The sequence below is a fragment of the Salvia hispanica genome, chromosome 6, assembly GCF_029641045.1.
Source record: "Salvia hispanica isolate PSC_SH4W2 chromosome 6, Shi_PSC_v1, whole genome shotgun sequence".
Classification (NCBI taxonomy): Eukaryota; Viridiplantae; Streptophyta; class Magnoliopsida; order Lamiales; family Lamiaceae; genus Salvia; species Salvia hispanica.
Genome location: NC_142697.1, coordinates 29,350,901 through 29,489,534, shown reverse-complemented (window position 1 = coordinate 29,489,534; position 138,634 = coordinate 29,350,901). Strand labels below are relative to the sequence as shown.

The 138,634-nt window shown below is 37.0% G+C and overlaps 19 protein-coding genes, 1 long non-coding RNA gene and 3 pseudogenes across 26 annotated transcripts; 12 read left to right on the top strand and 11 right to left on the bottom strand.

Moving 5' to 3' along the window:
- The first annotated feature begins 1,376 nt into the window (after window positions 1-1,376).
- LOC148923520 (uncharacterized) lies at window positions 1,377-6,701 on the top strand (annotated as a pseudogene).
- A 9,470-nt stretch (window positions 6,702-16,171) lies between these two features.
- Window positions 16,172-22,738, bottom strand: BGAL17 (beta-galactosidase 17). The gene is made up of 19 exons (XM_089060134.1): window positions 22,490-22,738; window positions 21,835-21,939; window positions 21,385-21,580; window positions 20,545-20,633; window positions 20,094-20,174; window positions 19,812-19,906; window positions 19,467-19,537; window positions 19,149-19,239; window positions 18,935-19,052; window positions 18,761-18,856; window positions 18,630-18,678; window positions 17,986-18,173; window positions 17,827-17,898; window positions 17,591-17,737; window positions 17,414-17,464; window positions 16,957-17,104; window positions 16,705-16,838; window positions 16,554-16,619; window positions 16,172-16,446 (listed from the first exon to the last, which is right to left on the bottom strand). Exons 1-19 carry the CDS (start codon window positions 22,619-22,621, stop codon window positions 16,336-16,338), a joined length of 2,040 nt encoding a protein of 679 aa, XP_088916260.1. The 5' UTR covers window positions 22,622-22,738; the 3' UTR covers window positions 16,172-16,335.
- Window positions 22,739-29,952: 7,214 nt separating this feature from the next.
- On the bottom strand, window positions 29,953-32,758 carry LOC148923518 (protein indeterminate-domain 7-like). Its single transcript, XM_089061109.1, has 3 exons — window positions 31,994-32,758; window positions 31,457-31,853; window positions 29,953-31,089 (listed from the first exon to the last, which is right to left on the bottom strand). Exons 1-3 carry the CDS (start codon window positions 32,160-32,162, stop codon window positions 30,132-30,134), a joined length of 1,524 nt encoding a protein of 507 aa, XP_088917235.1. The 5' UTR covers window positions 32,163-32,758; the 3' UTR covers window positions 29,953-30,131.
- A 3,487-nt stretch (window positions 32,759-36,245) lies between these two features.
- Window positions 36,246-40,764, bottom strand: LOC148923517 (Metallo-hydrolase/oxidoreductase superfamily protein). The gene is made up of 12 exons (XM_089061112.1): window positions 40,568-40,764; window positions 39,599-39,732; window positions 39,379-39,491; window positions 39,047-39,088; window positions 38,469-38,524; window positions 38,300-38,376; window positions 37,642-37,761; window positions 37,191-37,267; window positions 37,044-37,107; window positions 36,874-36,924; window positions 36,741-36,789; window positions 36,246-36,612 (listed from the first exon to the last, which is right to left on the bottom strand). The coding sequence occupies exons 1-12, from the start codon at window positions 40,737-40,739 to the stop codon at window positions 36,494-36,496; spliced, it is 1,074 nt and encodes a 357-aa protein (XP_088917238.1). The 5' UTR covers window positions 40,740-40,764; the 3' UTR covers window positions 36,246-36,493.
- Window positions 40,765-42,112: 1,348 nt separating this feature from the next.
- On the top strand, window positions 42,113-44,481 carry LOC148923516 (beta-fructofuranosidase, insoluble isoenzyme CWINV1-like). Its single transcript, XM_089061108.1, has 6 exons — window positions 42,113-42,402; window positions 42,484-43,346; window positions 43,435-43,593; window positions 43,675-43,907; window positions 43,984-44,074; window positions 44,167-44,481. The coding sequence occupies exons 1-6, from the start codon at window positions 42,150-42,152 to the stop codon at window positions 44,344-44,346; spliced, it is 1,779 nt and encodes a 592-aa protein (XP_088917234.1). The 5' UTR covers window positions 42,113-42,149; the 3' UTR covers window positions 44,347-44,481.
- Window positions 44,482-44,735: 254 nt separating this feature from the next.
- On the bottom strand, window positions 44,736-47,519 carry LOC148923515 (nucleosome assembly protein 1;2-like). Its single transcript, XM_089061110.1, has 11 exons — window positions 47,362-47,519; window positions 47,210-47,253; window positions 47,036-47,131; window positions 46,637-46,729; window positions 46,491-46,548; window positions 46,313-46,374; window positions 46,043-46,227; window positions 45,763-45,940; window positions 45,612-45,655; window positions 45,256-45,454; window positions 44,736-45,071 (listed from the first exon to the last, which is right to left on the bottom strand). Exons 1-11 carry the CDS (start codon window positions 47,429-47,431, stop codon window positions 45,003-45,005), a joined length of 1,098 nt encoding a protein of 365 aa, XP_088917236.1. The 5' UTR covers window positions 47,432-47,519; the 3' UTR covers window positions 44,736-45,002.
- A 1,914-nt stretch (window positions 47,520-49,433) lies between these two features.
- Window positions 49,434-52,466, top strand: LOC125206942 (putative late blight resistance protein homolog R1A-10). The gene has a single exon (XM_048106155.2). It carries the CDS (start codon window positions 49,536-49,538, stop codon window positions 52,308-52,310), a length of 2,775 nt encoding a protein of 924 aa, XP_047962112.2. The 5' UTR covers window positions 49,434-49,535; the 3' UTR covers window positions 52,311-52,466.
- Window positions 52,467-58,871: 6,405 nt separating this feature from the next.
- LOC148923514 (uncharacterized) lies at window positions 58,872-59,527 on the bottom strand. Its single transcript, XM_089061515.1, has 2 exons — window positions 59,077-59,527; window positions 58,872-59,017 (listed from the first exon to the last, which is right to left on the bottom strand). Exons 1-2 carry the CDS (start codon window positions 59,525-59,527, stop codon window positions 58,872-58,874), a joined length of 597 nt encoding a protein of 198 aa, XP_088917641.1.
- Window positions 59,528-64,662: 5,135 nt separating this feature from the next.
- Window positions 64,663-65,482, bottom strand: LOC125206959 (uncharacterized). The gene is made up of 2 exons (XM_048106172.2): window positions 65,285-65,482; window positions 64,663-65,202 (listed from the first exon to the last, which is right to left on the bottom strand). The coding sequence occupies exons 1-2, from the start codon at window positions 65,480-65,482 to the stop codon at window positions 64,663-64,665; spliced, it is 738 nt and encodes a 245-aa protein (XP_047962129.2).
- Window positions 65,483-66,795: 1,313 nt separating this feature from the next.
- Window positions 66,796-70,106, top strand: LOC125205279 (uncharacterized). The gene is made up of 10 exons (XM_048104117.2): window positions 66,796-67,335; window positions 67,534-67,628; window positions 67,718-67,785; window positions 67,879-67,922; window positions 68,007-68,084; window positions 68,161-68,311; window positions 68,890-69,042; window positions 69,128-69,238; window positions 69,537-69,602; window positions 69,700-70,106. The coding sequence occupies exons 1-10, from the start codon at window positions 67,055-67,057 to the stop codon at window positions 69,790-69,792; spliced, it is 1,140 nt and encodes a 379-aa protein (XP_047960074.1). The 5' UTR covers window positions 66,796-67,054; the 3' UTR covers window positions 69,793-70,106.
- A 1,326-nt stretch (window positions 70,107-71,432) lies between these two features.
- LOC125208416 (uncharacterized) lies at window positions 71,433-72,686 on the bottom strand. Its single transcript, XM_048108022.2, has 3 exons — window positions 72,484-72,686; window positions 72,289-72,418; window positions 71,433-72,143 (listed from the first exon to the last, which is right to left on the bottom strand). Exons 1-3 carry the CDS (start codon window positions 72,614-72,616, stop codon window positions 71,528-71,530), a joined length of 879 nt encoding a protein of 292 aa, XP_047963979.1. The 5' UTR covers window positions 72,617-72,686; the 3' UTR covers window positions 71,433-71,527.
- Window positions 72,687-75,943: 3,257 nt separating this feature from the next.
- On the bottom strand, window positions 75,944-78,090 carry LOC125203731 (prefoldin subunit 2). Its single transcript, XM_048102153.2, has 2 exons — window positions 77,880-78,090; window positions 75,944-76,512 (listed from the first exon to the last, which is right to left on the bottom strand). The coding sequence occupies exon 2, from the start codon at window positions 76,509-76,511 to the stop codon at window positions 76,074-76,076; it is 438 nt and encodes a 145-aa protein (XP_047958110.2). The 5' UTR covers window position 76,512; window positions 77,880-78,090; the 3' UTR covers window positions 75,944-76,073.
- Window positions 78,091-80,535: 2,445 nt separating this feature from the next.
- Window positions 80,536-86,241, top strand: LOC125207474 (putative phospholipid-transporting ATPase 4). Its single transcript, XM_048106839.2, has 11 exons — window positions 80,536-80,767; window positions 81,206-83,211; window positions 83,310-83,420; window positions 83,511-83,787; window positions 83,874-83,962; window positions 84,049-84,127; window positions 84,226-84,441; window positions 84,558-84,683; window positions 84,868-84,966; window positions 85,041-85,232; window positions 85,310-86,241. The coding sequence occupies exons 2-11, from the start codon at window positions 81,404-81,406 to the stop codon at window positions 85,988-85,990; spliced, it is 3,678 nt and encodes a 1,225-aa protein (XP_047962796.2). The 5' UTR covers window positions 80,536-80,767; window positions 81,206-81,403; the 3' UTR covers window positions 85,991-86,241.
- Window positions 86,242-87,119: 878 nt separating this feature from the next.
- Window positions 87,120-90,207, top strand: LOC125207478 (uncharacterized). Of its 5 annotated transcripts, none has more exons than XM_048106843.2 (15): window positions 87,120-87,295; window positions 87,471-87,511; window positions 87,655-87,724; window positions 87,830-87,978; window positions 88,061-88,156; window positions 88,259-88,326; window positions 88,415-88,482; window positions 88,589-88,652; window positions 88,739-88,823; window positions 88,907-89,033; window positions 89,123-89,205; window positions 89,284-89,341; window positions 89,511-89,611; window positions 89,686-89,895; window positions 90,018-90,207. In XM_048106843.2, exons 1-15 carry the CDS (start codon window positions 87,220-87,222, stop codon window positions 90,024-90,026), a joined length of 1,305 nt encoding a protein of 434 aa, XP_047962800.2. In that variant the 5' UTR covers window positions 87,120-87,219; the 3' UTR covers window positions 90,027-90,207. The 5 variants fall into 5 exon arrangements, with proteins under 5 accessions (XP_047962800.2, XP_047962801.2, XP_088918012.1 ...); XM_089061886.1 differs by having other exon boundaries at window positions 87,121-87,295; window positions 89,689-89,895; XM_048106847.2 differs by lacking the exon at window positions 87,471-87,511 and having other exon boundaries at window positions 87,160-87,295.
- A 1,982-nt stretch (window positions 90,208-92,189) lies between these two features.
- LOC125207481 (eukaryotic initiation factor 4A-10-like) lies at window positions 92,190-94,962 on the bottom strand. Of its 2 annotated transcripts, XM_048106852.2 has the most exons (5): window positions 94,805-94,962; window positions 93,998-94,067; window positions 93,805-93,914; window positions 93,198-93,628; window positions 92,190-93,091 (listed from the first exon to the last, which is right to left on the bottom strand). In XM_048106852.2, the coding sequence occupies exons 2-5, from the start codon at window positions 94,063-94,065 to the stop codon at window positions 92,456-92,458; spliced, it is 1,245 nt and encodes a 414-aa protein (XP_047962809.1). In that variant the 5' UTR covers window positions 94,066-94,067; window positions 94,805-94,962; the 3' UTR covers window positions 92,190-92,455. The 2 variants fall into 2 exon arrangements, with proteins under 2 accessions (XP_047962809.1, XP_047962808.1); XM_048106851.2 differs by lacking the exon at window positions 94,805-94,962 and having other exon boundaries at window positions 93,998-94,080.
- A 672-nt stretch (window positions 94,963-95,634) lies between these two features.
- LOC125207480 (glycylpeptide N-tetradecanoyltransferase 1-like) lies at window positions 95,635-97,886 on the top strand. The gene is made up of 2 exons (XM_048106849.2): window positions 95,635-95,803; window positions 96,362-97,886. Exon 2 carries the CDS (start codon window positions 96,373-96,375, stop codon window positions 97,666-97,668), a length of 1,296 nt encoding a protein of 431 aa, XP_047962806.2. The 5' UTR covers window positions 95,635-95,803; window positions 96,362-96,372; the 3' UTR covers window positions 97,669-97,886.
- A 3,108-nt stretch (window positions 97,887-100,994) lies between these two features.
- LOC148923513 (dihydrolipoyllysine-residue acetyltransferase component 2 of pyruvate dehydrogenase complex, mitochondrial-like) lies at window positions 100,995-106,702 on the top strand. Its single transcript, XM_089060330.1, has 19 exons — window positions 100,995-101,222; window positions 101,861-101,948; window positions 102,398-102,504; window positions 102,594-102,676; window positions 102,762-102,802; window positions 103,110-103,165; window positions 103,250-103,324; window positions 103,421-103,513; window positions 104,095-104,340; window positions 104,460-104,532; window positions 104,688-104,791; window positions 104,863-104,948; window positions 105,031-105,106; window positions 105,401-105,468; window positions 105,546-105,612; window positions 105,712-105,807; window positions 105,885-105,987; window positions 106,079-106,174; window positions 106,277-106,702. Exons 1-19 carry the CDS (start codon window positions 101,184-101,186, stop codon window positions 106,345-106,347), a joined length of 1,668 nt encoding a protein of 555 aa, XP_088916456.1. The 5' UTR covers window positions 100,995-101,183; the 3' UTR covers window positions 106,348-106,702.
- A 1,175-nt stretch (window positions 106,703-107,877) lies between these two features.
- LOC148923512 (mitochondrial import inner membrane translocase subunit TIM23-1 pseudogene) lies at window positions 107,878-108,803 on the bottom strand (annotated as a pseudogene).
- Window positions 108,804-109,004: 201 nt separating this feature from the next.
- On the top strand, window positions 109,005-112,781 carry LOC148923511 (uncharacterized). Its single transcript, XR_016132793.1, has 4 exons — window positions 109,005-109,152; window positions 109,889-110,220; window positions 110,349-111,398; window positions 111,713-112,781. It is a non-coding gene; the product is annotated as an uncharacterized LOC148923511 (long non-coding RNA).
- On the bottom strand, window positions 110,154-114,181 carry LOC148923510 (U-box domain-containing protein 35-like). Its single transcript, XM_089061132.1, has 7 exons — window positions 113,896-114,181; window positions 112,783-112,871; window positions 112,481-112,602; window positions 112,245-112,415; window positions 111,697-112,162; window positions 111,534-111,620; window positions 110,154-111,386 (listed from the first exon to the last, which is right to left on the bottom strand). The coding sequence occupies exons 1-7, from the start codon at window positions 114,053-114,055 to the stop codon at window positions 110,301-110,303; spliced, it is 2,181 nt and encodes a 726-aa protein (XP_088917258.1). The 5' UTR covers window positions 114,056-114,181; the 3' UTR covers window positions 110,154-110,300.
- Window positions 114,182-116,729: 2,548 nt separating this feature from the next.
- LOC148923509 (protein phosphatase 2C 16-like) lies at window positions 116,730-120,541 on the top strand. Its single transcript, XM_089061107.1, has 5 exons — window positions 116,730-116,986; window positions 117,720-118,672; window positions 118,953-119,321; window positions 119,433-119,538; window positions 119,982-120,541. The coding sequence occupies exons 2-5, from the start codon at window positions 117,854-117,856 to the stop codon at window positions 120,314-120,316; spliced, it is 1,629 nt and encodes a 542-aa protein (XP_088917233.1). The 5' UTR covers window positions 116,730-116,986; window positions 117,720-117,853; the 3' UTR covers window positions 120,317-120,541.
- Window positions 120,542-121,622: 1,081 nt separating this feature from the next.
- On the top strand, window positions 121,623-126,372 carry LOC125203867 (uncharacterized; annotated as a pseudogene). The gene is made up of 6 exons (XR_007173447.2): window positions 121,623-121,807; window positions 122,325-122,453; window positions 122,514-122,765; window positions 124,281-124,421; window positions 124,891-125,582; window positions 126,156-126,372. The product of XR_007173447.2 is annotated as an uncharacterized LOC125203867 (transcript).
- A 4,301-nt stretch (window positions 126,373-130,673) lies between these two features.
- Window positions 130,674-132,566, top strand: LOC125206525 (uncharacterized). The gene has a single exon (XM_048105772.2). The coding sequence runs from the start codon at window positions 130,824-130,826 to the stop codon at window positions 132,480-132,482; it is 1,659 nt and encodes a 552-aa protein (XP_047961729.2). The 5' UTR covers window positions 130,674-130,823; the 3' UTR covers window positions 132,483-132,566.
- The last annotated feature ends 6,068 nt before the right edge of the window (window positions 132,567-138,634 follow it).

Here is a 138,634-nt window from a genome sequence, read left to right as displayed (position 1 = left end):
CGCCCTTATGCGTCACCGTTACGCCAAGAATAGGAACTTTCCGGTGGAGCGCTATAGAGAGCTGGAATGGGACGGAGAGCAGTTCCTTCTGAACTTCGTTACCGACTTCTATGGTCATTGGCTGGACGCCTACGCGTACGGAACTACCCATCACGAGGGAATCATGTGACTTATCCATATACTGCCTTCCCCTTGGAGCGAGTGGACCGCTCAAGCCTCAATATCCTACACTTGGTTTAGCCCTCCCAAATACACGCCTCGAGGAGACTTCGATGGCCTAATGGGAGTCTTACTTCCGGCCATGTCTACCGCCGTTGACGGACCTCCACTTCATCCGCCAACGCAAAGGTACTCGACAGGAGCAGCACGTCGGATGAAGTATCGCAATGATGAGGAACCGCATGTTGCTCGCGTTCCCCGTAAAAGGACCCTTAGGATGCGCGTTTCGGCCCCTCGAATAATCATAAGGGAGGCCGAAGAGATGCTTACTTCGATTCCTTCGCCCCTAAGCAACGAGAAGAAGGACAAGGAGATGGGATCGTTCGAGAGAGGAGAGAGTTCGAACGCGGAGAGTGTCGGAGAGTCGGGAGAACCCGAGCAGGACGAGGGCGGAGATGTCTAGTGCCCGAATAGGAATTTTGTTTTCCCTTTCCCCATGTTTTTGAGTTCTAGAACTTCTATTTACATTGTTATTTTCTTCCGCGATTGAATCGCTCTTTTTCATTCATTGTACCAAGACCTTTTGGGATCACTTTTGAGACTTAATGGGGAATTCGTACCTTTCATTCTATTATATGGCTATGAAGCCGTCTTCACTCTTTCCTATCTTTATTGCGTGAATATACTTACTCGTTCTATTATTCTCCAAGTGTTTTCCACCTTATGGTGCTATCTTATTATGTTCTCTATTTTCCTAACAACTGTTTTGTGTGGTCTTTCCTTAGACCATACTTGTGAATGAGTTAAAAATTTCTTTTCTTCCTTTCAAAGTACCCTATCACCATCTTGAGATTTTTGAATTAAGTACGCTAACAATTCGAGTGTGATAAATCAGAATGCCGCCTAGACGCAACGTGAGGAATGAGGGACCTACCTCCCGGGCTTCGGTAGAAGAAAGTGTGACGCAACCTAGGTCGCCGTCACCACCACCACCACCACCACCTCCACGAGTAGATAGGGAAGTCGTGAAGCTTTTCCTTGACCAAAAGCCTCCTACCTTCGACGGAATGGGTGAACCTGCGAAAGCTGAAACTTGGATATGTGCCTTAGAACGCATTTTCAAGACCTTAGTGTGCAACGATGCGGAGAAGATGATCTGCGTGACGCATCAGCTGACTGGATCCGCCGACTTTTGGTGGGATACCAAGCTAAAGACCATGCCCCAGGATCGCTTAGACGGGATGACTTGGGAAGAATTCAAGACTGAGGTCTACGACGAGTATGTACCCAAGATCTACCGCAAGGCAAAAGCCGCCGAGTTTCACAACCTCACCCAAGGACGCCTGTTCGTAACCGAGTATGACCGTGCACTTTGTGACATGACCCGCTACGTGCCGGAACAGACCGATACTGATGAGAAACTAGCTGATAAGTTTCGTGAGGGCCTTAGGCACGAGATTAGGATGGCGTTGGCAGTCCGCGGAACCCTTACGTACGCTGAGGCGCTAGCCCTCGCACTAGATGTAGAGGCAGCGATGCCGAAAGAGAGGAGCGCGGGGAACACCGCAATGACATTACCCCCGCCACGTCCTAACCATGATAAGAGGAGATGGGAGGAGAGTAGGATTCCCTGTGACAACAAGCGATACCGCCCCACTCAGAACAGGCCGCCGTACGGAGGAGGACAGACTTCGTACAATCCAAGGAACGACCCCCGTGCCAGACCGCCACAGTGTAACGTTAGCGCCAGGTACCATTTCGGGGAGTGTAGAGGACCGAACCCGACTAAATGCTTCAACTGCGGAGGGAACGGTCATTTCTCTAGGGAGTGTCCGAGTAGGAACGTAGGAACCGGGTCGAGGCAGAACCCACGGAGTTTCTGTCAGCAGCCGAGGGCGCCACCTACGGGCTCGGGAGCAAACCAGAACCAGCCACTGCGGCTGCAGCAGCCTGTCCGCCCAAGACTTCCCGCCCCGGCTAGAGCGTACGCTATAGAGCAGAAGCAGCCCAAGGTCGAACAAGGGAAGCCCGAGAGTGGAAATCTAGCAGGTATAGGCGAAATCCTTGATACCCCTATCGTTGTTTTGTTTGATACGGGCGCATCCCACTCGTTTATCTCTGAGTTGTGTGTGCATACCCTAAGTTTGCCTACTAGGAAGTCCGAACATAGGATGATGGTGTCCTCACCAGTAGGAGGACTGGTTGAGATCTCTCGTTTTTGCTTGAACGTAGAAATCGTGCTAGGAGAACTTAAGTTAGTTGCTCACGACCTGCGAGTTATGGCGATGAGAGACGTTGACGTGATCTTAGGAATGGATTGGTTAACTGCGAACTTTGCGACGATTAGTTGTGAGAAGCGACAGATAACCCTACAAACCCCGGGTATGGAACCCGCCGTGTACCACGGAATCTCGATGAACCGACGAATCGCTGTAGTCTCTGCGTTACAAGCCACCGCCATGTTGAGGAAAGGACGCCCAGCCTACCTTGTCTATCTCCACGGAGAAGAGAAAGAGGAAGCGAGGCTTGAAGACGTTGCTGTCGTACGAGATTTTCCCGATGTCTTTCCCGAGGAGTTACCTGGACCGCCGCCCGATAGGCAGTTAGAATTTACGATCGATCTCGAACCTGGAGCCGCCCCCATATCGAAGGCGCCGTACCGCATGGCACCTAAGGAGTTAGAGGAGTTAAAGATTCAGCTACAAGAGCTCATGGACTTAGGATTCGTTAAGCCCAGTGTTTCGCCATGGGGCGCACTGGTGCTCTTCGTTAGGAAGAAAGACGGGTCAATGAGAATGTGTATCGACTATAGAGAGTTGAACAAATTGACCCTCAAGAATAAGTACCCCTTGCCGAGGATAGATGACCTGTTCGACCAACTCCGAGGAGCCGGAGTGTTTTCTAAGATGGATTTGAAGTCCGGATACCACCAGCTGAAAGTGCGAAAGGAGGATATCCCAAAAACCGCATTCCGTACTGGATATGGTCACTATGAGTTCGTCGTGATGCCGTTCGGTCTGACGAACGCCCCAGCCGTGTTTATGGATTTGAAGAACCGAGTTTTCCACCCGTACCTAGATACGTTCGTCTTAGTATTCATAGATGATATCTTAGTCTACTCGAAGGACGAGATGGAGCACGCGGAACACCTACGAATCGTGCTGGAGACGTTGAGGGAGGAGAAGTTGTACGCCAAATTCAGCAAGTGTGAATTCTGGCTGAAGGAAGTCAACTTTTTAGGACACATCGTGTCAGCAGAAGGAATCCGAGTGGACCCCGCCAAGGTCGAGGCGGTGCAACAATGGAAGTCGCCATCGACACCGAACGAGATTCGGAGTTTCCTGGGTTTGGCAGGATACTACCGAAGGTTCATAGAAGGATTCTCAAAGATAGCGAGACCAATGACCCAGCAGCTCAAGAAAGGAATCAAGGTGAATTGGACGCCGGAGTGTGAAGCGAGCTTTCAGCTCTTGAAGGAGAAATTGACCACCGCACCAGTGTTAGCTGTGCCAGAGCTTGGAGTCGACTACGTAGTTTACACCGACACTTCGAAAGTCGGATTAGGATGCGTGTTGATGCAGAACAACAAGGTGATCGCTTACGCGTCGCACAGTTGAAACCGCACGAGTTGAACTACCCTACCCACGATCTAGAGTTAGCCGCTGTAGTGCATGCCCTAAAGATTTGGAGGCACCATCTCTACGGAGTTAGGTGTGAAATCTTTACGGATCATAAGAGTTTGAAGTACTTCTTCGAGCAGAAGGACCTGAACATGCGACAACGGAGATGGCTCGAGATAGTGAAGGACTACGATTGTGGTATCAACTACCACCCCGGCAAGGCAAACGTAGTAGCAGACGCTTTAAGCCGTAGAGACCATTCGCAACTCGCCTTCTTTCTGACAGCCGAGGAAAGCCTAGTGCGAGAGTTGAGTAAGTTGCGGATAGAAGTACTTAGAACACCCGATACCGTGAAAGGTCGAATCGCCGCGTTAGTAGTAGAACCTGATCTAAGGACGAGGATCGTTGCAGCACAACGGCTAGATGAGAAATTAGAAGAGATTCGAGTCGAAGTGAGGACCGGTGAATCCGGAAGTTTTAGTGAGGCTTCCGATAACGCTCTTACCTTTGAAGGGAGACTGTGTGTGCCGAACGACGAGGGTCTTAGGAACGAAATCTTGAGCGAAGCGCACGAAACCCCATACACTGCTCACCCCGGGAGCACGAAGATGTACCAGGATCTGAAGAAGTCCTTTTGGTGGAACGGCATGAAGAGAGACGTCGCAGCTTTCGTGGAGCGTTGCTTAGCCTGCCAACAGGTGAAAGCCTTACACCAACGACCGTACGGGAAGCTACAATCGCTTGAGATACCCGAATGGAAGTGGGAGCACATCGCTATGGATTTCGTGACTGCGTTGCCGAAAACCCTTAAAGGGAACACCGCGATCTGGGTGATCATCGACTTACCAAGAGTGCGCATTTCATACCAATCCCCGTAACCCATGGATCGGATAAGCTAGCCCGAATCTACATTCAAGAGATCGTGCGACTACATGGAGTCCCAGTGACAATTACGTCTGATCGTGACTCGAAGTTTACCTCGAAATTTTGGGTTAGTTTACAACGCGAGCTTGGAACACGCTTAAACTTTAGCACCGCTTTTCACCCACAATCCGATGGACAATCCGAGAGGACGATACTAACTCTCGAGGATATGTTAAGAGCCGTGGTGCTCGACCGAGGTGGAAGTTGGGAGACCGCACTCCCTTTGATCGAGTTCGCCTACAACAACAGCTTTAAAGCAACGATCGGCATGGCGCCATACGAAGCACTTTATGGGAAAAAGTGTAGATCTCCGCTCTACTGGGATGAAGTTGGCGAACGAAGAGCGCTTGGACTCGATGCAGTCGAAGAAATGGTCGAAATTGTTCGACAAATCCGCACGCGAATGAAGGAAGCTCATGACAGACAGAAGTCGCACGCCGACGTTCGACGGACGGACCTACAGTTCCACGCTGGTGATAAAGTTTTCCTCAAAGTATCCCCGTCGAAAGGGATAGCGCGTTTTGGAGTCAAGGGCAAACTAAAACCGCGTTTTATAGGGCCGTATGAGATTCTAGAAGGAGTAGGACCCGTAGCTTATCGTTTAGCGCTGCCGCCCAGCCTTGGGAACGTGCACAACGTTTTTCATGTGTCGCAGTTGCGAAAATACGTGTTCGATCCGAAGCATGTGATTCGCTACGAGGATATTGCTGTGAGCCCGGATCTGAGCTACGAGGAGCAACCCCAATTAATCTTAGATCGAAAGGTTCAAACCTTGAGAAATAAAACCACTGCCTTCGTGAAAATTCAATGGAGAAACCACGGGCCCGAGGAAGCCACGTGGGAGCGTGAGGATGAGATGATAAACCTATACCCGTAACTCTTTCCATAAAGGTACCAAATTTCGGGACGAAATTTCTTTTAAGTGTGGTAGGATGTAACATCCCGGAATTTAGAACCCTAATTTTAGAGCCCTAGAATTAATTGTTGATGACGTGGAATCGAGAATGCATTTATTTCATGAGATGTTATGGTCGAATCGAGTTTAGGGTTTATGTTGAAAGTTGAAAAGTCAAACTATTTGATTTAAATGATGTGGCATGTGATATATTAAGTTATGAGATTATGTGGCAATTAATTGTTTAAGGGTGAGTGAGAATATTAGAGAAAATTTCCATAAATACTTGTCACCCTAATTCTTGAAATTTTCGAACCCTAGACCCCTTTGAAGAGAAATTCTATTTCTTCCGGAATTTATTTAATCCTTGGGATATTTATCCAAATTAAATTCCAAGAGCCAATTATTTCCTTGTTTAAAGATAGAAAAATCGAGCCCCCTTATTTTTCTAGTGATTTTCGAAAATCACCATATTTGGGAAGGAAGGAATTATTTTATTTTATTTGACTCCTTACTTGATTTCCTTCCATACCTAGAATTTAATTATTCTACCAAATCTTTTCATACCTCAAGAGATCTTGCCTTACCTTATTCTAGGCAATATTTGAAAAATCCATGCCTTATTTAATTAGGCATAGGAGACGCCTATTTCTACTCCAAATTGGGAGAATTCTTATTTTTATTTTGCTCTGTGATATTTTATTCTACTCCGTAAAATATACCTAAACAAAACCATGGCTAATTGGAAGGCCTAATTTTCGAAAATACCATGCTTGATACCTAGCCTATTTTTGTTAATTCTTCTTCCCTACTTCACAATATTATTTTATTGATTTAATTTGGGGATAATGAGATCTTACCAAATATTCTATTCTAATTACCTAAAGATCTTGTTGAGCACTATAAATAAGAGAAACATCAACCCTAGCCTCCATAATTTTCGGCCCCCACCCTCCCATACACTCTCAATTTTCTTCTACTTTACTCCATTAATCCTTCATCCTTTGAGAAGAAATCGAAGTTTAATCCGAGGATATTGAAGAACCAAGTCTCTACTTTGTTTCTACCGATTGTTTTTCGCTAAAAAGGTATTTCGTTTATGAGTCCTCCTTATTCTTCTTCTACTTCTTCTTTTTCTTCTTCTAACCGATTAATCGGTCTTCTTGAACCCTCATGCATCTTGGTTGAGTGAAAGAGGGATAAAAAGGGATGTGGGAACATGTGTATGTGTGTGTGCCGTGTGTGTGTGTGTGCCGTGTGTGTGTGTGTGTTGTTGTGTTGTGTAGTGTGTGTTTGATTGTTAAATAATCTTGTGTGATAAACATGGTCTTGATTAATTGGTAATGATAAGATAAATCGTTGGGAAGAGGGAAAAGTAATGAGACATGCATGAGTAAGACTAGTATTGAACCTAATCTGTGATATGTGCCTATGTGATTAAAAGATGAAACTTTGGTTGCGAAGCCGGATAACGGAAAAGCGAAACTACTTGAAAACTAAGCAATCGAGGTGGGCTTTACTCTAAAAACTCTCTTTTATTTTATCGAAACGTTGTTTGGTGTTATAAGGGTGGTTTAACTGTTATGCCATGCCTATGTTTGTTTTATTGTGATATTGTGTGCCTGATGCCTAGTTTGTGAGTTCACTCCATTGGGCTATACGGCTATGGATATGTTTATACGAATTCGGGTCTGAGTATGGGCCGCATGCCCTACCAGGCTGTGTACACGAGGGGATCGGGAGCCGTCCTTGCTAGTCGGTCGGTCTCGTGGGCGAAAAGTGTGGCCACACTTTCATCGCACCATGGAATGATTGTGATTGTGGATTATGTTGAGGAGAATGGGGAGTTATTTTGACTGGCCAGTCTGTGGAAAATATATTTTGTGATACTCGTGATATTCTTTTATAACTGCTTAAAACTCGAGTTCACTTGGTAAGGGTGGCATAACTCATAAAATGTTTTGGCAATTAGCTCACTGAGTATTTCAAAATACTCAGCCCTGCATGTGTTTTCCTTATGTGCAGGTTGAATGATGACGAGCGGTGGCGGGTGTTGAGCAGCTCAATTAATAAATATGGATATGTTGAACTCTAAGTGTAGTTGTATCACCATACATAGCTATGCTTTTCTCTTGGTCGTTTTCCGCTGAATTTTTTATACTCTTTAGAATTTCTTCTTGGAATAATTTGCATCTTACTTTCGGTTGTGGCCTTAGCCCTTTTCTTGTGATTTTGTCTTGGATACTATGTCGTATTCTTAAGGTTTTGATCATCATTTATGATATCTATCTTCCTTTGGACTTCTAGGTTAAGTTGTTGCATTAAATACTCTGATATTCCTTCCAATTCTTTGGGTCAGTACTCTTTAAATGAAACCCTAGCATATGTTTACTTCTTTGGAGTCGGTTTTGGGTAGCAGCCGCCGCATTTATTGTACCCTAGGAGGGCGGGCTGTTACACACTTGCTCTACAACTCGATACTCGCTCGTCTCATCAAATCGTAACGTATACTCGCTTAAAAAATTTATAAAAATTTAATAAAAAAAATTTAAATTAAAAATTAAAAAAAAATATTTATTGAATAAAATATACCATGATATTACCATTCTGCCCTTTCATAATTAATTAATTTAAAGATATTTTCTATGTAGAAAAATCTGGACCACTCATTTAATAAAAATGAGTGGCTAATATTGCATCTCATTTCTTAATTAGCATAAAAAATCTTAATTGATTACAATCATATAATGCCCACTAGAGTTTATTTATATGAATGTTATGGTTTTGTAATCAAAACCGTCGACTTATATATAGGAGGAAGAAGATCAGTTTAATTAAGAAGGGAGATTACTTATTTCAATCTTTTTCCTTGTGTGGAATACTTGATTTCCTAAATAATTTTTCTCCCCTCTCTCCCCATGCCTTTCCCGATTTAATCCCTTTTTACATCCAACTTTCCAAAATTAATTTAAATATTTCCTCTCCCATCTTGATTTTTCTACAAAATTCATAAATACCAACTATATATGTATGACATTCTCTATTTTTGGTAATTCCATATATATCTCTTTCTTTCCATATTACTACAAGTATTTAATACTCCCTCGTTTCATGTTAATTGAGTCGTTTTTTTCTATTTTAGGAAGTTACAAGTTAAATGAGACACTAAATCTGATATTATTTCAGTTATGTACTAAATCTGATATTATTTCAAAATTATCATTCTTCTTCCCTTTTATTATCCTTCACTTTGTTTCTTTATTTCAATATTAGATTTAATTTTATAAAATTAAATTTTAAATTTTGATTTTTAAATATTAATAATTTTTTTAATTATTAAAATTACTATCAAATAACAAATTAATAGTTTTAATAAATATTTCATAGTGTCTAATATTTAATCAATAAGGTACGACTACACCTTAGATTTAATCAATATTTAATAGTTTTAATCATAAATAGATCATATAACACGATTTATTCCGAAATAAATATGCATCTAATGTATAGGAAATTCTGACTAAAAATATTATGAAGTTGACTAAATCGTGTTATATGAACTATTTATGATTAAAACTATTAAATATTGATTAAAACTAAGGCGTCCTCGTACCTTATTGATTAAATATTAGACACTATCAAATATTGATTAAAACTATTAATTTGTTATTTAATAGTAATTTTAATAATTTCAAAAATTTATTGATATTTAAAAATTTAATTTTATAAAATTAAATCTAATATTGAAATAAAAAGCGAAGGATGCCAAAAGGGAAGAAGAATGATAATTTTGAAATAATATCCGATTTAGTACATAACTAAAATTATATCAGATTTAAAATGTAAAAAGACCAAATTGCCCAAACCCCCCAAAAGGGTATTTTCGTCACAAAACAGTGAAAAAGGACCATTTTCGAGATAAACGCTTAGTCCAGGGTTGTCTCGGGATATTTTTAAAATCCAGGGTTCATTGGCGAGATAAACGCATAGTCCATGGACTATTTTTGTAGTTCACTCTTGGAAAAAAGTCATTCTCTCTTCTACTTTATTCTCTCTTCATATTTCTTACTTTATTCACTATCTACTTAACACTATTCTTCATATTTCTTACTTTATTCACTATCTACTTAACACTATTCTTAATCTCTATTATGAAAACAACATGAAACAGTGGAGTAGATTACAATTGTTGAAGATAGAATCAAATCTTCTTGTACGAATTTCATTATTAACTATTGAGATTACTATTCTTTGACATTTGTTTTCAATAATTTGTTAGTATATGTTTTGAGTTCCACTGCATAGTACTCCCTCCGTCCCATAAAGATTATCCCACTTTGATCAGGCACGGATTTTAAGAAATATAATGAAAAGTAAGATGAAAAAGTTAGTGGAATGTAAGTCCTACTTTTATATATTCGTTTTATAATAAAATGTGAGTAGGAATGAGTTAGTGGAATATGAGGTCTACTGATAAAAAGTGAAATGGAACAAACTTTGTGGGATGGACCGAAATAAAAAAATGGGACAATCTTTATGGAACGGAGGGAGTACATTATTTATTAAATTTCCATCCGTGTGTAAAGTATCAATGAAAAATAGAAGATTAAAAGGAAATCCCACTAATAGCGTTGGAAATGGATCTCAAAACCCACTAAATTGGCCAAAAAGCCACCAAACACAAACCTTCAGCAGCATCGTACCCAAAATTGGGATCATTCTGTTAATATTTTTCAATAATACGTAGTACTATACTATATGATTTGAGTTACACTACATTGTACATTATTCAATAAATTTCCATGATGTATCTGAAAAAGAGAAGATTCAAGGGAAAACGAATAAACCTTTAGGAATTCGAAGAAAATAAAATATTTCCTAAATATTGGGAAAGGGCTCACAAAGCCCACTACATTAGCCCAAAATCAATCATAACACAAAATGGGCCCAAATATCAGCATATTATTTTCCATGATGAGATAAAAAGATTGCCACATCAAATACTTATTCCTACGACTGTGACACCCTCCGTTGTGAAATCTTTGTAGAAACAAGTATTGATTGCATACAATCCAATGAAAGCTGGGATATAAAATCCAATACATTGCTAAATTGATATTTTATCTAATTCAGCTCACAACATATAATTTAGCCCAACATTAACAAATTACATCCTACAACTTTGAAAAATAAACATATATACTTAAATTGTTCATTTTGTATTTACACCTCCCTTTCCTTTTAGATTTCATTATCTCAAAAGTATATTTCACCTATCATGAAATAGGCTGAATTACAAATAGTAATAAATCATTTATAAAAATCCATAGATAGGCCCAACAAAACTCTCAAATAAAATTAATGTTTCTTTTAATGGACTTCTTTTGCCACTACCAATGTGTATTTAGATAATTAAACAGAAAATGTTTTTGTCGTGGTGGTTGTTGTTGTTTAAACTTTTATCTAAACGTCATCGATAAAATAATTCTCACTATAATGGTAGATTGAGAATTTACAATTTGAACCGGTACTTATGAAATAAATTAATAAAAGTGGACCATAGATGATCTTTTATCGTGCACGGTATACAGTTTGTTGGAATAAATAAAAATTAATTTGATTTTTATGGTAGAATAATTAGTTTTTATGTTATAGAAATATCTAGATATTATCTAGATTTATGTAGTAAAATATCTAGATAATTTGTATGAGATTATCTACTAATAGAATTATATAAAATTTTCTAAATATAAATATTATCTAATAAAATAATAGAGTAGAATATTATAGAACATGTGAGCAATTCCTATATAAAAAAATATGTAAGAGCAATGTAGTCTAGACTAATTGTTAAGTCTTTACTATATTATTGCAAACAATATAAAACAAAAATTAGAACTATTTGTATAATCTTCACAACAATGCCAGTGCCTAGGGGTGGGTAGGTAAGGTATACCTTACCGAAACCACCATACCGTATACCTTACCGTAAATACGGTATGTGAAAAAGTCATACCTTTACCTTATCAAAGTTTTCGGTATACCGAACTTCGGCATACCTTATTTTCGGTATGATAAATTTTTATACCGATACCGTACCTCATTTTCGGTATATACCGTACCGAAGTTTGGTATACCTTACTTTTGCGGTATACCTGACTTTCAACATCAATTAAAATAGAAAATTAGAGTTTTTAAAATATTATTTATAATTTATAATTTTAAAAATAAATTAAATATAATTTATTCATAATTATATTTATATTTCACAATAGATTTTATAATTTAAAAGTATATAAAATATATTTTATATATAATTGTGTTTATATTTTTGTGGTATATACCTTAATTTACGGTATATACCTTAATTTACGGTATATACCGAATTTCGGTATGCAGCGGTATACCGCGGTATTTGAAAATTCATACCGTTACCTTATCGGAATCTTTCGGTAAGGTATCATACCATACCGAAAGTCACGATATACCGAAAATTCGGTATTTTCGATATTTTTTCGGTACGATAAGGCCGGTATTTCGGTATTTCGGTATTTTTCCCCAGCCCTACCAGTGCCAATTATCTACAACAACACTAAATCCAAACAAAATATAAACGAAACAAATAGGAGGAATTATCACGAAACCTAGTAGATTCCGGTTGTTCATGGCGGTGGAAATGTGCTCGGAATTGCGAGAGACTACCTTTAATGAAAAGTGATATACCACTATACTTTATACCATATAAATGAAATACTGTAGTAGTACCTCTATGGGAGAATTGAATCGTATTACAGAGTTATCTATGTACATTATTTCGACATTAGTTACTAAATACACAAATTATCACTAGTGTCTATGTACACAATTTTAGAGAGAGGACCCATAGTCAGTTATTAATTTAATCTATGTTTTGGAAATTGATGCGTCTCTTTTTGTATTATAACGTTGATTTGGGATTAATAAAGACAAATAGAGGGACCCACTATAATTTATTAACTCTAATTTAATATCAATTTTGGAAAATGAGAGGTAATATCGCATTGATTAGACAAAATAGAGATTTGGAATATGGTGGGTTGATTTGGGAAATGTAACCTTTTTTTTCTTCCATTCATAACCTCATTCACTCTCCTTTCCTCTCAAACAAATAAAATGATGTTGTTGGATCTCCTTTATATGTTTGATTCTTGGATGTTGTTGGTTCTCTTTTATATGTTTGATTCTTCAAAGGGAGAATACAGTTTAGTGGTATAACATTTTCATTGAAGGAATAGTAACATACTAACTCTTGTATTATATGTTACTCCCTTCGTCCCATTTTAGGAGTCCCAGTTGAATTCGACACTAATTTTAAGAAATGTAAAAGAAAATTGGTGAAAAAAGATAAGGAAAAATGTGAGTGAAAAAAGGTCACTGGAATGTGGAGTCTAATATCATTTATGAATAATACTGACACGCACAAATTCGTTATAACTATCACATCACTAATAAAATTATAAATATAAGTCATATATCGGTCCAATTTTATAATATGAACAATATACTAGTTTAAGTAAAATAACACACATGTATATTTAATTTAGGAGTATATAAAAAGTAGGGATCGAAGCAGTAAAGTTGTGTTGTTGAAATACACATATTCAACTTTTTTCCACTGTCAATGATTTAGAGCATTAGTAGCGCGGCTCGCTGCGGTCTCGATCTGGTCCCGGCGAGACCGCGTTGCAAAACGCATCTCGTTCTGACGAGACGGGACATCCCGTTGCGCGTCGCGCGCGGAAGGGGCAGGCCACGAGTTGTCTCGCCACGCGCCAGCGCCACGTGGCGCGTTGTGGCGCTAGGCGTGACGCCCACTCGCCGGCCCGCAAGTGGGCGTCGTAATTATGATGTCATAATTTGTTTTTTTTTAAAAAAAATTGAAATTTCGAAAAAGAAAAAAAAAATTCAAATGGTCAATTTAAAAAAATATATATTTTTCTTTTATTATTCTACAAATACTCTCTTCCTCTTCCATTCTCCATTCTACACACAAACACTACACTCATCTATTCTTCTCTCTCAAACATCTTGTCTCTTTTCTCTCCAATTTTTGAAAAAATGTCCGGCGATAGAAAACTCTGGCGACGGCGGCCGCGGCTCCGGTGGGTTCGACTTGAACTCGTTTGGCGATTGGGCGGGCATGTACAACGTTTTGGGTACTACCGATACCGGTTCGTCGTCGGGCACCCAAGGCTCGACGACTCCGCCGGCGTACCAAACACCATATTTTGATGTGAATGCATACTATCGTCCCTCCCCCAGAGGTACGGGCAATCGCCGGGATTATCCCAAATTCCGGAGAATTTTCCGGATGAACGCACTTACCGGCCGATAGGTGGAGGCTCCGCCAGGATCGGCGTCAATGCCAAGGTGGCCGAAGAGGTAGAGGAGGAAGAGGGCGACCACGAGGTTGTGGGGGACGGTGGCCGTCATCCATACAGCCAAATGGAGACGTTGGCTCTGTACGATGCTTGGATCACCGTCTCATACGATCCTGTCATCAGGAATCAACAAACCAGCTTGTGTTTCTGGAAAAAAGTCACCAAACTTTACAACGCACGAAGGCTGAAGATCTTTGCCCGCAACGTGAAGATGCTCCGCGGTCATTGGCACCGATGCGACAAAGATGTCAAAAAATTTTGCGCGATATACAGGGTAGAAGAGGCGAATTACCAAAGCGGAGCTAGTGGAGCCGACATTTTGAGAGCGGCGTTGCGGGTCTTTAAAGATGACGTCGGTAAAGATTTCAAGCATGTCGATGTTTGGTCGCAAGTCCACCACCTTGAAAAGTGGGCTAACGGTGTCCAGTCGGGCACGGGCTCGAAACGCACGAAGCACACGGCGCGTGGTCATTACTCGTCTAGTGATGGCGGCGAAGGCAACACCTCACAAGAGGGCACGCAACCGATGATGCAGGGGGTTCTTCCGGTTCACGACGTCGGCCGCAAGGGACCAAGGCGGCTAGAGGGAGGGGGAAGGGCTGCGGCGAATCAAGCCAAGCAGGCTCGGGCTCGGGCTCGGGCTCCGGCACGGGTTCGAACACCCTAATGTCCATGTACCTGCTCGCCACGATGGCTGACACTTTAAAAATGAGTCCTCCACAATTTGAAGCCCATATGGACGGAATTGAGCATATGAAAGCTCAACTTGGTATTCGGTCTCGATCTAACTTGGGTGCACCGCCACCGACTTCGGGAGATGATTCGCCGGCGGAGTAGTTTTTATAATTTAATTTAGAGTATTTTAATTATGTATTTTTATTTTTTTTAGGATTTTAATTATGTATTTTTTTTATTTTTTAGGATTTTAAATTATGTATTTTTTTTATTTTTTAGGTTTTTAAATTGTAATTTTTATTTTATTTAATGAAGTGTGTTTTTATTAATTGAATTTGTTGGAATTAAAAATAAAAAATGAAATTGAATGAATAGTTAAGAGATGGAAGGATGCAGGTATTGTCTCTTAGTTAAGAGATGGGGTGAAAAGTATAGCAGGGCTCATGAATAGTTAAGAGATAAGATGATTAAGAGATGAATAAGAGATAGAGACATGGATGGCCTAAGTAGTACTCCCTCCGTCCCACATTTGTAGTAACATTTAGTTATGGCACGAGTTTTAAGGAATTGGGAGAGTGTGTAATTAATGAAGTGAGAGGTGGAGTGTGTAATAAATGAAGTGAGTTGGTGGAGTGAGATGGTGTAGTGTGTAATAAATGAAGTGAGATGATGGAGTGCGTAATAAATTAAGTGAGTTGGTGGGTCCCTCTTTGACTTTTTGGTTTGTTATTTTTGTTTTGATTTATTTTAATGTAGATAATGGCATTTGGGTGTAATTTTAGTGCATAATGGGGTAAAATTTTGTGTGCAAATATGGTAAATTCTAAATATTACTCTAAATGTGGGACGGACTTTTATGGCAAAATGTTACTACAAATCTAGGACGTAGGGAGTACTATAGTATTATAGTTAGATGCATTGAGAAGACCAAATGAGTTGCAATTTTCACAGTACTAGTCTACTAGCTTATTTAATAAGTTTCCCTACCATAGAGAAAGACTTCCAATTCGTCATTTTTATATTATCACTTCACTGAATTTCGTTAAATTTGGATGCATGAATATACATAAAAATTATGGTGCGGAAAATGTGATTTTAATGATTTTATATTAGTAAGAGAGAGACTACAACAAAGTTCAAGTACAGTACTCCATAAACAACAAAGGGAAAAGAAATAAACTACCAAGACACAACATAGACATTCAAGTTAATTAGTGTTAATTATACTTACAATAACTAATAGTAGGTGCGTAACTCGGCGTAAAGTATAACAAAGTTCAAGCATAATTGAAAAGGTAATCTAATAAAGAAAAAAAAAGTCAACCATTTACCAAGACACGAAATCAAATGTATGTATAATGTATGTATGTATGTAATTAATTAGGGAGCTTGGTTAATTCTTAACTACTATTCCACGAAGGTCATGTTTGATAGGGGTGATAACTCATGTAGGGATGGAAATCCATGCCCTACATGAGTTATCACCCCTACTAAACATGTTATAATGACATGTTTAGTGTAATTAATTAAATTGTACTTTGATTTAATTACATTTTGCTTCGATTAAGATAGAAAATCTCTCTTCAACCAGTAAAACAAAGTATATACAGAAAAACACAGAGATCTCAATTCTATCCATCTCTCACGAGGCAAGCACGCGATTTCCTCTCGGTTTTGAAACACAAGTGAAATCCGGGTAGTCGACAAAGCTCACGGAGAGATCAAGCTTTGGTGACTCCAGCTCCAAGACAACCTTATCACACACAAACCCCAACAAGTTTGCAAATCAAAAATACAAGTTTGTAAAAGAAATTTCAATCTTGATTCTAATGCTCGTAATACTCGTGTATGGTAACATACCACGATGTTTTCTCCTTGCCGAAGAATTGGAGCTGGAACATAAAGATTGCATTGTGGTCCAACGCTCTGCAAAACACAAGTTTTGGTGGAAAATGCCATTAGCATTAGCTTTCAAAACAGAGATGAAATCCAACAAATGCACAATTTTTACCGGCCAAAAACGCCCAATGTTGATCTTATTCACGAAAGCTATTCCTTTACTCCACCCTCTGAACGATATGTATGTGTCCGCAACTTTGGTGATGTTGAAGCGACCGCTGTAAAATGCAGGCTCCGGATCAAGCTCTGCACAACACAAACCAAATATTACTACCACTAATATCAGCGGACATTTCACGTTGGAGGCACAAGAAAGACATTTCATAGCTTACTACAGAATTTCACAAGGATAAAGAGAGCTTACTCTTCTGGCCTTTTAACCGTTTCCGAGTCATTGGATCGTGAATGATGGGGTTGATATCTCGGGCTTCATTGACATTTTCAAGAGAAATGGGAAGCATTGTCCAATTATGCAGAGGCCTTCTATCCAGATATACAGGAGACAAAATGCCCTGAGGCAAAGGAAAGAATATGACATTAATGAAAGGCGAAATTTTTCATTTTCTCTTTGGAATCTCTTGAAAGAGCAAAAAAAAAGTGATTTCTAGGTTTCGTCATAAACCTAATTGGTTACTTCCAGTTACGTAAATCAACAGTTCAAACCGAACTTAAAGAGCTTTTCTCATTTTCATATCTGTAAAAGTGCATAAAGAAGACCCGTCTCTAACTTGTTCAAGAGTTATGGTGTTTAGTCTCTCGACCTTTTGGTTTAGGATTAGTAAATTTCAAGATGATACCATAAAGGATAAGAGTATATTTACCTTTCTGTCAAATATGTACGGCCCATAATTCAAGCGACCCATGTTTTCAACCTATATGAGGAAAACACAGCCGACAATCTCAATGACGATGAAGTTTTATGTAGATTTAAGTGGACAAATTGATATGAGTTGCAAGGAAAAGAACTCTCGAACAAATGAGATAGAAAGTATCTGTACCAAGATAAACAGTTGATTTTTCGATTCACATGTTAAGGAAGGTAGAGGAACGGGTTTATTTGACCATCTTGTGATCACTCCAACGTACGTTGGCCGTCTCCCACTATCTTCAGCACAGGAAACAAACACTTGAGCTCTATCATGCACCTGTTAATTTGAGACGATATCATTATGAAATGCAACTACGATGAAATACAACCAAGAAAGTTTAGCAGCTATTGATACGATGAGAAGACCTTTGGTATTGATAACAGACTTCCATTGCCTTGTGGAGTGTAGTATGAGGAATACGACACGAAGCCAAAATTCTGAAATAATTAAACAGGAATTTGTAGTAATAATTCATTTCTTAAGCATTTGAAAGAACAATCAAAATATTTTTTGTACTTTATCACCTGTCCAATAGCTTCCATTGAAACCGGGTTTTCAGACTCTACAGCATCGGCAAGGTCTGTCATCCTGGTTGCGTCATACAAAAACGAGCTTTTATGTAGCTTGATACGCCCATAAGCTACCTTTTCATTGTTGGAAGGGACGGAAGCAAGAGGCTGAGGGCTATATTTTGCGATGACACTTCTCAAAGCTGCAAGCAATATGAAACCATATTGAAAAGATGGATTACCATTAAACGTTTAGTAAAGGATAGAGATTATTATGCATTGCACACATGTACCAACACACAACACAGTCAGCCATAGCAGTATACGAAACTAAAAAAAAAAAAAAATTACCTTCGAATGGATAAGGATGTAAAGAAAAGAAGTCTCTTTGTAATTTTTAACATTACCAAGATTTCAGATTAGGATACATAGCTATATAATATGAAAGCTAGGCAATTTGTTGAAAGCTTAGTCACTCAGTTGAAATTTTGTTAGATTAAAATGTCGATTGTAAGCATCCATTTCTTGATATTGACGTTGTTTATTTCAAATCTTTAGCCGGAAGAAGTTGCATCCGCTAGCAATATTTCAGACATTTAACGACCATGAAATAAGAAATGATGAGATGTATTAAATATAGTGTCTAAAGGTAAGATTACCTTTGTACTTTGCATTGTCCACATCACCCGATTCACTTATTGGTGCATCCTAGTCCAACACAAGGAAGGAGGAGTTAGAAAGAGATTGCTGAACTTTTAGAAGAAAAGAACAGAGTAATGATCTGCCTCACGTAATCATAAGATGTAAGATCTGGCTTGTAGGCCGACTCATCATCTCCGGTGTTTGCACCATTATAGAATCCAAAGTTCGTCCCACCATGCGCCATCTAGATTCACAAGTACATGGAATCCATTGAGCAGAAACAAATAGTTACAAGAAACGAAGGTTGAGGGCGTTTTCGTACATAGAGAACAGCGGATCCATTCTTTGCCAAAATCTTGTCCAAGTAGGCAGCAGTAAACACTGCACCCGTGGTTGCAATAGTCTCCCCCCAGTGTGTAAGCCAACCAGTATAGAACTCCCTGAAACGATAACCAAGCAGAAAATTATTGATATATTTAGTGGTGCCGACGTAGAGTCAAGAAAAAAATAGGGAGAGAATTAACATAAAGACTAACGATGACAGAGGAGGCGATTTCCCCGGTGCATTGAACTCTTTCTGCAGCTTGAATTTCGGCCACGGGTCGTCTCCGGTGGTGAAGTCAACCGCTGCAAATAAATAAAGATGTGAAGTTCAAGTATTCTGAAAGGTATATCCAATCCAATATACAAATTATGTGGAACAATGATTAGTCATTGAAAATTATCCTTTATTGATAATTTCTATACCACCTTGACACAGTCACAGAGTAATGAAAATTGATTAGTCAGTGGTTTAACAGACGAAGCAATATCTAAGTTGCAAACCAGAGACTCATCTCGACAACTCATCTAACCTGAGAAAACAGCATCTCCTTGTATTGTTCCTTTCTCCAGATTTACCCTTTCACCGCCATCAGTAGTATACCTGCAAACACCAGCAGAAATTTCAAAGCGACAGTGAAGATATAAAAGAAGGAGAAGGTAGTCAGTTTTGGATCAATGTAGAAAGAGTACAACGCAGGAAAAAATTTCTACTATCTTTTCGTCATTTAATGCAATTCATAGTGTCACAAAGAACTACATGCTCTGTAGTTAGTTTAGTTTGCAATTGAACCAAAGTTCGAAAGGTTTATGTTTGATTTCAATACATCAATTGGACAAATGAACCTGGTTTCTCAACCAGTAAATACTAGACTTACAGTATTATATCATCTCCAAGGTGTCTCCTAGCTAGTTTGACCAGATAATGCAAGTAAGCTTTGTCGTCTCCATAAGAACCAAATTCATTTTCAATCTGTTACAATTTTGCAATTAGATTACAACACTAACACGGTCAAAGAAAGGCAGACTGTAACATCGTTTAGTTTGATTTCATGTCAATATACTTCAATTCACAGTCACTATTCATACTTACTTAGCAGAAACGTACACTTGCTTTATATATTCTAGTAACATTGTGCCATAGTGTAGTTTTATCCTACCTGGACCATTACAATCGGACCACCATTGCTGTAAAGAAGCGGAGACACTTTTGGAAGTAGGATTCCCCACCACTTCTCAACCTGCAGTTATGTCCCAACAACCATTAAACATTCCTATTAACTACTGAAGGAATGAAGGGTAAACACCAAAAAATAAGTATTCTACAGTAGCTAGACAATTAAGAGAACTTAGTGAATCCCATGCATTTGAATCCAGATTTCTTGTATTCCCAGTGTTGTATGTATACATAGAACAATGAAACAATCTGATATTCATCCAATTTTTTAACTTAGCCGACCTTGTTTATTTTTTGGAATCATTTTAGCATGGGTTAGATTTACATTTTGTAGGAACTTATAAGTGAACAAGGTAAATCTATAGATAAATAAAACAATCAAGCAAGTAAGATTATTTTACAGCTGATGAAGCATGTAGAATATTAGATTATACCAATCCAAGGTAGGCAGGGTCTGATGATCTTAATCTAATAGGAGGCTCTTCGGCAAGCAACCAAGCAGGGAAGCCACCCAAATCCCACTCTACGACCACAAAAAATAAGAAAGGTAAGTAGAAGGAATTATCAAAGAAAGAACTGCTCGCACAAAATTGCATCACAATTCCTAGCTGATAAAAATATGATAGATAATGAGCTTAAATTATGTGTGTATGGAATCAAAGAGAGGACTCATGCAACAAGGACGAAGTGGAAAACACATTAAGGTCAAAATCTGCCACCTGAGAATCTTAAAGTTGATGGTTTAAAAGGGGGAAAACTCCAACCACGCGATAATAGTTATACTTGACCTTTTCCAGCTAGGATCAACATGAAAAACTCATGCAAGTATTAATTAGAAGCGAAGGATATTTGCTGATGGTAAGAAAATGCCAAAAGAGAGAGAGTATTTAAAGCAATTGATTCGCATACAAAAACATATGGTTTTTCAAACCTTGTACTTCTTCCATTGCTAGATAAGTACTCACTTCCAAATTTCAATTATTCCATAACCAACTATGCTAGGTAAAATTCTGCATAAATGCACATATAACTTGCAAAACCAGAGATGCTATATTGCAGTTTATCATTTGTAATCACACAAATTATCAGCATGAATGTTATTGAATCATCCAGAGTACAAAGCACAAAATTCTATAATCCAAGCATTTCAGAATACGTAAAAGTTGAGTCAGCCTTCAGCAGAGTAAAGACTCAAATTCAGATGCAAAATCCAAATACTCAATAGGATTTCAAGAAATAAGCTTTTATTATAACCCACTTGAAAGTTTACTAACCGCCACAGATATAGGGCCCAGGACGCAGCATAACCAACAAATCCAATTCCTTGCATAGCTCGAGAAATGAAATTATGTCTGCAATGCCCTCAAATACCAGATGGCCTTGTTTCGGCTCATGTAAGTTCCAGGGAACATAAGTTTGAATCGTGTTCAATCCCAATGCCTTTGCTCTCAGCAGTCGATCTCTCCAGTACTGAAACTCATTATTTACACAAATTTACAGATTAGTATGCCACCATGAGAACACACAATATCCACCTAACTACGGTAGCTTTAGTCCTGAACATCATTATACTTCCTCTCCTTCGACTTCTCCATTCCACATGTTTAGTAAATAGTAATACTAAGCACTAAAAGTACCCAATATTTATGCAAGTACAAGCACATGATGCTTGGTCTAAGGCTCTAACTGAATAAAATTACTAAGACCATAGCAACATTACACACCTCGGGATGCACTCGGAAATAATGCAAGTCTCCTCCAATTATCCTAAACGGCTCCCCATCTCTCCAAAACATGTCCTCTGCAATCTCAAACTTATGTGTGTGTCCCTGTCACAGTATAGCATGTTAAGGGCACATTAACACTTCACGCCATTGAAACAAGCAGTGCACGAATTACTAATCATCAAAAGTTTTTGAAAAACTTCCTTTAAAATCATCAAATTATCGAGGTGTTTTGTGTGAATTGTGGACAATAGCCCCCATCACCATGTCAAGCAATAAGAAAATTATCTTTTCGAAATTTCAACACTCAAAACTCAGAAAATTTAGCCCCCACCAAGGCGATTACTTCAACTTTCAGCCCTCCCCATTCTGGCTTATCACAATAAGGAGAAAAATGCACATAATTACACTAAAAGAGACTGCCATACATTCACAAAATAAATACTCCTCTCTCCCTCAATTTCAATTGTGGAATCAACCCTCAATTTTTCCACTGCTTAAATAAACATTCCTTTACTTGATCATAACCACACATCACTCAATCAAACTACAAAAAATCACAACATAAACCAAATACCTCAACCAAACCAAGATAAAGAAAGTAAACTGTACCAAATGAGTGAAAAAAAAGTAATCTTTTCCCAGATTAACTTACATTATCCAAGTGAAATTGGGAAGAATGATGAGAAGTGGACGGCAGAGGAGCAAAAACACCCAAGACGAAGAGGGCTATGAAGAAAGTCAATATGAAGGGGGTAGCTCTCCCCAGGCTTCGGATTCTTGCCATTTTTCTGAGGCGATGATGAAGCCCAGTTGCCAGTTTTACTGCTTTGTGATCAGCTGAGCTGAAGCTGAAGCTGCAGCTTCGTGCTTCCTAGCTTCATCAATTGTACGGAACAGTCGACTGCTTTATTTTATCGGGCCGGGCTTTATTGTCGTATAAACCGGCCGGGCTCGGTTACTTACATTTTTTTTTGCTAGTTAAATTATACTGTAAAAGGTGAAGTTTGGTCCTAAACTAAAATACGAATATAATAAATATTCACTTTTTAAAAAATAGATCTATAACAAATACTTCCTCCGTCCGCTATGAGTCTCATTTATGGGTTGCACAAATTTTACGAAATGTTAAAAAAAGTGAATGGAAAAAAATAAGTGGAATAAGGGTCCTCCTCACACTTGTATATATTAGTTTTAAATGAAATGTAAGTGATATGAGTTAGTGGAAAGTGGGACCCTATTACCATTTATAGTAAAAGTGAACCGGGACTCCTATTAGCGGACAGACTAAAATGGAAAAACGAGACTCCTATTCGCAGATAAATGGAGTAAAATCTTTGTCGTAGTGGTCCTTTTCTGATCATTCCGTCAAAAAACTAACGATCATATCACTGTATAATTAGCTTTGAGATTTAATTCTTCGATGGAACCATAAAAAAAAAGTTTTCTTTTGCCATATTTTTATTTGTTATGGAACTAAAATTGACCGTCACTCATTCTAATATGTCCCACAATTTTAGGCATAGTGGGTAAAAATCATCAATTTTCTAATATTTATCTCACTTTTTTATAGCGAAATATTCTGAATTCATATTTATAACATGCTAATAAATTATGTTGAAAGTTACTTAAATTCATAATTTATTGATTCAAGAGAATTGTGCTTCACTTTTTATAAGTAGGTTGCTCTTTAGGGCTTTATAAGTTTCACAGACTATTAGAATAAAAAATGGCCCAATGTTTTTTATTTGGGCCCTCTAAATATACAGACTTTAGTGTTTCACTTTTAGTGTTTCAATTCTGTCACACTTAAGAAAAGGTTTTTAATTTTTAAATCTGGCTTTTTGTCATATCAAATTATCAATCCGCTGCTTGGTCACATTTCAAATGTAATGCCGTGGATGCTAATTTATCAAATATTTTGATTAATTGTACATTTTTTTCGTCTTCACCGACGGATCCTCAAACAATGAAACAACTAGCTCAAAAATTTAAGTTACGAATCAGATATCGATTCCATGACGCCTGATTAAGGATAGCGAGTCTCTTCCATTCAACTATACACCTTAGATTAATGAATTTAGTTATATGATTATTCAACATTAGATATATATGTCACCAATTTAATCTCGCATTCAAAATAAATGCACTAATAAATATTGTGACAACGTAGAAAGTGGTGGTGAATAGTATCCCAAAATTAATGATTTGTTTGGAACAAAAAGTACTATGATGAATTGTGAAGCACTAAAGAAAGAGTACTTTACCATTTTCAACAAACAAGGTACACCTCTTTTTTTCACCATAAAGGGATGGGATACTTGACATATAATCCACCCCAAATATTAACATGATTAGCAATAAAAAGTAACCAATCATTTTTATCCCATTTCCCTGCCATCTTTATTCATTATACCTTAATAGTAAAATATGTCAACTTTTCATTATTGGTATGCACACAATTTCAATACATACATTGTGTTTGTATAGTGATGTCATGCCACTTTGTTGGTATTGCAAGTCTGCAAAAATATTTTTACAAAAATATAATACAAAATCGTAATGTATGAGAATCAATTAGTATCTTGTGCTACTAACTAATTTTCTATTTATTTTTGTAATGACTCGAGCTTTCAATTTATTGAATAACTTATCACTAAGTTGCACTTCATCGTTTAATTTAATTAAGCTTTATAATTTGACAAGTCACAATTGCCCAAGTTTTGTACTCCCTCCGTCTCGCTTTAGCAATTTCATTGACTTTTCTGCCATCTTTTTATAAAAATGATAAAAAATAGTTAAAGTAGAGAAATGGTAAAGTAAGAGAGACAATAATATGGATAAGACTCTTCTCTATATTATTCTCTCTTTTAATTTATCATTTCTCATCTTTAACTATTTTTTATTATTTTTATAAAAAGATGGCAGAAAAGTCAATGAGACTGCTAAAGTGGGACAGAAGAGAGTATAATTTTAGAATGTGGGCGTGCAGATTATGTGACAATCAAGATGATTATCAATAGTAATTAAGAATCAATTAAGCAATCCAAATTCAAAACGTATTACTACTATATATATGTAGTGGGGGAAGGGGGCCACCGGCCACCTCTTGCATGTACAACAATTAGTTACATGACATGTCTAAAGTTTATTAAAAATAATAGTAATACTCCAATTTAGTTGATACATGTATATTCCCCCATTATTGGTTCATGATATGATATGATATGTTATGTATTTACATAATCAAGAACGCAAAGTTTGTTATAACAATAATGTTCATTATACACATATGTATACATATAAATAAATTCTAGTAACAAAATAATAATAAATCATTTTATTCTTAATGAATAATAATTAGAGTGAGATATTAAAGTAAAAGCAGCAACAATAATTAATAGGAGTAATACAATCAAATAATTAAAAAAATAGTACTACTAATAATGATGGTTGTTTTTTAAAACTAGGACTTTTATATTTACTATACTACTACTATTATTATTATTGTTGTCTATTTCGTTCATGTAGATATTAGTCAGTGGAATGTCCATTTCATTCACATTGTGTTATTTCACAGAATCAGTTTCAAATAATTAATAAGCCCATATCAAACATAAATTTGTTGCAGATAAAATGTACTCAACTAAATAACTATTGATACATTTTTAATTTTATTATCGTAATAAAATCGTCATTCTACAACCAGATAGCTTCTGTAATTAATGTTGCTTGATTGATTTCAACATATTTTTTTCACTTTTTTCATTATGTTTGGGGGAAAGACATCAAATTATATCTCACCCAAAAAGTAAAAGATTCCTACTATTATTAAAATGCGTCGAAATTCAATGGTTTCAACTTCCCAATGATGTGCCCTCGTGCAGCAAAATTTTAGCTCAAAAGTAGTTATGGGAAGTCAATCCATGATTATGCGTATTTAATTGGTAAATAATTTATTATAAAATTTTTGTTAATCATATGTAAACAATAATTATACCATATTATAAAGAAATACTATGCTACAAAACCTAAGTACCTTATGTAACCACTACTATCATTTATGCCACATTTAGCATTATTTTTTTTGTATAAATTTAGTTGATTATATAATTAGAAAAATTATTATTCACATTATTAATTTGTTTGAAGAGAACTACTATATAAAACAAATAGTTCTCGCATAAAATATGTAACATAATATTACTCTCATATTGTGTATGCACTAGATAAAATATGAGATATAGATAAGATGAAAATACAAGAGGATGAATAACTTTACAATTTCTTCTAGTATATTCTTGCATAGAATCAAACATATCATTTCTCAATGGATAATACTATATATTTTTCCATTCATGAAAAAAAATAGTATGTATATCTTTTTTAGAGTGAACTTCAAAAATGGTCCCTGGACTATGGGTTTATCTCGAAAATGGTCTCTGGACTTTAAAAATATCACCAGTAGTCCCTGGACTAAGGGTTAATATAAAAAACGGTCCTTTTGCACTGTTTCTAGACGAAAATGCCCTTTTGAGGGGGTTTGGAAAATTTGGTCTTTTTACACTTTTAACATTTTAAATCCGATATTATTTCGGTTATGTACTATATCTTATATTATTTCAAAATTATCATTCTTCCCCTTTTGTCATCCTTCACTTTATTTCTTTATTTCAATATTAGATTTAATTTTATAAAATTAAATTTTAAATTTCAGTTTTTAAATATCAATAAATATTTTTAATTATAACAATTATTAAATAACAAAAATTAATAGTCATAATCAATATTTGATAGTGTATAATATTTAATCAATAAGATATGATAACGCCTTAGTTTTAATCAATATTTATGGCTTTAATCATAAATAGATCATATAACACGATTTATTCTGAAATAAATTGCATCTAATGTAAGACTTTCGTTTATTAATTTGAAAACAATCAAAATGACTAGAATATTTCAACAAAAATACTCCTATATAAAATTTTTAGTCAACTTCATAATATTCAATCACAAGCAATTATAACAACCCGAACGAAGGCTAAATAGAATAACTCTTATTTTTCCATCATGATTAATATTATTTTTCTGTACTTCTTCAATTCAGCTGAATATTATATTAAATAACAAAAATTAATAGTTTTAATCAATATTTATAGTGTCGATGAATTAATAGTTTTAATTAAAAAAATTTATTGATATTTAAAAATCAAAATTTTAATTTTAATTTTATAAATTAAATCTAATATTGAAATAAAGAAACAACGTGAAGGATGACAAAAGGGAAGAAGAATGATAATTTTGAAATAATATCAGATTTAGTACATAAATGAAATAATATCAGATTTAAAATGTTAAAAGTGTAAGAAGACCAAATTGCTCAAACCCCCCAAAACCCCTCAAAAGGGAATTTTCGTCTCGAAACAGTGCACAATGACCGTTTTTATATTAACCCTTAGTCGACTACTGATGATATTTTTAAAGTCCATGGACCATTTTCGAGATAAAACCATAATCCAGGGACCATTTTTGAAGCTCACTCTTTATTTAAAGATGTCCACCAAAAATATGTAATTTTATTTTCTGGCACCAGAAATATTTCCCCCGTTAATTCAACCTCGATTTATCCAAATGTTATTTACACAAAATAACTTCTCACAACACAAGAGTATTAAAATTTAAAACTATTAAATAAAATTATATAAAATTATATACTCCTATATAATGAAATTATAGTATTTTGAATGGCTATAAAATTGGCGGGATAAGGCTACTAAATTATAGTGACAATACAATGGGCCTATGGCATGTCACTTTCATTCTAGCTAAGCTTGCTCCCACCTACTAAATTTTGCATGTGAACCTTTTCTTTTCTTTTTTTGGCTACGAAACCTACATTTATAAATTTCATTATCTTTAATAATTAATTGGCCCTATCTCATCGTTGATTGGGACTATTTCAAATCACCACCATCCTGATTAATTAGATGATAATATAAGCATAATTAATTAAACACAATGAAATGTGCTTGTTTAATGAAATTCTCACTAGTTATAGTATTATGTTAGCATCAAAACTAGTGTATAATCCATTGAAATTCGACGCGATTAATCACTTTACGGTGTGATTTATAAATTATACTCACCTTATACTATTATATAACCTTATGATTATAGCATATGAAATACTAGGATTTATAAAAATTTACTTGTATTTGATTTGATTCGATAACCAACTTAAAATATTATTGATCCCAATCAGTTTAGCCAATTAAATGTCACTTTTTTCTGCCCACAAAATAGTCCACGCTAGATTATGACACTAATTTGTACTGCTAACATGAAATTAAGGAAATTTTCTAGCTAGGGGTGTGAACTACTTGATATGTAGCATAGTATTATTTTTCTAAGATAACATGCTTGACTTTCCTAAGAAATTGTTGGTATATTCTCATTGTGATCTGATATTATAATATTATGAAAATTATTTAAGATAATTAAAAAAAGATTGGTGATTCCGCATAATTAGTCCCATTATTGGAGCTGGAGGGTCCTATTAAGTAATGTACTTATGATAAAATCGTGAACAATGAAATATTTTATTTAGGTTTGACAATTTTATTATTTTTCAAGCAATGCCAAAGATTAAATAAATTGTCGCCTCGACCAACTTCACGACAACTAACGGATATTTGTATTTCATTGGCTTTTTAATCCTCGTAATTCACTCTACTTGACTAGCTCAAATGTTTAAATAATTAATTACTAGTACAATATTTGTTTCTTATTTCCGTTTTAAAACTAAGGCATTGAATAATTAAATACCGTGACTCCATTAAATGCGAGTCAAACACTCAAACTACGACAGATAAACTAAATTATTAAACCTCTATATGTTTAAATAAATCATTAAACCTCTATCTACTATACTTCAATACTTCATTATAAAGAAGAGGTGGTAGAGATCTATAGGGTTATAAAAGACATTGACATAGCTAAACAAACTCATGCATATTTCATTTATTTAATTTAGTTGGGAAAAAATAATTGAGGAAGAACAGCTTTTGATAGGGGGCAATCTTGGGATTGACTCCCTATTTTCTCTGCAATCTCTTAACAAAATACACGATCAATGTTTTCAACTTTCATATTTCAAGAATCTTTTTCATCTCAGAAAAGAATCCTATGCTTTTGTACTCCCATGTATACCATCTTCCTCTCACACACAAAACACACACATACATACACACACAAATAATGTAGGTACATATGTAACATGTTGACCATCCCTAGATTTGATACATACAGCTAGTGTTTCACATGTTGACCATATCTAGATTTGATATATACAGCTAGTGTTTCACATGTTGACCTATTTCACAAGACAAGGTTCAAAATTTCAAATAAACATACATGTAACATTTAATTATTTATACATTAATTGATTAATGATTTCCCAATCTATATTTGAGTGAGTGTGCATTTAGTTTTCGACCTAATTAATTAATGTATTGAGGAGTATGGCAATCAAAATGTGCTATTATAATACAAAATGTTATTTATATGCTATTAATGTACGAGTTGTGTACTTGTGTAAATAATAAAAAACAATATTCATGCCTTGAAAACTATGGACTAATAAATATTTTGGCTACTCAAACAACATAGTAGTTAAAATGGAATTTTTTTTGTTAAGAATGAAATAAAGTACCACAAAATACATACGTAAAAAAGAAAACACAACTTAACAATATTGGCATGGGCAAAAACATTTTTTTATCTTCCCAAGAGTGACATTGGAGGAAGAACTTCCTTTTCAGACAGAAAATGCCACTATTACTAAATTATTAAAATTATAATATATGACATACACACTTGTAGATAGGTATGTCACCATCCCAAATATGGGTTGATTCCATTTGACAGACATATAATTTAAGTTTTCCCAAATCATAAGATCAATTTAGGGAGGAGTGCTGGAAAAGATGGACTCATTCATGTTTGGTCCAAAGCATTCAATTTTAATCATAGGCTCAATTCAATACTAGCTATAAATGCTTACACAAATAAGCATTCAATACATTCTACAAACAATTAATTTCAAGTACTACTCAATTCTCTAATTCACTTCATTTAATGATCTTGTAGCAAAATATTACACCTTTAGGGTTTCAAACATTTTTTGGAAAGTAGCTCTTTCTCTTCAAGGAGAGTAACAAACTAATTAAACCATCCATGGATACATTGAGCAAGATTTTCAAGATTCAAGATTCTAATCTCAACCCACCAAAGCTCTAACCTTGCCAAGATCTTTGAGATTGGCTCTGATGCTCACCACAAGAAGTGGTATTGATGCAATTACTCAAGCCTGCGAAGCTTAGAATGTCGCTTTGAGACAAGGGCCTCAACCCTAGAAAATCCCTCGTCGTCCGATCATCGTGATTTCCGCCGTTGGAGGCGCTGAATTGATTCAGGGTGGCATCAAAATCCAAACTTTCGTCGACCCTCTTGGAATGGGAGGAGGGGGAGGTGTTGTTGGTGGTGTTGTTTAACATCCCAGCAAAGGACAAGTCATCGTCTTCTTCAAAGGTTGAGTCTTGATTATGGTGGTGGAATCCGGAGGTGTTGATCATCATCATATCGTGATGGAGCATGGAAGGGGTAGAAGAGGGAGCAGCTTTATTGCCGAATGGAGGCAAGCCATTGATGAACTGGTCACGTGAGGCCAGCTTTAGGCCGAAGCCTGATGCTGGCGATTCACCAGCAGGCACGTGAGGGTGGTGGGGCCCGGTTGGGGTAGGGGTGGTGCTGCTTTTGGAGCCCATCTCTGCTGCTCTCTGCAGCAATGCAGTGGCTGAGATGTGAGGAGGTGGGTGGTGGTGGTGGAAGGCGTGGTGGAGGCTGGTGGTGGGGCCCATGCTGGTGGTGGTGTTAGGGTTAGGGTTTTGGGTGTTTTCTTGGAAATCTTGGAAGATGGAGCTGGAGGGGGTGGTGAGGTCGATATTGGGGGGTGGGGGGAGCCATGGTGGCCTGAGGGTGAATGGTTGGTTCTCTTTCTTGATTGGGAATGGGAGTTGTTGTTGCGCATTGCTGAATTGGGACTGAATCTGCTGCAGATTGATGTGGTGGGAAAATGAATTTGCAGCATTTTGGGGTGGGATAGTGGGGGTGGTAGGGGTGGGGGTGATGGTCTTTGCACTTTCTTCTGCTAGAGCATCACAGAAGGCTCTGTGTGTGATGAAGCTGTCTCTCCTGATGAAAGATAATGTTGCGTGTCAGGTTTAGAGAAAACACACTGAAAAAATAAAATTAAATAAATATATGTAGTTTCTATTAGAATATTGTTGTGTATGTGTCAAGTGTATGTGTGTGACTGTTTTCTGACTCTTCCAACAGTGATATATGGTGGGATTAAACAAAAAACAATTTAAGCATCATACTCATCAAGTTTGAATTTTGAAAAAAACCCATCAAATTAAGCAAATCAAATCACAAAAATTCAAGAATTTTAGCTCCATCCCTCAACTCATCCCCACATTTTAGACCACAAAAACACTTCAACAAAAATCAACAACAAACAAAGATTAAATCTTGAACTTAACTAAATGACTAAATTTACCTTGAAAAAAGGGTGCCACAGTCACATCTGTATTCCCTAGTGCCACATGTTTTGGAGTGAGCTTTCCAATCGGATTGAACTGCATACTTCTTTGAGCACTTGTCACATTTCCATTTCTTCTCCCCATGTTTTCTGCAAAAGTGTTTCTTGATTCCTGTGAGATCTCCCAACGCCCTCGATGGGTCGTGGTGGACGCAGCTCGTCTCGGGGCAGACATACACCTTCTTCCTCACATCCTTGCCGCTTCTCTGCTTCAGCTTCCATGGCAGATTGTGGCCTCTCCTGTGCAGCTGCAGGTTCTGGTCCCTCTGAAACCCTTTGCTGCAGATTTCACACACGAATCTGTTCGTCGCCATGAGTGTTCTTGGAGAGAGAGAGATCACTTCTGAGCCAGGGTCTGTGAGGGAAATAAAGTGTCAAGATTTGATTTTTATGTTGAATTCTTGTGTTTTTTGAAGATTTGATGAAATGGGTTGTGGAAAGATCTTGACTTTTTGAAGATTTGATGAAATGGGTAGTGAAAGATTTGATTTTTACCTGGATGGCCTGGCTGGCTTCTCTTTTTCTTGGCGGGCGGAGGAGGGGCGGCGGTTGGCGCCGTTAAATACGGCGGCGGGTACATTTCGCCGCCGGTGGAGGAGGCGTCGGTGGAGGCGGTGGTGAGGTTGGAGATGTTCTCTTCTTGGATAGCTGAGATTTTCATCATTCTTTTTGCAGTTTGGGATGAGTGGGATGATGATGAGAGAGAATCTTGAGAGAGAAAAAAATTTAATCTTGCAACATGGGAAGAAGGAAGAGGAGACAGATCTTTAACTACGTTGTGGTTTGGGAATAAGACAGGGATTTTCGAGATCTGAAGACAAAAAAATACACTGACCTAAGTAGTAGAGAAAGGCTAAATGAAAGTAGGTGAAAAAAATGGACAAAGAGATTGTTGCTCAAAGGTTTAGTTTTTTGCCTCTTTTTTTGGTTTCTTGCTTGCTTCTCTCTCTCACCAAGAAGCTTCAACTGCCTCTTCTTTGATTATGGCTTCTTCTTCTTCTTTGGCTTCACCCCACAAAACAACTTTTTGGTTGGAGAGAGAGAGGGAGCTCTGCAGACACTACTACCTCTTTGCAGATTTTGCAATGGGATTTTTTGTTCTAAAATCAAGAAAATCCAATTATAGGCATGCATGTAAGAACAAAACTAGAGAGAGAGAGAGTATTCTTCTTCTACAAACACACTATTTCTCTTTCCTCATCTCTCTTTTTCTGTGTGTTTTTGAAGAGAGAGAAAACGCAGAGATGGTGTGGATGAGAAAGAAAGGATCACCTCAAAAAAATACACATCCCCTACGGCTAACTCTGACGTGCACTTTCTGTCTACTTTTGTTCTCTTCTCCAAAACCCCATTGAAATGATAAAAATAATCTAACCATTTAGATTATGAAATTTAATTAATTTTTTGTTAATCACATGTAATATTTGTAATTAAAATATTAAATTATAAAACTTTAATTTTTCTCAATTGTCTCATTAACAATAATTTTGTATATTAAGAACAATATTATTTCTTTGAAAAAGAAAAAAGAAAAGAAAAATAACATATTTCTATAAATTTGTAATTTAAATGACTATTTAATTAGTCCTTGTTTCTTTACGCCACACTTATATTTGCTTTACATTATTCAAAATTTGAAAAATTATTTAAAAAGGAAAATGATAAATCACTTTCCCATCATCCACCGCCTTTCGCTCATATTGTAAAAAAGTAACTCAAAAAAGAGCCCACCATGATTATAAAAAGAGTTCATTTTGTAGACAAAGATGGAGACTTTCATATTGTATAATTGTAAAATCTTTTTTTTCACAGTAAACTAAGTCCTTAAAGTAGACCCTTTTCTGCTTTACTTAGTTTTTTACAATTCTACATGATTGAGTCATTGATTAACCTCTTCTTTGGCTATAAAGCCCATGCCTTAAAAAGGGTTATAATTATTTCCACTCCTTAGACAAAAGATACACGTTTGTGCATGCCCTAATTCATTACTCTAGTCGAATCAAATTATCTTATTGTCTGTCTTCCAATTATGGATCTAGGACACATAATTTGTGGGACTAGACACATTGACAAAGGTTGTTGTTAACTTCGGAAGACAGGGACGATGTGATGGTCTTCGCCGATAATTGGTGACAGACGAATAAACAACTGTGAATCCAATATATTAAGAGTTTGGGTGGAGCTACCTCACATTGGGATCGACAAAGGCCAAAAAGGACAAACAATGGTATCAATCGATCTAATAACGAGTCACTAATAGTAAAATACCGAAAATAGTTATTATCAAATAAATCAAGCTCAATCAAAATTCAAGATATGGGGACGTGAAATATATTACTAGGACATTTGAAGTTCTTTTTCTTGTATATATTAGGTTAAGTCAAAATCAAATTATTAATATGTTTTTGGTCCTACTTGTGCAACTACTACATAAAAGCATTGGACATAACAATGCCTATCAATCTAAATTGTTTTTTATCTGTCTAAAGTTAATAAAAAATACATGGAGTATATACATTGTAAATGACATATAATACACTACAATTGGCACCTTTCTAGTTGTTGATGTACAATTTTAATAGTGTTGATTGATGCATAATATAATAGTGAAGATAAAAATAATATACTAGTACTACTTGTTTTGTCACTATCCTGTTTTATTCTTCAGTGACTTGGTTTTTTGAAATGGGGATATTGTTGAACCCAAGTATCAACATGCTCTTCCAGCTCATCTCCCATATTATAATATGATCATTTAAATAATTAAATGTATGCTTTCTCTAAGCCATATATATATGTAACTAACTAATTATTTGGATATATGTTTTTGTTTGTGTGGTTGTTATTAATTTGTTACTCTACTTTTTCTTCAAGTAGAGTCCAATCAATAAATTTATATGAGAAGAAATAATTAGCTTTCTATTATAAGGAGACATATCAACCAATGTGGCATATTTGCTTCAACAATTGAAATACCACAATTCTTATCCTTCTAAAATTCTACCTCTATTTCAGTGATAGATCTGTGAAATTATTGAGAGGTGTTCCACTTTTTCTTCTCTTTAGATAAATAAATTAGAGATTATTGTATAAATAATTTATACAACTACACTCATATATATTCATAGAGTTTTTTGGAGTTAAAACATTACCCCTAATAAAAATGAGTTTGTTAAGTTTTTTTAGGTAAGATTGTGTATGCCCATGTCTTATTAATGAGCTAATGAGTAAGACCGAAAATGCATTGATTATAGCCATCAAATGGAAACAAAATATTAAACACATATTAAATTTCTAGTAATATTATTAGGTCTATATTCGACAGGACAAAAATAATACACCAATCTATATTTTTGTGGGGGCGAAGGATTCTATAATTTTAGGTTGAACTTGTCAAATCTGATTTTTTAAATGTGATTTACCTCTTTAAATTATTGCACATGACTATGATTTTGCTAATCATAAAATTGCTACTTCACATACTTCAAGATTTTGGTTTTGGAAATTAATAATTACTTCATGAATATACTTGGTTGCTCTTGCGAAAAAGTAAAACAAAATCTAGAAAAATCAAATTTTGAAGAATTGGGAAGATTGATGTGAAAAAACTTATCCAAATCAAACTAAATTGAAATTTGCCATGTTCCTCCATAATTGCTTATATCCTCTAAATTTGACCCAATGTCTGTGGATCAAGAATTTAATAAAAATAACTGATTAAAAGTACTGAAAATTATAGTAACAAATAAAAGTCAATGGCAGTAAGGACGAGGTGGGGGCAAAAAATTTATAGGGTCCAGGCACAATAATTGATTGAAGAAATAAGTGTACCTAAAATAAGATAGAGATTAAATAAATCTCAATATATTACAATACTAACAAATTTCCGTTACAAGATTGATATGAGTTGTATTAATATTTGGAAGGGACACTTACAAGAGACAAAAATAACAGGACACGAGAAAATGAAATTCACATGTACTAAAAAAGTATATGCTAGATCTGTTTCTTGCATAGTGCCAGCAAAGCATGCTTTATCAATATTTTATTTTTAGAAAAATTCGAAAAATTATTGTCACGTCATATTCAAGACCATTCAAATCCATGATGAATTTCGAAATGATTCTCTATGTGGATATATATTTATTAGATAGGTACTACTAATTGATTGTGTGACAAATTATATCACGCACATTCACTCTTTCAATTATATAATTGATCAATTTAATTATCATTTTAGGTATGATGTAACTAATGAAAAAGAAATCAAAGGGGTGTCACCATGCCGAAAGTAGGGATGTCGCCGGTTCAAAAATTGCCGATTCCAGTTCCAAACAAGTGAAACCGTAACCGGCCCGGGAAAGGGAATGACAGTTTCAATTCAAAACTATCAATTTTGGAACCGGAACCAAACTGGTAATCAATCTGCCAATCGCGGTTCAGCCTGTGAGAGCTCTTAGTTCGAATTCCAAAATCGAAATTACTAGAACTGGTAGAACCAATATAGCAGTTCCGATTCCAAAATCGAAACCGATGGTTCAGTTTTAACTGGCAATCCGATTAGAACAATTCTAAAAATTCTGGTGCAAAACTGCGGATTTTGGGCTGTTTTTTTAACGGGTTTCCCAGTTTTGGACCAAAACCAACAATTAACCGCTGAGCCAGACTGGTAGAACTGTTATACCGGTTCTGGTTCAGCCTATGAGTTGCAGTTTCGGTCGATCCAGTTTGAACAGACATTCCTAGGTAAAGAAGTGTCAAATAATTATTCCAACTAAATCAAGGTGTTCTGAATCCTTAAAAATTAATGAGTCCCTAACAAGAATTGCAAATGAGGAAGAATCTAAAATGATAAAGAAACTGGCTTTTTTTCTCAGTTTCAGCTGCTTCTAATCTCACACTGCTTAAATACAGCAGCAAAAAAATAGCTATGTATGAAAGAGAGATTCACAAAACAAAATGGACTTCATGTTGAGTGATTAAACTTGAGAGAGGCTATAGAGTTACTGGAACACGAAGCCCATCGTAGCTCAATTCCATGTCGAGGCCTTCCGTCTCCTTGAACTTCATGAGATCCTCGTTTATTTTGTCGTGATCCATCAGGTGCATCATACCTTCAGATACGCGGGAAGAGTATATCATACAAGCATCAGAGCATGGTAGAAATTGGAAAGATTCGAGCTGTTAGTTTTCAGCAGAGCGAATTGATAACCGTGTAGTGACTGTAGTATAGTGAGCATACCAGTGAACAGTGTTTTTTTTGGTCGGATTTTCCTAACTTCGTCCAGTGCCTGAGAAGTTTTAGGCGTATTTATGAGATGAAGTAAGAGCTCACTCAAAAGGTGACAACAGACTATTGTACATATATGACTTACTCTTGGAAGCCCGAAATGAGTTGAAGAAGATCGATCTGGTCTTAGTGCGTCCTATATGAAGAAAAACGACAAGTTAATGATTGAGTTACTCTCATCATTTGCATCAAAAAATGACTGGTGGATAATGGATATATGCATGTATACATATATATTTACAGAGAGATAGAGACCATAATAAGGAGTTCGCAGTTACTGAGAAGAGGATAAGTCTCCTCTGGTATATCACTGACGTCGCTGCAAGCACAAAGGAGAAGGATAAGATCCCCAAGGAGCATTGAATCAGGTGGTGCAATTGCAATCAAAATTAGAATCATTACCTAATGTAACAGATATTGCCAAAGCGAAAACCCAAAGAACGATAGCCACGACCATGCCAAACTGGTAAAGGTGTAAACTGCAAGATAAAGGTACACGAGGATAAATGAATATTAGAAGCAGAACCCGAGAATGTGCATTTATAATTGTCAGCTAAATGTAGCCAAGCCAAAGAAAAAACTGTTTATATGATTATGAGCTGATGTGTCAATGAGGCTGTGAAATCTTATAATGTTCGGATGATATGGCCAAGTACGGCAGACAGGACCCACTGATTTTGTAAACAATAATGAGTGAACGTGCACAAAATATTCACACAGTGAATTCAAGGATCTAAGGATATGATAAAAGTATACTCTACCCCAATCACCCTATGGGCACTGGAAATACTTACAGAATTGTGACAGAACACCTAAACTTAGCAAAAGTAGAAACTGTATAGCAAATTCTTACCTCAAGATCACATACTGCAAATGGTTCTTCTTGAATTATGTTAAATTGCAAGGTTGAAACAGCAGCACCAGGTGTAACGCCACTTTTATCTACCAAGTAATAATGAGTTTTCTTCATTACCTGAAATCACATCATTGAAACAAAGACATCTAGTTGGAAAGCACTCCTACACACATGTATCAGAAAGTTATAGCAATTAGCAAGAAGCATCAATGTAAGCAGATTCTCAAGAAACATGGATCCATGTATCACCATTTGAAGATGTATGAAAGAATGCAAAATGCAAAAATTTGACCTTTAACTAGCTGACCCCAAGCACCAATAATTTTTTGTCATGCATTGCTGGAAAACATCAAGTAAGAAGAAGTTCGATAATGAGATGTGGATTAGTGGCCTTGATCGATCGCAACTTCAAATTTAACATTGATATCATGATATTCATAGACATCCTTGGACAGATTGCTAATATTCTTTTGAGGTAGGAACGTTTAATCAATATGATGAAAGTGTTCAAGGAATGAATATAGTTCGTAGCTTTCAACAAGAAGTCATATTTTGCTAATTTTAAAACTTTCAAACTCACACCATGGGACAGTCAAATAGTTTGCTAGAACATTAGTATTTAGTAGATAGTGCACATTTGGCAAACAGTAATGACCTCAAAATCACGCTCTGCTGTGTATATTGGTATAGACGGCTGAACATTGTTCGTCCAGTCACGGAGATCATCCATCCCTGAGAAAACAAAAGCCCTCTTATGAAAATGCTTGTGCATTTTGATGATGCCAAGCGTACACAAAAACGTACAGAGTAATCATGTCAGAGACCTCCGATGGCATCAGCATGAGAATGAGTAATAATAACCGCATCAATTGTTCTTATCCTGGCAGAAATTAAAGTAGTCACAAAAAGAAGCTTGCATGACAACAGAAACTTACAAAATAGTCAATGGAAGTATGGCACAACACGTTGTCTTAACAAGAAAAAATAAACAAGGAAACAAGAGAAAAAAGTCATGGGAGAAGATTATGGCGCAAACTCGAAATCTGTATATGCAGACAAGAAATTTTTCATATGATCAAGTGGAGCCTAAACAAGAATAGCAGAGAAACATCAAAAAGCATGACTTGTTAATTGTTATCTATACTATCTAAGCATATGCTATGTATCTCAGCCAAGACCGGGAACTTATTGATTCATATGTTCACTGTTCAGTACTGGATGTCTAGAGAAATAAGACAGACGAGGCATTGGTACAAACACCGAGGCCAAAAGTTTTGATCCACACACTTTCCTTTCAGCAGACTATGAATCGCGAAACCACAAAAGGAAGAATTTACAAAGCACATGCAGTGTATGGACAATCACCCAGCAGTCGAAAGATAATGAACATAAGCTAGCTTACCCATAAGTAGGAAACCACCTCAGAGCACTGTGATAGAAAAACCTGCATTAAGCACGATGAATCTTAGTAGACAGCATATTCGCCCATCATCACAATTATATAGTCCACTTTAGTCTTTAATAAGGACTAAGACTTGAATTACATTCAACAAGTTATATTATATGAAGAGTGGTATAGCTTTTCAACTTGCTTGCTTTCATAACGTGACATGTAATATAGTAAATGTCAAAGTGGTACAAGCATTTCTCCTATAATGATCAAAGATGTGCAGATATAATAAATGAGAAAGTCTTGTTTACTAAGGGTCAGAACAGGGAGAATATTTAACGTACTTTCCAGCATCAATAAGGATGTTCCATTTTCCAGATGGGTTGAGATAGCGAACAAGGAGGCTTGTGTTAAGTCTCCGATTCTTGCTACCCGGCTCTGTAGCCTTTGAGCAAACCTAACAAGTTTCAAATACGTAATCTTATTGATGATGAGCACATAGCCACCAAATCTACTGAAAAAGTTATGCAGGTTCGAGCATGTAATGGAAGTCTTTTGACTTACTGGGCATGTCTTAACAGGATTAGTTAGGCAGCTCACACGCGGAATCCCTTCACTAGTCCCGGTTCCAATAAAAATGATTTCAGATTGTTCAACCAAAGGTGAAACCTGCGGTCCATCAGAATCAGGCGCAGAACCTGTGCAATTGCCAGAGGAAACAATAATTTAGACCAAGCATATTAGGCAGCACATGCACACAAGTCTCGTTATCAAAATTACTCATATCTATCCATACAGGTGAAAATGCCTAGCTTATACGTGCATACATTATTCATCTACCTTCTACATATCACAGCATTCAGTATCTCAGCTACAATGCAGAGAGTCCTGCAAATGGCTCTTTATGCAAGGCAAATTTGTACAAAATCAATGAATAACTTTTCTCATTTATTTTCTTCATATGGTTAATAAATTTACTCTACAAACTGAAATTGGAAGAAGTTAGATAAATCACGAAGAGTACATTAATCCAAACACCTAACTTCCTCAGAGCATACATAAGAAAATTTATATTTTTCGTAGAGAGAAACTAAAAAACTAAAAAACAACAACACAAACACTCTCAACAAATAAAGCAAACTAAGTTAGTTACATATCATGATATCAATCAACATTACTAAAAGTGATAAAATGGATAGTCTAAACCACAACCAGTAATTCACCTCTTAGGTTGGTTTCTATACAATCTCATTTCCGGCTATATCCTAATTGTATCAATCAAAATTGAATCCACCTCTTCTGCTACACCATCTCAATAGTACAGTGCTAACTCCCAAATGCAACAAAAGAAAGAAAAAAAACAAAAGGTTCAAAACAGAAACACCTTTCCGAGAAATTCAAAATCGATACTCACCCAAAAAAAGGTGAACTTTAACCAAATCAATCAAAAAGTGTCAATTTCATGATCATCAACAATTGAAATTGTACAAATTATGAACACAATAAAATGATTAACGGAATTGAAATACTGACTGGAATGAAGCGAAGCTCGGGCGATATGGCTCAAGTTCAACCGAGATGATCCGTTTACCGAAACGGAAAATTGCCCCTTCCTAGAGAGGGAAAACGGGTTGATGGAGCGGGTTAAACGGAGCCATGGAGCATGGAGTGGACGTACAATCCCAAAGGAGAGAGGTACAACCATTTCCGCTTGTTTTGTTGAATACAGAAAAGCAATGCAGCAACTAAGGAGAAGAGGGAGAGCGAAATATTTTCAGATTAGTCCCCAAAGTTTTGTTAATTACAAATTTCTACACTAAATAAATATTTTTCCCTAAAAGGATGAAATTAGGGGAACAATTCAAAACAAATCATTGTTTATAACCATTTTATAGTGGATCTTCCCAAATACTCCCCTGTCCCAATAAATATGCAATATTTAGTTTTCGACACATAATTTTATGCAGTAGTATTTTGTGAATTAATGAAGAGAGAGTAAAATATGAGAGAAGAAAAAAGTAAAGAGAGTATTGTTTTCATTTTAGAAAACATTTTATTTTTATTGGGGTAAACTAAAAATGACATTTTATTTCCAACAGATGGAGTATCTCTAGTTAGATTGAAGATTCTTGTTAAATGATATTTTGTCTTAGCCATTATTGACGTGTGTGGGACAATGTCATGATCTTCTTAAAATAACTCTCACTTGAATATTGAAAGTAAAACAAGTAAAGAAAACTCCTTAATCTGGAATATATATAAATGAGTGTGTGTACCACTGTCAGATTATAAATTTGGTGTTGTAATTCATAAATATAGTATAAACTTTCACGTGATTGATCAAATGAGTCCAATGAAAATTTTAATAAAATGAGTTTGTTGCCTGAATTTCTGGCGCATACAACTGCCTAACATCACATGTTTATCTTCCAAATTGAGAAAAATAATGCTAGTTCTCGTTTAAGATATGTTTTTCTTTTAAAATAAATAAATTTATAGTAATTTTTAAAACAGTATAGTCATTGTAACATTTTTTCTCTCTCTCAATTTAATAAATCCAACTAGTTTTTTCTTCTCTCCATTTTAAAAGATACAACATGAGTTTAGATTAAAAAAAACGATTGAATATATGATAGGATCATATGGTAGAAAAAGACACTAAGATTGTGGTGTAGTGTGATGAAAAATGATGGAGGATACTACAAATGAACTTTCTTTAGGGACAGAGGGTATTTTATAGAGTTAAGTGTAGCAAGAAACAACAAAATATTAATTACAACTTCATTTTAGTCTTCCTGCACTACACTATTCCTCTTCTAGCATGTTTTGAAATTTCAAAACATGAACAAGTCAACAAAATGAGGAGGCAAAACAAGAATGAAAACTACCCCAGACCAACCAAAATAGCTCTCCTACACAACACATAAGCCCAATGACAAAAAAAATGATATTTTATCTCCTATTCCAAGGTCCAAGAATGCACATTGACCTTGACTCCTTACTAGAGATGACAACTCCAAGTCATGAAGTTTGCATTTATACAATAAATACAGAGAGAGAGAGAGAGAACAATAAATAGACTTCATTTGGTCATTGTTGCATAACTTGAAAAAAAATGGCATATCTGAATGTTTGGCTGATATTTTGCTTCATATCAGTTCTTGAACTTCAATCCTGTCTTAGTACTCAAAGAGATGATCAGCCCTACAGAACTGCATATCACTTCCAACCTCCCAAGAATTGGATGAATGGTAACAACTCTTTTCTCCATCACTGCAAACTTATGCTTCTTCAATCTTTGGCTAATCTTTTTCATCTTTTTTTGGACATGTTTTGTATGGACAACTCTGGAATCTCAGATCCTAATGGTGAGTTTCACAACATTGGAACTTAACAAACTATGTTGCAATAACAAAGTATGTGGCAATCTAAGTAGATATTTATGACAGGGCCTATGATATACAAAGGAATCTACCACTTATTCTACCAATACAATCCTGAAGGGGCAGTGTGGGGAAACATAGTTTGGGGGCATTCCACATCAAAGGATCTCATCAACTGGACGCCTCACCCCGCGGCAATCTCCCCGGACACCCCATCCGACATCAACGGATGCTGGTCGGGCTCAGCCACGATCCTTTCCAAGGGCAAACCAGTCATTGTCTACACAGGTATCAATGCAGAGAACCAGCAATTGCAAAATCTAGCAATGCCAAAGAATCTCTCTGATCCAAACCTCATAGAGTGGATCAAGCCATCATATAATCCTCTCATGGCACCAACACAGCAGAACATGATCAATGCCAGCTCGTTTAGGGACCCCACCACGGCCTGGTTAGGCCGTGATGGGCGGTGGAGGTTGATAGTTGGGAACAAGATTGGCCGGAGGGGGAGAGCACTTCTGTTTAGGAGTAGAGATTTTGTTCACTGGACTCAAGCTAAGCACCCGTTGTACTCAAAGAGGGGTACCGGCATGTGGGAGTGCCCGGATTTCTATCCTGTCTCGACTAGAGGCGAGGATGGAGTTGACACATCGAAGGTAGGGAAAGGGGTCAAGCATGTGCTGAAAGCTAGCATAAATGATGGATTGTTTGACTCTTATGCTATTGGGACTTACAATCTTGGGAGAGATGTGTTTCTCCCGGAGAAAGGCTCGTTGAGGCTCGACTCGAAGATGAGATATGATCATGGCAAGTTCTACGCTTCAAAGACCTTCTTTGATAGCTCAACAAAGAGGAGGGTCTTGTGGGGTTGGATCAATGAATCCACAGATGCTGCCATTGATATCAGCAAGGGGTGGTCTGGCCTTCAGGTGGATTCTTTGTTTTGATTTTATATACCATTGGTTTGTTTCATTTTGCAAGTCTGTTTTCAAATGTTACGATTTCCCACATGTTTAGGCAATTCCTAGAAAGATCTGGCTTCACAAATCAGGAAATCAATTGGTGCAATGGCCAGTGGAAGAAATTGAAAAGTTGAGAAAAGGTGAAGTGATCTCTTCTGCCAAAGAGCTCAGAGGAGGATCAGTTCTTGAAATATCAGGAGTGACAGCCTCTCAGGTCCTCTCTCTCTCTCTCTCTCTCTCTCTCTCTTACACACACACACACATACATGAAGTGATGATGATATTTACCTTGTAGGCTGATGTGGAGATTTTATTTGAGATTTCTACATTCAAGAATGTAGAGGTGCTGGAGCCAAGCTTACCTGATCCACAAGAAATTTGTAGTCATGGAGCAAGCAAAGGTGGGGTGGGACCATTTGGTCTACTAGTATTGGCTTCAAAGGATATTCAAGAATACACAGCAGTTTACTTTAGAGTTTTCAAAGCCAAAACCAGATATGTTGTGCTCATGTGCAGTGACCAAAGCAGGTATGTATCTACTATAATATACTTCAATATTTGAGTTATATATCTTGTTTTATTTTTCGTTTGGTTCAATTTGTAGGTCCTCGTTGAACCTAGATTACGATAAGCCCATGTATGGAGCTTTCGTTGATGTGGATCCTGTGAAGGAGAAATTGTCTCTGAGAACTTTGGTGAGTTCTTCCTTTCTAGTTTAGTGAGGATGGAGAAAGAGCTTGATCATTAATGGGATTTCTGCAAAAAATAATTGCTTACAATTTTGCAGATTGATCGTTCGATTGTGGAAAGTTTTGGTGGGGAGGGGAAGGCTTGCATCACAGCTAGAGTTTATCCCTCACTGGCCATTGATGGAGGAACACATTTGTATGCCTTCAACAACGGGACTGACAGCGTTAAGATCTCGAAACTGGCTGCCTGGAGCATGAAGGCAGCTCAAATCAATTGATGGAATAACAAGTTGGTGATGTGTCATTTCTCCACTCCATTTTATGAATCCATAACTGAATAAACTTTAGTTTATCCATTGTTACAGACGAATCAATTAGATTTTGATGGTATAAAATGAGTACCTTTTTCTGTACATTCATGTTTCATGATTCCTTATAACATGAACATGAGTAGATTCATCAGCGTTGAAACTAAGGTAGAATCAAGCACGACGGCCATGATTTTCCCTCGTCGTCCAAAAGGGAAGTCGAATTCAAATGATCTTTCACTTTTTAAATCGTCACAAGACAAAGCTTGCATACTGCTCCATGCTAGAACAATAGCATCACAAAAAATGGATATTTAGACACTATGTTGAAGTTTCTTAGATATTGGGACAAAATATGATGAAAGCAAAGTCCACTGATATATAAATAAATAAACCTTCGGCAAATACCGTTGGTCAATGTATTACAGAAGATAAGCAAAAACCATATAGATACATCCTCAAGTAACAACTGAAAACTGAATGATTTCACCTAACTAAGCAAAACCAATGCCACAAAAAACAGAAAGAGGCAAGCAAAGGAGTCGAAAACTTGAAATTGATGGAGATGGTTGCAAAAGAGAGCAGATATCATCGGTTTCATGGTCATTTTGATGTTCTCAGCCATTCTATTGCTGCTTGCATTCTGGAGGGCGTTCGCCTGGTTGACCTTCTCCAGCAGGTGCTCGGCTTCCTTTCTGTTAATAGAGAAACATACGACTGCTTGGTAAGTTGTATCAAGTAAACCAAATAAACCACAAACTATGATCATTCCATATGTGCAGCAGGCTGACCAAGTGCACCAAAGGAAAAAATGAGTATATGAGCAAGAACTCTGAAATCAAAACTTATGTTCTAAACTTTAAAAGTTACGTCGATCACCTTCTTCCTACTCTTGACTTCCACTTTTTCCTCTTCATCGTCCTCATCGTCATCTTCGTCTTCCTCTTCATCTTCGTCATCTTCTTCATCATCATCGTCCTCATCTTCCTCATCTGATAATTCGAGTTCATCACCTTCCGCAGCCTCCCCAGTAAACCAGGAAACAGCATGAGGGATGATTTTATCACGAATCGTGGAGCTGCAATGAATAAAAGCAGGGTAAACATTGTATCCACATACAGAAATATTTTTTGCCAAATAGTACATGAGAAAGCATGTGCTACTAATGTAACATGGCAGAGGCAAATTCATAATTTTCTGGGTTCGTAATTGTAGTAAAACGGGATAAAACTTACCCAATGTCATAGTCTTGCTCCATCAGATTTTGGAGTTCTTCAGCCTATTGGGACATATTGCAAATAATAGCAGAAAACATGAGCATGGTTTGAAGATATTACAGAGCTTCAGGGTGAGATGATAAACCGTACAAGGAATGGCCATACATACCTTATCATCATCTATATCATCGTCTTCATCTGGCACCTCTGGTGGACTGAAGAAGTTGAAAAAGCTTTCACACTTTTCAGTCTTAATAATTGGCTTCGCATTTTTTGCCCCCTTCTTTGGCTTTTTCTTCAAAACTTTTTGTGTCAAGCATTTGCCAGGATACCATTCAATCTCTGTCCTGCAAGAATCCAGTATGAAATTTATAAACTGATGAAAATTACTGCAAATTAAAATGTGGACAATAAACAAAAAGGATTAGCAAGGTGAATAAACAAATTACCCTATTGCCTTCTCTAGTATAGGCTCATCCTCTTCAATCATATGGTATGTTTTCGTGAGAACAGAATTCTTGAAAAAGGGATTGGTATCAAAGAAGAACTCAAGCTTGAAGCCTTTGGGATCATCAAGCCTAGACCACTTAATATCCTTAAGATATTTTAGAGCCTCTTCGTCACGTTCTGTTATCTGAACAAACATGTCGATTAGAGCTCAACTGAAGGTAAATTAACAGACAGATTAATAAACTTTGCGTTTGCGCACAAATACCAACCTCCTCCCCCAATATCTCATTAGACTTCATTGCTATCAGCCAGAAGTCGGGGACACCTTTAACTGAGATGAAGGTTCTACTATTAGCTAAGCCAGTCATGAAAAACTAAAGCAGTCCCAAACAATAACACGGCAAAATCAAACCCTGAACTGACTAGGGAAACAAAACCTAGCTTTACCTTCGGATTCAGCAGCCACTCCTTCAACCTCCGCAACACCATTCACAATCTCAAATCGCTGTAGAATGTTTAGAAAAGAGATTAATAGGAGTTTCACAACCGCACACGGAAGAAGCTAAGAAAACGCTAAAAAACACTGTGATTACTTTCGTATAGAAAGGCTGATAAAGTGTCTGGTATTTAGATTCAAGTGCTGTTCTCTCCTCGATAAACTTCGCCTCTAGCTCATCATGTTGGCTCTGCAATTACGAAAACATGTTAGAATAACACCGCAATCAGTAGCCCAACAAAGATGAATAACAATGTTACCACAACTTAGTTGCACAATAAACTAGTACAAAAACATCAAATAACATTATCCACCACTACTAACAACCAATGAAAACCTTAAAAGACTTCATTTTTTAGTTAACACTAACATAATATATCCAATGAAGAAAAAAAACAGTTACTATTAGCTGAACCTACAAGCACGCCAGAAACCAAACTACAAAAACATCGATATAAACACGCGCACACAAAACACAGAGAATCAGGCAAAAAACCTGAATGCTCTTCAGCGCCTCGACGCGCGAGCGCACTCTAGGCGGCAACGACTCCATCACGTCAACGTGCTGCTCAGCCAAATCCTGCAGCTTATTCTACATAACGAAGTAAGAAAAAGCTTCAATCGCGCTGTACTGTTAAAAAACGAAGCAGAAAAGTAGAAAATCGCAAACCTTGAGAGCATTGACTAAGCCTGCGCGATCCTCGGCGCTCAAAGCTGCAGATAAAATCGAAAATTGAAAAAACAAATTAGTCACGAATTCGCACGAGCTCTACACGCACACTGAGCACGAAGTAAAGTGGGGCGGGGAGAAGTGTGAATTACCGGCGGCGGCGGCGGGGAGAGATGCGTCCAACTCGGAAGTATCGAAGCTGTCTTTTTCTGGATTACTCATGACTGCGGGGAGAGAGAGAGAGGAGAAGAAGAAAATGGAAAACGAAAACCTAGAGAGAGAAAGAGAAAAAGGGGGAAATTGAAGATTTAACGAGGGAAAAAGGTGCTGTAAATTGGACCGCTGTGGATTAGCTGGAAATTTATTCTACTAGTAACAGAATTTTATTATAATTAAATATTGCGTTGATTTTAATTTTATGCTTGGTTCTTAACTTTTTAATCTTACTACACTTTTACTAAATTCGTTGTTGATGGTTGAAAATTAGTTGAGGTCGATTTAATAAGTTATCTCAAATAAATTTGAACAGAATTTGATAGCCTTTTAGGTTGGGTTTGAAATTTTCTAAAATTAATTATATTTGATCAGTCACTTAATTTAATTAATCTAAGGCTAGTTTTTTCTACCAAATATACCCTTAATTATTCTAAATTCCAATTTTTGTTGGCTAGTCAAGACTGATCGCGTTCAAAGATTACTTATGGGCCAGGGACATATGGCAATGCAGTAAAATGTGATAGTAAAATATAATTAAACAAAGTTTAGTAATTTAATAACCTTAATTTGTTCAGCAAAAAAATTTAAATAATTTATATTTACACTAACACAACCCATTGCCATGGCAAGGTAATTTTAACGTAGAGAAGTATTATTATTAATGAGTAGGCCTGTTGGGCCAAGAGGCCCTAATCCCTCTCAATAAATGTTTCCAAAAACAGGCCCATCATCCATATCCAATGCAAGCAGAGATAGGAACAATTACAAATATATCAATTTCATAAACTTAAATGGAGGTTTGTTATATTCAAAGAATAACAAAGTTTCAAACATTTATGCATAATCCGTGTCACAGTATGAAAACCAATGGTATCTTATTTTGTTGGAGTATGGAGGAGTGACTTAGTACAAGTCCACGAAACAATAGTTTAGTTTGATATCATCCAGATGTAGATGCAAACAAATACTCCCTCGTCCCAGGATAAGTGACTCATATTCAAAGAACAATAAAGTTTCAAACATTAATGCATAATCCGTGTCACAGTATGAAAACCAATGGTATCTTATTTTGTTGGAGTATGGAGGAGTGACTTAGTACAAGTCCACGAAACAATAGTTTAGTTTGATATCATCCAGATGTAGATGCAAACAAATACTCCCTCGTCCCAGGATAAGTGACTCATATTCAAAGAACAATAAAGTTTCAAACATTAATGCATAATCCGTGTCACAGTATGAAAACCAATGGTATCTTATTTTGTTGGAGTATGGAGGAGTGACTTAGTACAAGTCCACGAAACAATAGTTTAGTTTGATATCATCCAGATGTAGATGCAAACAAATACTCCCTCGTCCCAGGATAAGTGACTCATATTCAAAGAACAATAAAGTTTCAAACATTAATGCATAATCCGTGTCACAGTATGAAAACCAATGGTATCTTATTTTGTTGGAGTATGGAGGAGTGACTTAGTACAAGTCCACGAAACAATAGTTTAGTTTGATATCATCCAGATGTAGATGCAAACAAATACTCCCTCGTCCCAGGATAAGTGACTCATATTCAAAGAACAATAAAGTTTCAAACATTAATGCATAATCCGTGTCACAGTATTGAAAACCAATGGTATCTTATTTTGTTGGAGTATGGAGGAGTGACTTAGTCCAAGTCCACGAAACAATAGTTTAGTTTGATATCATCCAGATGTAGATGCAAACAAATACTCCCTCGTCCCAAGATAAGTGACTCATATTTCTTTTTGGGACGTCTCAATATAAGTGACTCATTTCCTTTTTTTTCTCTCTTACTTTTTCTCTCTACTTTATTAACTCTCTTACTTTGTTCACTTTCCACTTTACTAACATAACTCTATTTCCTTAAATCTCGTGCCGAAAAGTTTGTGGTCACTTATCTTGGACGGAGAGGGTACTAATTATTGTAGTTGGTAGTTGAGAGAGTTGAATGCAAACAACTTGAGCATCGAGAAAAGTCAGTAACAATGACCTATGTTGGAATAATTCATCATTTCAACTTTCATAAATCTTCAATCATCATTGTGTTGTTTGCAAATTCTTTGAAAACAAAATACTACTCTGTTTTAGTTAGATCATGGCAGCCTATGCAGCCTTGGTTTCTCTAATGCATCTCATAGATGATATCCAAATCCATCACTCCCCACCCATCTTTCTCAACAAATACCAAATTCAATCTCTCACTGAAAACATTGTCTTCCTGCAAGAATTTCTCCAAGGTTACAAGTCCCCTTTTTCTGACCGTGACGAAGCAGATCCATTGGAGATGCGTATTGCTGACGCAGCTTACGCGGCTGAAGATGCTATCGAATATTGTATAGCCGACAATGTTCTGTTCCGTAGACCCATTACAGATATTGTGGACAAGATTCGTCCCATTAGATCCATGGTGAATGTAGCTAATGTTGCTGGAGATTTTATTGAATCTCATATTAGCAACAAGATTCACCTCTGCAGATCCAAAGCAACCAAAATCGGAAGCATCTTAAAAATCCCATCAAAGCAACTAAAATCAGATGCTTTGTCAAAAGGTGTACAAAAAGTGATTGAAGAAATGGATCGGATCAAGAGAGTGGCCATGCAGACCAACACGGAGAAGGTGCGTGATCAACCGTGTAGATTCGCGTCTTCTTCCACTGGGAGAAAGAGTAGTGGCGAGATGGTGTTCTCTGAACATGTCATACACGGGATCATGGAAAAGCTTGTTTCAAACGAACCCAGTCGCCAAGTTATCCCCATCACAGGAATGGGCGGGATAGGTAAGACCGCTCTTGCTCAAACTCTTTATTCGAAACAATTAATTAAGGAGCGGTTTGATATTTGTGCTTGGGCTACTATTTCTGAACAATACAACATGAGAGAAATTCTATGTGAACTTGTTCATCAAGCCACAAACAAAAACAAGGAACAACTTAGTGAAAAGAGTGAACATGAATTGGGAAGAGAGCTCTACCAACATTTGTTTGGTAGAAGGTTCCTAATTGTAATGGATGATATTTGGAATATTGAGTCTTGGGAAAAAATTCAGTGTTTCTTTCCTAACAATGAGAATCACAGTCGAATAATGGTGACGACTAGACTATCCCAATTGAGTTGTCAATTAAACAATTATTATACCCATCATATGGAATTTCTCGATGAAGATAGTAGTTGGCTCTTATTCTACAAGACTGTATTTGGAGAGGAACGTTTTCCTCTTGAATTGGAAAAAATTGGAAAGGAAATTGCAATCAATTGTCGAGGACTTCCTCTATCAATTGTTGTAGTGGGAGGTATTTTGAAAAATATGGAACTCACACGAGAATGTTGGGAATCAATAAAGAACAACTTAACTTCAATAGTGAGTTCGGAAGATGATAAGCATTGCTTGAGATTACTGAAAATGAGTTATAATCATTTGCCAGTCTACTTAAAGCCTTGTTTGTTATACATGGGTGTGTTCGAGGAAGATGAAGCAGTTAGCGTCTCAACGTTAATCAAGCTATGGGTTTCAGAAGGATTTCTTATACCAATAGATGGTAAAAGTTCGGAAACAATTGGGAAAGAGTTATTAAAGGACCTAGTCAACAGAAATCTCGTTCTAGTTGATCAATTGGGGTGTACTGGAAAAATAAAACGAGTCAAAGTTCATGATCTAGTAAGATACTTGAGCATAAACCAGGGCAAGAAAGAAGGGTTTTATCATGTGATAGGAGAATCTTGTCATCGACACATAAATAGCCATCGACGTATTGTTATACGCAGGAACACTTCAAAGAAGAAAGTTGATGATGACTTGCAATGTATGTCAAATGCTCGTTCCATCATTTCTGAGCATGGGAAAGTTCCATCGTGTCGGAATATTGGATTGTTGAGGACAGTACATGCATACAAATTTCGTACTTTCAAGGACGAAAGATGCATGAGTTATCATGTGAATGGGTATGTTAACTTGCGGCACCTCGCTGTTCAAGTTGCTAGTATGTCCTTAATTATTGCTTCTTTCAGTCACTGTTGGAATTTGCAGACATTGATCGTTTCTTGTCAGCATGAGTCTACTGCGCCTACTGAGATTTGGAAATTATCTCAAATGAGGCATATTGAGATGAGAGGGACTCTCCCAGATCCTCCGGGTGATGTTGGCGTCATGGAGAAACTAGAGGTGCTCAAGGGAGCACTTAATTTCAAGTGCAGTGAAGAGATGGCTAAGAGAATTCCCAATATCAAGAAATTGAAGATAAGGTATTCATGGAGCAATGAAATGTGCAATGATGATTATTATTGTTTGCACAATATTAAATGTTTGTGTAAATTAGAATCCCTCGGTATCTCTTGTGAGTATGGTTTTATAGGAAATGCATCTTTGTATAAGCTCGCCTTTCCCCAGACCATGAAGAGTTTGACTCTTGCGATGGAAGGTGACTTTGAATGGGATACGATGTTGGAAAATATAGGTGCGTTGCCCCTTCTTGAGAAGTTCCAGTTTTGGCGTGGATGCTTTGGAACATGCAAGTGGGAAATCGTTAAAGGCCAATTCTCTCGCCTCAAATGCTTGGGATTGTTTTCGTGTCCTAGCCTCAAACATTGGACTACTAAAGCGAGCTCCATCTTTCCACGCCTTGAGAAGCTTACTATTTCTCATTTAGAAGGCCTAGAGAATATCCCGCCTGAAATTGGATATATACCGACGCTCCGAGAAATATGGATAGCTGATTGCGGTGAATCATTGGTGGTAAGTGCAAAAGAGATTGTAGAGGAACAAATGGATTTGCAAGGGGACGAGCTTCCCTTTCGTGTTCACGTTTGGCTTCCACGTTATAAGGATGATGCAATGAAGCAGGGCATGACAGGTCCCAATTTTAAAGTTGTATAATAGATAGAAGGGCAGATGCAGAAAAGCCTAATTATGGGATTGTGTTTCTTAAATATTGAGTTTGGGATTTCTTTTCTTAGAGGTGCATATCATGCATTCATGCTATAAATCTTGTAAATTTCTCCAAGATGATAGCAACTGAAGCAATTTACTAGATGTTTTTATAAATTATAATTATACATATATCAACATCATAAACTTGAATGAAAGGTGGTTATATTCACAACACAAATTTCAAATATTTATGCATAGTTTGTATGAATATCCATTACCTACGTGAATACGGCTATGGAGGATTATTTTTGTTTTTAGTTTATGTCACTTTTGTGAATAAGAGAAATTTATATACACGTTTACAATATTTTTAAAAATGTTTTGTTTTAACCTTACGTTTACAATCTGTTTGCAGATGTTTTCTTCAAACTTGTTTGGACTTTTATCTATTATAGTTATAGACATCAATTCACAAAATTATTGTCCTAAAACATTACATAAATAAATAAATAAATGGTATGATCAATAATGGTTATAGCAAATTACTGTTAAATTATATTCCAACAATAAAACAGTAGTGGAATAGTAAAGGTTATATACTGTAATAAAAGTTATGACGAAGTTTAATTGGTGTTTCTAACAAATTTTAAAATTGGTCACAAAAATCATTAACTTGGATTTTATAGTGATTTTTTCACAAAAACAGATTTTTAAACTTGTGGAAAATTTATTACAGAGATAAGTTCATGATTTTTTCAACCAAATTTTAAATTCAATGAATATATGTTTGTAATTTTATAAACCAAATAACTTTATCAAATCTCCTATTTTAAATATCGGATGCACACACTAAAGTACTAGTACTATTTGGCGTTATTTAATTATATAGAATTATTTATTTTGTTTATATAATTAGTTTGATTCTAATATATTAACGTTTTAATTAATTTTAGTTTTACAAATTTAATAAAAATAAAAATCCAATCTATTTCTCCTACTCCATATTTCATTTATGGAGAAATCGAGCTCACAAATTATGCTTTGAGATTTCTTTTCTTCTCATAGGAGCAAAAGCTTTGTATTGTGCTTCATTTTCTACAAGTTATGTATAAATTTCTGCAAGATATTTGCAATTGATGATGAGTCAGAAATTCAGTAAGTTTGTTTGATGATGAGTCTGAATTCCAACGAACTCATAATTTTCAACAATCAATTTAAGAGTCACATAATTGTATTAATTTATACTATGATACTAATTATCTAGCTAAACATCTACTATAAGAATCAGTAATAAACACCTCGTAATTGCATAGACTCTCGTAACAATGACATATTGAAATATGGCCATTTGCTCATAAAATCTCACCAATGAGGGTGCTATTTTCATTGTTAAAGTTTTGTCGGTTTAAAATTTGATCTGTTTGTCTGAAACTTGATCTGGGAGTAGTTCATAATTATGAAAGTAAAATCATGATTCTATTCTTATTCATACAATTTTTTTCAACTCATTAGAAATCATTAGAAGGGGAGTATAAGTTTATGGTATTTTTGAATAAATTTTAAGTTCATGGAAATACTATATTAGGCTAAAGTTTGAGATTTTGTGAATACCTAACTTTACCAGATCACCTATCTAAAATATTTATTCCACCTAATAAATATCACTCCCTCCGTTCTTCTATAGTAGCTGAGTTATTTTTTTAAAATATTCTACAGTAGTTGAGTTATTTTTTATTTTAGCAAAAAAAATAACACACCCAATCTCTTTTTTGTTTATTTTATTTGAATTTGTACTTGTATAGTTGTACAAATAGAGGGCATTTGCTGAAAAAAATTCCCTTAGGGACTATATTTTGTGTAAAGTTCTCCTATAAATGTTGTAACATTATGCATAAATTGTTGTAATATCCACAACATGTGTGCTCTGAATTGTTATTAACATTTTAATTTTACAATTTTATAAAATTCAAAGTTCAATTCGTGATTTTATTTGATGTTAGGGCATCCATAATGGGACGCCCTAAGCGACGCCCTATGCACCGCCACGTCAGCATTTTATCCTCCTCCTATTCCACCTGCAGTGGGGCGGACTATAGCTCGCCCTAAGCGACGCCCTAAGCATTTTTCTATTATTTGAATATTTAAATACTTCAAAATTAGGAAAACTAAAACTTCATTTCATTAAAATTCAAACATTACAATACGGAAAAAAAAAACTACAATTTCTCAACGGCGGCGGTTGCGGGTCTAAACTTCTTCAATCATGTCGGTCATGAGCTGAGTATGGTCTTGTTGGTTGCGCATTGAGGCCTGTCGCTCTAGAACCGCACCGAAGCTAGTCGGTAATCCTCGAGTGACCGGCGAGGTCGCCATGTTGGAGCTAGATCCGGCTTCATCATCCACCCAATTGGTGACATGGCCACGTTCTTGTTCGACTATCATGTTATGCATGATGATGCACGCATACATGACGTCGGCGATGACTTCCTTGTATCAGAAACACGCCGGACCTTTCACGATTGCCCACCGCGATTGGAGCACCCCAAAAGCCCGCTCCACATCCTTCCGCGCGGACTCCTGCTTTGCCGCAAACAAGACTCTCCTCTCACCAATTGGGCAGCTGATCGTCTTAAAAAAAACAGGCTACCTAGGGTATATGTCATCGGCCAAGTAGTACCCCATATGATGTGTGCGGCCGTTGGCAGTGAAATGAATGGCCGGACCGCGACCCCTGCACTGATCGGCGAATAGGGTGGACGAGTTGAGGACGTTGATGTCGTTGTTCGACCCGGCTACACCAAAGTAGGCATGCTAGATCCAGAGGCGGTGGTCAGCGACGACTTCTAGGATCATCGTCGGGTGGCTGCCCTTATAGCCGCTAGTAAACTGGCCTCTCCAGGCCGTCAGGCAGTTCTTCCACTGCCAGTGCATACAGTCGATGCTCCCTAGCATCCCAGGGAAGCCATGCACCGTCTCGTGCATCCGCATCAGGCTCTGGCAATCGTCATCAGTCGGGCGTCGCAAATATGTGTCGCCAAAAGCCTCCACAACTAACTTACAAAAATTCTTCAGACATTCTCGGCCAGTTGTATCCCCGACGTGAAGGTACTCGTCGAACATATCCGTTGTTGTGCCGTAGGCCAACTGGCGGATCGCAACCGTGCACTTCTGCAACGGCGTAAGTCCGGGTCTGCCGATCCCGTCTTTCCGATACTGGAAGTACTCATCACGGGCCTCCAACGTGTGCACAATACGGAGAAAAAGATCTCGGCTCATTCTAAAACGGCGGTGAAAAACATTCGGGCCCCACCTTGGATTCTCGGCAAAATAATCTGCGAACAGACGTTCGTGCGCTACGTCGTGCTCGCGGGGGAGAAACGTCCACCGTCGTATCGGGCGAGGGACCTGTGCCTCCGCCGCCGCCACCACCGCCTGCTCCCGCTGCATTTGTGTCAAGCATCCCGCCTTGGCTTCATTAACGGCATCGAACAAGGCTCGAGTCAAGGCCCGTCTGCAGCCATCCGATGTACTCAAATCGTAGTCGTCGGGATTCATTTTTGAGTCGATGAGAGATAATAATTGAAGAGAAATTGAAGAGATGTGAAATTGGAGTGTGTGAAATGATAGTGAATAGTAGAGTTTAAATAAGAAAAAAAAAATTGAAAAAATTCAAAAAAAATTTCGAAACGCGTGCCCATCGTCCGCGTCGTCCATAGTGGCGGACGATGCGACGGACGATGGGTACCCTCCGCGCATCGTCCGTGGACGATCTATCGGGCGCGGACGATGATTAACTCATCGTCCGCACCACTGAACCCTAAACCCTTACCGAGAAATCTAACTCATAAATTGAGTGATTTAGGTCATGGAGGATGAGTTGTGAAAAAATGAACACATACCACTACGGCTATTAATATATGTAAATCAAAATTTTCCTAAACTTGACTAGAAACATTATTGTATTACTAGTAGCATATTGATTATGATAATCCCTGCAAACATCATTAGAAAGGACACCCAATGGGCCTGTGGCACGTGGTGTCCTGTCCAAACATCTCTGACAAACTCACGCGCCACCATGAATGCTCGCATTCACGCTCCAGTCAAAAAGTGATTTTGTAATGTAAACTATAGATTCGGGGTGGAGGGCCCATTAGCCTTCCTCTTCATCTTTTTCCTTTTCTTTTTTTGAAAGGAAAAACATTTATTAAATTGTTTTAAGATTAGATATAAAAATAAGGGAAATATGTGTGCTTGCCTGGACTTCCTGGAATTGGGGGATATGATTGAGGAAAAAACAATCAATATTTTTCTTACAACAAATAGCTTTTGTATTTTGACAGCCTCAAGTTGGAGTGGATATAGAATTTTAATTTGATAGATAATTAGTGTTGGAGCAGTTTCACTATTAATGTTTGTATGTAATAAGTCATTTCAAATTTTATTGTTTTTGTTAATTAGTCAATTATATTATTTGCTATATTACTTTAATAGAACTTCGTGCATAATATAATTAGATCTAAAATAAGTTTCATTTTCATCCGGAGTAAAAATTCTATGGTCCCTCCACACACATAATGATTTGGTGTGTCTCACCAATAACTCCTTGATAATTGGAAATAAAAATCGTCCACATGCCACATCACTTGGACATAAATTTGGCAACCTTATATCTAAATTTGAAAACATCAATTTAATCATTTTATGGAAAGTATAATAAATTAAATATAAAAATTATATCATATGAATAATAGATGAACGTAGATATGCTGGTACAATTTATATATGCATATTAATTTCATAATACAATAATATTATGCACATAAAAGTAATCATGTTGCATTACTTTTCATGTCAAGAAAAAAAATCATATTATTATGGATAAGATTTTTTAATTGTTTTAGTATTTATATATATGAGAAAAAATTCACATAAATAAAAATTATGATTGAACTTATATTTTTTTAGCATATAATATATATTGATATTTTCATTATATTTATTAGCATGTAAAAAATCAAGATTTTTTAACACAAGAAAATAAAAAATAAAAAATAAAAAATGAAATATTCATATAATCTAAAAATATTACTGTATTATTTTATAAGAGAGATGTCGTGTATATTAGTATTATTATATTATGAGATTAATATAAAGTTATAAACTGTACTCCGTAATAGACGTCGATTCATTATTCATATGATAAGTATAATTTCTATATTTAATTTATTACACTTTCCATAAAATGATTAAATGGATGTTTTTAAATTTAGATATAAAGTTGCCAAATAGTATATGTCAAGTGATGTGGCATGTAGATCATTTTTATTTCTAATTGTCGAAAAGATATCGGTGAGACATACTAAATCATTATGCCATTACGATGTGAAATGACTATGGAATTTTTACTCTTCCTTCTGAGCTTTAGATGATTTAGACTACAAACGTGCACATGCTAATTTATGTAGTCATTTATGTAGTACTTTGAATCTATAATGACGAGTTACGATTTATACTCAATTTTAATGATCATTTCCCTCTATGATGTTTATTTAGTTCAACAAACAAAGTACCTAGATGTCCTAAATAAATTGGAAAGCTGTGATATTTAATGTATATGTCGTAGAATTTATGACAAAAAGAGGGGGAGTAATTAATAGTGTAATGCATCTCAAACTTATGGTACATTTGTGCCCACATAACATGATTTTGCCCCCTTATTAAACTACTTATATATAATTGTCTCACTGTTTCACTTATTATTGTGTACGAAATAAGTCGTACGCTTATATTTTTCCAAACTTCGTAGACCATATTTATCAGCAACCCTCCGACCCAACTCAACCCTCCACTTTTTCAATATTTAATTCATTTTTATCTCCTCCACATCATCTTCCACATCATCAATATTCACCCAACCCAACCACACCTATTTTCATAGTTTATCAATGACCACCCAACTACACTATTATACATTTATTTTTATATCATTTTTAAAATAATAATATTATGAATAATTATTATTGCATAATAAAATTTATAAAAAACGCAATAATGACAAACTAAAAATTATAGAGACAAACTTAATAAAAACATAAATTACAATAATTGAAATACGAAATTGAAAATACATAATTAGTATTCATACATAAGATGAAAACTAGACATTCAATTGGAATTGCCGAATTTCGCCGATATATGCTAAACCAAATCGTTTAGCAGAGCTTTGTGAGCTTCTCTGTTTTGAAGTTGGGCTTTATTTTTCATGTAAGAAGCTAGACTCGCGATCCTATTCGTAGAATATATGAAATCATTATTCGCATCTCCACCTTCATTCTCACGACTACTTCGTCCAAGTCGATCTTGAATAAATTCGGCTGTATCACAATAGTTTGAATACGTGCTTCTTTCATCTTCCACTATCATATTATGCAAGATTATGCAAGCAATCATTATTTTCCCCATAATATCACGATCCCAAATAAGACATGGGCATTTGATAAAAGCAAAACGAGCCTGCAAAACACCAAAAGCTCGCTCAACATCTTTTCACGCGGACTATTGATGTCAAGCAAACAACTTGTGCTTCATCGTTTGTGGACCTGGAATAGATTTGACAAATGTCGTCCATTGAGGATATATGCCATCAGTAAGATAATACCCCATATTTTTTTCGTGGCCATTTACTATGTAATTGACCTTCGGTGCTCGACCTTCCAAAATATCATCAAAAACAGGAGATTATCAAGGACATTAATATCATTTCTCGAACCTGGAGTTCCAAAAAAAGCATGCCAGATCCACAGATCTTGAGATGCTACTGCTTCCAAGATGATTGTCGGACTCCCGCTTCTTCCAGCATATTGTCCAGCCCATGAAGTGGGACAATTTTTCCATTCCCAATGCATGCAGTCAATACTACCCAACATGCCTGGAAACCCACGTTGTTCTCCAATATGCAGAAGTCTTGCCAAGTCTTCTTCGGTGGGCTTTCGCAAGTACTCATCGCCGAAGTTAGAAATTACACCTTCAACGAACTTGATGAGAGATTTGCGAATGAGTTGTGCGCTCATTCTCAAATATTCGCCGTGCAAGTCGGCCGCCGTCCCGTAGGCCAACACCCTCATCGCTGCTGTACATTTCTTAATGGCAGACATACCAAGCCGACCAGTAGCATCACGCTTTTGCATAAAAAAGTTGTCGGTCTCGACGAGCTTGTTCATTATTTTTTCGAACAAAGGTTTTCGCATGCGATACCTTGTTCGGAAAAAAATCTGGAGGATAGATTGGATCTTCAGCAAAGTACTGCTCGAAAATAATATCATGACCCTCCTCGCGTTTCCTTTCAATGTATCTCCTTCTAGCTCTAACCGTCTGTGTTGTAGGTTGTGAAGACAGGGTTGTTGGCCACATAGTTATATCCTGGATTAGTTGATCGAGTTGCTAATTTTGTTCAACAATTTTTTCTTCTCATTCATTGTCTTCAAGAAGATTGGAAGCTTCAAAATTAGAACTTGTTGACATTTTTAGGGAGAGTTGGCTCAATAATTGTGAGACGATTTGTGTGTAATTTTTGTGAAGCATATAGGTAAATATATAGAAGTTATTTGTTGAGCATAGGCTTCCACTACTATCATTTGTGAGCACACGGGTTTTCCTTGGATTCTACCACCAATTGTGATAAAAAATCTGACTTGTAATGTAGTCATACTTTGATTTTCGTGATCACATGGGTTTCTATTGGATTCCACCACCACTTGTGATGTAGAATTGGTTGTCATGTAGTCATACTTTGATATTTGTGAGCACATGGGTTTTCCTTGGATTCTACCACCATTTGTGATAAAAAAATATGACTTGTAATGTAGTCATACTTTGATTTTCGTGATCACATGAGTTTCTATTGGATTCCACCACCACTTGTGAGTGGAAAATGACTTGTCATGTAGGCATACTTCAATTATTCATGATCACATGGGTTACTAATAGATTCCACCACCACTTGTGAGTGGAAAATGACATGTCATGTAGGCATACTTCCATTATTCGTGATCACATAGGTTTCTAATGGATTCCACCATCACTTGTGAGTGGAAAATGACTTGTCATGTAGGCATACTTCCATTATTCATGATCACATGGGTTACTAATGGATTCCACCACCACTTGTGAGTGAAAAATGACTTGTCATGTAAGCATACTTCCATTATTCGTGATCACATGGGTTTCTAATGGATTCCACCACCACTTGTGAGTGGAAAATGACTTGTCATGTAGGAATACTTCTATTATTCGTGATCACATGGGTTTCTATTGGATTCCACCACCACTTGTGAGCACATTTTATCTATTCATGCTTTGATTGAAGGGCTTATCACATAAACTGGAAATTACATAAGCAACAGAAATTAAAGGTTACTTACTAAGCAACGGAAATTGGAGATTACATACTAAGCAACAGAAAATAAAAGTTACATACTAAGCAACGTAAATTGAAGATTACATACTAAGCAACAGAAGTTGAAAGTTACATACTAAGCAACGGAAATTGAAGATTACATACTAAGCAACAGAAGTTGAAAGTTACATACTAAGAAACACACATTGAAAACAGATAAACTATGATCACTTCCCAAACAATTCTGCTATGAGATTGCGTTTCAGATCTTCTTCTTCTGGAGTTAAGTCCCGCCTAGCCATCAGGGGAGTAAGGATAGCTGCCTTGATGTTCCGCTCCTGAATATCACTAGTTGCCTTGATCTTTCGTTCCTGAATATCACATTCCCTTTCACGCGTGACTCTCATTTCACGCAGTGCTGCAGTGAAATCATTAGGAATTGTATATGATGGTGTTGTAACTTCTTTGCCTTTTCTTTTAGCCTTAGCCTTAGCTTGATCTCTTCCAATAGGACGTTGCAATATTGAAGAATGACTCTCAGGAGTAGAGTCGATTTGAGGTCCTCCTTCCTCACTAGTCCTCGACCTTTTTGAGCTCCCACGACTTTCTTCAAGACTATCTTCATCTGGCTGGAAACGCGTTGAACCGGTGCTATTCAATTTCAATTCCCACTTGGGATTGAGGCTCATCACCTCCTCAAACACCTTATGGTGAGTAAACTTGCTCTTACCATACAGTTGTTGAGCGGCTTTCTCAATGTCCTCTTTAGACTGGCCACTCGTAGCTCGATCATGCGCATGTTTGTAAGCACCAATCCACTTTGTGACATTTGCGTTGAGTCGTTTGTAGCGCTGCTTCAATGACTCCAAACTTCTTTGTTGGCCCATTCTTGGATTTTCTTTTCTTGTTTGCTCATATAGTTTAAGAACATTTTGCCATAGATGGATACTAGTTTGGTTGGTGCCAACAATTGCGTTCGTGCTCACGAAACACCAAGCAGATATTAATGCCATGTCTTCTTGCTCACTCCAACCATGTGGAGTGTTTGAAGCACTCATGTTGGTTTGTGATATGTCTTGGCTTGAATGTTGATTTTGAAATGAACTTTGAAATTGTTCAGAATTCGGAAAATCATCAAAGCTAGGGAAATAATCTTGAGAAAGATTAAAATTTTGGGAATTGTTGAAGCTTTGGGAATGAGAGAAATTTGGAGAATCAGAGAATATATTATTCTCATCATCCTCCATAGTTAGCAATAAAGGAGACTAAAAAATATGAAATTGTATTAAACAATAAGGATTATAGGAAGAGAAAAGATGATATTTTTTTGTATGCAAAACTATAGCAAATGTGGTCTCTATTTATAGAGAATGAAAAATTATGAACTTTGGTATAATTTTTATAATTTTTTAATATAATATATTAAAGATATATAAATTATTAAAATAAAATAATATCAACCAATGAAATTGTGCCATTTTGCACAATCTCATTGGCTGAGTGGTGAGATGAGAGAGGCGACCGATCGGTCGGTTTCATGGATTTATGCGACCTGTGTCAAGGAGAGAGAGAGACTTCATGAATTAATTTTATTTTTTTTAAATGTAATAATGATGTGGCAGGTCGACCTGCACACCGATAAACTTGGTCTTATGTACTCCCTCCGTTCCCTCATAGTTGAGGCGGAACTTTTCGGCACGGAGTTTAAGAAATGAATATTGAATGTGTTAAATAAAAAGATAAAAAAGTAAGAAAGAGAAAAAGGTAGAGAGAATAAAGTAAAAAGTGAATAAAGTAGAGAGAATAAAGTAAGAGAGAGTAAAGTAAGAAAAAAAAATAAGTTACTATATATGGAAATGACTCATCTACGAAGGAACTTTCCAAAATGGAAAAATGACTCAACTATGAAAGAACGGAGGAAGTACTAATTTCAGAGTGTTATTATAATATTATATCCTTCGTGTTGAAAAGTAAAAACTTCCTCTCTTGCCTTGGCCTTCTTGTTCTCCAAATAATTAATTTCCTTATTCAAACATTTCATTTGTATTCTTTTTATATTTGAGAGACGAATGGGTACTATTTATAATGATCCAACTTTTTTTTATCCATTTTTTAGATTGATGGTTGTCTGACATGAAATCAAGGTCAGAATCACCTATCTTGTGATTATTTCAAGTTAAGTATACTTAATTTTAAATTGTTTTAGAATGGACATAAGGAAAAGATGCATTTTTTGGATGATTAGCAAATGGAGTAGTGTAGTACTTCCTCCGTCCAGCAATAGAAGTCCCGTTTTTCCGTTTTTGTCCGTCCGGCAATAGGAGTCCCGGTTCTACTTACTATATTTGGACAATTTAATTACCCTCCCAATTCTCAATAATTTACTACATTGCCATTAAAAAACACCACCTCCCCCAAAATTAACTTATCTCTCTCACTCTATCTATCCATAAAATCACCAATACTCATTCTCTCGCTCACCAAAATTCTCACTCTCTCGCTCACTAACATCAACACAACTCTCCCTCTCTCTCTCGCTCACCAAAATTCGCTCTGTTGAAACCCTAATTCGACGCCGCCTCCTCTTCCTCCTCCCAATCGCCGCCTCCTCCTCTTCCCCACTCTAGCCTAAATGGATTATGTACCCTCTGAAACCCTATCCCCCATCTATGGGCTAGATTCGGCCGATTCGATGTCCACCGTAGTTCCTGAAACGCCGATGGTGGAAGTCCCTCCGTGGACCGATTCTCAGCCCTCTATGTTCCTTGAAACCCCAGATCTGGAAGCTATACTCGATTCGGAGCTTATCGTCCCTGATACGCCGGAGACCATGCTCGATTCGGAGCTTATTGTCCCTGATACGCCGGGTTATGAGAGTCCCGACTCCACTGTGGTACCTGAAACTCCGCGGGTGAAGAGGCGGCGGCGTCCTGTTGAGGAAGAGGAGTGGTTCAAGGAGTTCCTCCTGATTCTCTTGCCCGGCATGAAAGATCTCCTCTAATATTGTGAGTTTTGTAAGAATCACCCCCTATCTAGGGTTCGGAGATTCTGACTTGATCTGTATTTAGGGTTACAGTATTTTTTTGTGTTGATTTAGCCACCCCCTTTTGGGTTAGGAGGCTTAATCTTGCCCTATATGCTGGAATTAGTAATGTTTGACTGATGGTCGCTCTGGAATTTGTTGTTGGTTGCTGGAATTTGTGCATTCTACTGCTATATGCTGAAATTTCTGATGTTTGGCTGATTAATCCAATTGTGGTGCTTATTTGTATGCTGAATGGCTCTGAGGGATGTTTATGATGGTTTATTGTTGCTATACTTGCTGCAATTTGTTATTGGGTGGTGCTGTGGTGAATTGTGGTGCTTATATTGTGTAAAAAGTCACCCCTTGATTAGGTTTGGAGGCTTTTATTGGTTCCCTATGCTGAAAATTTTCTGAGGGATGTTTATGATGGTTTATTGTTGCTATACTTGCTGCAATTTGTTGTTGGGTGGTGCTGTGGTGAATTGTGGTGCTTATATTGTGTGAAAAGCCACCCCTTGATTAGGTTTGGAGGCTTTTGTTGGTTCCCTATGCTGAAAATTTTCTGAGGGATGTTTATGATGGTTTATTGTTGCTATACTTGCTGCAATTTGTTATTGGGTGGTGCTGTGGTGAATTGTGGTGCTTATATTGTGTAAAAAGCCACCCCTTGATTAGGTTTGGAGGCTTGTGTCCATTCCCTATGATGAAATTTTTCTGAGAGTCTTATAGCATCATCCTGTATATGTGCATCACATTAGGTTTGCACTATTTCTATACACCAAAAAAACAAAAACATCAGACCCTAACCCAAAAAATAATAGGGGCTGACCAACACACCAAAAAAATCAGACTACCCTATTCCATAAAGACTATGGCCTGACCAACACACCAAAACGATCAGTCCACCCTATTTCATAACCATCACTTTGGCTTACTTAGAAGCCAAATGCATTTGACAGAGGGCCAATATCATACATTGACCCATCATTGTTCTCTGGCATTTGTAAGTAATGCAGCACCTCTCTCACAAGATCCTCCTCCACTTCCAGCACTTTAGGCAATCCAACAGTTCTTTGTAGCCTATCCTTGTTGATGTGAGGAACTTTGTAGCCATTTCCACCCCTGCACTGTAGGATTTCAGTGAGGCAAGCCTGCAAGCTTAGGAAAACTTTATTGAGAGTTTGTGGTGAAAGCTCTGCAAAAGAGCTACACACATTCCCCACAAGTTCATCCACAGTGCTGCATGGTTTCTCATACTGCAGGGACTGAATTGCTCTAAAAAATCGCAAGTCTAAGATGTTAGTGTCAGGGGAATTAGGTGGTTGACAAATCAGTTGGATTTTAAATCCATCTGAGTTGGCAACAGCCTGAAATTCTGGATCCATAGCTGTTATGTGTGGGGTTGCATTATCTTGCTGAATGTAGATGTCTTTGCTTGCCCAAATTGGCCACTTGGCCTTAATTGCAGGTATAATCTGGCATGAATAACAATAACATAGCTAAATGATGATCTTTGTTGAGTTTTTAAGATCTGATAGAATGGAAAAAGTTGCATACCTTGTTGATAAGGCAGTCTCTCATCACTTCCTTTGTGACTGAATGTAATGGCTTGGTTTCCATGGTCCCTCTGGGCCTGTTCTTTGACTTCCTCTGTGCTGGCAGTACTTCAGTGAAGGGAAATATTCCCACCTTACCATCATAAGTTGCCTGCCCATCCATACCAAAATGTGGTCTACTGACAGCACACATAAACATAACTTTGGTGATGAATCTCTTGGATTTGCATGATCTATATGGCTCATCCTCATCCGGCAAAAGGTAGTACCTGTCTGATGCCTTGGTCATATAGAACCATTTTTCATCTATATGCACTACATTGTGCATGCTCTGATATTGAACTCTACCTTGAGTAATTTGTGGCTGAAGTTGACTAAGACTCCATCTAACTCTTGCTAGCTTATTCATATTAGTGAGGGAAGGTTTGATTTCATTCGTATGTGGCCTTAATTTACCTTGCTTCACCCATACACCTACTGTGCTCTTGCTAACATTCAATTTGACAGCCATTGTTCTCAATGAAGCTCTCTCAAGAATAGATAAGTTTCTAACCTTTTCTTCATTAAGTTGTAATATGTCAGCATGTGTGTATCCTTTAATCTTTCCTTCCATGCTTGCAGGTTCTCCCCTTTGCATCAGCTCCTTGGCTGCCTTCCATAGCCTGTACACGGTCTTCCTACTGACCTCAAATGTCTCTGCTGCCTCCATTACAGCCCCTCTTGCAAGTACTCCATCATGGTTGTGCTTGAGTAGAAACTGAACCACATTGTTCTTGATGTTGCTGTTCAAGTGTTTGGTTTGCCTCTACCCATTATCCATCCATATGATGAAATTTCTCCGAGGGATTTAAATTTACATAAACTAAGGGAGTTTTTTTTGGAGTTTCTCAGATTTTGGGGTTGGTAAGAGTGTCTTAAATGAGTGTAGGTGGTGTATTTATAGCTGATGTTTGGAGTTGTACCTTTTGGAATTCAAATTTCCCTCAAACTTTTTGTAGAGGAAAATTTGAACATTTCAGTTCCCTCCTTGTATTTTTAGCACTTTTGGAAGTGTATTTTGAACAGATTTGAAATGAATGTGATGAATTAGCATTTGAAAGCATTTTGTTAATGTTTGTGTAATTTTTAAATTCAGTTTTTCTTTCTTTCTTTCTGTCCGTGAAACTCAACACATAAAAACTCCAAAAAAAAAATTTGGCAGCTTCTTTAGTTTTGGTAGACAAAGCCAAATTTGGCACTTTCATCTCATACCAATAAAACTTCCAACATGGAATAAAATATTTTAACACAATTGAGGTGGGTCCCAAATTCCACTATCACACACCATTTATTACACACTCCAAAACTTTCTTAAAACCCGTGCCTTGGAAAAATGGGACTACTATTGCTGGACGCAGGGAGTATTATCTTAAGCTCTCTCTAAAAATTGATCATTTAGCAATATAAATATTAATACTCCTACTACTAATAATTATTTATCATTTTTTTTTTACAATCGAATTCTTCAATTAAATCCCAACCACCTCCTCAAGCGATTGCTCACCACGCGCCAATGGCAGCCCTCAAATCCCTCAGTTCCCTTCTCTGCAAATACCACCGTTTGAATCGCGCTCCCTCTCTCTCCCCTTTCCTCATTATCTCTCTCCCTCTCTCAATACAGTAGCTTTGATTTTCAAATCCACCTTTCCCAATCCTATCCCGCTTTCTTCATCATCACCATCGCAATAATTCCACTCAGATTCCACTCCCCTTTTCTCTTTTCACTCTGAAAATGACAACTCCTGCGCTGAAGAACAACTTCCTCCCTCCCGGCCTCGTCTCCAATCTCCAGCAAGCTCTCGCAAATCGCAAGCCGGACGAAGACGACGCCGTTTCGTCCAAGGCCGACGACGATTCGGCCCCCGCCTTCTCCTCCGAGGGCGACGATGACTCCTCGAAGCCCGTGATTTTCGTCACCAACAGCGACGGAATCGAATCTCCCGGGCTCTCTTTTCTCCTCGATGCTCTCGTCTCCGAAGGCGCTTACAATGTCAATGTCATTGCCCCTCAATCGTAATTAATCATCCTTCTCTCTATGTTGATGCAATTTTTGATTCAGTGCACCATGAATTTGTTTCAATTTGATTGAATGATCTTTGCGTTTTCCATTATTATTTGGGGGTGGAATTGATGTGTCCTAGAAAGACATCTCCTTTTTATGCTATGTTGATTTTTGGAGGTTTTGCTGATCTTTCTAGAGGGCAAATGTAGGGATAAAACGACGTCGGCGCATTCGGTGTCGCTTAAGGAGACTATTGAGGTGAACTCAGTTAAGGTTAAGGGAGCCACTGCTTATGAAATTTCTGGTGCGGTTTGATTTGTTTGTATGTTGATTGTATCTGAGTTATGTGTTGTGTGGTATTGAATCAACCGTTGTGCTGTATGCGACTTTCAGGAACTCCGGTGGATTGTGTGTCGCTAGCATTGTCCGGTGCACTGTTTTCATGGACTAAGCCTCTTTTGGTATGTTTGTTTGAATTTTAACTAAGGATGTCAGTTTTGTTATTTAGGTGTTGCTTGGCTCTCCAAAGATGTCATCTTGTTTCTTTCGTGTAGGTGATAAGTGGTATCAACAAGGGTTCGAGCTGTGGACACCACATGTAAGTTGCTGTTGTTGTACTCAATCTTTTGTGTTCCGTTGATTTTGTGAGAACCATTGCTAAAAGGATAATCTGGTAATCTAGGTTTTATTCGAGCGTCGTTGCTGGAGCTAGGGAAGCACTGGTTTGTGGTGTGCCGTCCATTTCTATATCGCTTAACTGGTTTGTTCTTGTCCTTGCAAGTAGTTTGTGATTTCACTTCCCGAGTGTGTGTTGCTTAGATAGCAAACTATTGCAGGCAGGATGAAAGTCAGGAAAGTGACTTCAAGGATGCTGTCGCTGTGTGCTTACCAATAATAAAGGCAGCCATGAGAGATATCGAGAAGGGGTTTTTTCCTAAAGGCTTCTCGTTGGACTTGGAACTTCCGAGAGCACCCTCTGCAAACAAGGTTCAGTATTAGTATCTTATCCATTTCATTTCATAGGTGACAAAAACTAGGACTGTGTATGCAATAGGACAGATTATTAAGGTGCTCGATCATGCTGAAATTATATCGTCATTGAACTGTTAGTTATATCAGCATTACTTGGTTAATTGTTTCTTTCATAAAATATAAAGCTTGCTGGGATGAAGTGTTACTGAAATAGTTGCGAAAGTATTTCTATTCTTAATGCTATGTTCGATTTTTGATACTTGGCGTCAACAGACTTGGTTCATTGTGTGATGTCTTAATCACCGTAGCGTTTTAGAGTTTATAAATGGGCCCAAATGAAGCACAATGGATTGATGTTGGGTGCTAATATACATGATCCTTTTGCTACTCTAAACCATTTGAGAAAGTTGTTGATTCGAAGTTTTTCATTATGGGATTGAGAAAAAATCGGTCTTTTGCAGCTCATGTGAATAGTTCTTGACTTCTTATATTTTGCATTACTTTGATGACTATGTTCTGTTTTACAGTGAAAACTGATTGAATCATTTGTTTGAGTACAAAATATACGCATCATTGCAATATTATTTCAACAGGGAATCAAAGTCACCAAGAGAAGCCAGTGGAGGTCCAACCTTAACTGGCAAGCCGTTTCAAACACCAGGGCACAGGCTACTGCACGTTTCGCTGGTGGTCAGCCACCCATGGGATTGAATATTGCCCAACTCAGCCGTGATGCATCTGCTGCTGTGAGTCATCTTTAGACATTCAAATATGTTGTTTATCTTTTACTAGTGTGCAATGTGATAATTACTTTGATGCTTTCATCCCCAGGGTGCTGCTCGGCGTCTGACCACTCAGAAAAAGGATATCGAGGTCGTTGAATCAGTTGGTGCATCAGAGAAATCTGAATTCAAAAGGACAGTCAAGTATTTCCGCGCAGAGGTAAAATTTTATGTGTTCGGATATAGAAAGTGTAGCGCTGTCATTAGTCTTTTCTATGCTTTAAACTCATGATTAGTGATCTTTAGAATGAGTTCCCTAGCCTAACCTTTATCGATTCACTTTCTTGAAAAGATCTATTAATTGGCTTATAAAAAACTAATCTTTACTTTAGCTAATTCGAATCATGTGCCACATAGGTCTGGATATCATACAAACTAGTTCTTGTTTCCCATATTCTTATACTAAGAAATGATCTGTTGATTGGCTCGATGAATGACTCGACTATGTTATTGTTCAGATGCTCCACAAGGACAACAAGGAAGACGGTGAGGATCTGGATTTCAGGGCGGTTGAGAATGGCTTTGTAAGTTTGGCCTTGCTACGTTTTCTTGCAAAATCTCTTCCAACAGTGATAGAATCGGACTATTGGGAGCTAACGGTTTCTGCATTTCTCGAAACAGGTTTCACTCACTCCATTCTATGCCTCCGTGGATTCAGAGACCGATGCTGCAGCTTTGAACTGGATAAGCTCTGCAGTACTAGCGGGACAATAGGAAGACGAGCTGTCGGAACTTATCTGTACATTTTGAAGCCTCAAGCTTGATCATCTGTCACATGTATTTTTCTAATACCATGTGGCAGTATTAATTTATTTTTTCCCCTCATTTCTTCTGCAGAAACTTAGTTTCTTTCCCATTATTTTTAACAGTTACTCAAAAATGGATCATAGGTTGGTTTTTTTGGTTTCTTGATTTTGTTTTTTTTTTTTTGGGTTTTATCCTCAAATTCTGGTTTTTTTTGAGGTTGGTGTACGTATTGGTTTGTTGTATAAACTCTGCTTTACCAGAAAGAATAGGGTTTTTAGTTACTGAATTTTTCTTACATTTAGTGGTGATGTTTTGACATTTAAGTCCAAAATTAGATTACTAATTTGCTTAACATGCTTTTTGATGTTGGTTGTTTGCTGTATCTAATTTTGTGCAATTAGTAATCTGGTGATTGGTTTTTGTAATTATGAAAATTTGGAGATTTGTAAAGTGGGAATAATGATCACTTATTTCTGTGTGTCAAATGAGCTGTTACATGCATATTGTCATTAAGCTGTTTATAGTAGTAGTTGCTATTTCAAAGGGGTTTTGAATGTTTTGCCTTGTATTACTATGTAATAATGTGATGTTGGGGTCAACTTAATTACTCCATCCGTCCCGGATAATTCGGGTCATTTTGACCCGGCACGGGTTTTAGGAATTGTAATGAAGAGTGGGTTGAAAAAGTTAGTGGAATGTGGGTACTACCTTTATATATTAGTTTTATAATAAAATGTGAGTAGGAATGAGTTAGTAGAATATGGAGTCCACTACCAAAAATGGTAAAAGTGAAGTGGGACAAATTATGTGAGATGGACCGAAATGGAAAATTGAGACTAATTATCTGGGACGGAGGGAGTATATGATTAGTGGGTTCCAAGTTATGGAATATTAGAAAATTAGATTTGACTTTTAAGTATTGAAGATGAGAAAAAATAGTTGGGTCCTACATTTTCCTATCTGTCTGATTAAGAGTTTTAAACTGAATGTCATTTGGCAAATTTTTTAATTAGGGTAAAGTGAAACAAATTTGAACTACAAAATTTTCACATAATTTATACAATTAATAATGTCAACAATTTTTTAATTAACGTAAAGTAAAATCATATTTTGATTTTACACATAATTTATACAATTAATAATGTCAACAATATTTTTTGAGATATTATCAAATAATAATATATGAGATTAAATTAGAGTGATGTTCACAATTATATTATTCTTGTAAGATATCTAGCATAAATTTTTCTCCCTATTTATATCCATATTATATTCATAAAATAACATCACCATTTTCAGAGTGCACTTTAAATCCAAACGAATTTCTTTTTATACATTCCATTTTTTCTAGTTTTGTGCTCCATACATTTATAGTACATTCTTTATGCATGCTTATTAAAGGTACATTACAACGTGCACAAATTTATATTTTTGTTTTAAAAGACAATTCTTGAAACAATAAATTTACATATCCTCATTACAAATTTGTAAATTTATTAATCACTCAATTTATATCATATGTATAATTAACCACCGAATTTCAAAAAAATATTTGAAACAGTTTTACGAAACATCTGCAGAAAATAACTATTAATTCAACACATAAATTGACACATAATTATGAACAATAAATTACGAAAATCATTAAACAATTCAATACAACCATAATAACAATTTTTTAAAAAATTATTAGCTTCATTGGTTAATTCCCCATCTCAAATGAAGCAAAACATCCCGGCAGCGGCGGCAGCGACGCGGCGGAGGGCGGCGGCGGAGGTACGAACGAGGCCATGAGAGACGATATGTTCTTGATATGGTTGGGATAGAGCGGCCCGAAGCCCGAATCAAGCCCATCTTGCATAACATCACCAGCATTTGCAGAAACCCCAAATTCAAACCCTTTCGCCATCTCAGCTAGCTCCGGCATCAGCGCATCCAGCAGCCCCGAATCATGATCGTAACCGTCGAATCCGAACGCGGCAGCGCCGTGATCCTGTTTCACAGCTTGATTGCATGTGATCGGCCATGAGTGGAGCTCGGAATCGAGCGAAATTGGGGCGTGGTGAATTAGGGCTAAATTGGGGGCGTAATTCATCAAAGGCTCAAATTGGGAATTAGGGTTTGTATGGTCGATTTGGGGATTATTTGCGATTATGAGATTGTTGCCCATGTAATCGCTCATGAGATTTGAGGAAGAAGAGATTAATGCTGAGGACATGTTGTGATGTGCCATGATCTTCTTCTTGATGCTCGAGTTCCAGAAATTCTTCACCTCATTGTCTGTTCTTCCCGGTAGATGCTTCGCTATTTGAGCCCATCTACACCAAACACAAAAAGATTCGATTTTTATCCCTTTTCCACTTCAATCAAGAGGCTAATCCTAATTTTTTGTGAAAAAATTCTCAACTTTTCCAAAATGTCTACGTAAATCATCATTTTAGAAGAGAAGATGAGGATTAAGACCTGTTGCCTAAGAGTCTGTGGAGCTCAATGATGAGGGCAGCTTCTTGTGGGGTGAAATTGCCTCTCTTGAGATCAGGCCTTAGGTAGTTGATCCATCTCAACCTACAGCTTTTTCCACATCTTTGCAATCCTGCAAAAACACACATGAATTAAATCATCATCTCTCACATGAAATGCCATGAGAGAGAGAGAGACCTGCGAGTCTAGGAACGGTGCTCCAGCAGCCGTGGCCGTAGGTGGAGATGTAGTTGATGAGCTTCTCATCTTCCTCGGGGGACCAAAGCCCTCTCTTCACTTTCTGTTTATTGCAGCAGCTGTGATTTGACATTTGTATCCTTAATTGCTCCGAACTCCCTGACAGTGCAGAAGGAATTTAAGTGGAGAGAGAGACTAGAGAAGAGAGAGTGTGAATTTGAGGTGAAAAAGCTGCTAAGAACCGTTGAAGATGTTTTATAGTGAGGGTTTGTGGGCTGTGAAATTGGCTTAGCCATCCATGCAGTTTGTCTGCGTATCTATGTATACATACACACACATATATATGTGTGTCTATGTGTGTTTCAGTGTGTGTTACTTACCTAAATAGTCTTCTTCTCACACATAGACATAGCTAAGAGAGAGAGAGAGAGAGAGATTTGGATGTGTATTACTTGAAATACATTGAATGCAATAGTATACATAAAATGAGGGATGATCGGAAGGGATCTTTGGGGGAAATGTGGTTGGTTTTGCATTAAGGTCTCGTTTGGTTTGTTTGACTTAAAATGATAAGATATTGTGTAGATTTATCAGGACATCCACAACGTTGAACACTGCCCACAACCATTGAGCACTAAGAAGTAGTACTAGAATAAAGCCACGTGGCAGGCTATAATTAGGCAATGAGTGACGTACTCTTACATGTTGGAGTTAGTGTATGCTCAAGAAGTGAATAAAATACGACGTTGCAAATGGCTTCACCTCTATGGACAAAGGGACTTGAAATTTAAATTTTCTACATTGGCTCCAATTTTGAAATTATAATCATTCCTTGTACAACACCACAAAAAAGCTAGATTTATAACTTGCTACTCTCCAAAAGCTAGCCACAAAATAAGTGGTGATTTCTTACAAAATGCATAAGTATGTCTATGTTGTACAAGGTGGTCCATCTATGTATTCTCCCTCCAAAAATACAGCAGATGTCTTCTTACTTCAGTTCTACCTTGTTTCTTGGTTTTAAGGTTTAAAAGTGACTGTCCTTTTTATTGTAATCATGAGAATAAAAATTCTTGTGATGAGGAATCTTTTTGTAGCTCCATTTATGAAGAAATTTTGGCAAGTATTCATCATTTTTCTGATATTTTAATTTGCAGAATAAAAAAAATTTAGCTAAGGAATCTAGCAGAGATGTGATACATGAAAAGAAGGGATTTCGTTTAGGAATTTTTGCCATTTAAATATACTCATCACAGCATTCAATTTTGTACTTTCCCATCAAGATTCATATATGTATATGTGTGTGTGTTGTGTATATGTTTTTGTCTATGGAACTGTTTGGAATGTGATCGAAACAAGAAACAAAAAGTTTATTTTATTTTTTAAAAAATTTCCTTTTAGGGTATGGAATTTGCAATAGTTGAAAATAAATCAGCAGACTACAAATGGACTTTTTGAGTGAAAATTAATTAGATTAAATACCGCAATAAGACTTGAATTGTGGAAGGAGAAAAATATGGAGTATTGATTAGGGATGAGGACCACATTATACTCTGCTTTTTTCCTTAATGGTTTCACATTAAATGGGATCATCATCAAGAATGATGCCAAATTAAAACAAAAAGTATAATGATGATTAGTGATTATTGTGCCATGTTTTGAATATACTATATGTTTGTTAGCCAAGGTGTTTTTTGGTCCCCATTGAATTAAAATTTTGGCTCTTTGGCTTTCAAGGGCACGTTTGATAAGTTAGTAATACCAAAATAGATAATTATATATGGACATTTTTAATTGTTTGATATCATACTTAAGCTTAACTCAAAGTCCAACATAAGACCAGGGTCCTATCTAATCTTACCAAAATTATAACATTAACCTTGTTTATGTATCCCACCAATTTGTCAAATTAAGCCATGTTATTTAATATACAATACAAATTTAGATAATTTCTTTTCTATCAAACAACAACTGAAAAAAATCATATCTTTGCATATCTTAACATGAAGCCCGTATTTCTTATCTTATTTTACATATCTTCTCATATTCCATCATTTTTATCAAACGAGTCCAAGTAGTGGAAAAGAGAGAGTTTTAGTCATAAATTACTTTTTTCATTGCTTTCCCATGAAAACACTTTGGTGTATAAATATTTTTGAAGAAACAATTTATTGTTTTATTTTTATTGAAATACTATTTAAATTGGATTGGACCAATGCATTGACCAAATATATTATTTATTCATTATATCACTTTAAATTACGGTGCCACGTAAGATCGGCGACAACTCCAAACACCGATATTTTCAACCCTCGTATATAGTCGGCGATGGGTCGGCGTCCAAAATTTGTTAGCCAAGAGAGTTTTTCTACCACCATTGCTAACATTACATTACCAATGTAATTAATATATATGTTCTTATCATGTGATGAAAGATGAAAACAATCAAATGGCATTAATTAAGGGAAAAAGGCTGAAAATCACTTTTGTTTTTTTCTTCATTTTATGGATATTCGGAAAAAAACATTCAAAATATATGAAGACAAGGAAATGGAATTTATGTCATTTTCAAGTCATAATAAAATCATACAATGCTCATAGAACCATAATCGAGTCTAGGATGAGAATACAGACTGAAATTTATCCCCTAGAAAGAAAATATAGGTCTGACATTTTTCCAAAAAAAGTTAATACTCCTATATACTTATTTCTTTTTAAAATTCAAAAATAAATTAATGGTCTTATGTATTTTTAAATCTATTTACATGATATACTTTTTTTCTTTGATATATAAAAATCAAACTTAGTGATAGTGACATGCATGGAGTACATCATTGTGAAGAGAACAAATAAACCATGCAACTATAAGATAAATGCATTTCCAAAATTGAGCAAGAAATGTTAAAATTTTAAAATAAAGGGCCCAAATCACAACACATAAATGGAAGTTAAAGAGAGAGGCAATCAATCGTCCATAGCTCCAATTTCCAAAACTACCCCTCATATTTTTGGGTTTTGATAGAAAAAAATGATTGTGCTGTTAATGATACATCAATTCTGCAATCATAATAATACTATTTATATTGACTTAGATGGAAATTTCTGTGGTCCTACCAAAGAATTAAATTGAAGCTTCTTACTAAGTGAAGTAGTACAATGGCTATTGTCTTAGTAGCAACTACTACTAATTCTTTTTTGATGGAATCGTAATGAAAACGTAACCTGCTAAATTTTGCATGGTTTGAAAGTATGTAACGTAATTTTGTCACTAAATTTGCAGGGGTATAGTTGGAATTTCAGGTTGAAGGTGGGCTGAAAATCCAAAGTTCAGAAGGCCATTAGCCCAAACTTCTAATCAGGCCCATTTAAGATATATGGGTGGTCTCTAATTTTTTTTTATTTTTCAGTTAATTGTGAGTCTAATTAATTTTTACATGCCCATCAAAAAAACATAGAAAAATTTATCAACTTAAAAGGTTTCAAATTTCAATCACTAGAATAAGTTCAAAGTTGTCATGTCCTAACCAAGAAAAGCTTCAACATTTCTTAACAATGAGGATGATACAGAAACATATAACCTCCAAGTGCTGTTAATTAGAACCGGCAGGGCCAACGAGGACGCCCTGAGCGTTCCCTTCCTTCTTGCTTTCGTCCTTCATCTCAGCATCGCCCTTTCGGATTCTGATTTTGTACTTGGCCTCAAATTCAGCCAGCTCCTTTTTCTTCTTCTCGGATGCTTCATTGAGCCGAGCAATCACCTCTTCAAGACCTTCCTTATTCCTCTGCACAGCTGGCAGAACTTCTCGGATTGTTCTCTCAACAAGGACGCCTCCAATCATCCGGTAGCACCGCCTTGACGGATCGAGTGGTTTTATGGCATTGATCACAAGGGAGTGCTCGCTGACCTCCATTTCCAGCTCGGTGATCTTGGAGTAGAATTGGTTGATTTCATTTCTCATGGAAGCATATACATTTGCGATGGCTTGCTCGTTCATTGGTTCTCTGATATCACCTTCAGCCCCGGCCATACTATTATCCGAAGATCAAAGAAATGTTAGTAACCATCCAGGATCATCTAGCATGTATAGAATACTCAGCATGGACAAGAATAAATAGCTATTACTTTTTCAAGGGAAGGGAGGAGAATATATAATCATTTTGTATTACAAACATGAACGTGTCTAATTCGACCAAAATACTCGTGTGTGAAAATCAATAGCATAAGTGGGTACAGGCAGTCTTTCTTTGAGTCAGCATTGCCCAGTAGTAGAAGCAATGATTAGGTTGGGTCACTTGTTTTGAGATCTCAACAGTCCATTAGCCAAGAGCTCAGGTGAAGTCTTTTATAAAAAAACACTAGTTCATGCTTTCATATAGGCAAGCAAGAAACGGTTCCATTTAGTAAATGAACGATAGTGAAGAGGTGGGACTTAAACCAACACACACGCACACAAACATTCAATCTACAGTCCGGCAATTTAACTTGAACCTACAATCACCTATTTTGGTTCCACAAAAAAACAGTATTGAAAATGTGATAACCTGAAGATTGACAACATGATTCTCAAGATCGAAAAGAAAAAGAAACAATGCGTGCTTACTATTGATCATACAAATAGATTCAAACAATCCAATAATTTATACCTCAACCACACAAAAACAAAGAATAAACTACTATATGCAACTGGATCGTAAAAAAAGAAGATAGGACAACCAGATGTTTGCCATATTCAGGAAGAAGATTAGCTAATTTCTGATCAATTCCACCAATGAAAGACATTGAAACCTAGCAGTTATCACGAGTCATGACTATCTCATTCAATTTAAGCTTCTAAAGCCAATTTCACCACACCATTAGTTATCCTCTCCAAAAACATAGGCATTTGCAAACTCAGACAGACTAGGTTTTTTTCTCGTCAGCATTTCATGATCATACTAATCACATACATCCATCTCATCACTAGCATTTTCCAGAAAATCCATTGCTATAACAAATTTTTATCCCAACTCATCTCCAAATAAATGAAATGCTCGCATCTTTCTCATTCACAAAAGCTTTCAGCATATAATGATTATTCAATTTCAAATCTTCTAGTAGTTCCAATCAAATCTATGCGCTGCCCTAATCTACAAAATTCCTTCTATTGATAATTGATGGAGTATTTATTAAGAGTTACAGCATAGAGTAGTGAGTCTTCCACACAGATTCACAAACTATTTTTGCGGTTATTCAATTCATTATAAGCTTCAAACACCGTAAACACCATTTCCACTGAAAGTTCCGCATTTAATTCAACAAATCCAAATTACTAGTAACGATCTATTGAAAGAGCTGATTAACAATCTCAATAAGCGGCTAGAGAAGAAGATGTAACACAATTGAATAAGAAGTTGACCTGATGAACAAATAGAACTAGGGCTTTTTGATATTGCTGAGCGGAGAAGAGAGCGGCGTGCACAAGTCCACGGTGGCAGCAGCGTTGAGCTGTAGTGCTGGCGCGAGTGAATTGGGGGAGAGAACAGGGGCTGCGGCGGCGGTAGTGGCTGTGGATCGGTGAATTTCGCCGGAGATTTTGAGAAGAAGATTTTGAGAGAGGGTGAGACGATTATTATTATTTTTAAGTATTAATTTATTTATTGGGCCGGATTTAGATTTTAAAAAAAAAAACGGCCAATTTCATATATGCTATTGGGTCAAAGGCCCGTCAACCCCTCCAAATTTAAATATCTTGACATTTTCATTCATTAATCATTTATATTACTGATTAAAAAAATGAATATTACATAGAGAAATAAGTGTCATGTTATAAACCATCAATATGATTTATAGTAGTACTATGATTTTTGTTTGAAGGCCTAATTGCCTTAAAAATCATGTACTTTCATGAAAGTTTGATTTTTTCCGTGAAATATAAATGTTGCGCAAAAAATCATGAACTTAATCGGGTTGTGTAAATTTCCCGTAAGACCCGACTCGGTATATTTCCAGCCAAAACTTATCCTACGTGGCTACCGGAGTTGTCAATACACAAAACGACGTCGTTTTTACACGCATATGTAAAAACGACGTCGTTTTGTGTAGTTTTTGTTAAAAAATTAAAATTAATCATATAGGGTATATGATTCTTCTTCAATTTCTTCCTCCCATCGTGAAGTCCAATATGCAATTCCTCCATCGCGATTCCTCCTCCTCCAGCTGCAATTCCTCCATCTCATTGTGATTCCTCCTCCTCCATCTGCAATACTTCATCTCGTCCTCTTCCTCTATCTGTAATTCTCCATCCTGTCCTCCTTCTCCAGCTGTAATTCCTCCATCCCATCGTGATTTCGTCTTCAATCAAATCGCGATTTCGTCGCGCCATCGGATTCTGTAGTCCTCCCCGTCGTTGTCGTAGCCCTCGTCGTCGCCGTCACCACCGCTGAAGATGGGAGCACTTGAGCGCATAAGATGGGTTTGCCAATTCGTTTGCGTTGTGTTTCAATTCATTGTCAATTTTGGGATTTGGGAGATAAGTATAATAAGTAATGCTTTTGTTTATTAAAAAAAATCCATCTCAGCAGTCAACTCATCGTCCACGTCAGCATCAATATCGTCATCTTAGCCGGAATACCCAACACGGGAAATCAGCACACGGAAGTAAAGTTCATGATTTTTTACGCAACATTTATAGTTCACGGGAAAAACCAAACTTTTGTGAAAGTTCATGATTTTTAAGGCAATTAGCCATTTGTTTGAATTCCTGAGTATATATTTTCAACTAGTTTTGACGTTTCATCCGTTTCATTCATATTATTGAGTCATTTTTCTATTTTGTAAAGTTATAACCTAATAGAGTCATTTATATTTTTGAAAAAGATAATCTTTTCACTTACTTTATTCTCTCTTTAATTCTCTTATTTTATTCTTTTCTATTTTATTCATCATTCACTTAATATGTTATTCTTAAACTTTGTGCCAAATTTCCAAACAACAAGGAGGAAAAATAATTAATTTTTAAATACTATAAATATACTTAAATTATATACTGTGTCGATATTATACTAATGAAATAGACATAAGAAAAAGTATATGTTGATAGAGTAATGGAATAAGAAAGAATAATCATATCGGGTTTTTCTAGGGTTTAGGGTTTAGCTTTTGTAATTAATTACTATAATTAATTACTATAAATAATTACTCCCTCCGTTTCTTCATAGTTGAGTCATTTTTCTATTTCGGGAAGTTTCTTTATAGTTGAGTCATTTCCATATATGGTAACTTTTTTCTCTTTCTTACTTTTTTTCTCTCTACTTTATTCACTTTATACTTTATTCTCTCTACCTTTTCATCTCTCTTACCTTTTTATCTATTTATTTAACACACCAAACATTTATTTCTAAAACTCCGTGCTGAAAAGTTTCGTCTCAACTATGAAGAAACGGAGGGAGTACTTTTTCTTATTCTTTTTCTTATCTTTTACTTTACTAATTGTAACATTCGAATCAGTGTCCAACAAAAATTCATATTCTTGTGGGACAGGGGAGTAAAAAATATGCATGCTCATTAAATTTTATATCTCTAATTTTATTTTTCAAAATAAGAAAGTAATTATCAAATTAAAATAATCAGTAGCACGTGGGTTGTGATCATGCCATAATTAATATCAATATCTTTAGAAATGAATAAAAATGCACAATAATTAATTGGTCACCTATAAATAGCATTATAAGCACACAAAATTGGAAAAACAATTTTGAAATTAGAAGTATTTCATTTGGTTCACTCTCAGGTACTATCTCACGATCCCATCTCAGGCTATAGATAGCCATAATAGTAGTGCAAGAATGCCAGCTGCGACAATGAAATGCAAGACTATAAATATGAAGACTCTTTTATTTATTGTTTTGCTATTATCGGATTGATAGTGTCTATCTTATCGGATTGATAGTGACAAGTATCAGATACAACTGCTTTAAGTAACACAATAATTCTTACCAATATTATTAAATTTAAAATTAATTACTCAAATTCGAAATAATTACAAATAAATAACATTATTACTCTAAATTTCCCGTTTTATTTTGCGATGAAAAATTCACAGAGTAATGAGAGAGAAACACGAAGAACTTTAGAGAGAAAAAAACAGGATTCAGAGACAATTTTCTCGCATCTCTCTCTAAAAACTCTCCCAATCTCTCCTTTCCGACCCTCTTCCTTCTCGCTATCTCTCTCCACCGCGCCACCCCTCAGCTGATATTCCATCTGAGTTTGCCTCCATTTCCGTTTTCATCATTTTTTGCTCAGGTAAAATCAGATGAATTTGCCAAAAATACCGTTATTTTATGCGCGGGAATTGTGTGATTTGTTTCGGCGTGATGAAGAAATTGAGAATGTGAAATATCGGTTTACGTTTGATTTGATTTTTGGAGCTGGAGTGATAGTTTTTTAGCTGGAATTTTGCCTGTCAAAATCTTGTTAATTGCGTTGTTTTCCGTTACCATGCTATGATTCGTTTGGTATTTGAAGGGATATGCGTCGTCAATTTATTGATTTCCAGCTGATTTTGTGTGATTTGTTTTTCAATTGTTCAATTTGAGTTTGGTGATTTTGTGATGATATATGCATTAATCATGTTATTTAATTGGAATCTAGTCATTTAGGCGTGGATAGTAATATGGCTTTGTTTAGCTATGCAAATGATGATGTTAGTTTGAGCTATTTTCTGCATTAATTTTGTTTTAGGTGGTGCATTGCTAGGATCCACCGATTCAAATATTCTAGGGTTTTGGAAAATTTTGAGGCGGGCAAGTCAATTTGCCATGAAGAATGATGCTTGCATAAGAAAGCCTTTCACTTGCCTTAAATGGGCAAGTGCTGCTGGTTTTGTTTGTGAGATTCCCTCAGAAAGCTAAGGAGGATTCACTTTGTAATAGTTAGAAAATGGCCCGGGGGAGAATCAGGGCAAAGTTCCGCAGGAGCAGCCTTTACACATTTGCTACCTGCCGCAGGCCACGCACTTCCGACGAAGAAGAAACAACCTGCCTTCCTGTCGAAGGGCCTGGTTACTCGCGAGTTGTTCAGTGCAACCAGCCATATCTGCACGAGATAAAACCGCTCAAGTATTGCACGAATTACATATCCACCACCAAGTACAATTTCATAACATTTATTCCCAAGGCAGTATTTGAACAATTCAGACGCGTTGCCAATTTGTACTTTCTCCTGGCTGCAGCGTTGTCGCTGACTCCTGTGACACCTTTTGCTCCTCTGAGCGTGATTGCTCCTTTGGTCTTTGTTGTGGGGCTGAGTATGGCTAAGGAAGCTATGGAAGATTGGCGCCGGTTTGTGCAAGACATGAAGGTTAACTTAAGGAAAGCGTCTGTGCACAAGCAAGATGGTACTTTTGGTCCTAAGCCGTGGATGAAGATTCGGGTAGGAGATGTAGTGAAAGTAGAAAAGGATCAGTTCTTCCCTGCTGATCTGCTTTTTTTATCTTCCAGTTACGAAGACGGGATTTGTTACGTAGAGACTATGAATTTAGATGGAGAGACGAATTTGAAAGTGAAACGAGCCCTCGAGGTAACACAGAACATTGAGGATGATTCTTCTTTGAAGGATTTCAGTGGAACCATCAAATGTGAGGATCCAAACTCCAGTCTTTACACTTTTGTGGGGAAAATGGAATATGATTGTAAGGTGTATCCCATCGATCCAAGTCAAATACTCCTTCGAGACTCGAAGCTTCGGAATACGGCCTATGTATATGGAGTAGTTGTATTCACTGGTCATGATAGCAAAGTTATGCAGAACTCCACGAAATCTCCTTCTAAGAGGAGTACAATCGAGAAACAAATGGACAAGATAATTTACATCCTTTTCATTGTTTTGGTGGTCATGTCAGTCATGAGTTCCATCGGTTTTATTATGAAGACGAAATATGATTTGCCAAACTGGTGGTATTTACAGGTTCCGGACCATGAACATCTATATGATCCTCAGCAACCGCTGCAATCAGGGTTTTATCACCTGGTTACTGCTCTTATGTTGTACGGGTACTTGATACCGATATCTCTTTATGTGTCAATTGAGGTTGTAAAAGTCCTCCAAGCACACTTCATAAACAAGGATATCCATATGTTTGATGAAGAGACCGGAACTCCAGCTCAGGCTCGGACGTCAAACTTGAATGAGGAATTAGGTCAAGTTGATACAATCCTATCAGATAAAACCGGAACCTTAACATGCAACCAAATGGATTTCATTAAATGCTCGATTGCTGGCATTGCATATGGCACTCGTCCTAGTGATGTCGAACTTGCTGCTGCGGAACTAATGGTGATGGATATGGATGGTCAGGGCCAAAGCGGAATTCCCCAATCGGTAGAGAAAGGTTGTGAACTTGTTAAATCGGAGATCCAATTGGAGACTGTTGTTACTGCGAAAGATGACATGCTTAAGCAACCAATAAAGGGGTTTAGCTTTGAGGATAAACGCCTCATGTCCGGGAATTGGTTTAACGAATCGACTGCTGATAACATCTTGCTATTTTTCCGAATACTATCGGTTTGTCACACTGCAATTCCAGAGCAAAATGAAGAGACTGGAATCTATACATATGAAGCAGAATCGCCTGATGAAGGTGCATTTCTTATTGCTGCCAGAGAATTTGGTTTTGAGTTAAGTAAAAGAACACAGTCGGGTGTACATGTACGCGAGAGATACCCTTCCTATGAAGACCCTGTTGAAAGGTGAGATAATGGGCAATTATCTCTAACTTCTGCGTGGATGATTTGTTCTATCTTTGACCAGGTTGTGATGTGTGTCTTGTACTAATCTCTGATTTCAGGGAGTACAAAGTTCTAAATTTGTTGGACTTCACTAGCAAGAGGAAGCGAATGTCTGTAATTGTTAGGGATGAAAATGATCAGATTCTTCTCCTCTGCAAAGGAGCTGACAGGTCTGATTCTTTTGCTACTGTTTCGTGTTTATTGGGCTACTACCTTCAAAATCTCTTCGCTCTTGTATTTAAAGAATTTGTATGATACAGCATCATCTTCGAACGCTTAGCGAATGGCGGGAAAGAGCATTTGGATGTTACCACAAAACATTTGAGCGATTACGGGGAGGCCGGACTGCGGACTCTTGCAATAGCTTACAAGAAACTCGATGAGGCAGAGTATAATGCTTGGAATGATGAATTCAGCAGAGCAAAAACCTCATTCGGTAGTGATAGGGAGGCAAATCTGGAGCAGGTGTCTGATATGATGGAAAGGGACTTGATACTTGTTGGTGCAACTGCTGTGGAGGACAAATTACAGAAAGGAGTATGTCATATAACCTGTCATTGCTTATGCTCGTTACATTGCAATTTTGGAACTCCATTTACTTATTCCTTATCATTTCTCTCTAGGTGCCTCAGTGCATCGACAAACTTGCACTAGCTGGTTTGAAGATTTGGGTTCTGACAGGTGATAAGATGGAAACTGCAATTAATATAGGGTGTGTTGGCTGTACCTATTCATGGTAATTCTGCAAGTCTAAATCTTTTAGAAGCTGAAACTAAAATTAGTGCTGGTGCAATGCAGATTTTCTTGTAGTTTGCTTCGGCAAGGAATGAAGCAAATTTGTATAGCAGTCAATCCTGAAGTTTTTGAGTCCAACGAGGTAGTTCCCTGTAGGATGGAATCTATGGATGCTGAAATTATATTTGGTGAAGCTAATCTAACTCTGTTGTGCTGCTCTTATTATTGGAATTTTCCTAGAGTTCTTCTGTAGAGGAGGGAATCTTAAAGCAAATTACCGATGGTTTCCAAATGGTAAAGCAAGAAAAGGATCCTAATGCTGCATATGCATTGATCATCGATGGAAAGACTCTAGCATATGCACTGGAGGATGACTTGAAGCAGATATTTTTGAGGTTAGCTGTAGAATGTGCTTCGGTCATATGCTGCCGAGTCTCCCCTAAGCAGAAAGCTCTTGTAAGATACTTCAAGTATACTCTCAAAGGTTTACATCAATGGGCTATTCAGTCTGTTGGCTTATGATTTCAAGTTATCTTCCTATCATTTGACACCTATCATATATGTATACTTAGGTAACCAGATTAGTAAAAGAAGGAACTGGGAAAATAACATTAGCAATTGGTGATGGTGCAAACGACGTTGGCATGATTCAAGAAGCTGACATTGGAGTTGGCATCAGTGGATGTGAAGGAATGCAGGTTGGTGATGAATCATTCTCACTGTAGATCTTGATTCGTTACAATACATTTCACATAAAGAGATTTATGTGCCCTATGTTGTATTTACTTGCAAACAAAACCATATCTCGTGTGATCAATCACGCGTGCATATTGCATACATATGATTCGGAACTGGCCAACTAATAGTATCAGTTACTGGCAGGCTGTGATGGCTAGTGACTTTGCCATTGCCGAGTTTCGGTTTCTTGAGAGGCTTCTGGTAGTACATGGACATTGGTGTTACAAAAGGATTGCTCAAATGGTAAGTAATAGTAATAAAGTTAACTCAGTTTTTCATTTGATTAGTTCTAACTAGACTGCAATTTTCTGTTGCAGATTTGCTACTTCTTTTACAAGAATATCGCGTTTGGCCTCACAATCTTCTATTTCGAGATGTTTGCTGGTTTTTCTGGGCAGTCAGTGTACGACGACTGGTACATGCTGCTATTCAACGTCGTTCTCACTTCGTTGCCCGTCATTTCACTCGGTGTTTTCGAACAAGATGTGGACTCTGAAGTATGCTTGCAGGTTAGCAATATCCTTGCACTGACTAGTTTTTTCTCTATCTGGACGCTGCTGTTTGAAACAAACTTTGCTTGTGGCAGTTCCCAGCTTTGTATCAGCAAGGCCCGAAAAACCTATTCTTCGACTGGCTGAGGATATTCGGGTGGATGGCGAACGGTCTCTACGCCTCCCTCATCATCTTCTTCCTCAACATCATCATCTTCTACGACCAAGCTTTCCGCGCCAGTGGCCAGACGGCCGACATGACGGCCGTCGGGACCGCCATGATGACCTCCGTGCTCTGGGCCGTCAACGTCCAGATCGTGCTGACGATGAGCCACTTCACGTGGATCCAGCACGTCCTCATCGTCGCCAGCATAGCCACGTGGTACCTCTTCCTCCTCGTCTACGGAGAGCTGCGGCACGCCCTCGATGTGAACGCGTTCAGGATCCTCCTCGAGATCCTCGCCCCAGCCCCGATCTACTGGTCCTCGACCCTCCTGGTCACGGTCGTGTGCAACCTCCCGTACTTTGTCCACATCTCGTTCCAGAGGTCGCTGAACCCGTTGGACCACCACATCATCCAGGAGATCAAGTACTACAAGAAGGACATCGAGGACGGGCGCATGTGGAGCCGGGAGAGGTCCAAGGCGCGGCAGAAGACGAAGATCGGGTTCTCGGCGAGGGTCGACGCCAAGATCAGGCAGCTCAAGGGGAGACTGCACAGGAAATACTCAGTAGTGGCCAGTGGCCATTCTTCTCCAGCAAGGCAACACAATTGATACACACACATGTATGTAAGTATAGATTCTTGATTCTTGAAAAGAAAAATGTGTTGTGTTGACCTGATTCAGTTTTGTAAAGGGTTTTGGCTGGTTGGAGAGTTTCTCTCTCATAGTTGAGTTTCACTGAGGTGAAAAATCTTTGAGGTGAAAGCTCTCCATGCCTGTGTATGTAAAATATATGTATAGCTTCTTTATATTTCTTTCATTATATATAAAATATCTAACCGATCTCACTCGAATTGTGAGAAGACTTGCGTCTCTGTTATGATAAATTTTGTTCATGAAAATTGATGAGAGTACTTTTATTGAGTCTGAGTCTCACTTAATAAATATATCAAGTGATGTTGAATAGATAAAAATAAGAGATTATTTGGATCTGAAATCTTACGCTAAACTAAATAAAAAATTTAGTTACATACAATATGAGAAAAAAAAATGAAATTAATACTCATTGAAAGTATAATTTTTTGTGTAGGAAATGACCAAGAATGATATACTAGTTAGTAGTTGATAAAATCACGGCCGAATTTGCTATACTATTTATTTATGAACTTAACATTTGTTCACAAAAATCATGAACATATGTTTTGTAGTGGATTAAAATTGAATTAGTATCAAATTCATTACAAGATCTAAATTTATGGTTTTTGCAACCAAATTTTAAGTCCGTGAAAATACTAAATGTTGGCCAAAGTTTATGATGATACAAACCAACAATACCTAAAAAGTAAAAACTTAAATACATATACGTAAAATTGTTCAACAGTCACATTTTGTTTTGGAACATCGATACCTATTGATCTACCTTGTTTCGAAATTAATTCGGCATTCTATGGTAATTTAATGAAATAAACCTTTCAATTTATATATACATTAATAGTAGTAAAAGATAAATTAACTGAAAATTTAAAAATTTGCCGTAAGAAATATTCTTAATTATAAGCATGCTTTAAAATTTATTGAGAGGTAGTTATATTTTAATTTAGGTTAATAAATCTAAATCATTAATAAAAATCATAATCAATTTATAAGTGTAATTTGGAATCCGAATATTTAAATTTTAAAATTAAAATTAAAATTAAAAATTCTAATTTGATAAAATTCCTTCATATTAAACTTGCCAACTCGCGGTTTCTCAATCTACGAATTTGCATGAATTGATTGAGGTTGGGAAAAATCGAGGCTTTCTCAATCTACGAATTGCGGTTTCCACGATTTGAACTGTGATGCAGCCCCTCGTTGTGAATAAGTATCGCCTCGGTAGGAAAATCGGGAGCGGCGCCTTTGGGGAGATATATTTAGGTTCGATTTTGCCACTGTGTTTTTTTTCCGGTTTTGGGGTGTTTGATTGATTGCATTAGGGTGTTTTTACTGCTTAATTCGATGCATTGTGCGTGTTTTCTGTGTGTTTCACTGTGTGATTTCTATTTTTCCTCAAATAGGTTTCTGAATTATTGCTTCTGCTGCTTGTTTGCAGGAACTAATGTAAAGACGAATTTAGAAGTAGCTATTAAGCTTGTTAGTAATTTTAAATGTTGCTTTTCTTTCCTTTTTTGATGTTTGTTGATGCTTTTCTTTGATTATTGTAAGTGCGTGTGTGTGTGCGTGTTGTTGGTCTTTCCATACCCTAGCAAGCATTCAATTTTGCTGAATTTGGTCAGGAAAGTGTGAAGAGGGAACACCTGCAATTACTTCGCGAGGTGAAAATGTACAAGTTGCTTGGGAGAGGATGTAAACCAATTAATGATCTTTGTTAATTGTCATCAATTTGATCTTTTGCATCGTTGTATTTGTGGCATTTTCATCATTCGGTATTCTTTTTTGTGTGTTTGGTAGCTGGGATTCCGATGGTTGAATGGTTTGGATTCGAAGGCGGCTATAATGTGCTTGTGATTGATTTGTTGGGGCAAAGTCTTGAAGACTTGTTTAGCTTCTGTAGTAAGAAACTGTCTTTGAAGACTGTTCTCATGCTTGCGGATCAGATGGTGGGATGCTTGCTCTTTCTTGTTACTCGGTTACACTTTTGATGTTTCAATATTTAATATGAAAACACGGACCTTTTTTTAGATTACTCGGCTTGAATTTATCCACTCTAGGGGTATACTGCATCGAGATGTAAAACCTGAAAATTTTCTCATGGGATTGGGGCGTCGTGCCTCTCAGGTTGCTCTTTTTTTCCCTTAATTTTGAATGTGTTTGCTGTTTCTTTTCTTTGTGTTTCTTGATTATGTGATCTTTTGGAATTTGATATTCCGTGGTGTGTAGGTTTATGCCATAGATTTTGGCCTTGCCAAGATGTATAGAGACTCAAGTCATCGGCACATTCCTTTTCGGTAGGTCCATTCAGAACTCTAAATGTTAGAGCTCCCCGAAGAACATATTAGACATTACTAAGCTGTGGTCTTTTATGTTAAATGTCAGTTCCAGAGGAAGTGAGCACTTGACTGGGACAGTCAGATATGCAAGTTTGAATACTCATGAGGGCTATGGTACTAATGATACATATATTGATTCTTCTTTCAGTTTAATCAATCACTTGGATGTACTGTTATCTGATTGTTTTTGAGTTTTATGTTTGATTATGTGAATGCATAGAACAAAGTCGCAGGGATGATCTCGAATCACTTGGATTTGCTCTCATGTATTTCCTAAAAGGAAGGTATATCTAATCTAATAGAGTTGACAATTTGGATTCCTCAATATTGAGTTCATGTGATGTGGATATTGATTCTTGGAAATATGTAGCCTTCCTTGGCAGGGGTTGAAAGCTAGAACCAGGTTAGAGAAGCACAATAAAATCAAAGAGAAAAAAGTTTCTACTTCGGTTGAGGTAATTGGCACTTTAATCTGTTACCCGATGTTGTGCAGATCCAATTGCGCAATTATACTGATATTGGTTCAATGCCTTTACAGTCTCTATGCTGTGGATATCCTACTGAGTTTGCTTCTTACTTCCATCATTGTCGTTCGCTTAGATTTGGTGAAAAGCCAAATTATGCCTATTTGAGGAAGAATTTCCGTGATCTTTTCAATCGTGAAGGTTCTGACTCTCCTCCCATTTCAACTTTACATGTTTTTACGTAATTTGTTTATGGATCCTTTCTTCTTCGGTTTTGGCTCCCGTCGCAGGTTTTCAGTTAGATCATGTATATGACTGGACAATTTTGAAATCTCAGGAGGCTGATTTTGCCAGACCTCCATCTCATGCTCTTGTTAGTACAAAAAATTAATTTTGGTTTATGCACTCTTTTCGCTCCGAGATAAAAGCCTCAACAATTTTTTTGGGACAGGGAACTGCTGCTGCAACAAGTTCAGCGATGCAACCCCACAACATTGGCAGACAACCAGGTATTTTATGGTTTTTGCCTTTTTTGGTTAAGTTTTGATCTGATTGCAGCCTAATCTCTCTCGTCTCTACTCACTTCTAAGCTATCTCGATAACTCTACTTGTGGTGAAGTGCATCATTTCTCCTTAACCTGTGTCTAACTTAAAAATAATTCAACTATACTTTTGCAGGCCGGGATGAAGATGTTGCTTGTGGCTTATCTGCCAATGCTACTGGGAGCTTTTCTAGACAGAAAGATGCAACCACAAATGACAAAACCATGACTAAAGAAGTAAGCATGCTCAACACTTGCTCAGGATGATGTAAAACTGTGCTTCTATTTGCCTGATCTTCTTGTGGTTGTAGCAGCTATCTAGCTCTAACCTCTTCGAGCAAGTTGGAACATCAAGACAGCCAACTGTTTCCAGCAGTCGTGATCTGGAGAGCTCTACCAATGGTAACAACGATCCTCCTTCGCCCCGGATGGCATCTTTTACAAGAAACACCTCGAACGTGAAAAGTTTTGAGCCCACGCTGCAGGGCGTAGCAGATCTGACAATCGGCCTGGATGAGAAGGTACTGCTTCTTTTTACTATCAGAATGTGAATACATACATAGCATTCGAAAAAAAGTCGTTGCTCCATTGCTGCACGTTACTATGAGCTAATGGAAACTTGAAAAGTATTATTTCGATGCAGATTTCTTGAAACAGCACAGGCACAGAGCGAGCAAGACACGGGACGAAAGCACGGTCGAACCTTGTTATGTTGCATCAGCAGTTAAAGAGAAGAGGTGTTAGTCTCACAAAGGATATGCTTTGATATCTTGCTCACTTTATAACTCTCTGCTCTCTCTTAAACTCTTATCTTACTGAGAAAATTCCCAAAATTTTGTTTGGTTTGGTTTTACATTAGTATGAAATTAATTGGATATTACTATGTTACACGGAAAGATAATGATACTATTTCATTGAGCATGAAAACTCAAATTACTACCTTTTTGTAAAAGGCGAACAACTGTTTCAACCAAATCGAAGCCACAAGAAACCTTGATCAAACAAATAATTGAATAATTCCATTATATTTTAACATATGATCATCAAGAACTTTACTTCAATCACTTCACAAAATTTCAGCATAAAATATCTACATGGCAAATAAAAACAGTAAAACCAAAGATCACCAATAGCAATTCAAGAAAAAATTGCTATAAACATACTTTTCGCCAAAAAATGAAAATACATAAGAAAATTGTCAAAGTTATGATCTGATCGACTATTTTAAAATGTTGCGGGATTGGCAAAAAATTGATGGTTTTTTCAACAAATTTCTCTAAAATATGTGACACAATAGGCAATAAAAGTAACACTAGTAAAACAGTGAAAGCAAAGATGATCAATTTCCATGAATAAGTTTGGTGCAAGTATGTTTAATCCATTTAATGCTCTTCTTCAAAGAGCCCTTGATCTGCCCCTCAACCATAGTAGCTTTGTAGTAGGCAATTCTCTTCTTCCTCCGCAGCTCAAGATTATCCACACCAAAATTCCAAGTCTTTGGGTCAATTTTGATGGTTTTGCTCTTCTTGAATTTGATCCCAAAGAGATCAAATCTTGGAGATGGATTTTCATAGGCACTGTAACTCCTCAGACCATTCATGTTCTTTGGCTCCATGTTTATCAGAGAGAGAGAGAGAGGTGGTTTGAAATGGTGGATTGGTTTGATGTAAGAATTTGCGTAGGCTCTTTGGATATATGTATTGTGTTTGTAATGTGCTTTTAATGTGTTCTGTTAGAAGTGAAGTTTTTTTTCTCTTTATAGTAGAATTTGATTAATGTGAAGTTTTGTGTGCGTTAGGGTTTACGTACTACCTCCGGCCATAAAAATATTCTTTGTTGTAGACAATACAAGATTTGATGCAAAATTGGTAAATATGAAAGAGAGAGATGAAGAGGAAAAATGGTTAAATATAGTTAGTGAAAAATGTGGCGCATCAACTTACTATAAATAAATAAAGTCTAATTCTAGTGGACAAACAAAAACAAAAAAACTAAGACTATAATGAAGATAGTATTCAATTAAGACTAAATTTCATCTATGGTATGAAAAATTGGATTTAGGTAAATTGTAAAATTTATTTTATTATATTATAAATATTGGATTTAAGTCATTTGTATTATTATAAAGTACTTATAAAATACATTTTGTTATAGCATAGGATTTAACTCATTACGAATACTGAATTGTTGTAATTGTGTTGCAATGAATTATTGCATTGGATTTAACTCATTATGAATACTGAATTGCAGTTAATAATTATATAATGTTGCTATGAACGTCGTTACTCGCAAATTGTTGAAATCATTCCATTTCAGGATAGCTGTCATTTGCACTATTACAAATACATATTGAATTTACAACACATAACAATGAAGTATACACCAATTAGCATTCAAATTTCGTGAGAATAAATGCTACTACTACAATAACTGTTTATATTACTTACTCCCTCCGTCCCAGATAATTCGTTCCAGTTCCTTTTTCACACTCGTTTTGCAAAAATAATAATAAATAGTTAAAGTGGAGAAAAAGTAAAGTAAAAGAGAGAATAATGTAGAGAATAGTCTTATCTATATTATTGTTTCTCTTATTTTACTTTCACTCAACTTTACCTATTTATTATTATTTTTGCAAAACGAGTGTGAAAGATGAACTGGGACGAATTATCTGGGACGGAGGGAGTATTAATTATCTGTGGACCTGTGATGATTATGGTTGATCAAAATTTGATTACATTTAGGTTAACAAGTTAGAAATTTGTAACATTACTCGTAAAGTGTGTATGATTAAGAAAAGAAAAGAGCACACCACACAAGAAATAAGAGAATTGATACCCATAAAAACCGAATTAAAATGTGACCAAAATTTGGGGCAAAAAGTTAAATACGTTACAGAAAAATACCTACAGACAAAATTGCAATAGTATATATGTACACTGAAACGATATGCTGCTGCATACATATATCTATGCGAAAATATATAGAAGAAAAATAAGGAAAGCATACTAGCTAGCGCAAAATAAGAGTCACTTCAAAGCCCCCTCTTGAACCGGAACAATAAACCTGAGAAAAATCAGCACCTCAAAGAAGATCGGCAACATTAGCCGGGAGTTCCTCGATAACAACGTTGTAGAACTTCTGGATGTCATTCAGCATCTTGTCGTCTTCATTTGTCATGAAGTTGATGGCAACACCCTTCCTCCCGAACCTTCCACTTCTACCAATGCGATGCAGGTAGTTCTCGGGCTGGGTTGGGAGGTCATAGTTTATGACGAGGGACACTTGCTGCACATCAATACCACGAGCCAGGAGGTCAGTGGTGATGAGGACACGGGAAGAGCCTGAGCGGAACTCGCGCATAATGATGTCTCTGGTGTTCTGGTCCATGTCTCCGTGGGTGGCTGAGACAGTGTGGTCGCGGCTCCTCATCTTGTCTGTCAGCCAGTCGACCTTCCTTCTGGTGTTGACAAAGATGACACTCTGGGTGATGGCCAGAGTCTCGTAGAGATCACAGAGTGTCTCGAGCTTCCAATCTTCCTTGTCGACATTCACATAGAACTGCTTGATACCCTCAAGGGTTAGCTCATCCCTCTTCACCAAAATCCTCACAGGCTTGTTCATGAACTTCCTGGTGATTTCAAGGGCTTCAGGAGGCATTGTAGCCGAGAAAACCCCAACCTGAACCTTGGATGGCAGCAACTGGAAGATGTCGTAGATCTAGAAGCACGTGAATTACATAGTCAGTAGCGATCCAACAATGAAAACAGGAAAGTATGACCTAGTTCAAGAACAAACCACAATAAGTTATGCGAACGAGATGTACCTGATCCTTGAAACCACGAGAAAGCATTTCATCAGCCTCATCCAAAACAAACATCTTGATATATTCGGCACGGAGTGACTGCCTTCGCAGCATATCAAACACACGCCCAGGAGTTCCAACAACCACATGAACCCCAGCTGAAAGGATCCTCTGATCCTCACGAACACTGGTTCCACCCACACAAGCATGAACTTTGACACCAAGGTAGTCACCAAGTGCACGCATAACCTTTTCGATCTGTTGAGCAAGTTCTCTGGTAGGGGCCAAAACCAAGGCCTGGCATTGCACCACACCGTAATCAAGCTGCTGCAGGATTCCAGAACAGAAGGTAGCAGTTTTTCCAGTACCAGACTGAGCCTGCTGGATAACATCAAGACCCTTGCAGAAGGGAACAATGCCCCTTTGCTGGATGGCAGAAGGCTTCTCAAAACCTGAATGAAACGGGAAGGCAAAAAAAATTATAAACTGTTTTCATAATCCAGCAGCAATGATAAAATAAATTAAGCAAAGATTAAATAGCCAAAAAGAAAAATCCTAATTTTCTTCAAGATGTCCAAAAACAAATGTTTCCTGTTAATTGCAAACAAAACATAAGACATAGCCATACCATAGGCATAAATTCCTCTCAGAAGATTCTCTTGAAGATTCATAGCATCAAAACTGTCATAAACCTCATCATAAGAAGTGAAGAATTCATCACCGCCATCAACTTGAAGCCTGCATCACAAATGAAGCAAATTGAACATTTGCAATATAACACTGGAGATTAAATGAACATGGTTTGCAAGGAGACGACTTACAATTCATTCATCTTGGCATCAAACTGACGGCCATCAAACTGAGATCCTTCGGGTGCCAAACCTGCCATGACTGTAAATAACATGAATGTGTAAGTGGGTCTGCAGTGCAAATCAATTTACAAGTGGAAGTAATGACTACAGAAACGGACGATCCTATGCCTATTAAAACCCAAAACATGTCACAGAATAGCCAAACTTGGGCACCATACATTATAGAGAACAAGCATTAAAATCCTGTTTTATTTTCTGGGAAGAGAACACACTATCACAAACAAAGACTAAGAAGTCTATATATCAGCAGTTATAACACTCGTTCCCAAATTCTAGACAGATATACCAAAATTCCATCATAATCCTTGTTTCTCCAGATACAAACTTATGTTTTTACACAAAAAATAGAACCCTAACTCACCATTTCCATCAACAAATTAACAAATTCAGATCCCATTAACCTCAACCATATCATAAATTTATAAATCATCAAATATTGACGCCATATATGAAACCTAGTGGACCTCGCGAAAGATGTGAACCAACCAACATACAAAACCTAACATTAAGATCTCGATAATCAAATAAAAAAAAGGAATAAAATATAAAAACATAAAATCCAGAACCCTAACGACGCGTGTTACGTGAAAGATTCAACCTTCTTAAAGCAAAAAAAACCACCGAATAACAGATCAATCACGATATGAACTCAGAAAACCCCAACACGATAAACCTACGAAACGAGGTATAATCAAATCCAGAAAACAAAAACGAAGCAGGAGAAATCAAACAAACAAGCACAAAAACAGATCGTACCTTGGAATTGAAAGAGAAACTATGATTGTTGGATGATTGATTAACCTTGCAAAACTCCCCGGATCGGCGCCGTGGAGTTGAAGAAGTACGGAAGTGTGAAATTCGCTTTGTGTTCGCAAAAACAGAGGCTGCTATCAGCTTTCCCCCTTTTATACTGAATTTCTCTAGGGCAAAAATTGCTTAAATTAAAGTACTGCTAATACTATTAGAATTCAATATTCTCTTTTAATCATTTAATTTATACTATTAAAATACGTCATGTTAATCATAATTTTGACCTCTACTATAATTTTCAATTTTTTTTATGTTTTTAGTTATTTTTAATAAGGGTTGCGAGTATTTAGATTTTTAATTCCTTTTTCATTTTGTGTTTCTATTTTGATTGATAATTTTAAACTATTTAGCTAATTAATGATATGAATATTCCATAAGAAGATTTCGTATCTGGTTGAATCTAAATTAACGCAATTAAGAGTATATATTGAACAATAGTTTTTAGAAGAGATATCAATCGGCCAACTCACTCAATTTTATCAACTAGTTAAACCTTTTTTCACTATTCAAATTGATAAGACTATTTATTTTAATTTAGGCTGAAATAATTCGGTCATAAACATGACTATCTAAGTTTCGGATTAGTTTATAATAATAACAATGACTGGATATTGCTTCTTCTAAAAAAACAATTTTTGTAGTACAACATTTGATAAAAAAAATATATTGTATTAATTCAATTTTAAATTTCTATCAAATCCATGATTATTGATTATATTCAAATGTCAAAAATACCCTTGTGATTTAGGGTTAATGAAAAAAAGATCCAACCTTTAGCTTTTGGTTCCACTGCATTACCTCAAAATCCACGATTCCTTGCTCCCAGCTTCCATGATTTCATCGACCAATTAAATTTATCAAGACTCAATTCGACTTCTTTCAAATTTCGGCAGCTTAGATCTCCATTAATTGCGGTTTTTGCGCAGCTCGCGAATTGGGGTTAAGGTGACGCATTTATTATATGATTGGAATTTTAGCTGATTGTTTAGCTGGTTGATTCGGAATTTGTAAATCAATCGGCTGCGCAGTTTTTGGCTTTAGCTGATTGTTTAGCTGTAGTATTATGCTTGAAGTACCCAGATGATGATCGAGGTTTTTGTTGAAAATATGTGTGATTTAGAAGGGGAATTATTTGTTGCTTGAATAATTGTATTGGGATTCTATGATTCAGATATTCAATTTGATGTGCTATCCACTATTTAGCTATTGGAAATTGGTTAATAATGATAATTATTTGTATCAAGTTGATTTATCTGTTTGATTTCATGCCTATAGTTGACTGTGGTTATGTTTTTTGATGGTGCTTGTTCTTGTTGAAGCATTAAATCTGGTGATTCGATGAATTTGTTTTGTGTGTGTGTCAGTGTGTGGAATTCGTAGTCGTTAGAGAACCTTATTGGCTATTGCTAAGCTGCATAGATGATGTTAATGGGGATTTGATTGGTGAGCTATGGCTTATTTAGAAATATGATTTGTGATTCCTTCTTGTGTATGTGAAAGTAGGTTTCTTGAGAATGGCTAACAACGATGCTCCAGCTGAAAACGTTCCCTCTGACGAGAATAACGCACCTTCAGGGAGTGAAAGTGAGGCGTCAATTGATGAATTGGCGAGAAAGGTTCAAGAGTCACTCTCACTCTCGAAGAGGCATAAGTTTTGGGAGACCCAACCCGTAGGCCAGTTCAAGGATGTTGGAGACACGAGCCTGCCTGAAGGCCCGATTGAGCAACCAACGCCACTGTCTGAAGTCAAGCAAGAGCCGTATAATCTCCCAGCTCCCTACGAATGGGTTACATGCGATCTGGATTCAGAGGAGGTGTGTAGTGAGGTGTATACTTTGTTGACGAATAACTATGTTGAGGACGACGAGAACATGTTCAGATTCAACTACTCGAAAGAGTTTCTTCGATGGGCACTTCGTCCTCCTGGTTATTTCCGGAGCTGGCACATAGGAGTAAGGGTCAAGACTTCGAAAAAACTGGTTGCGTTCATTACTGGGATTCCTGCAAAGATACGTGTCCGTGATGCTGTGGTGCTGCTTGCAGAGGTTAATTTCCTGTGTGTTCACAAGAAGCTCCGATCAAAAAGACTTGCTCCTGTCATGATAAAGGAGGTTACTCGGAGGGTTCATTTGGAGAATATATGGCAGGCAGCTTATACAGCTGGCGTTGTTTTACCTACACCGATAACAACATGTCAGTATTGGCACAGGTCGTTGAATCCAAAGAAACTTATTGATGTTGGATTTTCTAGGCTCGGTGCAAGGATGACAATGAGCCGAACTATCAAGCTATACAAGCTACCAGAGCAAACCACAACTCCTGGCTTCCGAAAGATGGAACCCCACGATGTTCCTGCAGTTACTCGTTTGCTTAGGAGTTACTTGAACCAGTTTGCGGTGGCCCCAGATTTTGATGAGAATGATGTCGAGCACTGGCTGCTCCCCAAGGAAGACGTCGTGGACAGTTATCTGGTCGAAAGCCCTGAAAGCCACGAAATCACAGATTTCTGCAGTTTTTACACACTCCCCTCTTCGATACTTGGCAGCCAGACCCACTCAGTTCTAAAGGCGGCCTACTCTTATTACAACGTATCCACCAAGACTCCCTTGCTTCAATTGATGAATGATGCCCTCATTGTTGCCAAGAAGAAGGAATTCGACGTTTTCAACGCCTTAGATGTGATGCAAAATGAGACATTCTTGAAGGAGCTCAAGTTTGGGCCCGGGGATGGGAAGCTTCATTACTACCTCTACAACTATCGGCTGAAGCACATCCTGAAATCATCGGAGCTTGGCCTCGTGCTCTTATAGATCATCGGTCATGCTGCCACGAGCGAGCATTTTTGTACGAGTGAGACCTACATATCCTTTTATCATGAGTTATGCTGCTGCTATCTTTGGTGTTTCCACTTGGTTCCAAACCAAGAGATTTAAATGAATTTTGTAACTGAAACTTTGTTTGGGCTTCCTTTCTATTTTACTCATCTTTTGTCATTTCTCAGTTAAAATGAAGTGTAGCTTATTGTTCAGAGGTCTCGAGTTCGAATGTCACTAGATAGTTTATTGTTCAAAGGTCTCGAGTTCGAATATCACTAGATAGTTTATTGTTCAAAGGTCTCGAGTTCAAATCTCACTGTACGAACTACGAATTTTCTTTTATGAACTTGCTTAGTAACATCTGAAAATTGATGGACTGGTATTGTATGCATAGTTCTATGACCAAAGTGAAAAATAGCCTATTTAGCCAGAATTATCTATTTTAAAATTAAGGAGCGTATATTTGATCAAATGAATTTATCTTATAATTTGATAGTAATAATTTCAACTACTCCACCAATTAAATGTTGTTTTTTTGATTGATAGTAGTAGTATAATCGAAGTGCAGTTAGTCAAACTTCAAATTGCATTTGCATAAGTACTCCTCAGTCAACAAATTTAAATATTATCAGTCTATTTCAAAAAAAATACGATATATTATCAGTCAAAATATTTACCTTATTTTTCTTTAAAAAAGTAACATTAACTTTCCTATTAGAGCATCCACAGTGATAAGCGAGCGACTGGCTAGCCGATACCCGGTGCTAGCCGGTCCGCTCGCCGAACTATTGCAATCGGCGAGTGCTGGCCGATGCGCTCGCCGCCATTGTAGGCTGGCTATCGGCCAGCGCAATTTATTTATTTTTATTAAATTTTCGAAACACTATATAAACTCGATTTTCACGTCATTTTCATTCGCACCGCTTGTTTTAACGAGTCTCTCTCTCTCTTAATTTATGTAAAAGAACAATAACGCAAAATGGATCACAACAACGAGTCTACTCCAGCGACGAGCGGGACTCAAACTCCCACTATACCCGCGGGGGCGGGATGGGGGCAGATGAGCGGCGAGTACTACAACATGTACCCTCGGCAGCAGGTGATGCCGCAAGGCGGCGGGCAGGGGGTAACGGGCATGCAACCCGGTATGCAGATGATGCCCGGTTGGGGAGCCGAGATGCAGATGATGCCACAGATGATGCCGGGGTGGCAGGCGGGGGTGCAGCCGGTGCAGCCCGTGACGCCGGGGGGGGGGAGGCAATGTCTATCGCCCCACCCTTGATTTTTTGACTACGTCTTCCCACACATCGACCCCAATGGAGACGCAATTCACTGGAGATGACACTTTCTCCATAGAGGATTTGCTATCGGGCGTTCGATTCGGAGAGACTCCCATTGAGACAGAGGGAGTAGGTCAGGGGCGGGGGCAGGGTCAGGGCACACCGAAGAAGAAGAAGAAGGGGGAAAAGGTGGTAGGCGAGTCGTCGCAGCCGGCTGATGACGACGGTGCACGGAGGAAGTGGGCGGAAGATGAGAACGTCGCGCTGGCCAAGGCTTGGGTGTCTGTTTGTGACGATCCCCTCGTTTCGAACAATCAGAGGATAATCAACATGTGGGCTAAGATTGCAGCAGCCTACCGGAGGAATTGTCCGAATGGGAAGGCATACACCGGTGAGGAGTGCCGGAAGGGATGGGAGCGAATCAGGGCTGCGATCTCCCGATTTGCGGGCTTGTACACCAATGCTCTCCGCATGAAGACCAGTGGCCAGACTGACGAGGACTGCAGGATGATAGCGGAGAAAGCCTTCAGGGGCTGTATAAGGAATTCACCTACTTGAACTGCTATCTGGTTCTGATGGATTTCGAGAAGTTCCGAGCGGGTGTCGATGCTGGCTGGCCGAAGAAGCAACGACTGAACTATACCGGTGATTACATCGGCAACAGCAGCGGTTCTCACGACCTCCCCGAGGATGTTCCAGAGGAGCCGTCCCCTCCATCCTTCGCTCGCCGCACTCGCCTGATTGGTCAGAGGAGGGCGCAACGGGCAGCGAGGGGAGTCGCCCAGGGGTCCCAGGAGGTCCAGTCGGCATCCCCCCCGTTGGCAAGTCGGCAGCCAAGCTCGCCTTCTACGCGCGTCAACAAACGCGCAAACAGATGCACAAGATCTTCTACGAATGGAAGGAGGCAACTGACCCCAAGGAGAAGAAGTTTCTTCACTCAATGCTCGAGAGTATGCAGGTCGATTTGGATACCTTCGCGGCACAGCTGGGGGGACCAGGTGCGGGCTCAGATGTCAGGGGTGCAGCCGTGGCAGCGGGGACGACGACGAGGAGTAGAGTGGGGCGGTGACTCGTGTGTGGAAGTCTAGTTTATTATGTAATTTTTTTTATTTTTAGTTAATGTACTTTTTTTATTTAAATAAAATTAACGAATTTTTCCCGTATATGTGTCGTAAATTTAATTCCGTATTTTGTGTTTAATTCCGTAAATTTAGTTATTTTTTTAATAGTGCTGATGACGTGGCTAGCCTATTGCTTGTACTGATGATATGGCAAGAAGAATTTTTGTGCTGAATGATGTGGCAGGAAGAGAAACAGGCTAGCCATGACTAGCCTATTTACCATCGTGGATGCTGAAATTCTATTTCCCAATAATTTAATGTAAAGCTATACCTACTACCCTAAATTTAATATTCCTAATTTCATTAGGTGGAGACCTAAAAAAAAAGAAGCTTTATTAAGTCGATCATTTATATCACATTGACAAATTTTAATTATCTATCTAGTACAAGTCACATACACATATTTTTGGTTTTAATAAGAAGCTCCAGCGCTAATATTTTTAGTTTCGTACATATACTAGCAAACCAAAGAGAAAACCAAATGCATTTAATTGAAGAAAAAAAAAATTCCATTCAAGAAAATTATTCATGTCTAAAAAATGTAATATCATGAATAATGAGATGTTAGGGATATTTTTATTTTTAACAATAGCAATAAATGTACATAAATTACATAATTGGACTAATCTACTTAACACATATTTAAAATTAAATATATATGTTAAGTAGATTTAGGATATCTACATAATTATCTCCAATTAAACTGAAAATCGTAAACTTATCATAAATCTTTCATATCAATTTTTTAAAATATATTTAAAAGTATAATAGTAGGAATAATTTAACAATAATAAAATAAATTTAAATAAAACTGTTCTGTTTCGATTTTAAATTTTGTATAATTATATATTTAATTTACAGAAAATTTCTCCAGACCAAACAATCTTAATAGTAAGACAGAATTCAAAAATAGAAAAAACTCATAAGCTGACTTTCACATTTCAAATTCAGCCCTATTTTACACACACAACACACAGTTCGATAGTGGAAAATTTACGACGGAATCTGCAGCTGCCTTCCTTTTTCGACTGCCGAAAAGCTAACAAAGCTGCTCTGAATCGTCGATTTGATCCTCACTTGTCAAAGATTTAGTGGATATTCCGCCAGGATGATGTACTCCGCTCGGGTTGCGCATCACGCTAGGAAGGTTCATTGTTTTCACATTCTATTTCGTGCTTCTGCGATTGGGCGATTTTGATTTGAATCCGGAACTTGCGTGAACGCGTGTGCCTGATGGATTGCTGAAATTGTGTTTTGTTTTATCTGGAATTATCGCTGTATGATAAGATATGTGCTCTGATGGATCGCGTGGGGATTAATTGCTCGGTGTTGATATCGGAAATTGATTAGCATATGGTTGAATGTGGTTTGCTGAAGGAGGATTTTTTGTTAAGGATGTACACATTTTTCGATTTTAGATTGAATTGTTGGATAAGGCTTCCTGATGAATTCGGATTTTGGATATGTCTCTGTATAAGTGTACATTCATTTTAGTTAACCTATGTTCATGTTGATAGGTTGATTCCAGTTCTGTAGTTTTACAGTTAGTCAATTTCCTGACAGTTCTTCTTTTAATCTGATCATCTTTAAAATTAGTTTATTGAAGTGCGTAGACTAAGAGTTAGTTACTTGAATCCTGCTACACCTCTTTTTTTATAAAAAAAATCTGCTCTTTACATGACTGATTAAAGACAAACCACTAACTATGTCATTTCCTTTTACATGCCTGTGGTATTGAATTACTTTGTATGAATCAAATGACATAACTACGCTTCATACATACAGATCAGACAAACCCATAACCTTATACGAGGTCGGACAATCCATGTATGCTCTTCTGCAAATGATGTGGGATCCGTTGTCAAATCAGATGGTAAGTTGTGATATTTGCATGCTCTTTCTTTTAGCAAGACTGGTCTCTCTTCTTTATTGCTGCATAACAGCATAAGGCAGGCCTATATTACGAGGCTTACACTTGAGTTTATGCTGTCTTAACCACTTAAGTCACACTCTAAATAGGGATAGTTAGCTGATATTGTCTCAGGACCTTTAATCTGAGCAATCATTATGTCCTCACTGGAATGTTTTAACCCCTTTGGCCTGCTGTCTGAAAACATATTTTCTGATAGAGCATGTTAAACGAGGGCTTCAAAAAAATTTTGATCTTACACTTTGTTGGCATTGTCTGAGTATGGCTCATCGTTTTCGACAAATTAAAATTCACATATGGAGTTAAGCTTTGGCTTGTGGCATGGAATTCCAGCCTCGTGAAGTTTTGCTAATTTGTTATTGATTATCGATGTGGTATCCAATTTGGTACAGATATTTCAAGACATTGTGGTCTTGGAGCCATCGACAAGAATGGCAGTCGAAAGTTCTCCAGTATGCGCTCTTTCAGCCCTAATTATGTGCCAGTCAGCAGAATGATGGTAATTACCAATTAATACTTGAACTATATGGTGTTTTACAAGTATCTGTATTTAGCTGTGAAGATTCTGATAACGATTATGTAATAAAGACGTCTGCTGTAAAAATGAGCAATGGAAATGCTTTCTGGGCAGCCAGAAGTCCTGCACCAGCAATAGGCTTGAACTGTAACAGGTTCTCCATATCTTTCAACCATTTTTGCATTTCTTGTAAAGAGACATAGCTCTTTAACTGGCCTCTTTGGTATGCTTATTTCCAGCCAATCTGAAAGAATGCCCAGACAGTTTTCAACAGATTCAGGTTAGTTGGTGTTCTGTAAGCCACATTTAGTGCTAATTTAACACTTTGAGATGTTATTTGATCATGTATTGTAGGAAGGTTGGGATTAGGTTACTCAGTCACTATATTGTGAATTATAAATTTCTTAGTGCATCCATTTGACTTGTTCACACAAATTCTATTTGTAATTGGATAAACCACATGTTTTGTGATTTTAACTGTTGTTTTGGCAAGGATGGATGTTTTCTCATTTTTTAGTAGCCCTCCCTTCTCTGGAATTTTGGTTGATACATATCAAACTATAGCTAAACATACTACTCTCTTTCAGGTCTTCCGCCTCACGTTGAAATTGGAATGCCTTCTCTCTCACCTACAATGACAGAGGCAAGCATCTCTCTCATAATCATCACGTTATTTGCTACTATCAACAATAATACTAAAGGGTGTTGTTTGTTCGCTGTAATGTAGGGTAATATTGCGAGGTGGTTGAAGAAAGAGGGTGATAAAATTTCTACTGGAGAAGTGCTTTGTGAAGTGGAAACTGTAGGTTCTATTGGTTCTCTACTTAATTTCACTGAATATGCTACCATACTCTCCTGGTAATCCAATAGCTGATTGTACATCAATTAACATCTTAAGGACAAAGCAACAGTAGAAATGGAATGCATGGAGGAAGGTTATCTTGCAAAAATCTTGCGTGGGGATGGATCAAGTGGGATTAAAGTTGGTGAGGTACGGCTCTGTTATTCGACTATAGGACTTTATGTTCAAACTATGTCTTCCTACTTCCGTTCTCAGCTTTCTTAACACATTTAGAACAAAGATAGAACAAGAATCAAGTTATTTGCTTGATTTATTAAGGGGTGATTTAGTTTTATTTTTATCATGGATTGGCGCCCGACCTTGGCACATATTTTTAATGCTATTCTATTAAAGTTTGCTAGGCCCTTTATTAATTTGATTGTCTTTAGCTTGTTGCTTGACGTTGTTCACTTGGTTTATGTGATTTCAGCTGGTTCAATATTTTCTATCGATGAATTCCAAGTCAATCATTAGATTTCCTCTGTACAAGTCATCATCTTCTAATTTTCATGGGAATTACCTTTCTTGTGTGTCAAATGAATTAGAAAGATTTAGGGCTTGCTGGTGCTACTGCCTGGAAAATATATTCAGATTTTGAAACTAGTGCTGAGCACAGCTAAAAAGTTTGTAGTAAATAGCTGTCTTGATATTGAATGAAGCTAGAAGGATGCATATGCAGGTGATTACTCAACCTACTCGTTGGTGGCTGATCAAATTATTATTTTGACTAGATAATTGCCGTAACTGTTGAAGAAGAGAGTGATATTGCTAAATTCAAGGACTATAGTCCAGCATCAGATGCTGCGCCAGCACCCCCGCCCAAAGAGACGCCTGCTCCAACTCCACCAAAAGAAGAAGTGTCAAAAGCGTCTTCTGCTCCAGCGGAGCCCAAAGTTTCCAAGCCTAGTGCGCCTTCTGCATCTGGAGATCGTATTTTTGCCAGTCCGCTTGCCAGAAAACTTGCGGAAGAGCACAATGTAAAAATTAGATGGCCTTGTCTATGATATTTCACTGGACTAAATCGATAGTTTTTACTCATGTTTCGTATATATTGACAGTGTGTTTAAAGCAGTATACTTGCACAACATTAATGCAGGTAACTCTTGCAAACATCAGAGGAACCGGTCCTGATGGACGCATTGTCAAAGCAGATATTGAAGATTATCTTGGTATATATTTGGGACTGTGTTCATGTAGTTTGATGCCATCAGAACTATTCTCTTTCTTCACTCATTGAAATCTACTTTTTTACCAACTGACGAGTTTTAGGAATTGAGTTTTATAAAACAAGAATCTAAATCATTTTGCACTCTCCTCCTTACAGCTTCACCTTCAAGTAGTAAAGAAGTTTCAGAAGCTCCTAAGGCTGCTACCGCAACAGTTGCTGGTTTAGATTACACTGACATCCCACACTCGCAGATCAGAAAGGTAATATCACATTGACAGTTTTGACATAATTCAGTGTGCTATGTTGATAACATATTCCATCTGTGTGACAGGTGACAGCAGCGCGATTATTGCAGTCCAAACAAACAATCCCACATTATTACCTGACTGTAGATACATGTGTTGACAAGCTTATGGAGTGAGTATGCATTCTTCTGCAAATTAGAATGACCCATCAAAGTTACCTGTATTAGTTGTTTTAACTTCTTCCTGATCTGCAGATTGCGTTCCCAGCTAAACTCATTGCAAGAAGCTTCAGGTGGGAAAAGAATTTCAGTTAACGATCTTGTTATTAAGGTATGATAGGCCTTCTTTGAGGGAGTGCTCTTGTTTTCATCATGTGATGAAAGATATATGCATGTCTATCTGCACCTTCTCTTTTGTCAAGTTGCTTCTCTTTGCGAGAACGTACTTCCTCTTTGCAAGATATTAGATTCACTTAAGAAAAATAATTAGCTGTGTTTTATATTTATTTTCTAGGTCTTAGTCTCTAGGAGAATGAAATTCTTACATGGACCTAAAGTATATTGTGCTTGGATAGATTTTTCATTTTTCCATCAATAATCCATTAAACGACTTTTTTCACTGCAGGCTGCTGCCCTGGCCCTTAGAAAAGTCCCTCAGTGCAACAGTTCATGGACCAATGATTATATTCGCCAGTAAGTATACTTTGTAAGAAGGTTATACTGTTATAGTTTAACACATGCCTCTTACTTGCTAACTCTTGTGTTCACAGGTTTAACAATGTGAATATTAATGTTGCTGTGCAGACAGAAAATGGACTGTTCGTGCCTATAGTTAGGGTAAGTCATCTTACGAGTTTAATACATCTCTTGTAAAAGCATCCTCTTCCCAGATGATATGACAATTGTGCCTCTCAACTATTTGCTCTAAAACTGAAGGACGCTGACAAGAAAGGCCTATCAAGAATCTCTGAGGAAGTTAAGAATTTAGCTCAAAAGGCCAAGGAAAACAGCTTGAAGCCAGAAGATTATGAGGTGAAGCAGAAACTTCATTGGTCATTCTGAAAGACTCGATTACTGATCACATCTGTCTAACTAAATCTGGTTTGCAGGGTGGTACTTTCACAGTATCAAACTTAGGTGGTCCTTTTGGCATCAAGCAATTTTGTGCCATTATAAATCCACCCCAAGCTGGCATTCTCGCAGTTGGCTCAGGTAATTTGAACTTGTCTAGGTTATTGCAGTACAACAGGTTTTGGTAGTTGCTTAGTTGCTGATGTTTTATGTCCTCACTGTGCATGATCAGCTGAGAAAAGGGTGATTCCGGGCGCTGGCCCTGACCAGTTTAAGTTTGCATCATTCATGTCCGTGACACTGAGCTGTGATCACCGGGTCATTGATGGTAAGCAGCTATTTGCAGATTGGATACAACATAGCCAGTACCATTTCATCTTAACTATGCTGAGGTTCAACTTCTCTAATGTGCTACTGATTCTGTGTATAGGTGCCATCGGAGCAGAATGGCTTAAGTCGTTTAAAGGTTACATTGAGAATCCAGAAACGATGTTGCTTTAAATAGTGAATGACATCCTTCTGCTCCAGAGTTATTCTGCTTCAACCATAGGTGAAGGTTGGATACAACACATGTTCATTCAGATCCTTCTTTGTTTTAGAAGAATTTATACCATCTCTTTTCTTTTGATTCACTATGTGGATAACATATGCTCGAATAATCGGTGGTATAAACCAATTTTTGCTAATATAGTGTAGAAATCTACCCAGCATGATATGATTTCCTGGCCATAGACTCCTCTGCCTTCTTGAACATACATGTGAAGAAAATAAAATATTTCTGACCACCCTTTCATCTGCTTTCCATGTATGGTTACAGCATTATGGAATGAAATTGATATGTTGTGAGATTATTAAACGTCTCTCATTCAAATGTTAGCAAATTTCACATTTAGGTGGGAGCCAATTTGCTTGATATTATTAGTTTTTGCACTGCTTTGGTCTTGGCTTCTCTACCACATGCTCAATATCTAGTCAGATGCGAATGTTCCTAGGCATATTTTCGTTAGATTCTATATTAAAAATTGAGATAATAAGCTCTTGGTAGGAATTGGTTGGAAATATTCATCAATCGAGATTTGATCATTTTAGCAAATTTCCCGATTGGTTGGAAATTTGGAATGAAATGAGATTTTTGAAATTTGAATGTCACTGCACTCATTAAACACATCAGACATTTTCCTGTCAATAATTCAGCTAAAAAGGCAAGCCATGACACAAATCGATTGAGCGAAAATCATCTCCTGAAGTCGAATAACTAGGTTATAGAACAGATATTCAACTAACCATCGAAAAGTAAACAATCATATGATAGAAATAGATGAAGAAGTTGAGAGTACTAAGCAAGGCTCATCCAGTTGCATATTCATAGCATGGAAATGTTTTACAAGACTAAGGCACAATGACAACTACTGGCAGCATCACGAATCAGACTTGTTTACAAAGCAAGCTACAAAATTGCAAACAAAACTCTTACCATCATTTCCAGTAGAACCCAACACGAAAACACAAATGAACAAGCTAGCTATGTGGAACAACAATAGGACGTACTGAGTACAGAGGTCCGAACAGCCAACAGCGAGATTATCAACGTTAACCATGTCCGACACTACATTATCACACAAGCGGAGGACTACATGCTTACTAGTTATCCCAAACAATCCACATCAGATGTTATGATGCACAATAACTTAAATCCCCCTCAAAACCACCCAGCCTCAGAAATAGCACACCAGTCTTCATACATAAGCATCAAAATGAGGAAAACCAGTATAATAGTAACAAGAGAAGATGACACAAAACATCAAACATGTCTGTCCAATCAAGTAAACCTACAATTCCCTAAACATGCTCTAACCTTAAAATTAGCAAACCTGTATCACTGTAAAGCACAAAAACTTGCATAATTCAATCAACAGTTTATCATAATACATCAATCAAGTAATGAGAGGACAGAGAAAACCACATAAAAAAGCTGAGTTAAGAGGCTAATCACATCAATGGAATATGCAAGAACAAAAGCACACACAACAGTAAAAGAAAGTGAATATTAAAGATAGCAGTAGCCAATGTTTCTTGGGCATTATTCAGGAACCTGAAATCTCATTCTACAAAACTATATCATTATCATATACTCACTACAGATAGAAAAAAATTGTGCCTCTTTTATGCCAAAGATACGAATTTCCATCGCCGGAACAGCTCAACAGCTATCAAAATTTCACCTCCAGGCCATCAATTAATCAATTGAAGATCATCAACACAGCTAACGTAAATGCAAATTTCAAAATTGAGCAGATGAATTTGTTGTTTTTTTCAAAAATTGACTAATTAAAGCGGGATGTATCGTTTCAGGTAGGGTTTCCCCGCGACGGCGGCGCCGACCACCGCGCCTCCGAGCGCTCCCGCGAGCGCCGCCGCCCTCGGCCCGGACGCCGCCTTGTAGAGCGCTCCGGTGGCCAGGCCCGCGACGACGCTGTTGATCACGTCGTCGGTGTCTCTCCACGCGACCATGCCGCTCTCGAGGCCGGCGTACATCAGGCCGATCACGCCGCAGCGGTTGCCGATCTGGCGGCCCTTGTGGCCCGATCCGTTCAGGATCCGGTTGATCTTCAGCTTTAGGGTATCGGTGGGCTCGATCGCCTTGACCGCGGTGCCGAGGCCCTGGGCGGCGCCGGCCGTGGCGCCGGCGAGGTAGCCGATTCCGGTGTAGTAGGTGATGTTCTCCCCCCAGGAGCGGCGCTGCGCGAGCGATTCCTCCTGGAAGAGGAATTCCGGCTGCGTGGGGAGGTGGTATAGGGTTTGCGAGGGGAGGTTGAGATCCTTGTAGGGATTGTAAAGTCGGCGATTTGAGGTGGTTTCGTCGTCGCTGTGGCTGCGATTCGGTGTATACGCCATGGAAGAGAGAGAGAGAGAGAGAGAGAGAGAGAGAGGGGTTTAGGTTTAAGATTTGACCTTTGTTGGAGAGGAAAGGTATAAAAATTGGTTCTGACAATTTCACATTTTTATACACACAATACGACGGCGTATCCCAAACCGACTCAATTTATAGACGATTTTATAAAGAAAATGACAAATTAAGCTCTGATCATTTATAAATCAATGCTATACTGGTACTAATTTAAAAATTTCCTTATTGTGTTATTCAACAACTATTATTAAGTGGAGTAATAATGTTAGGGGAAAAAGCAAAACATCCTTCATCTTGTTACAGTTTCTCCGGCGGCAACAACCGCCGCAGGCGCAGAGAATAACGGCCGCCACCGCATTGCCACCAATCATATCTCAGCATTTTCAATTGATCAAAAGGTTTCCCCCCTTTATTTGCTCATTCTCAGTTTTTCAGTGGTTATCTTGAAACATGCATTCTTTTGGTAAAGATGGGGGTAAATATTTTTGTGATGATGGGAAAGTGCTTTTTGAGGTAAAGATGGAATCTTTATTACTAAGAATTGTTGAAATTATTTGCTATGATGTAATTTACAAATAGGTTAATTATGCTATGATATGAACTAACTTACTTGTGTATCATTTTGTGATTTGAGCTGTGAGCTAAAATTGTCTTTTGAGTATTGTATGGAGCTGCTTATCCTATGCTTCTCGATTTTTCGACATCAAGCATTATATCTTGTTAGGTTTTGTTCTTTGTCTTCATTGCTCTAGGTGATTAGGAGGTTTCTTTAGCCATTTTTCTCCCTTTCTCTGTCCATATAGCTGCAGTCTCATTCGAATTTTGATGTGAAATGGATCGATGTATTTACTCGTGATGTCACGAATGAAGAGCTCCGCGGCAGAATTTTGTTCTTCTGTTGATCTTGTGACCTTGGTTAGTGAGTGAAGTGCTCTTATTATGTTTGTGAAGTATTTGAGAAACTCTTCCATTGCAAATCAAGTTCTGTGTATGAGCTTTTCTACTGATTGTTTGCGCAGATTTTCGTGTTATCTGCAGTTTCTCCAACAAAGATGCCCTTTGTTAGAATTTAGCAGTTGCTTCCATATCCATTTCCCCCTATAACTCTTCTGGTATCCTTTTTCGTCGTCCAAGGTTAATGTGCAGCTCGTCTTCTGGATACACACCGCAGACAAGTAGTGATTCACTTTCGAAACGGTATGATCATATTTTGCTAGCTCTGTTGATTCCATTTCATTCTTGCTTTTCATTAGGCGTTGGATACGCACCATTTTCACGAAGATCGACTCTTAGTTCCAACGCACCATTAGGCATTGCTGATCTTTCGTTTTAGGATACGAATCATCCCCCAGCTTTGATGTAAGAGATTAAAATGATAAGTGCCTCGTTAAAGCCGGCAGGAAAATTAGTCATGGTTTTTATCTCCGAGAACGTTGCAATGCCTACGTTTCAGGTTCTGCAAAAAGGTAAAAATGTGCATCTCTATCCTCATCTACGATGAGCCGTCTTCACAAGTTTGAATTGGTGAATGCAATATTTAGTTGAATCAGAATTCAGGATTGATCTGTGAGCTCGTCTCTCTTATCCGAAGCAGATCTGGTAATATCACCGAATCAAGATCTGGCCGGTCTCTCTTCCTCAGTTCACAGCATTGCAAGGCCAGTTTCGCCATGGCGAGGGCCGCCTCGACCGGCCAGTCTCTCACCGTCTGATCAAGCACCTCCGCAAACTTGCCCTTCTCTATCGCTTTATCCACGATATAGGTCAGTCCCATTGCCGGCTTCGCTGTGAGAATCTGCAGCAGCACCACACCAAACGAATACACGTCCGACTTCGTCCCCAGCATCCCGGTCTGCTGGTACTCCGGATCTATGTAGCAGAACGTCCCCGCCGCCGCAGTCATGCAGCATTGCGTGATGGAATCCGCCACCGCTGGCGGGACCAGCCTGGAAAGCCCGACGTCGCTTATCTTACTCACGTAGTTTCTGTCTAGCAGGATGTTCGCAGGCTTGAGGTCACGGTGCACGAGGGGCTCTGGTCTCGTCCGATGCATAAAATTCAGGGCGGTCGCGATCTCCACGGCTATCCTGAAACGATCCCTCCACGATAAAGCAGGGCTTCCGTTTAAGCAGTTTAGCCGGTCTTCTAGGCTTCCGTTTTCCATGTGCTCGTAGACGAGGCAGCCGTATTCCGGACACGCGCCTAACAGGATGACCATATTCGGATGCCTCATGAGGCTCAGCACCTCGACCTCGCGCTGGAATTGCCTCTCGCCTTGCGACATGTCCGGCCTGAGAACCTTGATGGCGACGCGCGTGTGGTCGAGGCTCGCCTTGAAGACGGGGCCGTATCCGCCCTCGCCAATCTTCTCTGTTCCAGCGAAGAAATTCGTCGCCTCTTGGATCTCCTCCATCCTGTACCGTCTGTATTGAACCTCGGTGTTTGCTAGCGCGTGGATCGCCTTGTCCTTTTCCTTCGCCTCGGCTCTCAGCTTCTTCTCTGCAGACCTCCTCTTCTCCGACTCCAGCTCTGCTATGCGCTGCGCCGTCTGTGCTAGCTCGATCGCAGCCTTGCACTTCAACTTCTCCCTCTCCACCATGGCCATTGCAGCCTCTTGAGAATGGTCACCATCCTATGACAAAAGGTAAATATCATGAATACCTATCTTTAAATATATCAGTTGGCAGCACAAAACATATCAGTTGCATCACAAAACATATTTTTTGCTACCAATTGATAGTTATAAGAGTTCTGATTTTAAGATTGCAACTTTACATACATTGTCCGAAGCCGTCTCGGATTCGTGACAGACTATATTATACGTCATTGTGATGCGCTTCAATCTCCCTAGCTCGTCCTCTGCGTCCTGAAAATACAGTAGTTCGTCGTTGAGTGTGTTACCGTATCGTCTCCTTTTTTTTTAAAAGAAATTTTGGACTTACAGCTGTTTGTGAGCAGCTCGAAGACAACGACGTCCGGGGCTGGTCTAGATGCTCATACGAGACTTCCGAAGGGAAACTGCGCAAATCCGAATGATCACTAGAAGAAGCCATGGAATATGACAGGCTCTTGTCCCTGGTTCGGACTTGGTGAAGACTGTGGTGCTTCATAGACCGTAGCACATTCGAGACATCAGAGGTCAGCTTCTTGGCCGGAGGCACGCCATCGCTAGCCCCGGAGAAATCGCTGCCGCTGTAATAGCTGCTGCCTACGCCGATAGATTCGTAGCTAGTAGCATCTGATCCCCTTTGAAGAGACTCGTTGGAATGTTGAGGTGAAGGTATCCTTCCGAAGCCCTTGTCTCTCGCAGTGAGCTGACGAGACTCTCTGCTGTCGAAAGGCGACGACTCGTGCCTGTCGCCATCCTGGTCGGAGGAGCCAGAGGCAGAGCTTTTCCAGCTGTCCTGTCTGTAAACAGACATTTTTTTTCAATCAAGAAATGAAACATCTACTATCATTTTTAATTAACAGGGGTAGGCAAAGCTCTTACGGTCGAAATTTTTGAGGAAACGGGTTCTCGTGCGAGCCAGAGCTGCTGGGAGTTCCGTTGTCGGTGGCAGTTTTCAGTTTCTGCGCCTTCGTCTTTGAGACAGAGTACACACTGCAGAAATCGGGCGCGATCTTCATCAACAAACTCGGGACATCCGGATTTTTAAAGGCCCTGAGAAAGGGAAGTGTAATGAAGAATTAGTGTTTGAGAGTTTGGGTAAGAATGTGAGATGTTACCTTGCTAGGGCACCTCGGCTCGAAGCTCCTAAGACCAAATTCATGATGCCGTTCCAGCTGGCGAACTCTGCAAGCGTGGTTGCCACGTCGTTGCCTTGCAGGACAACTTCTTTTACGCGAATCTGCAGTCGCGTAAAAGAAGGTAAGTTCATCATAGAGTTTCATGGAATTTGATTGCTTTTTTGTTAGTGTTATTGTAGAACTTATGATAATGTATACATGCGACCAGTGGCAGGTCCAGAAATTTTGATGATATGTAGAGATGTAGCACAATGCTCAGGAATTAGGTTGGTTTTTTTTACCCCTTTTCGAGCACAAAAACCGCGAAAGGGAAGGAATAGTTGTTGTGTTTCAGCTGAAGTTGGCTCTCTTCCCTCTCTAGGAATATCATCTGCAGAATTACCAAAATTAGCTATCATTCAAGGAGAAAACCTTAAAACCTATGAAATTCTATGAAATTATTACAAGAATAATTAAGTTTCATAATTTATTTACATGCCATTTATGAATTAATGGAGATTCATAATCTAATCATTAAACAAATTTAAGTCTTTGTCATCAAACATGCTTATTCCGTTTAAATATGAAATCATATAGTTCTAAAATATATATACTCCCTCCGTCCCACGATAAGTGACTTGTATTCCTTTTTGGGGTGTCCCACTATAAGTGACCTATTTCCATTTTTAGCAAAAAGTCATCTCTCTTACTTTATTCTCCACCTACTTTATTCTCTCTCCTCTCCTCTCCTTTTCCCTCTCTCATACTTTACTCTCTCCACTTTAACTTATTTAAATATCATTCCTTAAATCCCGTGTCCAAAAGAAGTAGGTCACTTATCTTGGGACGAAGGGAGCACTTGCTTATTTCAAATAGGGCAAATTGCAAGCAAAAATCATAAAGTTTGGTTAATGTGACTCAAATCAGTGAATATTCAGAATACGATGAATCAGAGGGAGATATAAACCCAAATTTCGAGTGTTATATCAGATACAATTCCGCATAAATTAAAGCACAAGGGTCAATTACGAAAAAATATAAACATCGTCACTTTATTAATTGATCTTAAATTACAGGGCATACCATAATTTGACCAAATTTCACGATTTTTTCTGTGATTTTCCTATTCAAATATAAGGTTGTCTCATAACTTTAAAAATCAGTCGCATAAACCATCAAGTTTTAATTTGCTATCGATTATCTCATGATGAAAAAATCCAACCACATGCATGCAATATATCATCGACCAACAATTGAACAAACTTATGATTTTCCCAGCAATTTTCCATTAACTTTACACAATTTTAAAGAAAAATCCATCATTAGGCCTCTATAAAACTGAATAACTAAAATAAAAAAAAACATTAATTTTAAATTCATACACAAATGAATGAAGAGGGAGAGGGAGAGAGTACTTGATTCAAAGCCATTTTGGATTTTAACATGGACGAGGAGAATGTTGTTATCTTTCAATCTCAATTTCTCAAGAGCCCATTTCACGGCAGATTGGCTGTTTTTGTCTTTGTCGATTCCCACCGCCGTCGATATTCGGCTCTCCTCGTACATATTTGTCATTATTTTATTTTATTTTATGACGCGTTGGCAGAGCGGCGGTGGCACTGGACAGCAGCGGCGGTGGTTGCTGCTTGTGCGCTACCGGCCATGCACGCAGACCGCCGGATAAATTTTGGCTCGTTGTCGGAAATTTATGAAATTATTTTTGTATTTTTATTGAATTTTTTGACTATATTTGGGCTAGGGGTTTTACTCCTTACGAACCTATGGTGTTCCATAAGATACGGCATTATTCTAATATACTCATTATTATTGCTTTGTAATTTTGAATATGATCACAAATTATACTAACAAAATATTATTGTAATTTTTTTAGAAATTTGTTTGATTTTGGAACTACAGAACTCGATTTTGGGGTGATTATGATAACATATGAATATGATAAGATGATAAGATCGGCATGTTGGGATCATAAATTAAATGGAACATTGTATAGTATTAATTCTACTTGGTTTACAACTTATTAAAATTGGTTTACAACTTATTAAAATTACCTTTTAATAAAGTCCAAACACTCATGGAGAATCGAATTTATACGTCGAATTTACTTTGTTTTAAAAAATTTGAATGCTTAGTGATGTATTCTTTCAAAAGATATACAGAAACAAAAAAGTAAGCATTGCAAGATATAACTAATTACTAATAATCATTAATCACATATCTATATTTAAATGAACCAAATTTTTTTGGGCGAGGGAATCTCTTATCTTATATTTGTGGGCATGAGTGAGGGTCAATTATCATGATTATTTTTGTTTTACATTGTGTTAAAATGGTAAATTGTTGCTGTGGAAATGAGGTCCCAATAAGACGTAAGACGAATGACGTAAACATGATACAATCACTATTAAAAATCAACTTTACCTTTCACAAAATCACACAATATTAGATTAGACAAAAGGACATTTATATAAATATCTTTACTATATATAAAAATTACTATAAGGTGTAAATTGTAATAATACTATGCTCCTCACCTCTAACCTTATGATATATTATGTAGTTGAATCATAGTCGTTTTTTCAGTCATTTCAACATATTCTTATTTTATTATTTCTACTCTTCTATTTTTCCAACTTAATTCTCTAATCATTCATCTTCGCATTAAAAGGAAACAAGGATCATGGAGGTATAGATTTGTTGCTAATATTGGAGTGTGTTCTATTTTGACTGTCAAAATTTGGTGCTTATTTCATGGGCTACAATTAACAAAAAATATGGGTATTTGAAAGTTGGAGGTGGAGAGTGATAGTTTCACTGGTGTGTCCATGATATGAGGAACTTTGAAGTGACCATCAATTGCAGATCTATAGTACGAAAAGTGCAGAGTCTGTTACATGAGTTTGACTCAGTGGAGCTCCATCACGTGCATAGGGAAGGAAATTTTGCTGCTAACTTTCTGTCACATTACGCATATAACTTTCAAAAAGGTGTCCATGTTTTAGAGTCCCCTCCCTTGGGTCTTAGTATTGGGTTGATGCATAATAGATTAGGTATTTTTTATGTTCGTTAGTGTGTAATCGAGCTCTGTCCGCTTTTCTTATTCCAAAAAAAAAAGGAAACACGGAAACACATCAAGTATGATAGAACTAAGATAGTAATACTACTATTTAATTTTAAAAACCTTTTTTTAAAACATCTTTTGTAAACTAAATTACGTACTCTTTTGCCCATCTATCTCTTTAAATATGAAAATTTCCCTATTTTCTTTAAATAATAGTACTACCATTTTTCCTATGATAATAACTAGCTGAATTAATTATATGTACACTTCTTATGATACCATAAAAGTTTTGATTGGGCCACGTAGACACGAGCAAGCCGCCGGAGTGTGGGGCGGTGGTGGTACTGTCTCATATTCAGTCTACTTTGGATTTTGTTAGTAAAATAAGTAAAAATAATTAATTATATTAAGTTACTACTACTTTATAATATACTATCTTCTTCATTTTTGGATGTCAATGTCTCTTCTCTCTTAAGCAACAAGTACTATTTATTGTTTACTGAGAGAAAAATGCATATATATCACGAAGATTTATTTCATTATAATTTATCCACCAAAATTAGTTATATTTTGAAAACATTTTTATCATTTTATATTTTCTATCCCTCTTATACTTCTATATTTTATTAATTGCATATTAAAACTCATATTATTTATAAAAATATTTATTTTTCGTGGAACAAGAAAACATTTATTGTTCTTGATTTTAAGTGAAGATTTCATTTTCTTCATTCTGGTAAAAAAAGAAGTTACACCTATTCCACAATTATAGACACGTAATTACAACGAAGGTACATGTTATAAATAGAAATATCATTAAAAATATCTAAACTCGCATTCATGAACTTAATTTAGGTACAATTTTCAAAGTTCAAACACAACATCAAATTCATACAATTTCATAAAAATAGGATGAAACTATAAAAAAATTGATTTCATATGGCTGGCAAAGCGCTTCCTCACCTACAACCACAACCTTACACTCTTGGAATACTACATCTTTTTTCTTACGTATTTTTTTTTATTTTATAATATTAAAAAGAATTGTTCCTGTGGAATATGGACACGTGGCGTGCTTGAGATCCATGTCATGAAGGTACACGACCCCTGAAAATTATTTATAGTAATCCTAAGATGATTGTGAATTTTTCTCTCATTATATTTTTCTGTGTATTTTTGGTTTCCTTTTCATGGCAGAGGCATTTATTGGAGTTAGAGAGTTAGATAAGTGAATCTACACGTGTCCAGTTATGCAGTTCTTCAATTACTAAAAGCTTTTCCACACACTTCTCTTTCTCTCTCCACCTTCTCTCTCTTCCCCTCAATCTTGAAGCTAACAAATTGGAGGAAGGGGGCACTATTGCTGAGCTAACTCTTGAGTCATTTGCAATTCTTGGCATGTTTTGGTTGCTTCACTTCGATTCTTGGTAAGATTCCCTCATCTTTCTTCATTTACTTCGATCCCAGGTGGATAAAAATTGGTTCTTGGATGTGATGGCTCAGTCCCTTTTGTCAGTAATTTGTGGGTTTCCTGCCTTTTCAAGAATTCGTTATTAAAGATTGAATCTTGATTGTTTTGAGAGGTGGTTGTTGGGGGGAAATCTGAGATTTGTTTGATTATAAAGAAACCCATGTTAATTGGGAGGCTGAGAATTGTTGCCTTAGATCCATGGAACCTGTATTCCATGTGTCAAAAAGTTAGCATCTTTGTGGTTTTTTTCTTGTGAATCTTGAGGTTCTTTTTTTCCTAGGTTGTTTCTCACGAGTTGTGTTTCTTAGATTTGGATAATGATGTGTTATTTGTCATTTTCTGCATCTCTTGTGAATTATATAAGAGGGTTGTGATTTCTTTGTTGTAGAGGAAGAATTTGTGAGCTTTAGACTATCAGATTCTTGAAAAAAATAGGGCAATCTGATTTGTTATACTTCATCTCTTGTGATTATTTGTAGTAGTGGAAGAATTTGTGAGTTATAGATATCAGATTCTTGAAAAAGAATTCAACTTTGTGCTCTGATTTGTTTCTTTCAGATCTCTATTTTGTAATTGTGTTTTTTCTTCCTCGTTTATGCGATGATTTAAGCCCAGTTTGTTCTGTTTCATACGAAAAAGAAACTATTTTGTTGATTCTTGTGGTGTATCCTGTTTTCCCATTTGTTTAGTTCTTCGTGAGGCTGCACCGGGGTGGGAAATCAGCTCGTTGGCTCTTGAATTCTCTGCATTTTCAAGCTCGTGATCTGACTAATGCACGTATTTGAGGATCTCCAAGGTTGTGTAGCCTCGGGGAAGGAAATTGATGGACGGGATGTGTCCAGCAATTGCGGTTACAGTTAGCTTAGGTAGTTCTGCTCGTGAAAGTCACGAAGAGACTGCACGTCTCAAGCTGGAGACTGAGGCAGTAATGGTACTGGATGATAGTTCTCATTCTAGTTCGGATAATCTTGCTAACTCTGAAATCAATGATGTGTCACTAATTCCCCGGGGAAGTGAGGCGAAACGTTATTCGTTACAGGCGAAGCAGATGGCTGAAAATGGCCAGTTTGGAAGTGATGTTCATGACAGTGAAGAAGACGAGGTTCTCTCCATCGGGGAAGACCCTAACTTAAGTAGTATGGAATTCTTACCCTTAGATTCTAGCTCAGATCTAACCGTGCCTTTAGATACCACACCAGAGTCCAGCTTACCCATTGCTGTTGAAATCGAGGGCGTTGATAACGGTCAGATATTTGCTAAAGTCATTAGTGTGGAAGAAAGAAACACAAAGCGGAGGTTATCTCACGATAACCTCACAGTATCCACTACACAAGACGAGGAATGCTCGAGTGGGCCTACTATAAAGGCTTCGGTAGTTTCTCTCAAGTTATCGGGTGAAAAAGATCCCACCAAAGGCGGGGTTAAAAGTGTATATGAGTTGGATTGTCTGCCTCTTTGGGGTTCGGTGTCTGTCATTGGACATAGGCCAGAGATGGAAGATGCGATCGTTGCCGTTCCTCATTTCATGAAAATTCCCATCAAGATGTTCATCGGTGACTATAAAATCGATGGGATTAGTCAAACACTGACTCACCTCACTTCACACTTTTTCGGGGTCTACGATGGCCATGGTGGATCTCAGGTATGTAACGTGTCTCTATGTCAAAAAAAAAAAAAACCGTTTATAACGCATTATTAATCATGGTTTTAGTGTGTGCAGGTTTTGTAAATTGATAAACATAATTGAGTTTTGCTTTATTTTCAAAAAAATAGTCGAATGCGCTTGTTTTAGTAATAATATGTTTGAGTTGGGAGGGCGATTTAGTTAAATTTGTCGAGATTGGGAGGTAAGTTTGTTGAGAAGGAAATTACTTATGAGTTCTACTTTTATCGATTCGTCACTTATAGTGTCAGTTTTATAGGTCGCAAATCATTGCCGTGAGCGTCTCCATTTAGCTTTAAAAGATGAGATAATAGACGTCAAAGATGATCTGGTTAACGGGACCACCCAAGCCTCCCAAGATGCTCGACAGGTGCAATGGGAGAAGGTGTTCAACAATTGCTTTTTAACGGTTGATGATGAGGTCAGCGGAAAGGTGAGCCGAGTCATCCCTGTAGACGATGCAAGTGTGTCTAATTGCGCCTCTGAACCACTTGCCCCTGAAACTGTTGGATCCACCGCAGTTGTTGCAGTTGTTTGTTCATCCCATATAATAGTTGCTAACTGTGGAGATTCGAGGGCTGTTCTTTACCGTGGTAAAGAACCAATTGCACTATCGGTCGATCATAAAGTAAGCTTTTATGTCGTTATGCGTCCGCCTTGTTTTTATTGCATTTTGTCGTTCTCTTGCTTGAGTTTTGGTGGCCACCCTCGATTTATTCGTTGCGATTTCAATTTTCAGCCAAATAGGGAGGATGAATATGCTAGGATCGAGGCGGCTGGTGGCAAGGTCATACAATGGAACGGCCACCGTGTTTTTGGTGTTCTCGCGATGTCACGGTCTATTGGTACGTCATTATTTATTATAGTTTTCTATGTGTGTGTGAATGTTGCGTTACATCATCCACTTGTGTTTCTCGTGCACATGCATTTAAAAAGTTATGTTACATTCGTCATCGAAAAATGCAAGATCTGGTCCGGAATTGTGTCGATCACTCTGACGTCATTTTGGAAGGAAATAAAAAGTATTTTAGATTTCCTTTTACGTATTCCGAACACAAAAACTCGTGTTAGACTATCTGACGGGTCAATGTATGGTCGGTCAAGACGGGTCAAGATCGGTCAAACGCCTTAATCACAGGCTTCAAGTCATATAGGGACATATCGATAATTTTATATGTGCACCATAGTGTTTGATCCGGGTCATGACCCGTCCGAGGGTATTATTGTCACATCACATTTCCAACCTCGTTTTGTTGATTAATTCACGCGCTCGCTCGTGCAACAACAGGCGATAGATACTTGAAGCCATGGATCATCCCGGAACCCGAGGTGATGTTCGTCCCTCGAGCTAGGGAAGACGAGTGCCTCGTCCTCGCCAGCGACGGCTTGTGGGACGTGATGACGAACGAGGAAGTATGCGACCTTGCACGGAAACGGATCTTACTATGGCACAAGAAGAATGGAACGAACCCGACAGCGAACCGGGGCCAGGGAGTCGACCCTGCGGCACAAGCAGCAGCAGAGTACCTCTCGAACGTCGCGATGCAGCGCGGGAGCAAGGACAATATATCGATCGTCGTCGTCGACCTGAAAGCCCAAAGGAAGTTCAAGAGCAAATGTTGAAGGCTTTGGTGGTTATGATAGGCTCTTTATATACAGCACAATGTATCACTTCATTATTACATAACTTGGCCATTTATTTTTCATATGGGCCTTAGTTTTTTATGAGTATAGTGTATCAGTATGTAATGTAACATAGCTGCAATATGAGAGTTAAATGACCATTGTATGAATTTTAGGCTATGATCAAAGTTATGTGTATGAGTATAGTGTATCAGTGTGTATTTAGTACTTTATCTTAAATTTAAATGCATAACATTTTTTCATACTAAAGAGTCGGCAACCTCGGGGGTAGGGCGTTGCCGAGCCTTGGGAACTTGGAGGCGGATAATCCGGCGTCTCGTTGTTGAGATCGAGTGTAATACCCCAAATTTATAAATTAAAAAATATATATAGATATTACATCTGTCTCATAATAAGAGTCATATTTTGACATTTTGATTCGTCCCACAATTAAGTCACACTTCATTTTTACTATAAATAAATGGTAAGTAGTCGCACGTTCCATTATCTACTTCAAGCATATTTTATAATAAAATTTTATAAAAAAAATATGTCTCACCGTAGAATTTTAGTTATTTAGACTAGAATTTGAAAATTAAAAAGAAAAATGAAAAGATAGGAAAATGTGAAATATAAATGTAAAAGTAACTGATAAGAGCATCCCCATCCGTGCTTTTAAAAAAGAGTACATAGGTGGGTCTGGACCCACTTTTACTTCTTGTCCTTAGGCAAGAGCACAACACCCACATCCATACTCTCCAGCAAGGACAAATTCAAGGGTCCCACCATTCTATTATTCAATTTAAATACTTCAATTACTAAAAACATTTCTACAATATAAAAATACATTAAAATATATAAATTACATAATTAAATCCTAAAAAATAAAAAATTACATAATTAAAATCCTAAAAAATAAAAATTACTTAATTAAAATCCTTGAAAATAAAAAAATACATGATTAAAATCCTACAAATTAAAAATTACATAATTAAAGACTAAAAAATACCCTCGTGGAAGATTAGTCATCTATCCCTAATGTTCTTTGGAGACCCCGTATGATTAGGAAAATTGAAAAATAAATTAAAACTGTGTAGAAAACGGATATAATTTATTGGGAAGTGAAAAAATATCTTTTTCATTTAAAAACAATTTTTTTAAATTAATTTGGATTTTAAAAAAAATATAAAAAAATAAAGTTTATACCGTTGGCCAATCGCAACCCGCTACGTAAGCCTGCTCAGCAGCAAGGAAGTGCTCTTATTTAAGAGCACCGCCCCACCACTGGCAAGGACGGACAACGTGCATTGGTGAGCAGCGGCGTTTACCAATGTGATGCTCTAAAGGGTAAAACAAAAGTAACCTATACTCTCTCTCTGCTACCTCCGTTAAGCCGCCAGCGCCGGCGGCGGCTCCGCCGTGGCACTACAATTTCATGGATGGAGTTTGAAGCTCCACGCACACACACTTCGAAAATCCTTGGAATTGGAGGTTAGATTCTTGCTTTATAGTATACGAGCAAGTAGAAAAAACAAAATTGTCAATGTTCTAACTTTGAGTTTATGAGTTTTAGGTTTAGTTTGTGAACTGAATATGATTTAAGCATGAAAACTGAATTTAGTTTGGGGATTTTGTAGGAGCTGAAAAGTAGGGTTTATGGAATTGGGGTTTTTTAGTTTTAATAAATTTGTGTAATTTAACTTTGATATTATGCAATTGGAGCTTTGTTATGATATTAGCAGTAGGAAACTGATTGAAAAATCTGGTTTTTGAGGATTATAAGTGACTATAAGGCATAAGCTCTTGACATGGATTTTAGAGATTTTTAATAAATTTTTGTTGAAAAACTGATTTTATAGGTATTATACAATCTGAAAACTGTATTTTAATAGTAATTGAGATGTGGGCATAGAATGGTTTCAGGCTCAAGTTAGTAAGTTATAAGCTTAAAGACTAATCTCTTCATCATTCCTCTGTCTCACATATACATAATCTCTTTATCGGTAAGGTTTGGAGGCCGATGAAGACGACGAAGAGTGCCACAACGAGCTTCGACTCGCCTATTTTGTCTATATGGAGACGTGAACTCGGCCAACTTTCTTCTCGAAACTTCGTTAGCCGTATTGCTGCCTCCGAGGTAATTTCCTAATTAAGGTTTTGTTCTTTTTAACATTTCCTAATCGGTTGTTGTTTTCAGGATATGGTGCTTCGTCTTGATGTTCAGCGGAAACTGCTCCGGCACCGGGATCACGTGTGATCTGTGTGTTTCAATGAATCTGGTGATATCCTCGTATCATGTTCCGAAGATCGGAAGATCAAATTGTGGGACTGGGAATCGGGTCGAGTCAAACATTCTTTCCATTCGGGCCACAAGCGTGGCGTTTTGAAAGCTAAGACAATGCCTTACTCAGAGGATCGGATCATCGTTACATGCGCTTCTGATGGCCAGGTCATTTTTTTTCTTCTGGGGTTAAGCATGCCGCTGCAGCTCATTAAGACCATCTCCAATAGAACTCTAAAACCTAAAATAGAGTAGAGAAATAGCTACAATATTACAACAAATCTACCCCATTTTAGGTTTTTGAACAAGAGATATCAATTTTTGAGCTTACACTAACACAATCAGTGTTTTAAAAACCGGTTTGGACCGGCAGGTCGGACCGGTTCGGCCGCGAACCGGTGACCTCTCCGGTCTGATTCACCATATAAAACCAGTGGAGCATTGAACCGTTTTGGACCGGGTGAATCGGCCGGTTGGACCGGAAACCGGGAACCGGTCGAACCGGTTACCAAATTTTTTTATTTTTAAAAATGAATTAAAAATCAATTTAAAAAAAATTTACACTAAACTTTCATTTCATATTAACCGATACTTGTATTGGGCCTATGAATTTATAAAAACTAGCTTAAAAAATCATTTGTGTCTTTCTTTTATAGAAGTATTCCACAAGATTGTTCTTTCATTTTTCAATGTGGGATGAAAAGTTTGTTTTATAGTCATCTTTTACAATCTTTTGCCTTTACTTTTTCAATGTGGGATGTAGTTTGTTTTGTTAATATGTACTACTTCATATTATATCAACTATCACTTATATACTAATTGTATATTTATAATTAAAAGCTATATACATATTTTATATCATAACTAAAATTAATAAATCTTAATTAACTTTCAAATAAAGTTTTAATTACTAATGCTTAGATTGAAAATAAAATAACAAGAATATATAATGGGAGAAGTGTTCATAACATGAAAATTAATACATAGTATAATAAACATATGAATATGTATTTTTACATTACTAGTATTACTCGTTAAGGATTGGTATATATATGCTTTATCTATACTTATATATCTCTATATTATTTCAAATTAAATTATATATTGCATTAATGCTTGTTTATTTACATGTTTTGAAACCAAGTGTTTTATAATAAATATGTATTTAATTATATACTCATATATATATAAATGCTACAGTAAAACGGTTCGATCGATGGTTCGACCGGTTAGACCAGTTGAACCGTGAACCAGTAGCCTCGCCGGTTCGCTCGCCGGTCCGGTTTTTAAAACATTGAACACAATGGTAGTGCTTACAGATGCTTTAAGCATGTGGCACCTGAACAGCCTTTTTGTTTTGTTTTGTTTTTCAATTCAAAATGTGATTTATAAATGATATAGTTATTATTTAATTATGCATAGCATTAGTCATGTAAATTTGAACAGTGTATTGTTTTTATTTTTGTTGGAACTGATTGTTGTTTGATAGGATCATCGGGCTTTCTTATCTGTGGTTTTTAGAGTTTAAATATGTAACTTAAAGGGTTTTAGGGATTTCGTTGTTGTAAATTTAATAATTTTTGTAATGACGTACTACTTGATCGGAAAGTCACATGTAATAGTGTAAATATTTAAAATTTAAATGTTTTCCGTACTGAAAACAAGGGAGTGTGTTCATTACAGGTGAGGTATGCGGAGATTCATGAAAGCAGAGTGGAGACAAAACCGCTTTCCGATGAGGATGGGGCTGTACCGTACGGACTAGCCATTGAACCTGGAAGCCCTCATAATTTTTATGCATGTAGTTCGAATGGGGTTCAACATGTGAGTATTCGTTTCCAGTTTCCACTTACACATACTACAATAACATTCTATATTCTCTTTACATTGATGTAGAATACGTTTATTTCATTTGTTAGCACACTCCCTCAAACTCTTCAAAATGCATTTTGGAGGGGTTGAACCTTTTTGATCGGATTGGATCAAACTGAACAAAATTTGAAATCTAGATATACTGATGTAGGGCATTGTTTGTTTCAATTGCAAGCACTCTATCAAATATACCCAAATTGTGAGCTTGAATATACCATTGCATCATTCATTTTATTTGATGAGTCAGTTCAATTAACACACTCTGATATTATGAGAGAAATTCATGAAGTATCTTCTTATAATCATTGGTGAAAAGTGAAGTAGCTCACAAAAAACTTATAGATATTTCATAGTATTTGTTTTTTCATTTGTCATATATTGATTGTATTCTATTGATAAGCCAAATTAATCTGTTGTGCAGTTTGACCTGAGAACTCAAAGATGTATTAAACTTTTTGGTTGTGAGTCTGTTGCCAGCACTGTAGCTTTTCGTCATTCTGTATCTCTAAATGCAATCACCATTGATCCAAGAAATCCAAATCTGGTTGCAACTGGAGGACGTGATCCATTTGCTCGAGTTTATGACATTCGCAAATATAAACGCGATGGATCATCTGAATATGGTCAGCCGGCTAACTTATATCGCCCCCGTCACATAGTTAATCAAAGAAATTTCATAACAGCGTTGGCATATTCTTGTCAGAGCGAGCTTCTCGCCTCTTACAGTAAAGAATCTATGTACCTGTTCACCAAGGATGTCGGATTAGGGCCAATTTCTTCTCAGGATTCATCATCTATAATAAATGCTGAGAATAGTATAAAAGCTGCTCCACAATCCTATCAAGGGAACTTGAACCGTGACATCCTGTACAGCATGAAGGAGGTGGACTTTTTCGGACCTAAATGTGAGTATGTTGTGAGGGAACAGATATTGGTAAAATTTGCATTTGGAATAAGAAAGATGGTAAGCTTATAAGAGTTATTAGAGCAGAAAAATTTAAGGTAATCAGTGTTCAGAGACATCCTCATGCTACAGTGTTAGCCAGTTGTGGAAGAGGTATCAAAATTTGGGTTCCAAATGCCATTGAGAAAGCCATTCCACTAACAAATGAGGTATGTTTATATATTTTTCTTCCTACACCTTTTTCATATTGCCTAATGTCAAATGATTAAAATAATGGTTATTGGTTGCTATTCTTATGAACTATGATCGGATTCTGAATTTTCCCATGAACTTTAGTCATGTTTGGAATTTCCCACAATTGACTGTAGCTCATCGGATGATCTAGGAGGACTAACCGGATGGGAAAAACAATATGAAGTTTCTTAGTATTGTTTTGGTGGGATTTAGATTTGAGTGTACAGTGCCTTTATTTGTTAGTCATCTTCATTGAATTGAATCCTCTTCTTTGGGTTTTTCGGAAACATCAACTGTGACATTTGTGGGAAGTAGCAGACACACAATTAGTGTTCATGATTAATTTTTGAGGCTGAGTTTTAAGTTTTATTGGAAACTTCGGAATTCGGTCATAGTTTTGTGATATCATTGGGCGTTACCTAGATTAGTATTTTAGTATTTTTTAGCAAACTATGTGACATTTTGCAAGCTTTGTCTGCATTTTGTGTTTGTCTTTTAAGATATTCTAGTGTTTTGAAAGAAGTTTATGTTTCCACATCTCTTAATAGGACGGGGATAGGATCGTGAATTGCACGCCTCGAATGGTAAAGGAAAGTTGTTATCCTGATGACGACCCTCAGTACGATGATGGATATGACGATGGCGATGTAGATGATGCAGACGATGACGATGTAGTGGATATAGATGATGAAGATGATGTATATGATGAAGACGATGTAGATGATGAAGATTATACTGATTAATGAAATCTGTAGTTCTTGTTGATTTCTCTTTAAACACAAATTTACATATTTGATCTTGGAAAATGAATCTTTCATGAGTATGACCAGCAATCTATCATTTCAAATATATAACCGGACCTTTTTAAATTGGGACTTTGAATATATCAGGTGCTTATTACAACTAAATGATATGGTATCTTTCCACTTGATATAATAAAAAAAATATATAAATAAATGGGGTACAAAAAATATATAAATAAATGTGTAAGTTTTACAAAAGCTATAATTTAAATTAAATGATCTGATATCATATTGCAAACATAACATTCATCGACAAATATATTCCGAAAAAATCCCTAAATGTAGTTTTAAATAAAAAGTTGCTACAATAAATTATTCAACAAAAACCTCCAAAAGTCTTCACCATCTACTAAAACCCGTAATATTAAAACTTAATTTAATTAATAATTTAGAGTTTATAATAAAAATAAATTCGTATAATTTGAATTTCCATACCACTAATTATTTAGTTAATCATATAGCAAAATCATTATTTTGTCAAATAAAGTGGAAGAATAAATAGTAATTACTAGTATTATAAGGCTCAACAAATTTGGTATTTAAGCATTTCATATTTTTAAGTTCGGTCCAATTTACAACTTTCATTAAAAAATTAATCCATTTTCGTATTTAGGTTAATGTCACTTCGCAATTTCTTCTATACTACAGATTAAAATTTTATATTATTAAAATTATAAATAATTCCAAAATTTGGGCATAAACTACAGCTAATCCTTAAATTAAAAAAGATTAAGTACCACGTTGCTGAATCTGTGGATGATGTTATGATTATGATCTATCTAATAATAATACAACACGTCGAACTTCTCGATTTTTATAATAATCTATGTTGCTTTAATAAAATAAATTAATAAAGTTTAGTTAAAACGGCTTGAATTTATTTACGCGGCAACTACACATCTCATGACGTCAAAGCAATCTGCATAGCGAGATGCCTGCACGTTTTCGTCTCATGCCAATGAAAATATATTAATATTTCAAAATATAATATTATGCCTTTTTATTAATCCAATTTGGTCAATATAATTTTCTTTTCTTTAACAACTATTTTTATTAAATACTGTATATACTGTGATCGTTGTTTTTTTCCTTCAATAGTACAATTTCAGTCCATCTTAAGCTTAAATTTACGATTTGATCTTCAGTAACATCAACTTAATAAGATTTAAATAGTAGTATCTTTTAACATTTCTGACAGAAACACAAGCGGAAAAAGAAAATAATGAGGGGATTGGTAGGCTGTTACGTCCCTTCCTCCTATGTGTGTCCGCTCATGGTATGTTTATAATCCCCCATCGAGTTATCCGTGTCACGCATTTCTCTTAGATTGTTTTATAGAGTATGCTATTTCATGTTTTCTATTTTAGGCAATTTTGTTTTACATAAGTTTCACAGTGCGATATACTCGTGTCCAAAACAAATACTCCTTCCGTCCCGCTTTAGCAGTTCCATTGACTTTTCTGCACTCATTTTATAAAAATGATAATAAATAGTTAAAGTGGAGAAATAATAAAGTAAAAAAGAGAATAATGTAGATAAGACTCTTCTCTATATTATTCTCTTTTTTACTTTATTATTTTTCCACTTTAATTATTTATTATCATTTTTACAAAATAAGTGTAGAAAAGTCAGTGAGACTGCTAAAACGGGACGGAGGGAGTACATCATGAGCAATGCAACAAAACAAATATTGAGTATATTTTCAAAAAAATTTGGTGCAATGCAGTTGTATATTTGATGAAATGCCAGCTTGATAATGATAAGCTATGGTCCATTGCAGCATCATAGACTACTACCAAAACGACATGTCTCTCTCATAAAATCTTTTCCCAATAATGATTATATATGTTGTAGCGTTTATTTGATAAGAGGAAGCCAACTTGCACTATTCTTCTAGTTACATATAATAATAAAAAGGATTTTATATTATTTTTTTATTTAGGAATAAAAACAGTGAAATTTGAATTTTAGACATCGCTGTTTATAGATTGAAGTCTGTATGCCGCTTGGGTGATCGAGTTATTATTCATTTTATTAGAAATAGTCAAAATTTTAAAGTTGATTTCGTTTTAAAGTCTATCCTAAATAGTTGTGTCAGACAATCTAAAAGGAAAATAATTTTTAAATTTTCATATCAAATTTAAAAATTAAATTGCTTTGCTTAGCTTTTTCGGGATGGTTCCAAATCGAAAATATGAACTCAGACTATATTTTAAAAGTAAATCAATTTATGTTGTACCTTCAATCAAAATCAAAATTGCTAAATATTGCTATGAATAAATTTACCACAGATTGTTAAGATTTGTGTCATTGTTTATAGAATAAAAATGCTCTTCTTGGAAATTTACTATGTGTTTCAATGAAGCAAGGCATGTCATATTACATAATTAGTTCTCTACATTCTTCAACCCCTAAAAAACCTAATATAAAATAGATAAAAATGGAGCTGTGACAAAATTTTCCATGAAAGTCTGTCTAATAGTAGTATATTAATACCAATATTTAGACCTTTGTTATTTCTCCATGTGCTTCAAACTTGGATTTAAAGCTTGCTTATCAAGGTTTAGTAATTATTGACTTAGTCTCTTAGATGAAAAAAGGTGGTTGAGTATTAGGTGAAGCAATCATGTAGATTAATTTGGACTGCATAGATAGTTTAGTATAACTTCCTTTCAAAATTAAGATAGTAAAATGTATTTATGTCCAATTTTATTCCTTAAACGTGAGTTATGTATTAATTAATTACAGATGTCAAGGAAATAGTATTTTTTGGTGACATTCCCTTTAGCTGGATTCATGAACCAATAAATTTAATACTCCATATTGGCCAGAGGAGGTTGTCCTGCCCAAATAAAAGTTTGATGTTTCAAATATATTGCCATGTATTATTGTACTTATATATAATTAATCACAATTCCAAAAATAAATATGAAAAGGAAAAAATGCACTACCTGAGAATATTGAATGACTTAAGGTCGAATTATATTAAATATTGAATTGAATGTATTACAAAAAAAAAAAATCCCTTTTTAAAAATTGGTTTGAAATTCTTTTTTTTTTTTTCCAAAAAAAAAACTAGAATTTGGTTTGTTCACAATGGTTTTTGAAAACCAAAAAAAAAATTCGAATTGAGTTTAATATATTTATAATTTTATTTAAATGAATTTTTCAAATTTTTATTTTTTGGGGGGAAATGTTCAATTATATAGAATTTTTTTGGTTTGATTCGAATTTCATTATGAAATTTTGATTTACAGATCTGATTTTTCTAATATTTCAAATATTCAGACTTATATTATCTTAATTCAGAGATATATGTTTTAAAAATGATAAAATTATTTTTATAAGTTGATTATTGCTTATAAAATTTGTTGCTTATAAGTTCATCTAACGTGTTGTTCAACATAGCTTGTGAAATTCATTGTTTCTAAAACTAAATTTCATAGCAAGTTCACAATTATGTCTAACAAATTCAAACACATTGTATCGAAATTTAGTAAAAAACTCAATTTGAATTACTATGTAAATGGCAGACGCGGCTTTATTTGGGCTGTCATTCTTAAAATCACAGCCAATCAGCCAACATATGAATATACACGTTATATGTATATTTTATTATTTAACAATAAGAATTCAAACTTTCATAAATATGATGATTTGAATTGACAAACTATTATACTACTAGTACTAATTAGAGAAAAAATCTGTTGTCAAATAAATTACACTAGCACTTATTAGAAGTTGTTGAAATTGGTGGTTTGGCTAGAATTGGAACTAATTTTACTTAATTATCTGAGTTGGAAAATCTATATTAACTCAATCATCGACATTGCTTATCCCTAATTAACAAATACCGAATAAAACCAATACAAAACCTTTTATTCGAAAAAATTAATATGAGCTAGGATTGAAACTAATTTTAAATTATTATTTGAGTTGTAAATCTGTACGAAAATAAATTACATTAACTCAATTATCAACATTTCTTATTCCGAATACCAGACGTCGAATAAAACCAATACAAAAACCTTTATTCGATGAAATACAGGCCACCCAACGCCGAATAAAACCAATACAATACCTTTATTCGGTGAAATACAGCTATCAAACGCCAAATGAAATCATTATAAACGCCGTATAAAACAAGTACAATAAAATGATTTCCTCGTGAAATATAGCTACCAAACCGAGCCTAAAATAGCAAAATACTCCATATAATTATATTCTCTCAAAAATAAAAATTTACAAATTTTAAGAAAATACTCCAATTCCAACCCCACAAACTCTATATAAACAATTCCCACTAATATCCCATTTCCAACACAACACATCACCAATCCTAAATCCTAAATCCCCATATTCAAATTGCATCAAAAACACCTTCAAAAGCTAAAAGCCAAAGGTTGCCAAAAAATGGAAGAAGATGGAGGGGATCTCACCCCCTTTTGGGTCCAAAGCACCACCAAACTCCGCCGCTCCGACCGCCTCCGCCGCAGCGTCGCCGCCGTGTTCTTCAGCTCGGGGCTGGTGGTCTTCCTCCTCGTGGTAGCAGCTGTTTTTTTCTTGGCTTTTGTAGTGGCATCCACCATTTCATTCAGTGCCACCATTTTTAGGCCAAACAGTGTCAAGAAAAGCTGGGATTCTTTGAACATTGCTCTTGTCTTAGTTGCTGTGGTTTTTGGGATTCTTAGCAGAAACAGAAACGAGGAGAGATCTTCTTCCTTTGATGAGTTCCAATCTTCTCCCATTAAAGGAAATGAATCCCAGAAATCGAATTCATCCATGCCGCAGAAATGGTTCGATTATTCTGCAAATGATGAAGAAAAATCGAGTCTTTATGAGTATCAAATTCAAGATTCTCACCAGCCTAAATTTGATCAGAAAATTTCGAATTTGAGAAGAAGCTGCAGCTCTTACCCTGATTTGCGTGAATTCCCATCTTCTTCTTCGACGAATTGGAGCTATGGAGATTATCAAATGAGAAATTTTGATGATTTTCACGTCGATCCGAGCCCGCCGGTGCAGCTCCGCCGTCACCGGAGCTTGGGGCAGTTTGATTATCCGACATCACCGCCGCAAATTAAGACTGTGGTTGTTGATACATTGGTGACTAAAACCTGTCCTGAAATTAAAAATTTTCCAGCGGAATTGTCGCCGGCGGAGGAATCTCAGCCGCCGGAATTTCAAGAAAGTCAGAAACGGAGCCGTGAAAGAGCGGCGAGGAGGAAGGAAAGGTCGAGTAGAAGGCAGGTTTATGAAAATGTGGGACCCACTAATCCGATTGCGACGCCACCGCCGCCGCCGCAGCAGATGATGATCGGCGAAAGTGAGAGGAGACGAGGCGGCGCGACGGCGGCGAATTCGACGAAATTCTTCTTGAATTCTCTCTACAGGAAGAAGAAGAAGAAGCAAAAGAGCGTAGATAATGAGGAATCTCTTCTCCGAGAAGCTCCCCCGCCGCTGAGTAGCTACCGAATTCCGCCGCCTCCGCCGCCGCCGCCGTCGGTCTTCCACACTCTGAAGTCTTCCAAGAATTCCAAAGGGAAGAAAACCGTAACCGTCGCTCTAGAGCCTCTCCCGCGATCTCCGCCGCCCGTTTTGCCGCCTCATGCGGCGGCGCGTGAGGCTGAACCCACTCCACACGCGCCGCCACCGTCTGCATACGGCGCCCCAAAACCAGTAAAGATTCCAACTTTCGACGGAGCAGAAGAAGCCCAGAACAGCGGCGGCGAGTCCCCGTTCCGCCGCATCCCGCCGCCGCCGCCTCCTCCGCCGTTCTCGAAAACTCCGGCGTGGAAGTTCGTGGTGCAAGGCGACTACGTGAGAGTCAACAGCTCGAGGAGTGGGTCGCCGGAACTCGACGAAACGGACTCCGACGTCACGCCGACGGCGGTTGACGGCGGCGGCCCGGCGGCGGCGTTGTTCTGCCCGAGCCCAGATGTGAACTCGAAAGCTGAAAGCTTTATTACTAAGTTTCGGGCCAACTTGAAGCTCGAGAAGATCCATTCTATGAAGAAAAGAGATGTGGGCCCATCTAGTCTTGGCCCGGGCCCGGGCCCAAATCAGATTTAGTGCTTTCTATTGTTTGAAAGATCGATTTGATTGATTGATTGATTCCAATTTTGGCTTTTATTTTGAAATATCAATAAGGATATTATGTTTTCATTGCTTTTTCAATATACAAGTTTGAAGCATAATTTTATGTTGCATATAGGTGGATACATAAAATTGCTTCAAGTGGATGTTTATTTTTGATAGCATATGATATATTCAATTTAAGTTAGTATTGCATAATAAAGCCATGTCAAGTGAAATCGAAATATGGAAAACAAACTAACAAACAAAAGAAGAATCGGAGGGGTGAGTGAGAGACGAAGTGTCTGTATAGAATGAGGGGTGCGAAATGGGAATATAGAGTAATACTATATCCAAATAATTATAATTTTCATCAAATGTAAATATTTTATGACACTATTATTACTCCACTTCATCCATTCTATTCCACTGTAAATGAGTCATTTCATTTTTAACAAAAACGTAACACCTTTCGTATGTCTAACTTTATTTCTCTAGTAGTAGTACTTTATTCTTTATTTGCTTATATACTTTATTATTTTATATTGTATAATCAGATTAAAATTGGGTTTTCATTTTTTATTTTTATATATCAAAATCTAACTTAGCTGAACGAATCGAAAAAATAAATATACCAAAAAATCTATACTGAATCAAACTGAAATTAGAAAAAACGGACCAAATTTTATAATCCCTCACTCCCGTAAAAATACAAACACTTTTCTTTTTCGTCCATCCCGTAAAACTATCTCATTTCCATTTATGGATTGTTTTCCCAAATTCATTATCAATATAAACCAATTTGTTTACAACTTGTACTACTAAGACCCACGATTAAACATTAATACCAATAATAACGTGGATTCCACTATCCACAAACTCTATTTTAACTATCAATTGTTTTCATATCTCTTATTTTACTAATTATGTATTAATTCTTGTGACGTCCCAAATATACATACAAAAATGCTGGCAATTTGAAGGTAAATTCTAGGAGTATTAGAAGTAAGCATTTAATTTGGAATCATAATTCGCCTTCATACGAAAACCGTTATTCCACATGTGACATGTCATTATCTCTCAACCATCCAAGTTTAAGTAATAAGTTAAAAGATAAAAATTTGCGTATCTTAATTCCTTGTTTTACAATATCTTGTAATGGTGTCATAGAGATAATTATAATCTTATTTCCGAGAGCATCGAATAGCATAGGTTATTTCTTAATTAAGGGAGATTTGTTAGTTAAATGATAGTACATGTATATAACTATTTTTCTCCCATCTCACGACTCAAATCCTAATCCCTTTTTAATATGTGCCCGAGAAAGGGCCCCTCCTCTTGCGTCGTTAGTGTATACAGTGAACTACACTAATAGTCCCTGATCTTGTTTAAAAATGCACCAATGGTCCCTAAAAATTTTATATCATTTTTGGTACGATAAGACAAAACTAACTCTAGGTACCACTAGTGTGAATATTTAAAGTTCTGGGGCATTTTGGACCTTTCTATCCTTTTATTTTTTTTCATTTTTTCTTCTATCACCATTTTCTTTTATAAACTCAATTATACTTTCATTTAAATAATATTTGATGGTTTATGATTTCAAATTTTAAATAAGAAACCATATTTTTAATTATGCTTTATTTATTTTTAAAATTAAATATTCATTTTTTATACAAATTAATCTATATATTTGCTAAGAAAATATTATATTTAATAGTAATATTTATAAATATAAATATTAAAGTGAATTATAGAATATTCTTTGCGGGATTTATTTTTACTTAAAAATTTTACTGAATTTTTTTAAATTTGAGAAGAAAAAATATTATAGTGAATTGTAGTAATTTTTTATTTAAAAAATATTACTTAAATATTTAAAAGTTACTATATTTAAGTGAAAAATAAATATTTTAATTACGTTAATTAAAAAATACAGTATAGTGAAGAATATTTGTTAAATATAATAATTGAAATTTACTTAAAAAAATAATAAAATGAACTATATAATAAATATTTTAATTACGTTAGTTAAAGTATAGTATAGCGAACTCTTGCAAGTAACATTTTTTTACTAAAAAATACAATGAACTATAGTAATTTTTTCATTATAAAGCTTTATCTATAGTCTATACATTATTTCAAGTAATTATTTAAAAAATTTAAGTGAATTAATTTAAAAGAAAATATTTTGGTTGTAAAAGGTGCTTTTATGTATGTCTAAAATAATTACATGATTGAAGAGGTACCAAAATTGTAATTTCTAGGTATCGAAAATGTCCTCCATGGCATTTAGGAGGTTTTTCAAATGCAGAGGGGTATAATAGACCGACAGGTACCAAAAATGTGATTTTTAGGGACTAAAAATGCTATTAAATTTTTGCAGGGACCATTGGTGTATTTTATGACAAGATCAGGGAGACGAGCTTCGGCCACTCTAGTATTTACCAAAAATGTAATTTTTAGGGACTAAAAATACTATACTAGTACACTCTAGTATAGTATATCCTAAGATGAGCTTCGGCCACTCACTTGCAGGGCTTTTTCCGGGACCGGAGGGAATATTAATAGATTATTAGTAAGGGATAATGCAAGATGACTATAATATCCAATTATATATGTACTCTATCTCTTGACTTCCTTTGACGGTTGGAAGGCATAAGAGTGAGAAATGAAACTTGTATCTTTAAATCATAATTTTATATAGTTGGGGATTGTGGTGCCTTGAGAAATACTCCTTTCGTCCCAAGATAAATGAGTCATATTCCTTTTCTGGATGTCCCAACATAAGTAGATCATTTTCTTTTTTTTTTAACAAAAAGTCATCTCTCATACTTTATCCTCCACCTACTTTATTCCCTTTTCACTCTTTCATACTTTACTCTCTTCATTTTAACTATTTAAATATCAATTCTTTAAATCTCGTGCCTAAAATAATTACTTCGCTTATCTTGGGACGGATGGAGAAGGGTTGTGGTTTGGATCCCACATTGTGGGTGATAGCACAACAGAGGATGCTTCACGTAACAATTATTTTATTCCTAAATTATAATATTAAAATATTCTTTTTTTTATACTCCTTCCATAAAAATTGACCTATTTTATTTTTCGCACTCGTTTTGAAAAAATGATAATAAGCAGTTAAAGTGGAGAGAGTGTAAAGTACGAGAGAGAATAATGTAGAGAAGTCTCCTATCTATATTATTCTCTCAGTTACTTTGTTATCATTAAAAATGCAATAGGTCAATTTTTCAGAGACTTGAATGAGTGGAAAAGTATCCTTTAAATGGTGGTGTAGAGCTTTGGTTTGATGGAGTATAATTTTATGTAGTTGGGGATTGGGGTTTAGAAAGAAAATGAATTCTCTTGAAGGCTATTCTCCCCATGTTGGCTACACCGAAGAGGAAGACTTGTGGGAGAGCCACACTGCTGAAGCGGCTTATGCTGATTCCTGAAGATGTGATCGAGTTGTATATCGTCGATCAAATTCATGTTCGATCAATGAATGCTATACAAACCATCAGCTCCACTGAATTATATGAAGGTCTGCTTGAACTTCAAGTTGCTTGCTACTAATCTCTTAGTTTCTATGGATATATCTCTCCTAATTTCTAAGCAAGTTGTGGTGATCATTTGTTTTCAACAGATCTGCAGAATGTAATTGCAAACATGAATTTGATCAAGATTGAGATTAATGAGAAGATGTAGGCCAAGATCAACTGCACATTATCAAGTCTATGGCCACTACTGCTGTTGCTGGCCCGTCTAGATCCACTACCACTGCTCAGAACGATTGGTTTTGATGTTGTCATGTACTCCCTCCGTCCCGGCTAAGATGACACATTACTTAGCCGGCACGGGGTTTTAGGAGTTATTGGTTAAAGTGTTTAATTGGAGAGAGAGAAGGTGGATGTAAGTATTAAAGTAGAGAGATAAAGAAAGATAGATATTTTAATAGGAGTGAGAAAAAGTGGTTGAGTGTATTAATTGGAGAGAGAAAGTTACCAAAAAAGGAAATGTGTCATCTTAGTTGGGACAAACTAAAAAGGAAAACGTGTCATCTTAAGCGGGACGGAGGGAGTATCAAATGCTGGACAAGATCACCGGATCAGGTGGACTTGATCGCCAAATTATCCCAATCGTTGGAATGGGTGGAATAGGCAAGACCACTCTTGCTCGAAATATCTATTTAAGTCGACTTGTCCAAGAACATTTTGATGTTTGTGCATGGTCTGTAATTTCACAAGATTATAATTCAAGAGAAATTCTTAAACAAATTCTTGATCAAATAAACAGGAAGAATAAGGAGGAGGGGAATGAGAACAATTGGAAAGATTTGAGAGAAGGTGAGATAGGAGATCATTTGTACAAATATTTGATAGGAAGGAAGTATTTTATTGTGATGGATGATATGTGGAATATTGAGGCATGGGATCGAGTTAGGAGATTCTTCCCTGATAATAGAGATGGAAGTAGAATAGTAGTGACAACAAGGCTGTCAAACTTAGCATCTTATTTTAACTACTCCAATGATCTTGATATGAAATTTTTGGATGAGGATATGCTAGTTGGAACCTGTTTTCCAAAACTGTGTTCAAAGAAGAAAGTTGTTGTGACAGCCCGCCCTCCTAGGGTATAATAAATACGGCGACTGCTACCAAAATGGACTTATAAGCACTAAGAATATAGGCTAGGGTTTCATTTAAAGAGATTTGACCAAGGTATTAAACGAACTATCAGAGCAGCAAGTCAATGGTTTAATCAAGAGAAATAAATGAAGGATAAATACTATAAAGTATGATCAAAACTTAAGGGTTCAACATAATTCCAACAAAAGCCACAAGATGTCTCAAGATTTTAAACCGAAAGGGACCAGGTGCAAAATATCCAAATAATACTAAAGTGTTTCAAAAGATTCAGCGGAAACGACCAAGAGGAATTGCAGCTATGTATGAAGACACAATTACGCTTGAGGTTCAAAAACATCCATCTTAATTAGTTAATATGCTCAACACCCGCCACCGTTCGTCGTCGTTCAACCTGCACATAAGGAAAAACACATGTAGGGCTGAGTATTTTGAAATACTCAGTGAACTCGTTGCCAAAACATTTTATAAGTTATGCCACCCTTACCATAGTGAACTCGAGGTTTTACAGTTATCAAAATAAATATTCAACGAGTATCACAAAAATATATTTTCATAGACTGGCCAGTCAAACAACTCCCCACTTTTCTTATCAATTTCCACAATCACAACATTTCCATGGTGCGACGAAAGTGTGGCCACACTTTTCGCCCACGAGACCGGCCGACTAGCAAGGACGGCTCCCGATCCCACCGTGTACACAGCCTGGTAGGGTTTGCGGCCCTACTCAGACCCGAATTCGTTTAAACATATCCATAGCCCTATAGCCCAATGGAGCGAACTCTCAAACTGGGCATCAGGCGCACAATATCACAACAAAACAGACATAAGCATGACATAACAGTTAAACCACCCTTATCTCTCCGACATTCATAAATTTGCAACATAAAAGGAGTTTAAGAATAAAGCCCACCTCGACTGCTTAGATTTCAAGTATGTTCTTTCCCTTGTTATCCTGCTTCGCAACCGAGGTTTCACCTTTTAATCACATAGGCATATATCACAAATCAGATTCAACACAAACTCCTAATTCATGCATGTCCCAACGCTTTCCCCTTTTCCCATCGATTCATCTTAATATCACCAATCAAGAATCATGTTCATCATATAAATTTCATTCGCATCTCAACTCTAGATCCATCATCAACATATATCGCACATGAGTGTTTTGCCAACACACACACACGACACACACACGCACACACACGATTTCACACATACACACATGCATACGTTTTCTATGTCCCACATATCCCACTCTCACTCAAACCGGATGCAAGAGGGTTCAAGAATACCGATTAATCGGTTAGAAAGAAGAGGAGTCGGTTAGAAAGAAGAAGATTAATATAAGAATACCTTTTTGAGAAAGACGAATGGTAGAAACAAAGTATTAGACTCGGTTCTTCAAGATTCTTGGATCGAACTTCAATTCTTCTCCAAAATATGACAAAATATTGGAGAATAGAAGAAGAAAAATTGGGGAGAATGAGAGAAGAGAGGGAG

Bases quoted from the DNA above. Each gene is read 5' to 3' on its own strand.
- LOC148923517 (XM_089061112.1), bottom strand. From the start codon at position 40,739: ATGGTTGTACCTCTCTCCTTTGGGATTGTACGTCCACTCCATGCTCCA. The intron at 39,089-39,378 runs GTACGTTAAATA...TGCTTAATGCAG, and splicing joins ATCCTTATTGATGCTGGAAA to GTTTTTCTATCACAGTGCTC. The intron at 38,525-39,046 runs GTAAGCTAGCTT...AATTTCTGCCAG, and splicing joins AGGTGGTTTCCTACTTATGG to GATAAGAACAATTGATGCGG.
- LOC125205279 (XM_048104117.2), top strand. From the start codon at position 67,055: ATGACAACTCCTGCGCTGAAGAACAACTTCCTCCCTCCCGGCCTCGTC. The intron at 67,629-67,717 runs GTGCGGTTTGAT...TGCGACTTTCAG, and splicing joins CACTGCTTATGAAATTTCTG to GAACTCCGGTGGATTGTGTG. The intron at 68,312-68,889 runs GTTCAGTATTAG...TTATTTCAACAG, and splicing joins GAGCACCCTCTGCAAACAAG to GGAATCAAAGTCACCAAGAG.
- LOC125206942 (XM_048106155.2), top strand. From the start codon at position 49,536: ATGGCAGCCTATGCAGCCTTGGTTTCTCTAATGCATCTCATAGATGAT.
- LOC125207474 (XM_048106839.2), top strand. From the start codon at position 81,404: ATGGCCCGGGGGAGAATCAGGGCAAAGTTCCGCAGGAGCAGCCTTTAC. The intron at 84,442-84,557 runs GTAAGATACTTC...ATGTATACTTAG, and splicing joins CCCCTAAGCAGAAAGCTCTT to GTAACCAGATTAGTAAAAGA. The intron at 84,967-85,040 runs GTAAGTAATAGT...TTTCTGTTGCAG, and splicing joins ACAAAAGGATTGCTCAAATG to ATTTGCTACTTCTTTTACAA.
- BGAL17 (XM_089060134.1), bottom strand. From the start codon at position 22,621: ATGGCAAGAATCCGAAGCCTGGGGAGAGCTACCCCCTTCATATTGACT. The intron at 19,538-19,811 runs GTAAGTCTAGTA...TGGTGTTTGCAG, and splicing joins CTTGGAGATGATATAATACT to GTATACTACTGATGGCGGTG. The intron at 17,899-17,985 runs GTGATAAAGTAC...TAATTATTTCAG, and splicing joins CAATGGAAGCTATTGGACAG to AATTTTGGCTTCGTGTCGTA.
- LOC125207478 (XM_048106843.2), top strand. From the start codon at position 87,220: ATGCAGCCCCTCGTTGTGAATAAGTATCGCCTCGGTAGGAAAATCGGG. The intron at 88,157-88,258 runs GTTGCTCTTTTT...CGTGGTGTGTAG, and splicing joins TGGGGCGTCGTGCCTCTCAG to GTTTATGCCATAGATTTTGG. The intron at 89,612-89,685 runs GTAAGCATGCTC...TTGTGGTTGTAG, and splicing joins ACAAAACCATGACTAAAGAA to CAGCTATCTAGCTCTAACCT.
- LOC148923513 (XM_089060330.1), top strand. From the start codon at position 101,184: ATGATGTACTCCGCTCGGGTTGCGCATCACGCTAGGAAG. The intron at 103,325-103,420 runs GTAGGTTCTATT...TAACATCTTAAG, and splicing joins TGCTTTGTGAAGTGGAAACT to GACAAAGCAACAGTAGAAAT. The intron at 104,533-104,687 runs GTATATATTTGG...TCCTCCTTACAG, and splicing joins AGATATTGAAGATTATCTTG to CTTCACCTTCAAGTAGTAAA.
- LOC125203731 (XM_048102153.2), bottom strand. From the start codon at position 76,511: ATGGCCGGGGCTGAAGGTGATATCAGAGAACCAATGAACGAGCAAGCC.
- LOC125207480 (XM_048106849.2), top strand. From the start codon at position 96,373: ATGGCTAACAACGATGCTCCAGCTGAAAACGTTCCCTCTGACGAGAAT.
- LOC125208416 (XM_048108022.2), bottom strand. From the start codon at position 72,616: ATGTCAAATCACAGCTGCTGCAATAAACAGAAAGTGAAGAGAGGGCTT. The intron at 72,419-72,483 runs GTCTCTCTCTCT...GTGTTTTTGCAG, and splicing joins CACCGTTCCTAGACTCGCAG to GATTGCAAAGATGTGGAAAA. The intron at 72,144-72,288 runs GTCTTAATCCTC...TGTTTGGTGTAG, and splicing joins CACAGACTCTTAGGCAACAG to ATGGGCTCAAATAGCGAAGC.
- LOC125206525 (XM_048105772.2), top strand. From the start codon at position 130,824: ATGGAAGAAGATGGAGGGGATCTCACCCCCTTTTGGGTCCAAAGCACC.
- LOC148923509 (XM_089061107.1), top strand. From the start codon at position 117,854: ATGGACGGGATGTGTCCAGCAATTGCGGTTACAGTTAGCTTAGGTAGT. The intron at 118,673-118,952 runs GTATGTAACGTG...TCAGTTTTATAG, and splicing joins ATGGCCATGGTGGATCTCAG to GTCGCAAATCATTGCCGTGA. The intron at 119,322-119,432 runs GTAAGCTTTTAT...TTCAATTTTCAG, and splicing joins CACTATCGGTCGATCATAAA to CCAAATAGGGAGGATGAATA.
- LOC148923516 (XM_089061108.1), top strand. From the start codon at position 42,150: ATGGCATATCTGAATGTTTGGCTGATATTTTGCTTCATATCAGTTCTT. The intron at 43,908-43,983 runs GTATGTATCTAC...TTCAATTTGTAG, and splicing joins ATGTGCAGTGACCAAAGCAG to GTCCTCGTTGAACCTAGATT. The intron at 44,075-44,166 runs GTGAGTTCTTCC...ACAATTTTGCAG, and splicing joins AATTGTCTCTGAGAACTTTG to ATTGATCGTTCGATTGTGGA.
- LOC148923514 (XM_089061515.1), bottom strand. From the start codon at position 59,527: ATGAACAAGCTCGTCGAGACCGACAACTTTTTTATGCAAAAGCGTGAT. The intron at 59,018-59,076 runs GTTCGAGAAATG...ATATTTTGGAAG, and splicing joins TGCTTTTTTTGGAACTCCAG to GTCGAGCACCGAAGGTCAAT.
- LOC148923518 (XM_089061109.1), bottom strand. From the start codon at position 32,162: ATGATGAAAATCTCAGCTATCCAAGAAGAGAACATCTCCAACCTCACC. The intron at 31,854-31,993 runs GTAAAAATCAAA...TTTCCCTCACAG, and splicing joins AAGCCAGCCAGGCCATCCAG to ACCCTGGCTCAGAAGTGATC. The intron at 31,090-31,456 runs GTAAATTTAGTC...ATCTTTCATCAG, and splicing joins TGTGGCACCCTTTTTTCAAG to GAGAGACAGCTTCATCACAC.
- LOC125207481 (XM_048106851.2), bottom strand. From the start codon at position 94,080: ATGTTATTTACAGTCATGGCAGGTTTGGCACCCGAAGGATCTCAGTTT. The intron at 93,915-93,997 runs GTAAGTCGTCTC...TTTGTGATGCAG, and splicing joins GATGCCAAGATGAATGAATT to GCTTCAAGTTGATGGCGGTG. The intron at 93,092-93,197 runs GTACATCTCGTT...ACGTGCTTCTAG, and splicing joins CTCGTGGTTTCAAGGATCAG to ATCTACGACATCTTCCAGTT.
- LOC125206959 (XM_048106172.2), bottom strand. From the start codon at position 65,482: ATGTTTATGTGTGCTGTCAGTAGACCACATTTTGGTATGGATGGGCAG. The intron at 65,203-65,284 runs GTATGCAACTTT...TATTCATGCCAG, and splicing joins GAGACTGCCTTATCAACAAG to ATTATACCTGCAATTAAGGC.
- LOC148923510 (XM_089061132.1), bottom strand. From the start codon at position 114,055: ATGACAAATATGTACGAGGAGAGCCGAATATCGACGGCGGTGGGAATC. The intron at 112,603-112,782 runs GTAAAAAAAACC...ACGCGACTGCAG, and splicing joins GTTTTTGTGCTCGAAAAGGG to ATTCGCGTAAAAGAAGTTGT. The intron at 112,163-112,244 runs GTAAGAGCTTTG...GTCTGTTTACAG, and splicing joins TTTCCTCAAAAATTTCGACC to ACAGGACAGCTGGAAAAGCT.
- LOC148923515 (XM_089061110.1), bottom strand. From the start codon at position 47,431: ATGAGTAATCCAGAAAAAGACAGCTTCGATACTTCCGAGTTGGACGCA. The intron at 46,549-46,636 runs GTAATCACAGTG...AACATTCTACAG, and splicing joins ATCAGCCTTTCTATACGAAA to CGATTTGAGATTGTGAATGG. The intron at 45,455-45,611 runs GTAAGTTTTATC...TATTCATTGCAG, and splicing joins GAGCAAGACTATGACATTGG to CTCCACGATTCGTGATAAAA.